General features: G+C 46.9%; 2 protein-coding genes across 5 annotated transcripts; both read left to right on the top strand.

Moving 5' to 3' along the window:
• The first annotated feature begins 18,454 nt into the window (after window positions 1–18,454).
• Window positions 18,455–40,798, top strand: LOC140398751 (brother of CDO-like). The gene is made up of 5 exons (XM_072487758.1): window positions 18,455–18,518; window positions 20,878–21,222; window positions 32,530–32,832; window positions 36,728–37,042; window positions 38,942–40,798. The coding sequence occupies exons 1-5, from the start codon at window positions 18,455–18,457 to the stop codon at window positions 39,025–39,027; spliced, it is 1,113 nt and encodes a 370-aa protein (XP_072343859.1). The 3' UTR covers window positions 39,028–40,798.
• Window positions 40,799–61,648: 20,850 nt separating this feature from the next.
• LOC140398253 (sialic acid-binding Ig-like lectin 13) lies at window positions 61,649–141,493 on the top strand. 4 transcript variants are annotated; one of them, XM_072486698.1, is made up of 10 exons: window positions 61,649–61,833; window positions 62,325–62,669; window positions 72,152–72,454; window positions 79,806–80,132; window positions 80,673–80,774; window positions 113,186–113,213; window positions 125,058–125,101; window positions 136,394–136,453; window positions 136,555–136,658; window positions 139,498–141,493. In XM_072486698.1, the coding sequence occupies exons 1-10, from the start codon at window positions 61,785–61,787 to the stop codon at window positions 139,633–139,635; spliced, it is 1,500 nt and encodes a 499-aa protein (XP_072342799.1). In that variant the 5' UTR covers window positions 61,649–61,784; the 3' UTR covers window positions 139,636–141,493. The 4 variants fall into 4 exon arrangements, with proteins under 4 accessions (XP_072342799.1, XP_072342798.1, XP_072342796.1 ...); XM_072486697.1 differs by having other exon boundaries at window positions 136,552–136,658; XM_072486695.1 differs by having other exon boundaries at window positions 136,549–136,658.
• Window positions 141,494–144,179: the final 2,686 nt, after the last annotated feature.

The following is a 144,179-nucleotide window of genomic DNA, read 5'->3' as shown; positions in this document are numbered from 1 at the left end:
TGCCTCGATGACCCCCTCTTCCAGTAAACGCTGGATCTCTGACTTGATAAAAGTCATATCTTGGGCAGTGTACCGCCGGCTCCTGGTGGCGACGGGCTTACAGTCGGGGGTGAGGTTCGCGAATAGTGAGGGGGTTGCAACTTTCAGTGTTGCAAGGCTGCATACCGTGAGGGAGGGGCAAGGGTCCGCCGAACTTCAGGGTCAGGCTTCGGTGGCTGCATTGGAAATCCAGACCGAGCAGCAGAGGTGAGGGAGGATATAGAGCCGAAAACGAGCGTATTGGGTGCCCTGGGTCGCGGGATTCGCAATACAGTACCCTTTGATTTGGACCGAGTGGGACCCGGAGGCGAGGGCTATGGTTTCGGAAGCAGGATAGGTGCGCAAGGAGCAGCGCCTTACCGTTTCTGGGTGGATAAAGCTCTCCGTGCTCCCACAGTCGAAGTGACAGGGAGGGTCGTGCCTGTTGACCTGGACCTGCATCATGGAATTCAGCAGGTGCTTTGGCTGCGATTGGTCGAGGGTGATCGCTGCCAGTTGTGGGTAGTCCGAGTCCTCAGCCGAGTGGGATTCACAAAATGGCTGCTGCCATCGGTCGCATGTGTCGGGTTTAGAAGATGGCCACCGGCAAGATGGCCGCCCCCATGACTCGCACGAGGCCGATGACGCGTCAGGAAGGGGCATGTCCGGTCAGTGCACAGTTGCGCTGCGGGGCCTGCGGGCCTGTGAGCTCGATTTCGGGCCTGGTGAGCTTTTTGTTTCTGGGCCTTGGGCCTGGCCAGGCAGACCCTCGCGAAATGCCCCTTCTTTCCGCAGTCGCTGCAGATGGCGGAGCGGGCTGGGCAGCATTGACGTGGATGCTGGCCCTGCCCACAGAAATAGCACGGTGTGCCCCCGATCTGCACGAGTCGCTGCGTGGCGCAGGCCCGTAGCGCAGCTGAGTCTGGGGAAGTCCGAGGGGGGCTCGCAGGGTCCGCGGGGTACGTGCCTAGGTTGCGGCGGGCCACTTCCAGTGAGGTGGCGAACGTTACCATGTACTGAAGGTCTTTAGCTCCATTTTCGAGGAGTCGCTGCCTGATATATGTGGAACGGATGCCGGACACGAATGCGTCCCAGATGTGCAGGTTCATTTGGACTTCCCCGTCACATCCTGATGGTTGCAGTTCATGGCGAGTGGGGTGAGCTTTTCCACGTACGCATCCAGCGTTTCTCCTGAGCGCTGCCGGCAGATAGTGACCAGGTGCCGAGCATGTACCTCGTTTATGGGTTTGATGAAACGCTTTCGCAGGATCTCGATCGCCTCGTCGTAAGTGGTCGCCTTCTCGATTATGGCGGAGATTCTATGGCTCACCCGGGCGTGAAGTAGGCGCAGCTTGAGAGGCCCTAGGACGGGGGTTTCCGAAGATTCCAGGTAGGCCTCGAAGCAGTGGAGCCAGTACTTAAAAATCTCTTTGCCCTCCGGTGTCCGTGCTTCCAGGTTGAGCTTTTCTGGCTTGAGACCGGGGTCCATCCTAACGTAGTCTGCTTATTAAATTGTAGTACCCTCAATAACAACACAAGAGTGTGGAATGGTAAATGAAGGCTTTAATAAGCAGAGAACTAGCCTGCTGCCGAAACGTGTGCTTACTGGGTGCTGCCTACAGGGCGTCACCTTATATACGGCTCCCTGGTGGGTGGAGATGGAGGCGGAGTCTCCCAGGATTCCAAACCCGATCTTGAAGGGGCATCACCTACATGACGTTAAGGGTACAGTAACCAATCATCACATCCACACAGACGGTCACCCGAGGCTGGAACTGAATCCGGGTCTCTGGTGCTGCGAGGTGGCAGAACCAAAAACCAAGTGCCACCGTGTATCCCTCAATCAACATCACCAAAAATAGCCTTGGGCGACTGTCTGTAAGGAGTTTGCACCTTCTCCCCATGTCTGCATGGGTTTCTTCCGAGTGCTCTGGCTTCCTCCCACAGTCACAAAAAATAGATTTTCTGGTCATTATTATCTTGTTCACCACACTCAAAAATGTTGGTGGAATACGATATTCGACTGTGATGGCAGCACAACCAAAGCAGAAACATAATATCCAATGCTTTTACTGTCAAGTTAATCAGTATGGACCCAGATTACTGTCTATTATTTGTGGACTGTCATCATGGACGCAGCTTCAGTTCTGTCCAAGCAGTTAATGGTTTGCTAAAATTTAGATTTCTCTTCCACGCCACCTGAGTAATTACCTGTTCTTTTACATTAATTCCTTTCTCAGAGTTACAAAGCCGATCATAGAATCATAGAACCCCTACAGTGCAGAAGGAGGCCATTCAGCCCATCGAGTCTGCACCGGCCCTCTGAAAGAGCACCCTAAGTAGGCCCAATCCCCTGCCCTCTGCCTGTAACCACTGTGCCATTGCGCCACCTAATGTGCAGAGCGGACAGGGAAAGTGCTTAGTCCGTATCTTTGCGGCTCCAAAGGCTAAGTCAAATTCAGATTCAAATTCCGTTACCTTCAAAAGCAAGCTGTGGTGAACCATTCACCATATATATAACTGTATCACGCTGTTGCCCATGTGGACTCCACCTATGGACCATTGTAAGGTACTACCTGTAATGTATCATGTTGGTGCCTTGTGGGCTCCGCCCCTGGCTCCACACCTTGAGGGGAGGTATAAAGAGCAATAGCCCTGTAGGCGGCTCTCACTAGCAGACCAGTTGCAGGCAGGCACTGTTCTAGTTGATTAAAGCCACAGTTTACTTCTACTCTTGGTTTCGCGTGAATTGATGGTCGCATGACAAGCAAAAGCTTACCTGATCAGCTCAAACCTCCGAACTGAGATCACGCAGCAAAATAGCCTTTTAGATAAATCTGAATTTCTATTTCAATTCCACTTGAGTGTTCTTTTCATTTTTGTGAACCTGCTATGACTCTGGTAGCACCAATACTGCTACCTGAATCAGTCTTTTTTTCAATCTTTTTTTCCCAATTAAGGGGCAATTTAGCGTGACCAGTCCACCTACCCTTCATATCTTTTGGGTTGTGGGGGTGAGACCCACAGAAACCCGGGCAGAATGTGCAAACATGTGCAAAAGATGGACATTAATCCGGGGTGGGGGATTGAACCAAGGTCCTCAGTGCCGTGAGGCAGCAGTGCTAACCACTACGCCATCGTGCCGCCCACCTTTGAATGAGTCTTGGTGCAAGTCCCACTTCAGGGCTTCAGCTCAAGAAACAAGGCTCAGTGCAGTACTGAGGGAGCCCTTGACATTTGACGGTGCTGTTTTTGCACTGGTATATTAAACTGAGGCCCTGTCTGCTATCCCATCCCATGCCACAATTTCAAAACTGGATAGCCTAGTTATCCCCCATTTCCTGGCCAATAGTTATCCCTTAGTCAACATCACAAAAACAGATTCTCCAGTCATTATGATGTTGCTGTAAGAAGAAACTTGCTGTATGCATATTGGCTGCTGCATTACCTGCATTGCAGCTATGAATACAATTCAAAATCTACTTCATTGGCTGCAAGAGCACTTTAAGACATCTGGTGATCATAAAACATTCTATATAAATGCAAACCTTTACTTTTGTTTGAGATGCCTCCTCAAACAAAGGGTAAAGTTATGTCCAAATTTGCATCTCTGTGGATGACATTGTGAAAATGCAGAGACAAGCTTATCCATCACATTAAATAAATCACTGAAGCTCCACCGTTTTTTTTTAACGAATTAAAGCAATGAGCCGTCACTGGCTAGGCCAACATTCATTGCCCTTCTCTAATTGCCTCATGGAAAGGTGGTGGTGGGCTGCCTTCTTGAACTGCTACAGTCCTGTTAGAGGGGGAGTTCCAAGATTTTGACCCAGCGTCAATGAAGGAATGGTGATATATTTCCAAGTCAGGATAGTGAGTGGCTTAGACGGGAATTTCCAGGTGGTGATGTGGTAAACAGCTTGCTCTCTTCTTCATTGATGGCTGCTCAGCATTGCCAGGGAAATATGGAGCCTGGGCTGAGTCCTGATCCCTTGTTATCCTGTGGATTAGTTCTCGTAGATCTAGCTCTTGCTCTTTTCTTTTTCCTTCTTGGGTGACCCTGAATATCAGATCATATTCCGAACATGCTGTAGCCGATTCTCTCCGCACAATTGTTTCGAATGATCTTGGTTCTACATCGGGCCTGACATTGGGGTTAAGTTGTGTTGTGCGGTATACATGTAACTCCCGTTAGAACTGGGCCTTTCCTGTATTTTCATTGTCTTTTTGTGAGGGTGGGTATGAAGAATCCACGCTTAGCCCCTGCATGGGTGCATATGGGTATTGTATCTGATGAAAGTAGGCTGTGGTGGGTTGTTGGTGCCTTTAGAACGGCTAGAGCTGAGGGAGGTGTACGTTGGTGCACACTCGAACATGGCACAAAAATGTATCCTGAAATTCTCGTGGTAAATTGCAAGTTGACACAGCGTGGAGGGGGTGCAGCATATTACATGTTTTCTCATGGTCTCATTTTGTTTCTTGCTTGCTTTTTAACAGGGCTGTACAGATATCTAGTTATGTCCAATGATTGTATCGGGTTAGTTGTGATGTTGTTCTCCTGCCCCTCTCTGTGCTTATGTATGTTAAGCTGTTTATTTTTTGTTTATGGTGATGTATTATTTTGTGATTTTGTTGCATCATTTTCTGAAATGTAAATCCTTAATAAATATCAAGAAAAATTGCTTAGATATGTGAGAGTGTTTATGTACATGTGACACTCATAGGGACCTGGCCTTGGTTGACTGTGTGGAATTTGTATGTTCTCCTCATGTCTGCATGGGTTTCCTCCGGGTGCGTTGGTTTCCTCCCACAGTCCAAAGATGTGCAGGTTAGGTGGATTGGCCATGGTAAATTACCCTTTAGTGTTCAAAGATGTGCAGGTTAGGTGTGATCACGGGCATAGGGTGGGGGAGTGCGCCGGTGTAGGGTGCTCCTTGTCAGCCCAATCCAGGTGCTGTTTAAGGGTGACAGGGACTACTTCATTATTGGAGGTGTTCTGTATACAGTTGAACACTGTGGAATGGAAAGTGAACAATCTATATCCTGACAGAATGATGCAAGCAATGTCAATGATGCAACAGCTAAAGATGTTGGCCTGAGGACATTTCCCAGAGGAATCGCTGCAGTGACATCCTGAAGCTGTACTGGTTGTCTGACGACGAATAACACCACATTCCTTATGGAGAAGATGGTTATCTTGTGGTTGGTATTTTAAAGAGGAAATGAGACCATCAGTGGCAGCTAGTTTGGAGCCTACGCTAAGTGAGCAGGCACTCAGTTGTTTTGTAAATAAATGAACCCGGCGTTGCTTCTGTCATTTGTGAGTGGGAAACTAATGTGTGGGGAGAGAAAATAAGGAAGGGCAAATGGGAGATGGTTGATGGTGTGTGGTAAACCACTGTATTGTATTATACCTGCTGTATGTAACATAGAACATAAAACATTACAGCGCAGTACAGGCCCTTCGGCCCTCAATGTTGCGCCGACCTTTGAAACCACTCTAAAGCCCATCTACACTATTCCCTTATCATCCATATGTTTATCCAATGGCCATTTAAATGCCCTTAATGTTGGCGAGTCCACTACTGTTACAGGCAGGGCATTCCACGCCCTTACTACTCTCTGAGTAAAGAACCTACCTCTGACATCTGTCCTATATCTATCACCCCTCAATTTAAAGCTATGTCCCCTCGTGCTAGACATCATCATCCGAGGAAAAAGGCTCTCACTGTCCTCCCTATCTAATCCTCTGATCATCTTGTATGCTTCAATTAAGTCACCTCTTGACCTTCTTCTTTCTAAAGAAAATAACCTCAAGTCCTTCAGCCTTCCCTCAGAAGATCTTCTCTCCAGACCAGGCAACATCCTGGTAAATCTCCTCTGCACCCTTTCCAATGCTTCCACATCCTTCCTATAATACGGCGACTAGAACTGCACGCAATACTCCAAATGCAGCCGCACCAGAGTTTTGTACAGCTGCAACATGACCTCATGGCTCTGAAACTCAATCCCATACCAATAAAAGCTAACACACCGTATGCCTTCTTAACAACCCTCTCAACCTGGGTGGCAACTTTCAGGGATCTATGTACATGGACACCAAGATCTCTCTGCTCATCCACACTACCAAAAATCTTACCATTTGCCCAGTACTCTGTCTTCCTGTTATTCCTTCCAAAATGAATTACCTCACATTTTTCTGCATTAAACACAATTTGCGACCTCTCAGCCCAGCTCTGCAGCTTATATATGTCCCTCTTTAACGTGTTACATCCTTCCGCACTGTCCACAACTCCACCAGCTTTAGTGTCATCGGCAAATTTACTCACCCATCCTTCTACGCCATCCTCCAGGTCATTTATGAAAATGACAAACAGCAGTGGCCCCAAAACAGATCCTTGTGGTACACCACTAGTAACTGGACTCCAGGCTGAACATTTCCCATCAACCACCACCCTTTGCCTTCTTCCAGCTAGCCAATTTCTGATCCAAACTGCTAAATCACCCTGAATCCCATGCCTCTGTATTTTCTGCAATAGCCTACCGTGGGGAACCTTATCAAACGCTTTACTGAAATCCATATACACCACATCAACTGCTTTACCCTCGTCCACCTGTTTGGTCACCTTCTCAAAGAACTCAATAAGGTTTGTGAGGCATGACCTACCCTTCACAAAACCGTGTTGACTATCTCTAATTAAATTATTCCTTTCCAGATGATTGTACATCCTATCTCTTATCAACCTTTCCAAGACTTTGCCCACAACAGAGGTAAGGCTCACTGGTGTATAGTTACCGAGGTTGTCTCTACTCCCCTTCTTGAACAAGGGGACAACATTTGCTATCCTCCAGTCTTCTGGCACTATTCCTGTAGACAATGATGACATAAAGATCAAAGCCAAAGGCTCAGCAATCTCCTCCCTAGCTTCCCATAGAATCCTAGGATAAATCCTATCCGGCCCAGGGGATTTATCTATTTTCACACTTTCCAGAATTGCTACCACCTCCTCCTTAAGAACCTCAAGCCCTTCTAGTCTAGTGGCCTGTATCTCAGTATTCTCCTCGACAACATTGTCTTTTTCCTGTGTGAATACTGACGAAAAATATTCATTTAGCACTTCTCCTATCTCCTCGGACTCCACGGACTTCACATGCCTGGGCTTGCCCCTGCTGGTTCCATCTGTGGCTCCTCCCCACGGGCTCAGGAATAAGGGTGGCCTTCAGTCTGGGGCCGGCTGCCAGCAGGTATCTTTAAGCTAATTAAAGCCACAGTTTCACTCTCAACTCATCTTCTGTCGTTATTGACGGTGCATCAATTTAATTAGCATAAAGTTTTAAGATGGACCAATCACTCAAACCTGATCGCCTGGAGCTGGACCCCCAAGCAGCCGATGTCACTACCACGTTCGAACACTGGCTACGCTGCTTCAATTCCTACATCGAATCCTCCCACCATCGCCGTCGCCGAGGCCCACAAGGTGCGAATTCTCAACTCCCGGGTGAGCCCACAAGTATACCTTATTATCAGGGACGCTGCCTCGTACGCGGTGGTGATAATGCTGTTGAAAGGACAGTATGTCAGGAAGGTCAACGAGGTGTACGCTAGGCATCTCCTTGCCTCGAGGCGACAGCGCCCCGGATAATAGCAAGCTGAATTTCTGCGTGCATTGCGGGTACTCGGCCGGAACTGCAATTGTAAGGCGGTATCGGTTGTCGAGCACACACAGTTGTTGATCCGGGACGCCTATGTCGCAGGCATAAAGTCAAATTACTCCAGCCAGCGCCTATTAGAAAGGGGTACACTCGACCTCCAAGAGTCAGTACAGCTTTCGGACTCGTTAGAAGTGGCCTTCCACAACATGGATGCCTACACCTCTGACCACACGGTACCCTCGTGGATGTCGTGGGCGCCGCCATCACCCGACCCGGGGGCGCCGCAAGCCTATGCCGCATGGCAACCCGCCAATTCTGAAGCCCCAAAGTACTACTGTGTCCAGGGTAAGCACCCCAGACAACGCTGCCCAGCGAGGAGCGCGACCTGCAACAGGAGTGGAAAGAAGGGCCATTTCGCTAAAGTCTGCCAGGCCAGTCCTGTTTTTAAACCCAGCAGCATTGCGTGTAGCCCGTGGAGGCCTCCATCTTCACTGCCACTCGCCACGTGCGACCCCTGGGGGCCGCTATCATTGAATCACGCTGCCGCCTCCCGGAACCCCTGGTCACCCGATTGTAAGCTGGCTTCCTCTACCCTCGATCAGCCCGCCCACCTTCCGCAGCGTGCCTCCATCACCCTCAACCGCATCGCCTCACCAACTCCATGATGGCCGTCCGGATCAACGGCCATGAGACGACCTGCCTTTTTGACTCCGGGAGCACAGAGAGTTTCATTCATCGAGATACGGTACGGCGCTGCTCCCTCTCAATCTTACCCGCAACCCAGAAAATCTCCTTGACTCCCGAGTCACGTTCCATGGAAGTCCGTGCGTACTGTATTGCAACCCTTACAGTACGTCATCCCACAACTCTGTGCTGCCGTGCTACTGGGCTCGATTTTCAGTGCCATCTCAAAAGTGTTACCTTGGAGTTCAATGGACCCCTGCCGCCCCCCCCTCACCATCTGTAGCCTCTCGACCCTTAAGGTCGCCCCACCCCCGCTCTTCGCTAACCTCCTCCTGGACGGTAAGCCTGTTGCCACTAGGAGCAGACGATACAGTGCTCAGGACAAGGCTTTTATCAGGTCGGAGGTCCAGCGACTCCTGCGGGAAGGGATCATAGAGGCCAGTACTAGCCCCTGGAGAGCCCAAGTGGTGGTCATCAAGACTGGGGAGGAGCACCAGTTGGTCATCGACGACAGTCAGACTATCAACCGATACACGCAGCTCGGTGCATACCCCCTCCCCCACATATCTGACATGGTCAATCAGATTGCGCAGTATCGAGTCTTCTCCACCATTGATCTGAAGTCCGCGTACCACCAGCTCCCTAACCGCCCAGAGGACCGCCAATACACTGCCTTCGAGGCAGATGGCCGCCTCTATCACTTCCTCAGGGTCCCCTTCGGCGTCACCAATGGGATCTCGGTCTTCCAACGAGAGATGGACCGAATGGTTGACCAATACGGGCTGCGGGCCACGTTCCCGTATCTGGATAATGTCACCATCTGCGGCCATGACCAGCAGGACCATGACGCTAACCTCCAAAAATTCCTCAACACAGCCAAGCTCCTTAACCTCACGTACAATAAGGAGAAATGCGTTTTCCGCACAACCCGCCTAGCCATCCTTGGCTACGTTGTGGAAAACTGTGTCCGAGGGCCCGACCCTGACCGCATGCGCCCCCTTCTGGAACTTCCCCTTCCCCACTGCCTCAAGGCCCTGAAGAGATGCCTGGGTTTCTTTTTCTACTATGCCCAATGGGTCCCCAATTATGCGTACAAGGCCTGCCCACTCATTAAATCCACTCTTTTTCCCCTGACGGCTGAGGCCCGCCTGGCCTTCAACCGCATCAAAGCAGATACTGCCAAGGCCGCAATGCATGCAGTAGACGAGTCCATCCCGTTCCAGGTGGAGAGCGATGCGTCCGACTTTGCCCTGGCCGCTACCCTCAACCAGGCCGGCAGGCCCATGGCTTTCTTCTCCCGTACCCTCCAGAGCTCTGAAATTCGACACTCCTCCGTCGAAAAGGAAACACAAGCCATTGTGGCAGCTGTGCGACATTGGAGGCATTACCTGGCCGGTAGGCGATTCACTCTCCTCACTGACCAACGGTCGGTTGCCTTCAAGATCAAGAATGGCAAGATCCTAAGGTGGAGGATCAAACTCTCCACCTATAATTATGATATCTTGTATCGACCTGGGAAGCTCAATGAGCCCCCAGATGCCTTATCCCGCGGCACATGTGCCCACGCACAAGTAGACCGACTTCGGGCCCTCCACAAATACCTCTGTCACCCGGGGGTCAGTCGATGTTTCCACTTTATCAAGGCCCGTAACCTGCCTTACTCCATTGAGGAGGTCAGGACCATGACCAAGGACTGCCAGGTCTGCGCGGAGTGCAAACCACACTTCGATCGGCTAGACAGAGCACACCTGGTGAAGACCTCCCGCCCCTTTGAGCGTCTCAGCGTCGATTTCAAAGGGCCTCTCCCCTCCACTGACCGTAACGTGTACGTCCTCGACATCATTGATGAGTACTCACATTTCCCTTTCGCCATCCCATGCCCTGACATGACCTCTGCCACAGTCATCAAGGCCCTGCACGGCCTCTTCATCTTGTTCGGTTTCCCCAACTCCATCCATAGTGATTGGGGTTCCTCCTTCATGAGTGATGACCTGCGTCATTACCTGCTTACCAAGGGCATCACCTCAAGCAGGACTACCAGCTACAACCGCCGGGAGAACGGACAAATGGAGAGGGAGAACGCGACGGTCTGGAAGGCCGTCCTTCTTGCCCTACAGTCTAGACGTCTCCCTGTCTCCCGCTGGCAGCAGGTCCTTCCCGATGCGCTCCACTCCATCCGGCTGCTCCTGTGTACTTCCACCAATGTGACCCCTCATTAGAGAATGTTTGTCTTCCCCAGGAAGTCCACCTCAGGGGTCTCGCTCCCGTCCTGGCTGACGGTCCCAGGGTCCGTCCTCCTCTGGAATCATGCGAGGAGTCATAAGTCGAATCCCCTGGTCGCAAGGGTCCGTCTCCTCCATGCTAACCCCCAATATGCCTACGTGGCACACCATGACGGCGGGAGGAGACAGTCTCCCTTCGGGATTTGGCACCCGCAGGTTCCCCAGCGACCATCACCACTACCCCCAACCCTACTCCTTCTCCGTCCTTTGCTACCCATGGTGCACCAGCGTCACGGCATACTCCGCGAGTCCCAGTGAATGGCACGCCAGAGCCTCAGGGTCCGTCGCCAGGCAGTCATCTAATTGGTGATGCAGAAGACAGCACGCTCCTGGACACGCAAGCCTCAACACTTCATCCGACACCAGTATCCACACCACAGCTGGGACTGTGGCGGTCACAGCGGAAAGACAAAGCCCCCAACAGACTCGATATATAATTCAACCCATCCATTTCACCCCCACCAGACTCCTTTTTAACAGGGGGTGAATGTGGTAAACCACTGTATTGTATTATACCTGCTGTATGTCGCAAGCCTGGGCTTGCCCCTGCTGGCTTTGCCTGTGGCTCTTCCCCTCGGGCTCAGGAATAAAGGTGGCCAACCTCCCGCCCTGCCTTCAGTCTGGGACCGGCTGCCAGCAGGTATCTTTAAGCTAATTAAAGCCACAGTTTCACTCTCAACTCATCTTCTGTCATTATTGATGGTACGTCATGGTGGTAATTATTATGGGCGAGGCGTTTTCAGAACCCCATAATGTATCATGGAATTCAACTGACCTCTCCCTTTAACGTATTTGTTGCTTTTCCTAGCACACGGCTTGTTCCCTAGGTGTGGGATTACAATTATGAGCACGTGGGTTTTTAAACACAAAATAATGTCTATTCCATGAACTCAACTTAACATCTTAAATAAACATTGGATCTCTTAACACCCCTTACTTCAAAGATAACTCAAAAAATATTGCAACAGTAAATAATTCCTCAAAATGTTCCTTCAAACTTCCAAGAGACTTAACACCTTTAAACAGAATCACATCAGGTTAAAGGCTTTACTATTATGAGTTTAAATCACCCAAATGATCCAGAGATAGTCTTTCATGGCAGAGATCCAGCTCACTGCAAACACAGACACTCCCCAAGCTCTTTTCCTCCAAACTGCAGCTCTCTGGAAACACACAGACACACACAAGCTTTTTTTCAAAACTGCAAAACTAAACTGCAAAATGGCTGACCTGAGCTCAGCCCCACCCACTCTCTGACATCACTGTTTTCTTAAAGGCACATTGCTTAAATATCAATGTACTCTCACATGACATAATCATGAATCTAAAGCCAACTGAAGCTGGCCCTTAGTTGTTGGCACTGATGGTTTTCAGTGGTCTGTGGTACATAGTTTCCACCAGAAATATCCAGCTGACCATTCAGAATGGCACAAACTCTTTAAAAATAATCATGCTCAACAACCAATTTTCTGTTTAGCGTCTATCACATCGACAAATTTACATGTCTTCATCTATTGATAATTAAAGTATGTGAGTGTGGGACCTGCACGCACATATTTAAAGAAACAAAAATCAATGTAAATGGGACAACAGGACATTGGCTCCCAGATAAATGAGCCTGTGTTTAGTAGGTGTTTTGTCGATCATGAAGGTTGTGTTCGATGGTGTCAGTCAAGTATTCTTGTCTGGTTCTGTTTTCCACCCCGGTTTTGCGATTGTGGTTTTTGGATTTACCAAGAGCCTGGTCTGAATAATTAAAACAGAACTCAGTACCTGTCTGAAACTTTTAAGAAATGTGATTTTTCTCATGTGAATCTGAGATAATTAAATACATTTATTCATCTTTCATGCAAAAATATGTGTTTGGGATTCTCCGTTGCCCGACGGTGAAATCGGGAACGGTGTTCCAGTGGAGAATAGCTCGTGATGTTGAAATCGCGGCAGGTGCTGATTTGATGCTGGGTGGTGATGCTCCGCCCCTTCCAAATCGGCATCATTGCGATGCGCAGCGCGCGCTGTTGCAACCGTGTGTGCATCTCATTATTGGGCACACCCCGATGCTCCGCCTCTAATGGGCCGTGTTCCTGACGGCACGGTCCACGTGTGGTCTCAACAGTCATGAGCCTGGCGTGGCGACTGCGGAGAGAGAGAGAGGGCGTACGGACAGTGCCCAGCACCACCATACTTCGCCGACAGTCATTCCGGTGGCTGGGGGGCTTCTGCCAGGGTTGGGGGGAGTGGTGGGGGGTAGAAAGGAGTGGGCTGTGGCTTCGGGGTGGACAGGTACGTGATCCAGCTGAACCAGTGGCATCTTTTTGGGTGCGATCAGTGCGTGTGTGGGGATGTGTTGCTGTGTGGGGGGGGGGGGGGTGTAACTGTACGCTCGTCAGCCCTGCATGTGTGCATCACGGACCCGGCGATTCCCCAAACGGTTTTCACGTGTTCTGCGGGCGTTTCACACGGCGCCGCTGCTCGCCCCTCACCGGTAATGGAATCGGGGCGGGTGTTGACCGGATTGTTCCGTCGTGGAACTCCACATGTCCTCCATTAGCGTCAGCACTGAGACGCAGGAACGGAGAATCCAGCCCACTTACTTTCAAAGCTTTTCATCTTGTACTGCTCAGGACAATGCGGAACCATATCAAATTTAAAGGGAACAAGAATTCATACCACATGAGGAGAGAGTGCTCTTAAACAAAGTTTGGCTTTTAACTGGTATATGCTCTATGGCAACGCCTCTACCAATCAAAGTCCATTTGCCAACCCATCAACATTCACTTCTCTCTAATGCAATACAAATTATTGTTCTCTATTATTTATCTATTACACAAACACACAATCATATGAAATCGGAGCAAACGTTGGTCATTTGGTCCCTCGAGCCTGCTCCGCCATTCGGCCTGATCATGGCTGATCTGTTTGTATTTCAAGTTTTACATTCCAATCTACCCCTGATAACTTTGATTCATTTCCATAATAAGAATCTACCTGCACCTTAAAAATATTCAGTGATCCCACCCCCCACCCTTACTCCCCACCACCTTCTGAGGCACAACTCACTGATAGAACAAAATTCTCCTAATCTCTGTCCTAACAGGGTGACCCTCAATTTTAAAACAGTGCCCCCTCATTCAGGATTCACCCACAAGAGGGAACATCCTTTCCACATCCACCCTATCCTGGATCTTATATACTCCAATCAAGTTACCTCTCACAATTCTAAACTCCAGTAAAAACAAGTCCAGTCTGTATAACCTTTCCTCATAAGACAACCTGCTCATACCAGGCATCAATCTAGTAAACCCCCCCTGAACTGCCTCCAATACATTAACATCCTTCCATAAATAAGGAGAGCAAGGGCGGGATTCTGTGATCCTGAGGCTAGGTGTTGACGCCGTCGGAAACGCCGTCGCGTTTCTCGACGGTATCAACATGGCCTCAGGATCAGCAATTCTGGTCCCTACAGGGGGCCAGCATGGCCCTGGAGCGGCTTACACTGCTCCAGCTGCTGATCCCGTCGTCAAATGGGCGCCACGGGATCCGCGCATGCGCAGTGGCTTCCTTCAACGCGCCAGCCCTGACGCAACATGGCGCAGGTCTACAGGGGCCGGCGCGGAAGAAAGGAGGCCCCCCAGCCAGAGAGGCCAGCCCGCCGATCGGTGGGTCTCGATCCCACATCGGTGGCCCCCCCCCGCCCCCCCCCCCCCGGGTCAGACCCCCCTCCCCCCTTCAGGCCGCCCCCGACCATTCCACGCCAAATTCCCGCCGGCTGAGAGCAGGTGTGGATGGCGCCGACGGGACTTGGCTTTTTTACGACGACCGCTCAGCCCATCCCGTGTCGCGAATCGGCGGGCTGGCCGTGCCAACCATGCCAGCGGCAATGGCGATGATTCTCCGCTCTGTGGAGAATCACGTGCCGGTGTCGTGGCGGCGTGGCGTGATTCGTGCCGGTCGCGGGGATTCTCCGGCCCGGCCCTCGGCTGAGAGAATCCCGCCCCAAAGCTTCACACAATATTTGAGTTGTGGTCTCAACAAAGCTATAACTGAAGCATAAAATCCTGACATTTATGTTCAATTCCCCGCATTGTGACAGATGGCATTCCATTAGCCTTCTTAGTTACCTGCTGTACCTGATTATGTTTTTGTGCTTCATGCACAAAAGCACCGAGATCCCTCTGCACTTCAGAATTCTGCAGCCATTCTCCGTTTAATACTCCACTTCTTTTATTCTTCCTGCCAAAATGAACAACTTAACATTTTTCTCACATTGTACTCTATCTGCCAGAATTTTGCCCACTCATTGAACTTATCTGTGTCAAATTTCAGCCTCCTTATGTCCTCTTCACAACATAACTACAGAACGTCCACAGTTACAACCCATAGAGGAATCCATGGAATCCCTTCAGTGCAAAGGAGGCCATTTGGCCCATTGAGTCTGCCCCGTCTCTCCAAAAGAGTATCCTACCGAGGCCCACTCCTCACATTATCTCAGTAACCCCACCTAACCTGGACATAATGGGCAATATAGCATGGCCGATCCACCAACCTGCACATCTTTGGACTCTCAGGCTTATTACCTGATTATTTCTTGAACCACATGCAAATTAACATAGGATACATGAAATTAGAGAGATGAATATGTGGCTCAAAGACTGGTGTGGGAGAAGTGGGTTTCAGTTTGTGGGGCACTGCCATCAGTACTGGGGAAAGTGGGGGCTGTATCTTTAGCACGGCCTACATCTGAACTGTGCTGGGTGCAGTGTTCTTGCAAACTGCATAACTAGGGAAGTAGAGAGGATTTTAAACTAAATCTTGGGGAGGTAGGTTCTCTACAGGGGATTCGCAGGCTTACAAAGAAAAGGATGATGTGGAGGTGCCGGCGTTGGACTGGGGTGAGCACAGTAAGAAGTTTTACAACACCAGGTTAAAGTCCAGCAGGTTTGTTTCGATGTCACTAGTTTTCGGAGGGCTGCTCCTTCCTCAGGTACAAGGCAATTCCTACAAGGCAATTATTTAGATCAGGCGTTGTCAAAGTTGGGGGCGCGACCCGCAGGCGAGTCGCGGGCGGGTGTCGGGAGGGTCGCGGAGCCGTCCGTCGCAACGCTCCCGATCGCACAAATCCGCGTGCAACAGCCGCAGCAGCCGGGTTTTAACTATTCTGCTGCGAGCGGCCTTCAAAATGGCCACGATCATATTTTTAAAATGTGGCCGCACTGCGCAGGCGCACCGATGATTGGGCATGCCTGCGCAGTGCGGCCGCATTTTCTTTATGTGGTAGAAGGCCACTCGTAGCCGGCATAGTTAAAAGCCGGCTGCTGCTCGCTCTGCCCAGTTCGGAAGCGAAGCTAAGGCCGTGTTTCCCCCCGGCGACTTGCACCATCGGACCCACCCGCAGAGATCCAGCGCCATGGCCTCCACCCTGGAACTCGCCAGTATCTACAGCGCGTTCACCCTGCACGACGATGAAGTCACTGTCACCGAAGACAAACTCAATGCCTTGATTATAACAGCTGGTGTGACCTGACCATTATTATGACATGACCATTGAGCCTTTCTGGCCTAGTCTGTTTGCCAAGGCATTGGCTAATATTGACGTCAATAGTCTGATCTGCAACGTTGGTGCTGGTAGCAGTGCCCCAGCTGTTGCAGCAGTTATAAACACCGCTGCCCCTGTTGCTGCTGAAGAGAAAAAGGAAGAGAAGACACAGGAAGAATCTGAAGAGTCTGACAATATCATGGGCTTTGGTCTCTTTGATTAAACGTGCCGTGCAACAACATTGTTACAATTTACAAAAAATAAATAGAAATTAAATATAAAAGCTGGCTGCTGCAGCTGAAGACTGCAAATTTGTGCAATCGGAGATGCAGATTTTTAAAAAATTCTATGTAATCTTCCTGCCTGAGGGAAACAGAGAGCAGGTCATGGCCCCCGAATGTCGCCATCACGTGCTTTGGGCGCGATTGCGATTCCTCTATTTTGTCAGCAACAAACAAGGTAAGGGTTGCGAAGGTCGGCCGGCATGGGTTGCGAAGGTCGGCCGGCATGGGTCGCGAAGGTCGGCCGACGTGGGTCGCAAAGGTCGGCCGACGTGGGTCGCGAAGGTCGGCCGGCATGGGTCGCGAAGGTCGGCCGGCATGGGTCGCGAAGGTCGGCCGACGTGGGTCGCGAAGGTCGGCCGACGTAGGTCGCGAAGGTCGGCCGGCGTGGGTCGCGAAGGTCGGCCGGCATGGGTCGTGAAGGTCGGCAGGCATGTGTCGCGAAGATCGGCCGGCGTGGGTCCCGAAGCTCGGCCGGCGTGGGTCCCGAAGGTTGGCCAGTTGGTAAAAATGGGTCTCCGGAAAAAAGGTTTGAGAAACACTGATTTAGATAATGATACCCAGAGTGTGACAGGAAGGGACAGAGTGTACGAACATCAAAAAAGCAACAAGTGGTGTCAAAAAGGGAAAGAAATGGTAACAAGGCAAAATTAATTGTTCCTACTTAAATGCACGTAGTATTTGGCACAAAATAAATGAATTAAATGCACAAATTAAGGTTAATGGGTATGGTCTTATAGTCATTACAGAGACGTGGCTACAGGGAGACCAAAACTGGGGACTATATATTCAGGAGTATGTGATTTTTCGTAAAGACCGGAAGGTAGGAAAATGTGATGGGATCGCTTTGTCAATCCGAGATAGAATAAGTACAATGCAAGAAATGATCCTGGTAAATGCGAACACCAGCATCAGCCCATTTCACCTCCCGCTTCTGCTTCGCCCAGTTCAAGACCTTCACCTTCGTGTGGTACCTGTGAAAACAGGTGATCACTGCCCTTGGCGGCCCATTCAACTTCAGTATAGGTCGCAGAGACCATGAGCCAGGTCCAGTTCATACTGGGGGGATTCCTCTCCCTCCCCCATCAGTTGCGCCAACATCTTGGCGAAGTACTCCATTGGCCTTGGGCCCTACATCCCTTCGGGCAGGCCCACAATCCTCAAATTGTACCGCCTTAAACGGTTTCCAAGTCCTCCAACTTTACTCGCAGCCTTTGTTGGCCTCAACCACCCTCCACAGCTCATCCCCCATCAAGGTGAGCTGATCACTGTGCTGCGACATGGCCTCCTCCACTCCCTTCATCTTCTCGCCCTGCTCCCTCACCTCAGCCGATGCCTTCACCATAGACACTCTCCCCGGGGCAATTGCCTCCTCCACCAATGCCTTCAATGCAACCGCCATCTCCTTTCTCAGCACCTCCATATGCTTTGCAAACTGCTTCTCCAACTCCAAGGACATCACCTCTGCTGTAAGCAGTGCGGCCCCACCCAGAAATCCAGCCTCCGCCACCTTGTCAGCTCCTGGGCTGGCCCTTTCACTCGACGGTGAACCCACACTCCCTCCCTTCTTCACGGCCATTTTCCTCTGACTCTTCGACATTCTTTGCTTTCTTTATACCTTCCTACATTCAATCATTAACAAATTGCACTTGGGACTTCTCATTAAAACTCTGAAAAACAAGCCTCAATTAAGAGCCAACCAGTGTGCAACTTCCCCTCTACATGCCGCCACCGGAAGTCAAAATATGTGGTTTCTGTGGGAAACGTCTTTAATGTTTCTATCACGCCATGGGTCAATTTGATGCCTTGATTGTTCAACAAAAAACACGTTTCCTGTTGAATCTCACCAAGTGTGGGTAATGAAAGCAATTGGGTCTGTTTAAATACCATGGCTTGTCCCTTTCGCAAGAGTTGAATAATAGAGAAGATGTCCTTATGTACAAACTAAGCATGAACGCAGATGCTAGCTCGATAAAGCACAATATCTGAAGGGAACGAACATGAAACCAGGAAGTATGTTGGTGCAACTGAATCTACTCCTACTTACAGGGTCAAGTGTAGCAGGTAAGTGAACTGATTTCAGTCATATAATGCAAGTATTGAATTTACTTGCTCCAGAATTATGTCTGTTATTGTGCCTGGCTGCTACCCAGTGCAAGAATATTCTCAAGTATTTGAAGGATTGATCAGCAACAGTGATCCGAACCAACATCATCCAAATAAAATTTGTGTGGTTAAAATAATTTGAATATACATTGATACAGAAATGCCCTTAATTGATTACTGTTTCAATAAATACAGCGATCGAACATTCTTTCAGTAAATACTGAACTGATTGGCCTAAACCTATGGAGGGAGTATTTCAGTATCTGTTAATTGAGAGGATTAAATACTGCTGTTTGGAGTGTTTATGTACAACAGTACATGTGTGCTGCAATAGCACGTTATTATTCACCAAACACAATTTGTTATCATAGAATTTACAGTGCAGAAGGAGGCCATTCGGCCCATCGGGTCTGCACCAGCTCTTGGAAAGAGCACCCTACTTAAGCCGACACATCCACCCTATCCCCATAACCCATTAACCCCAGCTAACCTTTTTTGAACACTAAGGGTAATTTATCATGGCCAATCCACCTAACCTGCACATCTTTGGATTGTGGGAGGAAACCGGAGCACCCGGAGGAAACCCACGCAGACACGGGGAGAACGTGCAGACTCCGCACAGACAGTGACCCAAGCCGGGAATCGAACCTGGGACCCTGGAGCTGTGAAGCAACTGTGCTAACCACTGTGCTACCGTGCTGTCCTACAACAATGTTATCATTTGTTTTATTATTGTGTAAATGCTGCGAGATTGAGATAACGTTCTGTGTTTAATATTTGGGTAACCCTCTGTAATGGGTCAATGCATCTGTTGGGCTGGTAATGGATTTTATTCCAACATGTGTTGCGCTCACTGGGTGGTGATACATTTACTCGCACATTGCCTCTCTCTTCCTCTACACACCATGAACTACTTCAGAGCAACCCAATATGTCAAGAAACTTACTTTTCAGGGCAGCACGGTGGTGCAGTGGTTAACAACGCTGCCTCACGGCGCCAAGGTCCCAAGTTCGATCCCGGCTCTGGGTCACTGTCCGTGTGAAGTTTGCACATTCTCCCTGTGTTCACGTGGGTTTCACCCCCACAACCCAAAGATGTGCAGCGTAGGTAGATTGGCCATGCTAAATTGCCCCTTAATTGGAAAAATGAATTGGGTACACAAAATTTATTTAAAAAAAGAAGCTTACTTTTCCTATCTTAATGATTCTACCTTTTACAACTAATACAACGCACTGCAAACAAGAATATCTTATTACAGTCGGAGAAGCTAAATGCAAGTTAATAAACCAGGGGATTCCCATCATTTTAGTATTGTGAAATCCATCAAATGTGTTTGACGCTTTTCGAAGCAACTTTCTTTGTCGCCTGATTGCTTTCTGGCTTTGGAGAAAAATTGGAACTGGGTGAATATTAAACAGTCATAATTTCACAATAAACAGGAAATATTCTTCATTATTTGTGGATCAATCCAACTAAATTTAGGATTACATTCAACAGGGTAGCATGGTGGCGCAGTGGGTTAGCCCTGCTGCCTCACGGCGCCGAGGTCCCAGGTTCGATCCCGGCTCTGGGTCACTGTCCGTGTGGAGTTTGCCCATTCTCCCCGTGTCTGCGTGGGTTTCATCCCCACAACCCAAAGATGTGCAGGGTAGGTGGATTGGCCATGCTAAATTGCCCCTTAATTGGAAAAATGAATTGGGTCTTCTAAATTTTGAAAAGAAAAAAAAGATTACATTCAACAATTGAAACATTTTATCCCATGAGGTAATCACGTAACTGGGAGGTGATTCGCAGGTCTAGTCAGCATCTGGTGAAGAACGTCACTTACATTATTGATCTATCCATTTAATTACAGTGCAAATCACAGTGATTGGATCCATACAGTGTGAGATATGAGCTCTGGAAGAATGATTGACCGTACCGATAAAGGGTGGGAGCTTACCTGCATCCCTAATATTGCTTTGGGTGATTTTAGCCACTCTGCTCTCTTATTGAATATGGAAGATTGAAAATGTTTCATTTGTTGAATATTATTCAAAGTAGTCACTGCTACTTTATTGATCGAGAAGCTAAGATCTCCCTTAGACTATTGTGGTGGTATTCTAATCACTCAACGGTAGTTTATATGGAACAAAATAAATTCAACACTGAGAAACTATTAATGCAGAATATCAGGTCTCAAACCCTCACATAGTTTAGTAATCAGGATTAAAAAAATTTTTCACATTCCAGGTTGCTTCAATTGAGTTTTTGTTGTTAATTATTTATGACCGACTGACCTCAAAATGAAAATGACAAGGCTTTTTTATTCCATCAGGTGTCCAAGTCATTGAGGAGGTGACGCAGCTGCACCTGGTCAGTGTGCTGAGAGGAGAGTCAGTCACAATAAACTGTACATTCATTTATATTGGGACTCATGTTAACTGGATCCATATAAACTGGTACAAGAACACAAAGGGATCCAACTATTCCTATGAAGTGAACAAACAGACCTGTATTCCTGACGTTACTCTGGGTGGTTTGAGCCACTGTGTTGCTTCACTGCAGATTGAAAATGTTTCTTTTGTTCAGTCTGATTCAAATTATATCTGTGTGGCGAAGATGCCACTTACCGATCCGCCAATAGAGAGAAGAGGACAAGGAACACGGATACAGATTTATGGTAAAGTATTTGCATGTATGGTTACAGTTAGACAAACAACAATATGTATAATTTACACACATACGCACATAATATAAATACATCCCAGGTTTAGTGTAATGTACACTCGCAGGAGCAAGTTGTAGGACATGTTGTGCTTTATCAAGCAGGGTGACCCTGACACTGTAAATCGCAGCTTGGACACTGAGTCACTGGATATTACTGTTATGAGGGGATGGGTGCCATCATCCACTTCCTCAATAAAACAGAATTGAAATGCTGCATTTGAGACTTTGAGTGCGTTTTAGTATCCGCACTGGGCCCAGCACGGATTGGGGCGAGCCGGTTAGATCGCAGGAGAGGCCAAAACCAGGAACCTCGGCTGACGCCAAACGGTTTGCAATCTAAGTTGGTCACTCCTGTTTGTGGATTCAGGATCTCACCTAGATATGGTGAGAAACCAATAAAGGGCAATCTCCATCTCATTAACAAGACGCTCGCCCTATCGAAAGGCCTCCTGGGATCTGACCGACTATCCTGCGGGACATCACGTCACCACCGATTAGTAGACCTATTTAAAAACAGAAACCTAGCGCAATGGCTGCTGAGGGAACGGAGGAGATGAGTAGCCAGCCTCAGAATTGGACCTGCAGCCCAGGGACATGGAGCTGCCGCCCCAGTGCTCGGGGAAAGGATTGTGGAGCCCCTAAAGGGGGAAGGGTCTGGTGGGGGAAGGGTGGAATCAGTCGGGCATTACTCTGTGGGCAGGGGCCCAGCGCTTGTGGGCCCAACTCCGAATATGTGTGTACCCGTAACAGGGGCAGCTGTCTCTCAGTCCCATCACACACATCCAGGAGAGAGCCTTATTCCTGGATGTAATCGGGCGGTCACTTGAACCCCCTCTGACTATGAGCGGCCTCTGGCCGCACAGCTCAAGGCTATTGCTAAGAAGGAGTTGGCATTGTTAGGTATGCGAGCACTTTGCAGCTCTTGAGCGCATTCTCAGGGGTACACCTGCCATTTCTCAGACAATGATTACTGCATCGCATTCCAAACAAACTGTGAGGTCTGAATACTTTGCCTAAACCCTGGAGGCGTCAACACCATACAGGCAGCAGCCAACAGTCACACACACAAAGGCTGGGGCACGGTACTGGGAATCACCTCATAAAAGGAGGGGGTGTGTTGTGCATGGGGGGCGGGGGCCAGAGGGCAACAGGGGATGGTGGTGCAACCCAGTCCGCTGTGTGGAATAATGTGACAGGCTTCTCATGCACAGCATGTATTTTAATGGTGTACAATCGAAAGCCCCATTGTCCCTAACTACCGATGGTGTCCCCTTCCGTCCCAGTGCCCACTCAGTGATCCCGAACTTCCTTAGCCCTCCGCGCTCTGCAGTTACACCTGGGTGTGAGCCCAGGATGCACACCTGAAGTGGAGGCAGCCAGTTTCTCTTCGAGCCATGTATGGCTTTGTTGACTTTGGCGGATGTTCTCTGGAGGGCCTAGAGCCGAAGGGCCCCGGCCGACTTACCAGTGGCTCTTGCCTCACCATGCCACCCTGATCTTCCCACTGCCCATGTGACATGCGTGGGAGAGGTGGAAATGCCTGTCATCTCCCTGGTGGGAGGCACCAGCTCGAATGGTGCCCGTGGGGCCCTGAGGATTTCCATGGGACAGAATGCAGCTGGAGTGGGCTCCATAGGCATCTCTGCCATCTGCTCTGCCTCCCCATTGTCTGCACCATGGTGTTTATGCCCTCAGTGATGCTGCTCAGCGATTGGGCCATGCTCTGCAGTGCCCTGCCAATATGCACCTGCACCTGGGACCTGTCCATCAGCGACTGGGACATGATGTCGAGGCCCTCAGCCATGGCCGTCACTGACTGAGGCTTGCCTTGGAAACCACCACTCATGGTTCAGGCGTGTTGCTGCAGGCTTTCCACTGTGGTCGTCACCCTAGCAGTGTTGGCCTCAGGGCCATGCATTGCGGTGCCATCTCCAGCACCCTTAGCCTTTCGGACACCCCAGTCATCTATGGACCCGCAGGATTTTCACTGACATCCCCCTCTGAGTCTCATGGCTGCACCCTAGCGACTGCATCAATTCCAGGATGGTCTGGTCCAAAGTCTCGACATCTGACTGGAACTCCGCTGAATCCTGTGATCCAGCACTCCTCCCACTGCTGCGTCCTTTGGATGTTCCTGCTTCCAGCTGATGTGCATCAACAACTTTGTGTGGTGCACACCAGATTGTGCCTCAGGAGCCTATCCACGACTGTGGTCCCACCGAGGTGTGTGTCTCTGCGCTGTTGGAAGGTGGGTGTGATAGCTATAGCTGTGATGCATCGATGGTGTTCTCTTCAGAACTCTCCTCCAAGGTGTTCTCGTGGGTGGCAGGGCCGGGTGGTCCCCGGGTGGCCCTGTCCCATCATGGAGTTCCTGCGGTAGGGAGAGTGATCATGTCACCCTTTGTGAGAGGGAAGGGTCATTGATCCTCGACATGTACCACTCATTTGAGACAGGGCGTCTGGAAAGGGGGCAGTGGATCCTCACCTCTGTGATGCAGGCCAATCTCACTATCGGTGATCGCTCTATTCTTGGGCAACTCCACAATCTCCCAGGCCTGTTCTTCATAGGGGGAGAGGACTCAGATGTCTGGCACACCACCATTTGTTTTGGACCTCTCCGGCCTGTCGTGTGCCAGCTTCTCCTGAGAGTACAATGAGAGGGCATTGTGAGCCAAACGCCTGATGCATCAGGGGTGTCTTTGGCAGGTGGCTTGTTCAGACACCATTCCTGGGCATAGAGGAAAGGTGCTGATGCTGATGGGGGGGAAGGGTCAAGGCGCTGGCAGGCAACACTGGTACCAGGGGGCCGGTGTCGGTTGGAGGTTGTTGATGTATTTGTTACGTTGAAATCCGGTCCCCTTGGTCAGGTTGCCTGCACTGGTGACTGCTGCCATTGCCACCCAGGTGGCATTGGCGGCTCTGTTGCTGGTTCTCTGACGTCCTTGGAGGGGGAGGGGGGGCGACATTCTGTCTCGTGATCACGGCGTCCAGCAGTCCAGCCAGGGTTGGCATTCCTGAAGTGTGGAACTGTTCCACACAGTGGCACTGCTGTGTGGTGACTGGTGTGTGTTCGGAGGCACGTCTATTATGTGCTGCTCCTCCATGTTAGTGAGGAGCTGCCGAGCGAGGGTCCAGACGAATCGACTGATGGAACAGCCAATTCCACCGAGAAACGCTGGGGGATCAGTTGCGGTCCTAATTAATGTTAGATACAGGTCAGGGTCTCGCCAAGGCAGATCCGCTCCCCCCCGCGCCCCCGACTGCGGCGGCGCTGGACTTAGTCCGCAGCCACCACACCCAGTTCCCGAAAATAAATACCATGAGTGACCGATTCCGTTGGAACCCGGGACCTCAGGTAACATCCTGAGGCCGTCCCAACGACATGCAGCGTACTCCTGGAATCCCAGCCCAGAAGTCTGGCGGAGCGGCCGGAGAAACCCGCCCTTTGTATTTCAAAATATGAAAAAAGAGAAAACTTTCCTCAGCTAAGCAGTGAAGCTCCAACCTCAGTCTGTGTTTAAATAGAGGAACTGGATTTTAATAGTTTAAATGGACGGATTGTTTAAAAGGGAACACAATTCCCTTTTAGCAACAGAATATATTTGTGTTTTACCAAGTAGAATGCCACTACTGTTAAAATGCAATGGACTGGATTCTCCGATTTTGTGACTAAGGGCCGGCGTGGGAACCGTGGTATTTTCCGACAGAAGAAACGGCGCAACAGCTGCATCGATTCAGCTACTTCAAATGGGCTAGCACCATCGGCACTTGGAACACAATCACTTTGATGCAAAGCGATGCCGGATTCGCCGGGTCCGTGATTGGTGCCCATGAGGCTCACACGCCGCAGCCGCACCAAAACGATCCATTCCCCCCACACACCACCCCAGCGAACAAGGTGGCTGGAAGGAGAGCAGCGCCATGGTTCAGGGACGCTGAGCTGGAGGCCCTCATGGATATCGTGGAGGAGAGGTGGATGACTCTGTACCCCGGCCTGGGAGGAAAGCCGACAGGCACCGCTGATCGCCGTGCCTGGGCGCAGGTGGCAAAGGCGGTCACCGCCATGGGCAATGTCGTCCGGACTGGCATGCAGTGCAGGAAGAAATTCCATGACCACCTCAGAGCGGCCAGGGTGAGGTGGCCACTCCGTGCCACTGGCACTAAGCTCCCCCCCACCCCCCAAACAAACAACCGCAGCCCGTCATTCTGTACAGGCGGGGGCCGAGGCCCAGGGCAGGGCTGCCATCTCTCAGGCAGCCATGTGCCTGTGCCACCAGGACATTGCAGCGGCACTCCTCAGCATGGCCCAGTCACAGCAGGCCATTGCTGGGAACGTCGGCCACATTCCCCAGGCGCTGGCCGGCATAGTGCAGATACTGGGCGGGGTGGCCAAGTTCCAGGGAGGCGGCCCAGACCCAAAATGAGGTGGCCCAGACCCAGAGGGAGGTGGCCCAGTCACTGGCTGATGTGGCACGGACCCACAGGGTGGTTTTACAGTCACGGCGTGATGTGGTGCAGTCCCAGGCGGAGATGGTCCACTCCCTGTGCTCCATGGCCACCACCATCCAGACCCTGGTCGAGACAAGAGTGGGCATTCAGGACTGGTAGCGCCAAGTGGGGTGGGGGGCCTCAGGGGATGGCTCCGCTCGCACCGCCACCCAGTGGACTAGCCCGGGGGCACCCCGAGGGAGGAGAAGGTGCTAGGGCCCCCGCCGGTGACTCCCGCAGGGGCAGTGCTGAAACACTGCAGCATTTCGGACACCCGCCTCCTGTCCCTGGTGCATCTAGTAGGCAGCGGGCAAAACAGGGCAGCATCGCACCACCCGACCAGCGACTGGGCCCATTCTAGTCAGGTCGCCCCAGGAGACGAGTGCCAACGGGGACCCTTGTTGCATGGCAGGAGTCACAGCAGGCAGCCTCCACTGTACAGCCTTGGGAACCACATCAGTGCAGTGTTAGGGCCCGTAGGGCCAGAAAGTTAGACACCAGTTAAGTTGGAATGGATGCAGGGCAGTTATAGGGGCTAGGGCACAGACCGTGTAGATATTTGCACACAATAAACATCTGTTAGCAGTGTTGAAACCTGCTTCAGTGCTCTGTCTGATGAGTGTGGGGTGGGCTGGCCTGGGCTGGCCACGGTTGGGGGTGTGGGGGGGGGTGGGGCGGGGGGGAATGACCAGTGTAAGCCCTGGGGTTAACCGAGCTCCCCTCCCTCCCCTCTCCCACCCCCACCCCTCACCTGCCCCGTGCCCCAACCATCCCCAGCACTCTCAGCCACCCCCAGCCCAGTGATTCGATGGGGCAGTGTGATGGCCTGGCCAGCTTGCATGCAGGATCACCCATGTGGAAGATGGTACTGTGTGCATGAGTCAGACATTGTCATACGACGTGGAGCACCAGAGCTCATCGCAGAGCGGGTTGTCATCATGTACCATCCCATGGACCAGACCCGCTGTCACTGCCAACCCAGGGCCCCCAACGCTTTAGCGCCACAGGGGTGTGCAAGCAGGCGGTTTGACGATGTGGGGGATGAGGGGGTGTGGGATGTGGTGCCCAAGTCTCTGGCCAGCTGCGCCCCCCCCCCCCCCCTCCACCCCATCCCTCCTAGTCGGTGAAGCTGGAGATGATCAAAGCGTCCCGTGCACGTTGGCCCTGGTGATAATGTCGTGCGGCCTCCCCTCCCTGGCTTCATGTTCTGCCCATCATCCCCCTCCCTGCATCCTCGTCGTCGGACAGGCCTGCACTTCCTCCTCATCCTCCTCCTCAAGCACATTGCCCCTGAGCTGTGCGATGCTGTGGAGGATGCAACAGGCCACTACAATGTGGGTGATCCTCTCAGCCTCATACTTGAGGGTCCCTCCAGAGCAGTCCCAGTACCTGAACTGCATCTTCAGGATGCCGAAGCACTGCTCGATCACACTCCTGGTCGCTGTTTGGCCGTCGTTGTAGCAGGTCTCCACGATAATCTGTGGCCTCTCGCTTTTTGTTCTGCTAGGGCAATTCATTCTTTTTCCTTTTATCTCTATCTCCTTTTCTTTTTGTTCTGCTGGTGCTATTCTACCTTTTTCCCTTTCTTCTCTCTCCTCTTCTTTTTCCCTGATCTGTACCTCCCTTTCTCTTTCTTTTTCCCTTTCTTCTCTATCCTTTTATTTTTCCCTGATCCGTACCCCCCTTTCTCTTTCTTCGTCCCACATTTCGTGTTCAAGCTGCCTTAATTCTTTTTCATGTTCAAGCCGCTTGATCTGTAATTGAATTCTTGTCATTTCCATTGATTCTGACTGTGTCTCAGGCAATTTTTAATGCTCAGCTACTGGCGCAATTACCTCTTCTTTTCGCATTTTGTGAGGCAATGTTAACTGCAATGTTTTTGCCAAATCTAAAAGCCTTTTTTTAGTCTCTGTTTGTAGGGCACTGTGTGTGACTTTCTCCACCCCCAAAAACTTCTGAGCCTCTGAAAGAGCCATTGTCCATAACACACTCCCTATTTAAACTTGAATACAACACCTGAAAAAAAACACAAATATGCTCACCCCTCACTGTCTTTAAGTTCACTGAGCCAAATCAATCATGAAAGATAGACTTTTATCCGAGACGAGCCCCCAATTTTGTGATGGGCCAGGACTTAGAAAACTCCAAAGTATATTGTGGAGTTCGCCTGACATATAACTAACTGTTTCTTTATTTTGGCTTGGATGAGCAGAAGAGCCTGCATTTCAGGTGTTATTCAACAGACTCTTAATCCAAACAAAAACAAGCTTTATTCTAACAATTTAGTTAACATTTGTATCAACACATCCAGCAAGAATCTTTTTCAACTACAATCATAAATACCCACACAGCTACAGTAATCTATGTATAACCCTTAATTAATTCCCCCCTAACTGTTCCAATTCAATAACAAGATCCCATAAACTAAAAACCCCTTTTAGCAAAATAGCAGGTAACTATACTCATTGGGTTTCTTCCTTGGAATACCTCTTTAAAATTGAGAATAGAAAGACAGTCCGAATTACTTATCTGTCTGAGTCTACAGCAGCCAAATATGAGAACAAAAGTAAAAACTCAGAGTCACCAACCAGCTGCAAAATTCAAAGCGAAAATAAAAACTCACAGAGCCACAGCCCAGCCCAACCCACACAATGACATCATTAAAGTCATATGATAAGACAAAAACCTTTCTTAAAGGGACGCTCCCATGACACATGGCGCATACTGCAGTGCCCAGCCAGGTTCCATGGGCTACACGGTGGCCCGTTTGGCACTGCAGACCCCGCCCACGCGTGTTCCCCCCCCACCCCCCTGACCCATCAGTATCCGGCACCATTGGCCCCCCCAATCCTGGCACCCACCCCTGCTGCCATGGGTACCATTGGCTGGCACTGCCCTCACTGGCAGCTGCCCGGGTTATCCCCCAGTTGGTGGCAGCCGGATGGGCGCGGTGCTGGGGTGCGGAACACTTTGGCGGGGTTGGTGTGTGGGGATGGGCACACCCATATGACCAGTAACACTGTGTAGAGCCAGGGGCTGAGGTGGGTGGTCAGTGGGTGTGTAGCAAGATGGCCACCTCAATGGTGGTCGGTGACTGGGCACCGCCCCAGTTCTGTTGGGGTGGTGGCACCCCGGCTGCCTGGCCTGTTCCCCAAATTCTCCCTCCTCTCCTCCGGCCCAGACAGGGGTCCCCTCCCACCCCCTCCTCCGCCGCAGCCAGCACGGCCGTTGTCCGGGCTGGCAGCTCGCAGTCACTCCACGGCATTTCCTACCTCCTCTCTCTCTCGCTCAACAGCCACTGATTTGCGATTTCGCCGTCGGAAAACAAGGAATCCAGCCCTAATTGCTGATGCTGGGACTGAATCACAAGTGTTCTATGTTCATGAAAGTGGTGCCAGTCTGGGAGCAATTGAGGTCTTGTTAATACGATAGCACCGGTGCCACTGGAACTTGTGCGATTCCAATGCATGCCGACCCTCATTCCAGCCAAGGTGACGGCACGGGTTGCACTGGAGCACGCCCATCCCATTGGAGGGTCAGCTGGGGCTAGAGGATACCCGACAAGGTGTGGTGTGGTGGGGGGGCACCAATACAACCCATAGTGCTAGGTTCACAGTGGCAGTCAGCAGTGTGTACAGCCAGATGACAATTGCAGTCTACGGGAATGGTAGTCCATGCCCAGCCACCCTGACCCCATGGCCCAATTGCTGGCTGTCCCCCACTATTCCCCCCACCCATGGCAGATGTCTCCCAGCCAGCAGCACAAGCATCAACACATAATAGTGATGTTGGTAACTCTTCCCCTCTCTTCCCATGGCGCCTGTTTCCCGATTGCAAATACCACAAGTGAACCTTGCCTTTGGTAATTCCTCCTGGCAGAGGTGGAGCATCGCAGGAGGCATGGAAAATGTCGGGTCGGGCCTGTTAATGATATGGCAATGGCGTTTACTGTACAATTTGCATTTCCACGCCGGTGTGCAGTGCAGAATGCATTCACGCTGCTGTCGAGGGACTGGAGCATGGCATTCCTTTCGGTCCCCAGTGATAACTTTGATATTCATTTGACGCCGAATTCTCCACCCGATCGTATTTCACAATTCCGACGTCACTGGGTGGAGAACCCAATGTTTCAGATGACTTATGAAGAGCATTTAGAAAAGACACCTTTGGTAATATTTAGAGACCTTGATGTCCAGGCATTTTGCATATCTAACTTTGGAGTTGATCCGCAGCTGATGCTTAATCTGGGGAAACTTTCTCTTCATGTGCACACCTCATCCCGCCTTTCCTATAGCCTTACATCATAAAGTAGATGTTCTTTGTCAACTAATCGTGGCCATAAGTACATGCCCCCTGACCCCCATCTATGCATTTTGAAAAATGCATTTTTTGATGGGATATGGGCATCACTGGCTCGGCCAGTATTTGTTCCTCATTATTGCCCTTGTCAAAATGGTGGTGAACTGTCTTCCTGGTCTGCTGCATTCCATGTGGTGTATCCACAGTGCTGTTAGGATGGGAGTTACACGACTTAAACCCAGCAACAGTAAAGGAATGGCAATAAATGTGTGTCTTGGAGGGGAACCTACAGGTATTCCTATGCATCTGATGCCCTTGTCCTTCTAGGTGGTAGAAGTTGTGTTTTTGGGATGTGCTGTAGAAGGTGCCCTGGTAAGTTGCTGCAGTGCAGATGGTACATTCTGCTGCTGTTGTGTTTCAGTGGGCAGGGGAGTAAATGTTTAAGGTGGTGGATGGGGTCCAAGTCAACTGGGCTGCTTTGTCCTGGATGGTGTTGGGCAATCTTGAGGGTTGTTGGAGCCGCACTTGTCCAGGCAAGCGGGAAGTATTCCATTGTACTGTTGACTTTTGCCTTGTAAATGGTGGAAATGTTTTGGGAACTCAGGATGTGAGTTACTTTTCACAGAATTCGTAGTCTCTGACCTGCTCTTGGAACAACTATTCATATGGCAGTTCCAGTTCAATTTCTCGCCAATGGTAACCCCTCGGATGTTCGAAGAGGGGGATTCAGCAAAAGCAATGCCATTGACTATGAAGGGAGGATGATTAGATTATCTCTCATTAGGGATGGTCATCGCCTGGCCTTTTATGCCATAAATGCCATGAATGTTACTTGTCACTTCCCAGTCAGAAGCCTGAATGTTGTCCACGTCTTGATATCTGAGGAGTTGCAAATGATGCAATTCAATCAGTAGCAAAAACATTCCTACTTATCATGGAATCATAGATTCATAGAAAAGGTACAGCACAGAAGGAGGCCATTCAGCCCATCATGTCCATGCCAGCCTGAGGACACCCAGCTGCCCTTTCTAGTCCCACCTTCCTGCACCCTGTCCATAGCCCTGTAGCTTACAGCACTTACGGTGCAGATACCGGTGTCTATGTATTTACATTGTGTACCTTGTGTCGCCCTATTATGTATTTTCTTTTTCTTTTCTTTTCATGTGCTTAATGATCTGTTTGAGCTGCTCGCAGAAAAATACTTTTCTCTGCACCTCGGTACACGTGACAATAAACAAATCCAATCCAATCCAAAAGAGTTTAGTGTCTCTGCCTCCACCATCAACTCAGGCAGTGAATTCCAGACTCCCACGATCTCTTTGACTTGGAGGGAAGGCAATTGATCAAACAGCTGAAGGTATTGTGCCTGGGACACGACTGTGAGAAACCCCTGGAAATGAGACGATTGGCCTCCAATAATGAGCTTTGTGCTCGGTGTGACTTCAACTAGTGGACTGCTTTCCCCCCTGATTCCCATTGACATCAATTTTGCTGTTTCTCCTTGATGCCATACTTGGTCAAATGATGTCAAGAGAAGTCATTCTTACCTCACCTCTTGAGTTCAGCTCTTTTGTTCACATTTGGACCAAGGCTGTAATGAGATCAGGAACCAAGGATCTCCAGCAGAAACACAACTGAGTGTCAGTGGGCAGGTTGTTTCCAAATGCAAAACATTATCAGATGGCTATGTTTTAAATTGTCTACTTTAATTTAAGGAAAATTAGAACATGCTGGAATGATCATACTTAACTCTGTCTGGAGACAAACCCATGGAATCTGGAAATAAAATCTATTAAAAATCAAAAGATAGGTTTCACATCTGGAGCAGCTGCTGACAAATAGAGTGACACAGAGGTTCAAAAGATAATTCACTACTTTGGGGAGACACAACCTCTGTTGCTGTGAAGATTTGGATGAACTGATTTTGTATTGATAGATAAGCAGAATGCTTGTATAAGTTGGTTTTCTGTTTCAAAGTATCACTGGAGTGGCTCTTGGTGCTAGATGATGGCTTGGGGTTACTGTGTAGATCGAGTGGGACATTGTTTAAAGCCTTACAATGTGGGTTATTGTACTGTATTCTTTCCATTGGTCAGTGGTCATTGGAAAGTCAACTCTTTTATTGTCACAACTTCATTGCTGTGTGAGTTCCACTTGGGTAGCACTGTCAATTCATCACTTATCTGATGATCAAGAGCAGCCTAATGGAGTAGTAAATGGCCTGTGTGGATTTGTCTTGCTAATTGTAAACAGGATAAAACCTGGGTAATTAGTATATAAAGTGCTTTAAAATTCAAGATGAACTATATCTTGAATTCTTTTACATTATGATAATGGGTATGTTTTCAGAATGCTGCCACTCAGAATTGCTACAAATGTTGTCAATATCTTCACTGTAATTGATGTTATTAAATGTTCACAAGGTACGATATTAACTTTAAAGTTTAATCCATGATGATTTCTAATCTCTCAGGACCCCCTGAAATCTCCACTGTGGCTGGTGCTTTGGTAGCTGGACGTCAGACCCACCTGACCTGCTCCGCCAAGGGGTTGCACTCTGAGAATATCTCCTTTACCTGGGCATGCCATGGAACAAACAGCTTCACAAACATCACAACGCCAACCACAAAGAGAACAGTGAATGGCACATCTGTCACCAGCAGCCAGCTTGAGATCATCCTCAAAACAGCTGACCATGGAACTGTCTGTACATGTCAGATAAACCATGTAACTTTCAGACAGCCAGTGGCAACTGAGATCAAACTACATGTTATGTGTGAGTAATTTTCAGTCATGGCTATGTGCGTGAGGTGAATCAGACCATAAGACATAGGAGCGGAAGTAAGGCCATTCGGCCCATCGAGTCCACTCCACCATTCAACCATAGCTGATTTCAACTCCATTTACCGGCTCTCCCTCCATAGCCCTTAATTCCTCGAGAAATCAAGAATTTATCAACTTCTGTCTTAAAGACACTCAACGTCCCGGCCTCCACTGCCCTCTGTGGCAATGAATTCCACAGACCCACCACTCTCTGGCTGAAGAAATTTCTCCTCATCTCTGTTCTAAAGTGACTCCCTTTTATTCTAAGGCTGTGCCCCTGGGTCCTATTCTCCCCTGCTAATGGAAACACCTTCCCTGCGTCCACCCTATCTAAGCCATTCATTATCTTATAAGTTTCGATTAGATCTCCCCTCAACCTCCTAAACTCCAATGAATATAATCCCAGGATCCTCAGATCGTTCATCGTATGTTAGGCCTACCATTCCTGGGATCATCCGTGTGAATCTCCGCTGGATCCGCTCCAGTGCCAGTATGACATTGGGGCTGATTTAGCACAGTGGGCTAAACAGCTGGCTTGTAATGCAGAAGAAGGCCAGCAGCGCAGGTTCAATTCCCGTACCGGCCTCCACGAACAGGCGCCGGAATGTGGCGACTAGGGGCTTTTCACAGTAACTTCATTGAAGCCTACTTGTGACAATAAGTGATTATTATGGGGTAGCACAGTAGCATTGTGGATAGCACAATTGCTTCACAGCTCCAGGGTCCCAGGTTCGATTCCGGCTTGGGTCACTGTCTGCGCGGAGTCTGCACATCCTCCCCGTGTGTGCGTGGGTTTCCTCCGGGTGCTCCGGTTTCCTCCCACAGTCCAAAGATGTGCAGGTTAGGTGGATTGGCCATGATAAATTGCCCTTAGTGTCCAAAATTGCCCTTAGTGTTGGGTGGGGTTACTGGGTTATGGGGATAGGGTGGAGGTGTTGACCTTGGGTAGGGTGCTCTTTCCAAGAGCCGGTGCAGACTCGATGGGCCGAATGGCCTCCTTCTGCACTGTAAATTCTATGATAATCTATGATGTCCTTCCTGAGGTGTGGTGCCCAAAGTTGCTCGCAGTATTCTAAATGGGGCCTAACTAGCGCTTTATAAAGCTTCAGAAGTACATCCCTGCTTTTATATTCCAGGCCTCTTGAGATAAATGACAACATTGCATTTGCTTTCTTAATTACGGACTCAACCTGTAAGTTTACCTTTAGAGAATCCTGCACGAGGACTCCCAAGTCCCTTTGCACTTCAGCATTATGAATTTTGTCACCGTTTAGAAAATAGTCCATCCCTCTATTCTTTTTTCCAAAGTGCAAGACCTTCCACTTGCCCACGTTGAATTTCATCAGCCATTTCTTGGACCACTCTCCTAAACTGTCTAAATCTTTCTGCAGCCTCCCCACCTCCTCCATACTACCTGCCCCTCCACCTATCTTTGTATCATCGGCAAACTTAGCCAGAATGCCCCCAGTCCCGTCATCTAGATCGTTAATATATAAAGAGAACAGCTGTGGCCCCAACACTGAACCCTGCGGGACAACACTCGTCACCGGTTGCCATTCCGAAAAATAATCTTTTATCCCAACTCTCTGCCTTCTGCCTGACAGCCAATCGTCAATCCATGTTAGTACCTTGCCTCGAATACCATGGGCCCTTATTTTACTCAGCAGTCTCCCGTGAGGCACCTTATCAAAGGCCTTTTGGAAGTCAAGATAGATAACATCCATTGGCTCTCCTTGGTCTAACCTATTTGTTATCTCTTCAAAGAACTCTAACAGGCTTGTCAGGCACGACGTCCCTTTACTAAATCCATGCTGACTTGTCCTAATCGGACCCTGTACTTCCAAGAATTTAGAAATCTCATCCTTAACAATGGATTCTAGAATCTTGCCAACAACCGAGGTTAGGCTATAATTGGCCTATAATTTTCCATCTTTTTCCTAATTCCCTTCTTGAACAGGGGGGGGGGGACAAATGCGTCTTGTCCAGTTATCAATTCCTCCTTAGTCTGTGGTGTACAACTTGTGTCAGCTTTGTTTAGCTTACATCACTCTCGTCTCTGCATTAGAAAGCATGCAATAGAAATTATGGGCGGCACGGAAGCACAGTGGTTAGCATTGCTGCTTCACAGCGCCAATTTCCGGCTTGCATCACTCTCTGTGCGGAGCCTGCACGTTCTCCCCATATCTGCGTGGGTTTCATCCGGGCGCTCCGGTTTCTTGAAGTCTTGAAAGTCTTGAAAGAAGTGCTTGTTAGGTGAATTGGACATCATAAATTCTCCCTCCGTGTATCCCTTCGTCGCCAGAGTGTGGCGACAAAGGGATTTTCACAGTAACTTCACTGCAGTGTTAATGTGAGACTACTTGTGACAATAATAAAGATTATTATAAATTGAGGTTTTGCATTTCTCAGCTGGACATGGACTCATAATCTGGACTGAATGTGCCCCCAATATGAGAATATGCTACATCACAGGGAATACCCTCCATCGGGAATGTTAAAACAAGATCCTGTCTGCTGGATAAAGTGAATTTTGTAGCTGCCTTAGTTCGATTTGAAGATTAGTTACGAGTTAGTATGCTGATCAATATTCACCCAAGCAGCAAATGATAAATAAATTAACCATTAGTTCACCTAATTGTTGTTTGGGGCCATTCTGGGGCAGGGAAGTTGCTGCATTCAACGACATGCAGCCATAATATTCTGAACACATAAATCATTGTTCATTTAAACTGAAAACAGAACATTCTGCATAAACCTCCATTTAGAATTCCTTTTAGACATTCTGTAGAAGGATCATTTAGGTCTCAAATGTTAATTCTGTTTCTCTGTCCACAGATGCTGCCTGACCTGCTGAGTTTATCCACTATGTTCTATTTTTATTTCTGATATCCAGCAGTATTTTGCATTTATTTTATAGACTTATGTTCTGTTTGGAATCAAAACTTGTCGTACTGTCCACTACACTTCTTTTTTTAATTAGAATACCCAATTATCTTTTTCTAATTAAGGAGCAATTTAGTGTGGCCAATCCACCCAACCTGCAAATCTTTGGGTTGTGGGGGTAAAACCCACGCAGACACAGGGAGAATGTACAAACTCTACACAGACAGTGACCCAGGGCTGGGATCGAACCTGAGTCCTCAGCGCTGCAGGCAGCAGTGCTAACCACTGCACCACCATGCCACTCAGCCTTTGCCAGGTTCTCCAAATTGTACAACGTCTCATCAACTTTCTTCCTCTCACAATCTTTTGAAACCAGAGCTGGACTTTACCTGACAACCTGTACCTGAGTAACCTCGTCGACACGTTTTAAATTTGCTCATGTTCCAACTAGAAGCTTTGACCTTTCAACCAGATGGGCAGCACGGTAGCATTGTGGATAGCACAATTGCTTCACAGCTCCAGGGTCCCAGGTTCGATTCCGGCTTGAGTCACTGTCTGTGTGGAGTCTGCACGTCCTCCCCGTGTGTGCGTGGGTTTCCTCCGGGTACTCCAGTTTCCTCCCACAGTCCAAAGATGTGCAGGTTAGGTGGATTGGCCATGATAAATTGCCCTTAGTGTCCAACATTGGCCTTAGTGTTGGGTGGGGTTGCTGGTTTGTGGGGATGGGGTGGAGGTGTTGACCTTGGGTAGGGTGCTCTTTCAGGAGCCGGTGCAGACTCGATGGGCCGGGTGGCCTCCTTCTGCACTGTAAATTCTATGACAAAAACCAGATTTCACATACAATATAGATGTGTTGATATATAACATGTATTTAAACATTAATTTGCAGTTTAAAATTTGGCCCATTTTGATTACTCTCTGTACAAATATCATTGGACAATTTTTTAATTTCATTTTACTGTTAGATGGACCACAAGATCCCATAATAATGTACAGGATTAGCAACAGTGGAAGTTACCATTCAGGGACCAGTAGCCACATCACTGTCCCAATGGACTCATTCCTGGAACTGAGATGCTCCGTGGATAGTAACCCAGTCTCTTCTGTGATCTGGATGAAGGAGAGTGAAAACTACACTGAAATGTCACAGATCACAGCTGGATTAAATAGTTCAAAAGTAAAGATGACAAATTTACAATCTGAAGATGAAGGAATCTACTGGTGCCTGGTGAACAATAGCTACGGCTGGACACAAGCAAGTGTAAAGGTTGAAAGTGAAGGTAAATATTTTTTTTAAAATTATGAATTTGATGTATGAGTGTGAAGGTAGCATTTCTCCCTAAGCTTGTCCACCATCTACAATTCACAAATCAGGAGTGTGATGGAATACTCTCGAGTTGCCTGGACGAGTGCAGCTCCACAACACTTAAGAAGCACAACATCATCCAAGGCAAAGCAGCCCACTCGATTGGCACCTCATCAACCAACTACCACACCATCCACCACTGATATACAGTGGCAGCAGTGTGTACCATCTACAAGATGCACTGCAACAACTGATCAAGTCACCACCAACACCACCTTCCGAACCCACAACATCCACCACCCAGAGGGACATGGGCAACAGATGCGTAGGAAACCATCACCTGCTCAAGCCACACATCATCCTGACTTGGAGCTATGTCACTCTTCCTCCACTGTTGCTGGATGAAAATCGTGGAACTTCCTTCCTAATAGCACTGTGGCTCTACCTACCACACATGGACTGCAGTGGTTCAAGAATGTGACTCACCATCACCTTTTCAAAGGCGATTAGGGATGGACAATAAATACTGGCCTAGATATGATAGGTGTGGGCTACATCCTACATCATGGATAACATATTTCTATTCCATATCAAATAAAATCTTAGCTCGGATATTGTTCTGAATTCATACAACTATCAGTTGCTTTAAAGGAATCTATTTTGCTCAGAAGACAAAATCATAATCAGATGGAAAATAATGCCAGATTAATAGATTAGCTGACATGGTTTACTCTCTCTATATTATTGCCTTTAAACAAAAAATAACCAGGCTAAGATTAGTGACTAATACTAATTTGTGAAACAGTCGACATGTTAGTTACCGTGGAAAGAATGGAGATGATTGGCCCAGAGTTTACTGCAGCAGTGCATCTCATGACGTATCCTGTTGGTTAGATTTGTTTGTGCATATTTAAGTTTCAAAACATATACCTGTAAAGTTGCTAGAAATGTGAGCTGATGTGGGCACAGTGTGGGTAACAGGGAATGTGGAATCTTGGTGGGCAATGGCACAAACAGTGCTTTTTCTTAACCAAGGACGGAAAAAAATGATTGAGAATTTAAGGAAAAATTTCCAGCAATAATTGACCACCTGAAGGAATAAAAGTCTACATTTGATTGTCCACCTTCTGGGCAAGACTTGTTGATCGGCAAGTATTATGATGTTAATTTAATTATAAGGGGCCTGGTTTAGCTAAGTGGTCGGGTCGTTGGTTCATTCTGCAGGGTCCAGTAGCGTGGGTTCAATCCCTGTACCATCTGAGGTTATTCGTCAAAGCCCCACCTTCTCAGCCATGCTCTTCCCCTGAGGTGTGGTGATCTTAAGGCTAAATCACCACCAGTCAGCTTTCCCCTCAAAGGGGAAAGCAGCCTATGTTCATCTGGGACGATGGCGACCTTACAATTATCAGAGTAAGCTTTTGTGATCAGTTTAATTGGCATTTAAAGTGTAAATGCAGCAATCTCATGAAAGTCATGGGGCAGATAGGGGAACATTGGAATTTTTGCAAAGGCAGAATATTTTACAAATGGGTCATCAACCTGTGGTAATCCACATTTCATATGTCTTCCTCACAATAAGCCGCTGTCCAATTTGCACACGTTATTCATTTCAGCACATTTTGGACCAATGGCCAGACAGAAATTACAGAAGACTTTGAGGAGAAAATGAAACCCTCTGGATTCTCCTCCTCCTCCTCCCCTTCCAAGAACAATGGGAGAGGGTCCAGAGAGATTGAGATGTTGTGTTTCTGTTTACCAGTTTTAACATTTTTGATTGATTAAGCAATAAAGTAGCTGGAATCTTTATGATCTAAACTATCAAAAGTTGCCTTGCTTAAAAATGATACGCTGATCTTTCACAAATTTCTTACAGGCGACACATGGCTTTGGATTTTTATTGTGCGATCCATTGTAGTTGCTGCATTCATTTTGATTCTAATCGCATTGAACTGCTTGTGAACTGCTGAATAACAGGTAATGATGTAAAGCTTAAAACACCAAGAAACGTTATAGAATCGATATTTTCCTTTAAATCAATAATAGTAAAATAATTCAGCTTTCACAACTAATGTAATGATTATGGTTATTTAGAGATTTAACCCACCATCTGAATTTCTCTTGACTAAATAAGTCATTACCTATTCTTATGTAACATTTCCGTTAAATTGCTTAGATTGTGTTGGGTGGTAGTGGATGTTTTTGGGTCCGTTCAGGTGTCCCTCCCTTGGGGCTATTCTCTTCTCTTCATTTCATTATGTTTTTAGGCAGGGTATTTTTTTCTGGTCAAACATTTTGGGGGACGTTCCCCTGGTCGTACCGGGGAGGAGGGAATCAGCCTCCCTCCCAGGGTACCTAATTGTTGGGTGCAATGACTGTTCTTCTTCCCCTCAGGATGCGGTCTCCTGATCCCTTGTTATCCTGTGGATTAGTTCTCATAATTCTACCACTTTCTCTTTTCTTTTTCTTTCTTGGGTGGTCCTGAATGTTAGATCATATTCCGAACATGCTGTAGATGATCATCTCCGCACAATTGTTTGGAATGATGTTGGTTCTACACGGGGCCTGAGATTGGGGTTAAGTTGTGTTGTGTGGTATAAATGTAACTTCGATTAGAACTCGGGCTTTCCTGTAATTTTGTTGTTTTTTTGTAAGTGTGGGTATGAATAATCTGCACTTGACTCCTTCTTGGGTGCATATGGGTATGGTATCTGATGAAAGTAGGCTGTGGTGGGTCGGTGGTGCCTTTGGTGCTGCTGGAGCTGAGGAAGATGTACGTTGGTGCGCACCCGAACATGACATAAAAACGTATCCTGAAATTTGCATGGTAAATTGCAAGTTGAGTATAAGAATTGGCAAGTCATGTTGCAGCTGTTTGAGTATAAGAATTGGCAAGTCATGTTGCAGCTGTATAGAACCTTAGTTAGGCCACACTTGGAGTATAGTGTTCAATTCTGGTCGCCACACTACCAGAAGGATGTGGAGGCTTTAGAGAGAGCGCAGAAGAGATTTACCAGAATGTTGCCTGGTATGGAGGGCATTAGCTATGAGGAGCGGTTGAATAAACTCGGTTTGTTCTCACTGGAACGACAGAGGTTGAGGGGCGACCTGATAGAGGTCTACAAAATTATGAGAGGCATAGACAGAGTGGATAGTCAGAGGCTTTTCCCCAGGGTAAAAGGGTCAATTACTAGGGGGCATAGGTTTAAGGTCCGAGGGGCAAGGTTTAGAGGAGATGTACGAGGCAAGTTTTTTACACAGAGGGTAGTGGGTACCTGGAACTCGCTACCGGAGGAGGTGATGGAAGCAGGGACGATAGTGACATTTAAGGGGCATCTTGACAAATACATGAATAGGATGGGAATAGAGGGATACGGACCCAGGAAGTGTAGAAGATTGTAGTTTAGTCGGGCAGCATGGTCGGCACGGGCTTGGAGGGTCGAAGGGCCTGTTACTGTGCTGTACTTTTCTTTGTTCTTTGTTCTTTGACACAGCATGGAGGGGGTGAATCATATTACATGTTTTCTCCTGGCCTCATCCTGTTTTCCCCTTGGCCTCTGGAGGGCTGTATAGGTATATAGTTATGTTTAATGATTGTATCAAGCCATTTGTGATGCTGTTCTCCTGCCCCTCTCTGTGCTTTTGAATGTTAAGCTGTTTTATTCCCTTGTTTATGGTGATGTATTATTTTGCAATTTTGTTGCATCATTTTCTAAAATGTAAAACCTTAATAAACATACCACCAAAAATTACTTAGACATGTGAGAGTGTTTATGTACGTGTATCAATAAGTTTAAGATTATCATTCAACTGACAGGAGAAAGATTAGGTCCAAAGAGATCAAATTATTTGGGGAAGTGGTGACTGTTTTGTTCTTCTTCGTGATGCTGCCTCACAATGAAAACTGAAACAGCAGGAAAAGGGGCACCAGGTACATCTGTGAATTTAGGCAGTACAATGTAGGGCGGCGAGGTGACACAATGGTTAGCACTGCTGCCTCTCAGTGCGAGGGACCTGGCCCTCAGGTGACTGTCTGTGTGGAATTTGCATGTTCTCCCCGTGTCTGCGTGGGTTTCCTCCAAGTGCCTTGATTTCCTCCCACAGTCCAAAGATGTGCAGGTTAGATGGATTGGCCATGATAAATTGCCCCTTAGGCTTCAAAGATGTGCAGGTTAGGTGTGATCACGGGCATAGAGTGGGGGTTGGGGGGGGGGGGGGGGGGGGCATGGGTAGGGTGCTCCTTGTCAGCCCAATCCAGGTGCTGTTTAAGGGTGACAGGGGCTGCTTCATTATTGGAGGTGTTCTGTATACAGTTGAACACTGGAATGGAAAGTGAACAATCTATATCCTAACATAATGATGCAAGAAATGTCAAAGATGCTGCAGCTGAAGATGTTGGCCTGAGGACGTTTCCATGAGGAATCGCTGCAGTGACATCCTGAAGCTGTACTGGTTGTCTGACGATGAATAACACCACATTCCTTATGGAGAGGATGGTTAACTCGAAGTTGGTATTTTAAAGAGGAAATTAGATGATCAATGCCAGCTGGTTTGGGGCCTACGATAAGTGAGCAGACACTCAGTTGTTTTGCAAATAAAGGAACCCAGTGTTGTTTCTGCCATTTTGTGAGTGGGAAGCTCATGTGTGGGGAGAGAAAGTAAGTAAGGACACGTGGGAGATGGCTGATGATAGTAATCATGGGCGCAAACTGAGTCGGAGAATCGCCGGGGGCCGGCGTGAATCCCGCCCCCGCCGCCCGCCGAATTCTCCGAAGGGCCAAAAGTCGGCGGAGCGTTAATCGCGCCGCCCGCCTCGGAGAATGGCAGGGGCGGGAGTGAGGCAATGGACTCCGGGGCTGCCGATATTCTCCCGTCCGGATGGGCCGAAGTCAATCCTCCCGTCCCCCTCCCCGGCACGCACCTCCCTGTCGTAAATCAAACCACCTTTTAATCGGCGTCAACCAGTGCTGATGGTTGATGCCGTCCAGCGTGGAGGTGGGTGACGGCCTGGGGGGTTGGCCGCAGGAGAGGTGAGGCGTGGCCGCAGTCTGTGTGTGTGGGGGAGAGGTGTGTGTGGGTGGGTGTGCGGTGGGGGGGGGGGGTAGAGTGAGGTGGGCTTCGGGTGAGTGCCGGGAGGGAGGGTGAGTGCCGGGAGGGGGGGTGAGTGCCGGGGACGGGAGGATGACTGCCGGGGAGGGGGACGGGGAGGTGCGTGCCGGGGAGGGGGACGGGAGAATGACTGCCGGGGAGGGGGATGGGAAGGTGCGTGCCGGGGAGGGGGACGGGAGATGCGTGCCGGGGAGGGGGACGTGGGGGTGCGTGCCGGGGAGGGGGACGGGAGGATGACTGCCGGGACGGGGACGGGGAGATGCGTGCCGGGGAGGGGGACGGGAGGATGACTGCCGGGGAGGGGGACGGGGGGGTGCGTGCCGGGGAGGGGGATGGGAGATGCGTGCCGGGGAGGGGGACGTGGGGGTACATGCTGGGGAGGGGGACGGGAGGATGACTGCCGGGGAGGGGGACAGGGAGATGCGTGCCGGGGAGGGGGACGGGAGGATGACTGCCGGGGAGGGGGACAGGCAGGTGCGTGCCATGAAGGGGGACGGGGGGGACGGGGGGACGGGGGGGACGGGGGGGGGGGGTGCGTGCCGGGGAGGGGGACGGGAGTGTGACCGACGGGGAGGGGGACGGGGAGGTGCATGCCGGGGAGGGGAACGGGTTGGTGCGTGCCGGGGAGGGGGACAGGGAGGTGCATGCCGGGGAGGGGGACGTGAGGATGACCGACGGGGAGGGGGACCGGGAGATGCGTGCCGGGGAGGGGGACGGGAGGATGACTGCCGGGGAGGGGGACGGGGAGATGCGTGCCGGGGAGGGGGACGGGAGGATGACTGCCGGGGAGGGGGACAGGGAGGTGCGTACCGGGGAGGGGGACGGGGGATGGGGGGGGGGGGTGCGTGCCGGGGAGGTGGGCGGGAGAATGACCGACAGGGAGGGGGACGGGGAAGTGCGTGCCGGGGAGGAGGACGGGAGGATGACTGCCGGGGAGGGGGACGGGTGGGTGCGTGCCGGGGAGGGGGGGGGGGGGGGGGGGGGGTGCGTGCCGGGGAGGGGGACGGGGGGGGGTGCATGCCGGGGAGGGGGACGGGAGGATGACTGCCGGGACGGGGACGGGGAGATGCGTGCCGGGGAGGGGGACGGGAGGATGACTGCCGGGACGGGGACGGGGAGATGCGTGCCGGGGAGGGGGACGGGAGGATGACTGCCGGGGAGGGGGACGTGGGGGTGCGTGCCGGGGAGGGGGACGGGAGGATGACTGCCGGGACGGGGACGGGGAGATGCGTGCCGGGGAGGGGGACGGGAGGATGACTGCCGGGGAGGGGGACGGGGGGGTGCGTGCCGGGGAGGGGGATGGGAGATGCGTGCCGGGGAGGGGGACGTGGGGGTACATGCTGGGGAGGGGGACGGGAGGATGACTGCCGGGGAGGGGGACGGGGAGATGCGTGCCGGGGAGGGGGACGGGAGGATGACTGCCGGGGAGGGGGACAGGGAGGTGCGTACCGGGGAGGGGGACGGGGGATGGGGGGGGGGGTGCGTGCCGGGGAGGTGGGCGGGAGAATGACCGACAGGGAGGGGGACGGGGAAGTGCGTGCCGGGGAGGAGGACGGGAGGATGACTGCCGGGGAGGGGGACGGGTGGGTGCGTGCCGGGGAGGGGGGGGGGGGGGGGTGCGTGCCGGGGAGGGGGACGGGGGGGGGGTGCATGCCGGGGAGGGGGACGGGAGGATGACCGACGGGGAGGGGGACGGGGATGTGCGTGCCGGGAAGGGGGAATGGGCAGATGCGTGCCGGGAAGGGGGACAGGGAGGGGTGCGTGCCGGGGAGGGGGACGGGAGGATGACCGACGGGGAGGGGGACGGGAAGGTGCGTGCCGGGGAGGGGGATGGGGAGGAGTGCGTGCCGGGGAGGGGGACGGGAGGATGACCGACGGGGAGGGGGACGGGAAGGTGCGTGCCGGGGAGGGGGATGGGGAGGAGTGCGTGCCGGGGAGGGGGACGGGAGGATGACTGCCGGGGAGGGGGTCGGGGAGGATGACTGCTGGGGAGGGGGTCGGGGAGATGCGTGCCGGGGAGGGGGAACGGGAGGATGACTGCCGGGGAGGGGGACGGGGACGGGGTGCGTGCCGGGGAGGGGGACGGGGGGTTGCGTGCCGGGGAGGGGGGCGGGAGGATGACCGACGGGGAGGGGGAACGCAGAGATGCGTGGCGGGGAGGGGGAACGGGGAGATGCAAGCCGGGGAGGGGGACGGGAGGATGACTGCCGGGGAGGGGGACAGGGGTGTGTGTGCCATGGAGGGGGACGGGGGGTGCGTGCCGGGGAGAGGGACGGGAGGATGACTGACGGGGAGGGGGACGGGGAGATGCGTGCCGGGTAGGGGGACGGGGGAGGCGGGGGTGCGTGCCGGGGAGGGGGACGGGTGGATGACTGCCGCGGAGGCAGCCGCTATTGTCCATGTTGCCCTGGATGAGGAGGAGGAGGAGGAGCGTGCTAGAGAGGCGGCGCAGGTTACCGCAGAGGGGCAGGCGGTAGCCGCGCAGGCTGGAGGGACACCCGCCCGTCACGGCGAGGAGGGTGAGGAGGACGTCGCGGCGCCACGGCAACGGAGGCACCCGAGGAGGCCCCTTGTGTACCGGCCCCAGCTGTCGTACCAGGACCTCACAGACTGGGAATGCAGGAGGAGACTCCGGATGAGCCAGGTAACCGTGGCACACATCTGCCACCTGCTGGCACACCTGGCACCGCATGGCACTGGCGGGGGACACCCTTTCTCCCTGTCCGTCAAGGTTACGGTGGCCCTGAACTTTTATGCCATGGGGTCATTCCAGACGCCAGGTGGGGACCTGTCCGGCATCTCACAGCCATCGGTGCACCGGTGCATCCGGGCAGTGACTGACGCCCTATATGCCATTGCGGGCCACTACATCCGCTTCCCTGTGGACCGGGCCAGCGAAGATGCCTGGGCCGTGGGCTTCTCTGCCGTGGCCGGGTTCCCCATGGTCCAGGGCGCAATCGATGGGATGCACATCGCCGTGCGGCCACCTGCAGATAACAGGGCCATGTTCACCAAGAGGAAGGGGATCTATTTCATGAACATAGAGGTGGTCTGCGATCACCGCATGATGATCTTGCACGTCTGCGCCCGGTACCCGGGCAGTGTACACGACTCATACGTGCTGTCACGGCCATACATCCCCGGCATGTACGAGGGAAGCCATCCCCGGCTGAGGGGCTGGTTGCTGGGCGACAGGGGCTACCCATTGAGGTCGTGGCTGATGACGCCTTTACAGAGGCCACGGAATGACGCGGAGAACCGCTACAATGATGCCCATGTAGCGACAAGGGGAGTGATAGAGAGGTGCTTTGGCGTGCTCAAGATGCGTTTCAGGTGCCTGGACCTCTCAGGGGTCACCCTCCAGTATCGGTCAGATAGGGTCGGCCGCATCATTGTAGTGTACTGTGTCCTGCACAACATAGCCCAGCAGAGGGGCGATGTGCCGCAGGCAGAGGATGGCGGAGTGGAGGAGCAGCAGGAAGAGGCGCAGTCCTCCCCAGATGAGGGGGATGGGGACAATGGTCAGGTCAGACGGGCGGGTGGCTGTCCACCGTTACCGGCGGGTCCAGCGGGCACGGGACAGGCTGATAGACGCCCACTTCACTGACTAGTGGGGCGTGGGAATGGGCTAGTATGGCCACAGACCGCACACCATGGCAACAGCCGACCACCCTCACCCCCCTCCCCAACCCCACCCACCCCACCCGCATGCACACCACCCCCCCATTGCAGATCAACCTGCGGCACAACGGCCGGGCTCTCACGCCGGTGGAAGCGTGTCTATCGCAGGCCATGGAGGATGATGACAACCCGCCTCCGATGAGCTCCTGCCTCTACATCGTTGGACGATGTCTGACCCATGGCCACAGTACCACCATCCACCCGGACCATCCGTGCATGCGGCTGTGACACTGCAACGCACAGTCCCATCCTCTGCCTGGAGGGATGGTGAGGGCGGCCCAGGGGGAAGGGGGCAGACTCACCTGGGGCCGAGGTAAGACCACCCCTCACACACACACTTGCGTTCAACGTACATGACACCCCCGCACGCTTTGGACAGAGCACAAAGGCAGCTTGTGGAGGTGTAACATTGACTTTGTTAACAAAAGCAGTGCATGCACGTGCCCTAGCCCCTAAAACGCATCTGTGCCCTGCACCCCTGCCAACTTACTCAGTGTCTAACTGTTTGGCCTTACGGGCGCTTTGACTACGCCTAGGTGGTTCCCCAGACGGTACAGCAGAACTGGAGGTGGACTCCTGTGATTCCTGCCCTCTGACTCGGGATCCCTTTGGCGGCCGTTTCCTGGGGCGCCCTGGCCTAGATGGGCCAGGCTGCGGTCCGGGCGACTGCGATGGCGAGCTGCCAGCCTGTCCTGCCCGTTGCCCACCCGTTGCACCTGGAACGGAAGGGGGGGAGCCCGAGGTGTTGAGGTGTTCCGGGACCTCCCCTACAGGGGGACCCGGGACGGGCCGCAGCACCTCCTCCTCCCTCGGGATGCCCGATGGCCCCCGGGCCTCTACATGGGTGGGGGATGCGAACGGACTGGCCATTCGACGCCCCTCCAACACCTGGCGCTGCCAGTCCTGGAGGCCTGTGTGGCATCGACAAGGGTCTGCAGGTTTGCAGCCATGGAGCTCAGGGAGTTGGCCATCCCTGTCTGTGACTGTGCAACGTCGGCTAGCGCATGGGCAATGGCGCCGATGCCCTCAGCGATGGCCTGCAGGGATTGGGCCATTGCCTGCTGAGACTGGGCCATGGCATTGAGCGCCTCTGCCATCTGCCGCTGGCACAGGCTCATGGCCTCCTGTGAGAGGGCAGCCATGTCCTGGCCCACAGACGCCGCCTGCACGGAAAGCCCCAGGCCTCGCAAACCGCTCCCCATGTCTGACACCGTCGCACCCATTGCCTCCACCGCGGACGCCACCCGTGCGGTGTCGGCCTGGGTGGCACGCATGACCGGCACCACTCCCAGCTCCTGGACGCGGGTGGACTCCTCCACCTGCGACTGCAGCTGCCGCAAGCCGGCCGTCACCCTCTTCGCTCGTCCCAGGTTCGGTGGTTGCATCGGAGCTATGGGTGGGTGCGGTAACTCCAGGAACCCGGGATCCATCTGGGCGGCAGATGTTCGCTTGCGCCGGGCTGCCCTCTGACTGCCCGGCCCCTCTGCTGCTCCTCCCTCCACCTCCTGTACCGGGACAGCTGTGTTGTGCGCACCAGTGAGTGTACCAGACGCCTCATCACTAAAGTGCCCAACCGAGGTGAGAGTCTCTGCAATGGTGGAGGGTGTTGGAGACAGCAGTGGCATTGTGTCGTGCGCATCGTCCGAGTCTGAGTCCATGGTACTTTGGGGTGGCGGTTCTTCTCCACCCATCCACTCTGTGTCACTGTCCTGTATTTCAGTTTCCTGGGTAGGGGTGTCCTGGGTCGGGGTGTCCTGGGTAGGGGTGTCCTGGATTGTGGTTTTGTGGCTCGGCTGCAATGGGGGTCTGTGGCTGCCCCCCTCGTCGCTGGGTGGCGCACGCCTGCGTCGCCGCACCCGCATGAGACGGGGGCGTCGTCTCCCTGTTGCTCCAGGTCTCTCCGTCTCCCATGGTGTCCGTGGGGCATCCTGCGGGCGTCGCGTGCCAGAGGGTCCGGGTCTCTCCATCTCCCGTGGTCTCCGAGGGGCATCCTGCGGGCGTCACATGCCAGAGGGTCCGGGTCTCTCCGTCTCCCGTGGTCTCCGAGGGGCATCCTCCAGGCGGTCTGCATCTGCGGGGATGGGTGCCTCGACATTTGCTCCTGCGATACACAATGAAGCATGCATGGTTAGACACGCAGGCGGTGATCAGGTGATATGGTGGAGGGGGATATGGGGGAGGGGGGATATGGGGGATATGGGGAGGGGGGATATGGGGGAGGGAGGATATGGGGACAGGCTGTCGGTGACTCACTTGCTGGTGGGCCCCCGACATCTGCATCGGCAACCTGCATCAGGTCCGCCAGCCAGTTCCAGGGCCCTTTCCTCATGTTCGGTGAGTGGCCTCTCATCAGCTGGGCCTCCTCCAGTCCTCACATGCTCCCTATTGTTGTGTGTGTGCTTCTCCTGTGGGGGAGGAGGGGGTGGCAGGGGTAAAAGGCAACAGTGTTAGACAGGTATATGAATGCACACCATCGGTTGCGCGTGTATTGCAGAGGTTAGGGTTTGGGCTGGATTCACTTGGGGGATATGGTGGATATGGGGGAGGGGGGGATATGGGTGATATGGGATATGGGGGGATATGGGATATGGGGGATATGGGGGATATGGGGGAAGGGGGATATGGGGGACGGGGGAATATGGGGGACATGGGGGAGAGGGGATATGGGGAGGGGGGATATGGGGAGGGGGGATTTGAGGAGGGGGATATGGGGGAGGGGGGATATGGGGGAGGGGGGATATTGGGGACAGGGGGATATGGGGAGGGGGATTTGGGGAGGGAGGATATGGGGATATGGGGAGGGGGATTTGGGGAGAGGGGATATGGGGGATTTGGGGGAGGGGGGATATAGGGGAATGGGGGAGAGGGGATATGGGGGAGGGGGGATATGGGGGAGGGGGATATGGGGGAGTGGGGATATGGGTGTGAGGGGGACATGGGGATATGGGGTAAGGGGGATATGGGGAGGGGGGATATGGGGGAGGGGGGATATGGGGAGGGGGACATGGGGGATGTGGGGGAGGGGGATATGGGGGATATGGGGGAGAGGGGATATGGGGAGGGGGGTGTGGGGGACATGGAGGAGAGGGATATGGGGATTTTGGGGAAGGGGATATGGGGAGGGGGTATGGGGGATATGGGGGAGGGGGATATGGGGGAGAGGGGAGGGGGGATATGGGGGAGGGGGTATATGGAGGAGAGGGGGGAGGGGGGATATGGGGATATGGGGAGGGGGGATATGGGGAGGGGGGATATGGGTAGGGGGATATGGGGGATATGGGGAGGGGGGGATGTGGGGAGGGGAATATGGAGGAGGGGGATGTGGGGGATATGGGCGAGGGGGGATATGGGGAGGGGGATATGGGAGATATGGGGGACAGGGGATATGGGGGAGGGGGGATATGGATATCGGGCAGGGAGTGGGGGGGGGGCTCACCCTGGCTGCCCTGGCGAGGTCGTCACCTTCTTCTGGAACTGGGTGCCTGCCCGTGGTGTCAGTGCCACAGCGCTGACGGCCTCTGCCACCTCCCTCCACAGACGCTGGCTGTAGCGTGGGGCGACCCTGCTCCACTGCGTCCAGGAGTACCTCGATGTCGCGGTACTGTAACCTCGGGGCTGCACGGCGGGCGGCCATCCGGTCGGGTCTTCTGGTCGGGTGTGGGGATCAGCGCGTCGAGCCGTCACGCCATGCGGCGTGAATGACGCCGCATGGCGTCAACCACGTGATCCAGCGCGAATAGCGTCACGCCGCTGCTAGCCCATTCCGGGCCAGAGAAATAGCGATGTTTGGGGCGACGCGATGCCGGACTGATTCGCGCCGTTTTTGGCACCGGTCGCCAGCATCACGCCGTGTTCAGAGAATCCCGCCCCATGAATCTAAAGCCAACTTAGTTGTTGGTGCTGATGGTTTTCAGTGGTCTGTGGTAAATGGTTTCCACCAGAAATATCCAGCTGACCATTCAGAATGGCGCAAACTCTTTAAAAATAATCATGCTCAACAACCAATTTTCTGTTTAGCGTCTATCACATCGACAAATTTACATATCTTCATCTATTGAGAATTAAAGTATATGAGTGTGGGACCTGCACGCACATATTTAAAGAAACAAAAATCAATGTAAATGTGACAACAGGACATTGGCTCCCAGATAAATGAGCCTGTGTTTAGTAGGTGTTTTGTCGATCATGAAGATTGTGTTCGATGGTGTCAGTCAAGTATTCTTGTCTGGTTCTGTTTTCCATCCCGGTTTTGCGATTGTGGTTTTTGGATTTACCAAGAGCCTGGTCTGAATAATTAAAACAGAACTCAGTACCTGTCTGAAACTTTTATGAAATGTATTTTCTCTTGTGTGAATCTCTACATTTATTCATCTTTAATTCAAAAATATGAGTTTGGGATTCTCCGTTGCTCGATGGCGAAATAGGGAACGGTGATCAGGCGGCGAATAGCTCGTGACGCCGAAATTGCATCAGGTGCCGGTTTGATGCCGGGTTGTGATGCTCCGCCCCCTCCAAATCGGCATCAATGCGATGTGCAGCGTGCGCAGTTGCAACCATGTTCGCATCTCATTATTGGGCACACTCTGATGCTCCGCCTCCGATGGGTCGTGTTCCTGACGGCACGGTCAACGTGTGGTCTCAACAGTCTAGAGCCTGGCGTGGCGGCAGCGTAGAGAGAGAGAGAGGGAGCATGTGGACATTGTCCAGCATCGCCATACTTCGCCGACAGTCATGCCGCTGGCCAAGCGGCTTCTGCCAGCACCATCATTTCGGGCGCGATCAGAGCATGTGTGGGGGGGCTGTAACTGTGCGCTCGTCAGCCCTACGTGTGTGCATCACGGACCCGGCGATTCCCCAAACGGTTTTCACGTGTTCTGCGGGTGTTTCACACGGCGCCGCTGCTCGCCCCTCACCGGTAGTGGAATCGGGGCGGGTGTTGTGCCGATAGTTCCGTCGTGGAACTCCACATGTCCTCCATTAGCGTCAGCACTTAGACGCAGGAACGGAGAATCCAGCCCACTTACTATCAAAGCTTTTCATCTTGTACTTTTCGGGACAATTTGCAAGAATATCAAATTTAAAGGGAACAACAATTTATACCACATGAGGAGAGAGTGCTCTTAAACAAAGTTTGGCTTTTAACTGGTATATGCTCTATGGCAACGCCTCTACCAATCAGAATCCACTTGCCAACCCATCAACGTTCACTTCTCTCTAATGCAATATAAGTTATTGTTCCCTATACATTTTTCTATTATACGAGCATCCAATGATATGAAATCGGAGCAAACGTTGGTCATTTGGTCCCTCGAGCCTGCTCCGCCATTCGGACAGATCATGGCTGATCTGTTTGTATTTCAAGTTTTACATTCCAATCTACCGCTAATTACTTTTGATTCCTTTCTATAACAAGAATATACCTACACATTAAAAATATTCAGTGACCCCATCCACCCCCACCCTTACTCCCCACCACCTGGGGCAGAGTTTCAAAGTTGCACAACCCCCTGATAGAACAAAATCCTCCTAATCTCTGTCCTGACAGGGTGACCCTCAATTTTAAAACAGTGCTCCCTCATTCTGGACTCACCCACAAGAGGGAACATTCCATCCACCCTGTCAAGACCATCCTGGATCTTATATACTTAAATCAAGTTACCTCTCATTTTTCTAAACTCCAGTGAAATCAAATCCTTTCCTCATAAGACAACCTGCTCATTCCAGGTATCAATCCAGTAAACCTCCCCGAATAGCCTCCAATGCATTTACATCCTTCCTTTAATAAGGAGAGCAAAGCTTCACACAATATTTGAGATGTGGTCTCAACAAAGCTGCGTATCATTGAAGCATAAAATCCTGACATTTCTGTTCAATTCCCGTCATAATGACAGATGGCATTCCATTAGCCTTCTTAGTTACCTGCTGTACCTGATTATGTTTTTGTGCTTCATGCACAAAAGCACCGAGATCCCTCTGTACTTCAGAATTCTGCAGCCATTCTCTGTTTAATACTCTGCTTCCCTTATTTTTCCTGCCAAAATGAACAACTTCACATTTTTCCCTCACTGTACTCCATCTACCAGATTTTTGCCCACTCACTGAACCTATCTATATCTATCTGCAGCCTCCTTATGTCCTCTTCATAACATAACTACAGAACGTCCACGGTTACAACCCGTAGAGGAATCGATAGAATCCCTACAGTGCACAGGAGGCCATTTGGCCCATCGAGTCTGCACCGACTCTCCAAAAGAGTATCCTACCGAGGCCCACTCCTCACACTATCTCTGTAACCCCACCTAACCTGGACATCTTTTGGACACTAAGGGGCAATTTAGCATGGGCAATCCACCAACCTGCACATCTTTGGACTCTCTGGCCTATTACCTGATTATTTCCTGCGTGCAAATTGGCATAGGTACATGAAATTAGAGAGATGAATATGTGGCTCAAACACTGGTGTGGGAGAAGTGGGTTTCGGTTCGTGGGGCACTGGCATCATACTGGGGAAAGTGGGGGCTGTATCTTTAGGATGGCTTACATCGGAACTGTGCTAGGAGCAGTGTTCTTGCAAACTGCATAACTAGGGAAGTAGAGAGGATTTTAAACAAAATCAAGGGGAGGCCGATTCTGAAGAGGGATATGTAGGCTTAGAAAGAAAAGGATAACACAGCATTACAAGGCAATTATTTAGATAATGATGTCCAGAGTGTGACAGGTAGGGACAGAGTGTACAAACATAAAAAAAGCAACAAGTGGTCTCAAAAAGAGAAAGAAATGGTATCAAGGCAAAATTTAAGGTTCCTACTTAAATGCACGTAGTATTTCGCACAAAATAAATGAATTAACGGCACAAATTAAGGTTAATGGGTGTGATATTATTGTCATTACAGAGATGTGGTTACAGGGAGATCAAAACTGGTGACTACACATTCAGGGGTATGTGATTTTTCGTAAAGACTGGTAGGCAAGAATATGTGGTGGGCTAGCTTTGTCAATACGAGATGGAATACGTACAATGCAAGAAATGATCTTGGATCAGAAGATGTCGAATCCATATGGGTGGAGGCAAGAATTATCAATGGGAAGAAGACAGTGGTGGGGGTAGTCGAAAGGCCCCCAAATAGTAGCTATACTGTTGAATGGTGATTAAATCATAAGATAATAATGGCATATAAATAATGGCAGTACTTATCAAAGGTGACTTTAATCTTCATGTAGATTGGGAAAATCAAACTGGCAGAGGTAGCCATCAGGAAGAATTTATAGAGTGTTTTCGAGATAGTTTCCTGGAACAATGTGTTGTGGATCAAACCAGCGATCTGGCTATTTTGGATTTGGTAATGTGTAATGAGGCAGGTTTAATGAACAATCTCAGAGTAAAAGATCCCCTAGGAAGCAGTGACCATAACATGGTAGAATTTAGCATTCAATTTGAGAGTGAGAAACTTGGACGAGAAACAAGCTTTCCATACTTAAATAAGGGTAATTATAAAGGAATGAAGGCAGAGTTGGCTGGAATGGACTGGGAAAGGCGTTTAACAGGAAAGACGGTTGATCAGCAATGGCTGATATTTCTAAAAATATTTCATGACTTGCAACAAAAATATATTCCAGTGAGGAAGAAGGATTCTAGGAAGGAGATAAATTAACCATGGTTAACCAAGGAAGTGAAGGATAACATTAAACTGAAAGGAAAAGCATATAATCTGGCAAAGATTAGTGGTAAACCAGAGGATTGGTAAAGTTTTAAAACCAACAAAAGATGACCAAAAAAAACCAGAGAGGGAGAAGATGTAAGTAATATAAAATGGATAGCAAGAGTTTATTTAAATATATAACAAAGAAAAGAGAAGCTAAAGTGAACATAGGTCCCTTAAAGACTGTGGAAATAATAATGGGAAACCAGGAAATGGCAGAGGAGTTAAACAAATTCTCTACATCATTTTTCACAGTGGAAGACACTAATAACATTCCAAAAATAAATAATCAAGGAAAGAGGAAATAAATACAATAATAATCACTCGAGAAAAAGTACTCAGGAAACTAATGGGCTCCAGGCCGATAAATCCTTTGGACCTGATGGGTTGCATCACAGGATGTTAAAGGAAATAGCTACAGAGATAGTGGATGAGCTGGTAGTAATCTTCCAAGAATCATTTAAAAAAGTCCCAGAGGTTTGTAAAACTGCCAATGTAATACTTGTATTCAAAAAAGGAGGGAGACAAAGAAGAAGTAACTTTATGCCAATTAGCTTAACTTCTGTCACTGCGCAAATGTTAGAGTCTATCATAAAGGGTGTAATAGCAAAGCATTTAGATATGCATTATATAATCAAGCAGGGCCAGCGTCGCTTGATGAAGGGGAACTCATGCTTGACCAATTTATTAGAATTCGTTGAGGTGGTAACGAGCAGGGTAGATGAAGGGAAACCAGTAAATGTAATACACTTGGATTTCCAAAAAGCTTTTGATCAGGTACCGCTCAAAAGGCTACTTATTAAGATAAGAATCCATGGTGATGGGGCAGTATATTAGCATGGATAGAGGATTGAAATACCAGTTTCTTTGTGAATTGCATGCTGCACTGGCCTGTTGACTTTCTGCATTTCATGTGCAAAACCCCCAAGTCCCTGAATACCAATATTTACCCATCTCATACTTTAAAAAATAATTAAAAAACGCCTGCCAAGTGCACGGTCGAAGATGCGGCTCTAGGGGCGGGCTCATCAGCCCTGCAAAAAACCCACAGAAACCATGACCAGTAACATGGAGTCTCTTAGGTGGGCAATCATACTCATCAGCGAGTGACCGTCAAAGAAGAAGATTGAAAAAATAATATCCTGGCCCAGAGCTTCGAGTTGCCGGATAGTCGGAAACCAGTCGCAACCCAGACGTTGCGCTATGGGACCCCTTGGAAGTTCTAACGCCGCGACTCTGTGAGAATTGCCCAGAACGTTTGAACTTCCAATCAACTATTCACCTGCTCACCGGTGCCTCTTCTGACTCATGTTTCCCCACATTAAATGCTCAAATACTTCACTGATATTTTTACACTGAATTTAGAAAGTGATCTTATTGAAACATATGAAATTATTTTCAAGTATTTATAGCGAGAGGCTGGTTCACTTGGGTGAAAGATCTGGAACGAAAGGTCATATCCCTTAGCTGGTTTGATGGGCAACATAGGCTCATAACCCAGAAGAAAAAAGCAGTTCAGTCCTGTATTCTTGGGCTAAATTCCTCACCTTATGATGCCGCAAACGTGAACTGTGAGGGTCCAGTGTCAGGTCCAACAGGCTGGGAAGGAGGTGCAAAAGAGGTGCCGCATCAGGCCACGTGTATACCATCAGCACCTGTCCTTCGAGGAGATGCAGAATCGCCTGTGACACCAAAGGCTACGGCTAACCAGGAAGACCATGCGCCACCTGTGCCAGATGATGGTGGATACGGCACCACGGGGTTAGGGAGGCAGATACCCGGTCCTGGTTGCCGTCAAGGTGATGGTCATCCTAAACCTTCATGTCTCTGGGTCTTTTTGGGGGCCGAGTAGGGACCTGTCTGGGATATCGCAGACATCTATGCAGAGGTGCATCCGTGCTGTGATGGATGTCTAATGTGCCTGCGCAGCTGATTTTATCAACTTCAATCTTGCCGCACCTTCGAGGCGCTCCCTTGGATGAGCAGTTGGCTCTTGTGTGATGAGGGTTACCCGCTGAGGTCTTGGCTAATGACGCCTGTCTGGAGGCCCCAGATGGACGCGGTGAACCGCTATAACGATGCCTCTGTCCCACCTCTCCATACTCTCCTCCACTCCCTCCAACCCCCTTCCAAGTGGTGCCCCATCCACATAGCCGCTCATATCCTTCCCTGTCCCTCCTACCTTCACCGTACCCCCCCCCACCCCAGCTCCACTCCTCCCCTCCGAGGGTCCTACCAGCAACATTTCAGTGTGTTGGCGTGGACAGGATCAGCAGATCTTGTCCATGAGACAGAGGCTGATGATTGTTCACTGTGAGATGAGCTCTGGTGTTCCTCAACATTTGACAAAGTCGGATTCCTGCCTTCAGTATCATCTGCCGCTATCCTCCAAGGTGATCACTGCATGTGTAATAGCCATTCCGTCTCATGGGATCATATATTCTCTGGGGTGGTTGGGGAAGGGGTCATTACGGAGATGGCGAGCGGTGATGTGATACTCACAGGGCAAGCTGCCCTACAAGGTAGCCTCACACTTCTGGCCCCATTCCCTCCGCCTTGGAGTGTGACCCCAGATGGAACGTTCAGTTGTCCTGGGGACCCATCCTGTTCCATTCTCCAACACTCACACCCAACAACACCAAACTCCCACACCTCCCCAACTTCTACTCCAATCCTCACACTCTTCAGACAGAGGATTAAGGTAGGTTGGAATGTTGGTGAAAAGGTGTTTAATCGTGTCTATATATAATTGTTGTACTCTGGCGCCCACCTCAATCCTATGTGCTGCACCCATGCCAATGTAACTGGTGTCTAACTTCCTTATTTTACATAGTTTACTGCTCTTCTAGATGTGACCCCAGACAGCACAGCGGAGACGGCCTGCTGCGTATCTCACCCTCTGATTAGAGATGCCTTTGGCGGTTGTCCTCTGGATGGACCCAGCTGACTTTTGGGTGCCAAAGGTGATGAGGTGCCACCCTATTCTGCCCGCTGCCCATCAGATGCACCAGTCAGGTGGGGTGCGTCGCAAATGCTGAGGTTTTCCAGCACCTCCTCTATGGTCCCCATCACTTGCTCCTCCCTCGGGGTGCTCAATGGCCGTCGGGTTACTGCCTGGGATGGAAGTGAGGCAGGAGTGCTCTGGAGGCCGGTGCTGCTAGTCCTGGCGGCCATCTCTCGTCTCAACTGGGGTCTCGATGCCCTCAACCATCAAGCACAGAGACTGGGCCATGTCCATCAGCGAGTGAGTCATGTCCCTCTGCACCTCAGTCATATCCCTCTACACCTCGGTCATGTCCCTCTATGACTGGCCCTGGTCAGTCAGCACCTGGCCAGAGCTCTCTACTCCCTCAACCATGAAACTTGTGACTGGGCCAAGCTCTGGAGCATTGTAGCAATATCCATTTGGTCCCAGTTATTATCTGCCTGTGGCTGTGCTCCCCTGTCCTAAGCCTCAGTAATCAACTGCACAGTGTGCCCAAGCCTTGGACGCCTTGTCCCATGGCTGTGACTTTTTGAGCCAAGGTTTCCACCGCGGATGCCACCCGTTTAGTGTTGGACATTGTCGGCAATATCTCCTGCACCCAACGGTGGTTGGACTCCTCCAACTCTGCCTGCAGGTGCTGGAAAATTGCGGACACCCACTCCTGTAGATCCTGGCTCTGCGTCTGCATCTCCACCAGCGAGGGGATCCTACCTTCCAGAGGCGCGACACCTGTCTGGGCTACAGTTGGTTCCTGGGATCGGGCAGCCCTCTGACTGCTCGGTGCCTCTGGAGTCCTTGCCTCCACCTGATGTGCTGCAGCATGTATGATGTGCGCACCAGATGGTGGCCCAGGAGCATCTTCACTAAAATGCCCCACCGAGGTGATATTCACTGTGATGGTGGCGGGTGCAGGTAAATGCAATGTCAAGAAGTTGGCGTCACCCCTGGACTGGTCCCCCATGGTGTGCTGGTGTTGTGGCTGGAGGCAAGGTACCCCAGACGGGCCGTCTGGTCTGTTGGTGATCCTGCAAGGCAAGGGACAAGACACACGGTGAGAACTTGTGAAGGAATGGTCTAGCGGAGAGGGATGACTCACTTGTTATAGGGACATCATTTTGCATTAGGGGCTCATTGGTGGTCGCATGCTGACCTCCGCCTCAGAAATAGCCCTCTCCTGCACCTCCCTGATAATGCACCTGGCCAGAGAGGATAATGCAGATGTTGGCGCAAGGTGGGGTGTGAGGGAGATGCAGGCAGGTGGGTTTTTATTGACCTCTTTGGAGTGGGGGTTTGATGTGAGGGGTGAGGAACAGGAGTGATGCCAGGGTAACAGAGATGGGAACTAACCTGAGCTGTCCTAAGGAGGTCATTCATCTTCTTCCGGCACTGCATGCAGCCTGCCTGGTGAGGCTCTCTGTACTGGCACCTCGGCCACTCCACCCAGGCCTCTTTAATGACTGTGGCCAACAGCCTCCTGCCCACCCTGGGGAAGAAGGTATCCCGCCTCTCCTCCATGACATTCACCTTTCTCTCCAGCTCCACGTCTGTGAAGTGTGGTGCTGCTCTTTGTGGAGCCATCTTCTTGGCTGGAATGAGAGTGTGTGGGGAGTGGAGTGTTCCAGCTTGTCAAGCTTGCCACCATCCATTCTGGCCCCAGCGAATCCGACACCAGCGAAAATGAGGATTTCTCTAGATTCACGCGGACAGAGTACTGGCCCATTAGCATGTCTGAATTGCTCTGGAAATAGCGCTCACCAACGGGAATGCAAACCACACACAATTCAGTCCCAGCATCAACACCCACCCAAATGGAGAATTTTGCCCCTTATTTCCACGTTTTACTGATGCTCCATTTTAAAGTATACAAGGTAGGCTCAGAGCAGTATTCACATTTTTTATTCCTTCTGGTGCGGAAGGAGTGTCCCTCCTTCATCTCAGTGGGCTGCAAGATTGAAGTCAGGCATGTTCACCATGATCCCACAAATAAGATTGAAAACATTTAATATGCACAGAAAATTTCATAACGAGGTTTGGAAAATGCTGAATCATTCATATCTTAATAGATTGTCATCAACTTCAAATGGTAAAAACAAAATAAATATTTATCCTTTGATTGGGCACAGAGGGAGGGCACGGCTGACAGTCAATATTGTGAGCAATCAGCACGCGCCTCAATTCATGTGTCCTTGTTCTATGTTTGAACCACTCTTGCCTTTCCCGTAAAAAAAAACCGAAATGGGTGGAAACAAGCAGAATCTGGCAACCTGGCAGTGGTCAACCGAATATCTCATGGGCTGCACACAGAACCCAGGTGGGCTGCATGTGTCCCCAGGCTGCAGGTTTCCCACCGGTGTCTTGAAGCCTTCTTGCCACCTTACTTTCCCACCTAGCTTTGTATTACAAATAAACATTTATGTGTTACGTTCAGTCCTCCCATCTGAATCATTGTTAAATATTGTAAATAGCTGAGTCCAATGCACTGAACCTTGGGAACGACTTGTTGCCATCCCAAAAATGGTCCACTTATTCTTACTCTCTGCTTTCTATCTATTAACCAATCCACAAATCTTGACAATATATTACCTCATGAACCCTGTGCTGTCTTAACTACCAGTGCTCCATTTCCGCAAAACATTGTTAGGTTTCTGATACATTGATGGGACTCACTTTGCAATGTTCCTGCTGTTAAATTAGCCCATCGGTACTCATTGTGCTCAATCTTGATGAAGGGTCTTGTAGACATGTACTCTGGCAAAGAGACACAGAAGGAAAAGGTGGCACAATGGTTAGCCTACTACCACAAAGCGACCCGAGTTCGATTCCGTCCTTGGGTGACTGTGTCTGCCTGGGTTTCCTACGGGTGCTTCGGTTTCCTCCCACAATCCAAGCATGTGCAGGTTAGGTGGATTGGCCATGATCAATGCATGGGGTTACGGGGAGAGCGTAGTGGGCCCAGAGTGTTTATCGGAGGGTCAGTGCAGACTCAATCGGCTGACTGGCCTCTTTATGCACTGTAGGGATTTTTTAGATCTATGGAGAGAGAAAAGTGGGAGAAACAATGCAAGAATGATTCAAATTTAGCAAGAGAAGAGTATTTCAAATAGGAATGTGTTTCTCTCCTGTAACAATTAATGTGAACAGTTGTCTACAATGCCAGTCTCTTTGCCAGAGCACATGTCTACAAGGCCTTTATGCAAGGTTGAACACAGATGAGCACAGATGGGCTAATTTAGCACCAGGAATATTGCAATGTGAGTCCCATCAATTCATCAGAAACCTACCAATGCTATGTTACAGTCATACACAAGGTGGAGCACTGGTAGTTGAAACAGGAACAGTGGCTACAGTGACACTAGACTGCAGCTATATTGTGATGTGCCATTACAAATCAGTTTCAGACGTGCATTGATGTCAATGTGACAATGCAAGGGGTGCAACTCACAAACTGACCCCAGCGTGCATGAACGAATGGGAGTGTGAAAATCCAACCAGAAAGACATCTCATTTTGATTTCACACAAACTGTGCGGTGAAGAGCTAACATAAACCACCATACAAATCCACCATACAGTGCAAAAACTTTGAATGGGGTCTTCTTAATGTGATGAGGAAATCAATGATTCCAGCCTCATCTTACAAGATTCAAAATGAACCACCACAGAGTGGGGTTCTAAGCATAAATATGCCTTATAAGAACTCAAGGGATACTCAAAGGTGATGAAAATCCCAACTGTAGGCTGTCCATCACACCAGGTACCGGCCTGAGATAGATACCTGCAGGGTTAATGCAGTGCTTGGGTATATAATCATAGAATTTACATGATGTGGAGATGCCGGCGTTGGACTGGGGTGAGCACAGTACGAAGTCTTACAACACCAGGTTAAAGTCCAACAGGTTTGTTTCGATGTCACTAGCTTTCGGAGCGCTGCTCCTTCCTCAGGTGAATGATTCACCTGAGGAAGGAGCAGCGCTCCGAAAGCTAGTGACATCGAAACAAACCTGTTGGACTTTAACCTGGTGTTGTAAGACTTCGTACATAGAATTTACAGTGCAGAAGGAGGCCATTCGCCCATCAAGTCTGCACCAGCCCTTGGAAAGAGCACCCCACTTAAGCCCATGCCTCCACCATACAGCCGTAACCCAGTAACCCCACCTAACCTCTTTTTTTTTGGATACTAAGGGCAATTTATCATGGTCAACCCACTTAACCCGCACATCTTTGGACCGGGGAAGGAAACTGGAGCACCTGGAGGAAACCCAAGCAAACACAGGGAAAACGTGCAAACTCCACACAGACAGTGACCCAAGCCGGGAATTGATCCTGGGACCCTGGAGCTGTGAAGCAACTGTGTTAACCACTGTGCTACCGTGCTGCCCATAGGATGAGATGGGAGGTATTGTCAGCTATTTGTAATTTTAGGGGAAAACATTCTTCTGATCAGCTTAACAGATACAGTTCGAATAAGTGAAGGATTGTTTTGCAAAAGCATTTGCAGGTAGAAAATAACAATTGAATTCATGCGGTGAATAGTAATCTAAATCAATGTAAACTTGTAAGAGGCCCACTGTATTCCAATGGGCAGCACGGTAGCACAAGTGGCTAGCAATGTGGCTTCACAGCGCCAGGGTCCCAGGTTCGATTCCCCGCTGGGTTACTGTCTGTGCGGAGTCTGCATGTTCTCCCCATGTCTGCGTGGGTTTCCTCCGGGTGCTCCGGTTTCCTCCCGCAGTCCAAAGACATGCAGGTTAGGTGGATTGGCCATGCTAAATTACCCTTACTGTCCAAAGAAAAAAGGTTGAGGGGTTATTGGGATAAGGTGGAAGTGAGGGCTTAAGTGGGTCGGTGCAGACTCGATGGGCCGAATGGCCTCCTTCTGCACTGTCTGTTCTATGTTCTGTGAGTGTTAACGCGGCATTGAAGTAGCAAACAGCGTTCAGTGCCCTGGATCTGCTGCTGTGGAACAAAAAGGTGATGGCGGGATTCGTTAATTTTCCTTCACAAAGGTCGCTGCCGACGTAAGGCTCTGACAGAACCGTTGCCAAACCCTTCTTTCTTCGCTTCCCACGTAACTTCCTTCCTTACGGTAGCAGAAACCCATGGCATTTCAGTTTCTGCCGGTTACGGGGTGAAATGCAGGTTAATTGCCGGGCGGAGCGTCCGCATTGATGTCTGAAACACACACAACCGCTCCCGAGTCTAAAGAGTTTAAACAGCTTTGGGAACGTTTCAGAAACACTGAAAGATGCAACTCTTACTGAAGCTGCTTTTGATTTTACAAACAGGGGCTCAAGGTAAGACACTGTGTGCAGGAGAGTTGCCCGGGTGCTGGGTTGAGAGTCTTTGAGACATTTGATGCCCTTTTTAGACGATTTCAGCATTTTTCACAGTGTCGAGTTGCAGAGAGAGTGTGGCTTGTATCTTTTCTATTTCGGTTGAGTTGACGTATTGATCGCCAATCCTCGCTGTGATTCGGGTGGGATTATTTAAAATTGGGTCGATCTTCAGTAAAAAGGGGCTCATTCATTGCACCGCGCTCATTCACACTGAGATCTCTAGGTTATTATGGTGACATCCGTTTGATTTTACAAAATAAATGCCTAAATTGCTGCAGAATACCAGGTCACAAACTGTTGCATAGTTTAGAATTAAGTTTGAGAAGTTTTTTTTTACATTAGATCCAATTAGAAAGTTGTTTAAATTGAGTTTTTAATATTTCCAATTTCTGTTGAAAAAAATGACCAACTGATCTCAAAATGATGACAGAGCTTTTTTATTCCATCAGGTGTCCAAAACATCGGGGAAGTGAGTCAGCTGCACCTGGTCAGTGTGCTGAGAGGAGAGTCAGTCACAATAAACTGTACATTCATTTATAATGGGACTCATGTTAACTGGATCCATACAAACTGGTACAGGAACACTTGGGGATCCAACTATTCCTATGAAGTGAACAAACAGACCTGTATTCCTGACGTTACTCTGGGTGGTTTGAGCCACTGTGTTGCTTCACTGAAAATTGAAAATGTTTCTTTTGATCAGTCTGATTCAAATTATATCTGTGTGGCGAAGATGCCACTTACCAACCCGCCAATAGAAAGAAGAGGACAAGGAACACGGATACAGATTTATGGTAAAGTATTTGCCTATCATGTAATAAGCAGAAAGACATTGATATTTTAAAGATTTACTGTAGAGTCTGTATTAATAATTGATACAACATCGGCACCAAACCATAGATATAATCAATAATTATTCATAAACACACTCCATGTCAGACCAGGTTGTTCAAGCAAATTGTGTTGTTACCTCGAAGAATACAAATGAATCAGTGTTGGTGTTTTGAATGATGTTCTCTGAACTGGGTTTGTGATCACCTGCCACTATAGAGTCTGATGAAGTAGGAAGGCCATCACTAAAACAAATCACTGGATAAAAGCAAATTACTGCGGATGCTGGAATCTGAAACGAAAGAGACAATGCTGGAAAATCTCAGCAAGTCTGGCAGCATCTGTAGGGCGAGAAAAGAGATAATGTTTCGAGTCCGATGACTCTTTGTCAAAGCTTTGACAAAGAGTCATCGGACTCGAAACGTTAGCTCTTTTCTCTCCCTATAGATGCTGCCGGACTTGCTGAGATTTTCCAGCATTTTCTCTTTCGACTAAAACAAATCTCTTCCATTTTCATTGTGTATTACATTCATACCACAAGATATTAGCTAGTTTTACAATTGTCCAAACATAACTCTTTTTATACCTTTTTAAACCTGTTAACTGCATGCTCATGAGTTCATGAGTTCCAATTAATATTCTGAATACCTAAAGCAGGCAGCGTGGTGGTACACTGACTAATACTGTCTCTTCAGTGGCAGGTACCCGGGTTAGATTCTGACCTTGGGTGACTGTGTGGAATTTGCTTGTTCTCTGCATGGGTTTCCTTCGAGTGCTCCGGATTCCAACCACAGTCCAATGATGTACAGGTTAGGTGGATTGGCCATGCTAAATTGCCCCTTAGTGTCCAAAGGTTAGGTGGGGTTATGAGGATTGGCAGGGGATTGGGCCTAGATTGCGTTCTGTTTCAGAGGGTTAGTGCAGACTTGATGATCTCCTTCTGCTCTGATTCTATGATTGTTTTCATTATTACATATAGGTTGTGTTAAAAGACTGAAACCACTCCAGTCTGTAAGTTGCAGTAACTGAGACTTGATTCAGAAGCATACTTGAGAGACACAGCCCTGCTCGTCCAGAATGTCTGCCTGATATAAAGGCAGTATAACATAGTTATATCTTTTGCTTATGGAAAAACGGGAGGTCTCACACACACATCAATAAAGAAGTTACACATTGCTGCCTCATGGCGCTGAGGTCCCAGGTTCGATCACTGCTCTGGGTCACTGTCCGTGTGGAGTTTGCACATTCTCCCCGTGTTTGCGTGGGTTTCGCAACCCAAAGATGTGCAGGGTGGGTGAATTGGCCACGCTAAATTGCCCCTTAATTGGAAAAAATGAATTGGGTAATTGGGTACTCTAAATTTGAATAAATAAATAAATAATGGGCGGGATTCTCCTGTCCGGGGACTAAGTCCCCACGCCGGCGGGAAAACCGGCGGGAAACACTCCGGCATCAACAGCCCCCGAAAGTGCGATTCTCTGTACTTCCGGGGGCTAGGTGGACGCCGGAGGGGTTGGCGCGTGCCAGCCGGCGCTGAAGAGACTGCGCGAGTTAGCGCATGCGCCGAAGGGCTGGCATGATCTCGCGCATGCGCGGAACCGCCGCCGTGGTTCCGTGCATGTGCAGACCGGCCGATGTATTCTGGCGCATGCGCAGAATTGTCTTCTCCGCGCCGGCCATGGCGGAGCCCTACAAGGGCCGGTGCGGAAGGAAGGGGTGGGCCCCGATCGCAGGCCAGGACACGGATCCCCCCGCGCCCCCCCCCGAGGACCGCACCAGCCGACTTACCTGCCAGGTCCCGCCGTGTGGGACCATGTCTAATCCACTCTGGCGGGACTGGCCAAAAACGGACGGCTGGCTGACTCATCGGAGCCTAGAGAACTGCCGGGGGGCCGCTGCCAACGGCCCCAACCGGTGTGGCGTGGACCCCACCCCCGCCCGAAAACCGGCACCGGAGAATACGGCAGCCGATGTCGGGGTGGCGGGGCGGGATTCGCACCGCCCCCCGGGGATTCTCCGTACCGACGGGGGGAGCCGGAGAATCCCGCTGTGAAGTTACAGAGCTTACACAGATGTCCTCTTATCTCTTTAGTGTGGCCTTACTGATTCACAGCAGGGATAACTTCCTGTCTGCTTTACAATTGCCTTAATGCATTATTTTGGCTAGCTAGCTCGTTTACAATTGTTCAAACATAACTGTTAAGATTACTGGATTATTATACTTTTAAACGTGTTAATGCCATGCTTAATTTGTTTTGCAAGTCTTTGTTCATTAGTTCCAATTAATAATCTAAATACGCAAAGTGGGTGGCACAGTGGTTAGCACTGCTGCCTCATAGCACCTTTCATGTCTGAAAGGCTCTCATACCTGACTTTAAAACTATTATTATTCAAACTACATTCCCCTATTTTTAAAGGTGTAAATGTAAATGTATGTCTTAATATGAGATTCAATATTGAATGATTTCAATTGCCCCACTTCAATATATGACCGTAATATAAAATCAATAATCCAAATATAAGCTGAAAACACTGGAAATACACAGCAGGTCAGACAGCATCACGAAAGGGAAAGTCAGGTTAATGTTTTAGTTCAAAAATATTACATACAATCAAAAAACTACAATGAAATTCGACAAATGCGTGATAATTTTTTTAATGCATTTCTTAAAGCATGTCTCTTTGTGAAGCTTGTGATCACCCGTCCTAGTCGCTCCTTATGAGTGTGTTGAGTGTCAAATATTGTCCAATGATGCTCTATGACCTGCATGGGAGAGTAAACTGTCTTAGTTGTGTTTTATAATGCATTGTAAAAGTCCCTGTTGAATTCAGTGAATGAAAAATTATTGGCACTGGTTCCACAATATTTTGAGGCTGTCATTGTGGAGAGGAAGCCTCATCACAGATTGGCCAGTGGCCACAGCTTTGGTCATCTTTCACTTGTGTACCCAGAGGGAAGGTGCGTGATAAGATAAAAGATTGGGGGTTCAACCTCTATTATGCCTTCAGAAGCCTGTGTACATTCATCAGTTGGTATTTGGCCTAAATAGACTGTCAACTGGGACATTCCTGACAGCACACTGGCCTGAATAAGCTAATTAAGGGACTTAATTGGCTATTTGCCACATTCAGGTGATTTGCAGTGACTGATCCTAAACGAGCATTTTTAAAAATGGCCCTGAGGCAGAATTGACATACCTGTTAGTGGAAGGAAATTGTGGGCCTGGCTGCCTCTGGTACCACCTATATGGCCATTAAAAAATATGGCCCATCCCTTTATGAAACTGATCATTATTTGTGTGTTATAGAGTTGATGTTAAAAGAAGCTATTTAACAGATAGTTAGTAAATCCATAAGTATCTTGTATCAAAAAATACTCGCTCCAGCTTTAAATAATATCTACATATACACACTGGATTTATTTTATGGTAAACTGAGTGCTGAATTTGGTGCTTTTTGAGTGCGATAGTGAGAGTTTGGTGACCGAGGGAGTATAAGGCTTCATTTTTATCTAAAGTTTAGTCTTTCTTTTATTTAGTTAATTAACTTAAAAGTTGCTGTTTGGTTTCGAAGAAGGTGAATTTTCAATCAGCTTTAAACAGGCTTCTACTTCTAGGCACTTGCAGCTGGAGCTTGTTAATTAGTTAATTGGATTAGGCCAGTTTTTCAGAGGCTAGATTCACAGTATAAGAGTGATCCCCCACAGTGCAGACTTTGTTTGCACTGAGTGCTGAATTTGGTGCTTTTTGAGTGCGATAGTGAGAGTTTGGTGACCGAGGGAGTGCTGAATTTGGTGCTTTTTGAGTGCGATAGTGAGAGTTTGGTGACCGAGGGAGTGCTGAATTTGGTGCTTTTTGAGTGCGATAGTGAGAGTTTGGTGACCGAGGGAGTGCTGAATTTGGTGCTTTTTGAGTGCGATAGTGAGAGTTTGGTGACCGAGGGAGTGCTGAATTTGGTGCTTTTTGAGTGCGATAGTGAGAATTTGGTGACCGAGGGAGTGCTGAATTTGGTGCTTTTTGAGTGCGATAGTGAGAGTTTGGTGACCGAGGGAGTGCTGAATTTGGTGCTTTTTGAGTGCGATAGTGAGAGTTTGGTGACCGAGGGAGTGCTGAATTTGGTGCTTTTTGAGTGCGATAGTGAGAGTTTGGTGACCGAGGGAGTGCTGAATTTGGTGCTTTTTGAGTGCGATAGTGAGAGTTTGGTGACCGAGGGAGTGCTGAATTTGGTGCTTTTTGAGTGCGATAGTGAGAGTTTGGTGACCGAGGGAGTTAGGTGAGGAGGGAGTAAGGTGCTCCTTTCATTTTGTTTCCGACATTTCCGCAAAGAGTGCGAAGAGAGCCAGGAGTTTACAGGAAATGTAGCTGACTGGGAGCAGAGTCGGAGGGCGGAGCTCTAGTTAGTCCACACACCAGCTATATTCTGTCAGGTAAGAGGGGATGGAGGCTAGGCCAGTTACATGCTCCTCCTGTAGGATATGGGTGGTGAGGGATACCACCGGTGTCCCCACTGACTATACCTGCGGGAAGTGCACCCAACTTCAGCTCCTCAAAGACCGTGTTAGGGAACTGGAGCTGAAGCTGGATGAACTTCGGATCATCCGGGAGGCAGAGGGGGTGATTGAGAAGAGTTACAGGGAGGTAACCACACCCAAGCTGCAGGACAAGAATAGCTGGGTTACAGTCAGGGGGAAAAAAACAAACAGGCAGACAGTGCAGGGATCCCTCGTGGCCGTTCCCCTTCAAAACAAGTATACCGTTTTGGATGCTGTTGGGGGGGATGACCTACCGGGGGAAGGCCCTAGCGGTCAGGTCTCTGGCACGGAGTCTGGCTCTGGGGCTCAGAAGGGTAGGGGGGAGAATAGAAAAGCAATAGTTGTAGGAGATTCAATGGTTAGGGGAATAGATAGGAGATTCTGTGGTCGCGAGCGAGACTCCCGGAAGGTATGTTGCCTCCCGGGTGCCAGGGCCAGGGATGTCTCGGATCGTGTCTTCAGGATCCTTAAGGGGGAGGGTGAGCAGCCAGAAGTCGTGGTGCACATTGGTACCAACGACATAGGTAGGAAAAGGGGTGTGGAGGTAATAAACAAGTTTAGGGAGTTAGGCTGGAAGTTGAAAGCCAGGACAGACAGAGTTGTCATCTCTGGTTTGTTGCCGGTGCCACGTGATAGCGAGGCTAGGAATAGGGAGAGAGTGCAGTTGAACACGTGGCTGCAGGAATGGTGTAGGAGGGAGGGCTTCAGGTATTTGGATAATTGGAGCGCATTCTGGGGAAGGTGGGACCTGTACAAGCAGGACGGGTTGCATCTGAACCAGAGGGGCACCAATATCCTGGGAGGGAGGTTTGCTAGTACTCTTCGGGAGGGTTTAAACTAATTTGGCAGGGGAATGGGAACCGGATTTGTAGTCCAGCAACTAAGGTAGCCGATATTCAGGACATGTAAAGAGGCAGTGGGGAAGGGAACACTGACAAAGGAGAGTATTTGCAGGCACGGAGATGGGTTGAAGTGTGTATACTTCAACGCAAGAAGCATCAGGAATAAGGTGGGTGAACTTAAGGCATGGATCGGTACTTGGGACTACGATGTGGTGGCCATCACGGAAACTTGGATAGAAGAGGGGCAGAAATGGTTGTTGGAGGTCCCTGGTTATAGATGTTTCAATACGATTAGGGAGGGTGGTAAAAGAGGTGGGGGGGTGGCATTATTAATTAGAGATAGTATAACAGCTGCAGAAAGGCAGTTCGAGGAGTATCACCCTATTGAGGTAGTATGGGTTGAAGTCAGAAATAGGAAAGGAGCAGTCACCTTGTTAGGAGTTTTCTATAGGCCCCCCAATAGTAACAGAGATGAGGAGGAACAGATTGGGAAACAGATTTTGGAAAGGTGCAGAAGTCATAGGGTAGTAGTCATGGGCGACTTTAACTTCCCAAATATTGAGTGGAAACTCTTTAGATCAAATAGTTTGGATGGGGTGGTGTTTGTGCAGTGTGTCCAGGAAGCTTTTCTAACACAGTATGTAGATTGTCCGACCAGAGGAGGGGCAATATTGGATTTAGTACTGGGTAATGAACCAGGGCAAGTGATAGATTTGTTAGTGGGGGAGCATTTTGGAGATAGTGACCACAATTCTGTGACTTTCACTTTAGTAATGGAGAGGGATAGGTACGTGCAACAGGGCAACGTTTACAATTGGGGGAAGGGTAAATACGATGTTGTCAGACAAGAATTGAAGTGCATAAGTTGGGAACATAGGCTGGCAGGGAAGGACACAAGTGAAATGTGGAACTTGTTCAAGGAACAGGTGCTACGTGTCCTTGATATGTATGTCCCTGTCAGGCAGGGAAGAGATGGTCGAGTGAGGGAACCATGGTTGACAAGAGAGGTTGAATGTCTTGTTAAGAGGAAAAAGGTGACTTATGTAAGGCTGAGGAAACAAGGTTCAGACAGGGCATTGGAGGGATACAAGATAGCCAGGAGGGAACTGAAGAAAGGGATTAGGAGAGCTAAGAGAGGGCATGAACAATCTTTGGCGGGTAGGATCAAGGAAAACCCCAAGGCCTTTTACACATATGTGAGAAATATGAGAATGACTAGAGCGAGGGTAGGTCCGATCAAGGACAGTAGCGGGAGATTGTGTCTTGAGTCTGAAGAGATAGGAGAGGTCTTGAACGAGTACTTTTCTTCTGTATTTACAAATGAGAGGGGCGATATTGTTGGAGAGGACAGTGTGAAACAGATTGGTAAGCTCGAGGAAATACTTGTCAGGAAGGAAGATGTGTTGGGCATTTTGAAAAACTTGAGGATAGACAAGTCCCCCGGGCCTGACGGGATATATCCAAGGATTCTATGGGAAGCAAGAGATGAAATTGCAGAGCCGTTGGCAATGATCTTTTCGTCCTCGCTGTCAACAGGGGTGGTACCAGGGGATTGGAGAGTGGCGAATGTCGTGCCCCTGTTCAAAAAAGGAACTAGGGATAACCCTGGGAATTACAGGCCAGTTAGTCTTACTTCGGTGGTAGGCAAAGTAATGGAAAGGGTACTGAAGGATAGGATTTCTGAGCATCTGGAAAGACACTGCTTGATTAGGGATAGTCAGCACGGATTTGTGAGGGGTAGGTCTTGCCTTACAAATCTTATTGAATTCTTTGAGGAGGTGACCAAGCATGTGGATGAAGGTAAAGCAGTGGATGTAGTGTACATGGATTTTAGTAAGGCATTTGATAAAGTTCCCCATGGTAGGCTTCTGCAGAAAGTAAGGAGGCATGGGATAGTGGGAGATTTGGCCAGTTGGATAACGAACTGGCTAACCGATAGAAGTCAGAGAGTGGTGGTGGATGGCAAATATTCAGCCTGGATCCCAGTTACCAGTGGCGTACCGCAGGGATCAGTTCTGGGTCCTCTGCTGTTTGTGATTTTCATTAATGACTTGGATGAGGGAGTTGAAGGGTGGGTCAGTAAATTTGCAGACGATACGAAGATTGGTGGAGTTGTGGATAGTAAGGAGGGCTGTTGTCGGCTGCAAAGAGACATAGATAGGATGCAGAGCTGGGCTGAGAAGTGGCAGATGGAGTTTAACCCTGAAAAGTGTGAAGTTGTCCATTTTGGAAGGACAAATATGAATGTGGAATATAGGGTTAACGGTAGAGTTCTTGGCAATGTGGAGGAGCAGAGAGATCTTGGGGTCTATGTTCATACATCTTTGAAAGTTGCCACTCAAGTGGATAGAGCTGTGAAGAAGGCCTATGGTGTGCTCGCGTTCATTAACAGAGGGATTGAATTTAAGAGCCGTGAGGTGATGATGCAGCTGTACAAAACTTTGGTAAGGCCACATTTGGAGTACTGTGTACAGTTCTGGTCGCCTCATTTTAGGAAGGATGTGGAAGCTCTGGAAAAGGTGCAAAGAAGATTTACCAGGATGTTGCCTGGAATCGAGAGTAGGTCTTACGAGGAAAGGTTGAGGGTGCTAGACCTTTTCTCATTAGAGCGGAGAAGGATGAGGGGCGACTTGATAGAGGTTTATAAGATGATCAGGGGAATAGATAGAGTAGACAGTCAGAGACTTTTTCCCCGGGTGGAACACACCATTACAAGGGGACATAAATTTAAGGTGAAAGGTGGAAGGTATAGGAGGGATATCAGAGGTAGGTTCTTTACCCAGAGAGTAGTGGGGGCATGGAATGCACTGCCTGTGGAAGTAGTTGAGTCGGAAACATTAGGGACCTTCAAGCAGCTATTGGTAGGTACATGGATTACGGTAAAATGATATAGTGTAGATTTATTTGTTCTTAAGGGCAGCACGGTAGCATTGTGGATAGCGCAATTGCTTCACAGCTCCATGGTCCCAGGTTCGATTCCGGCTTGGGTCATTGTCTGTGCGGAGTCTGCACGTCCTCCCCGTGTCTGCGTGGGTTTCCTCCGGGTGCACCGGTTTCCTCCCACAGTCCAAAGATGTGCGGGTTAGGTGAATTGGCCAATGATAAATTGCCCTTAATGTCCAAATTGCCCTTGGTGTTGGGTGGAGGTGTTGAGTTTGGGTATGGTGCTCTTTCCAAGAGCCGGTGCAGACTCAAAGGGCCGAATGGCCTCCTTCTGCACTGTAAATTCAATGATAATCTATGATTAATCTAGGACAAAGGTTCGGCACAACATCGTGGGCCGAAGGGCCTGTTCTGTGCTGTATTTTCTATGTTCTATGTTAAACAATAACTAATAGGAGGTGAATGCTACTGGATTTCCAGTCCTGTCATTAAAGTTGAAGGCTGCTGAAAACTGAAGAGCCATAATTTTCCAAAATCAAGTCACATCAAAAGGGCACGGCAGGCAACATGTGTTTCACTAGAAAATTGCAAATTACATGTAGTTTCTGCCCTGTGATATTAAAGAGTGGGAGCCTGTGGCAGAATCCGGAAGTTTTCCAATTAGCTTCCTGTTGTATTGGGCTCTAAAATTTGCCAAAGGCTTTTGGGAATTACTGTGCATGTGCCCATTGTTGATGTAATTGGAGCGGAACTACAGAATGTTACATTTGCGGAATTGCGCACAAAATAACTGTTCTCCAAGTAAGCATGAAGTAATGTAACGAAAGGTGACAGGCATATTGCAAGTAACTTATATTAACATGGTGTTAGTCAGAGAGGAATCCCACTATACGCTGATCAACACATACACATAGAAGACAAGCTTCTGCTGCCATTAATCCATCATTAAATTACCTACTAGTGTCATTTATGTTCCCCAGTAGGCAAAGTAACGCATAGAACTATGGTATGTGAGGTACTTTGATCAGATATTTGTTATTTAAAAATTACAATATAAAATCCTGATTGAACAGCGATTTAGAGGGACGCGAGTGTAATTCTCATGTATTTTGTTCCTTAATTCCTTTAACGAGTGATGTGTCTCAATTTTTCCAAAGTGACAAATTATGTTTTCTCCTTTCTCTCTCAGGACCCCCTGAAATCTCCACTGTGGATAGTCCTTTGATAGCTGGACATAAGTCCCACCTGGCCTGCTCTGTCAAGGGATTGTACTCTGAGAATATCTCCTTTATCTGGACATGCCATGGAGCAAACAGCTTCACAAACATCACAACACCATCTTCAAAAAGAACAGTGAATGGCACATCTGTCACCAGCAGCCAGCTTGAGATCATCCCTAAAACAGCTGACCATGGAACTGTCTGTACATGTCAGATAAACCATGTGACTTTCAGACAGCCAGTGGCAACTGAGATCAAACTACATGTTATGTGTGAGTGTGGATCTTTAACATTTTAACTACTTTGTAGCATTCTCTGTAATACTATTTCTTACGTTAACTTTGGACCCCCTCTTATTCTTTTCTCCCCATTTGCTGTTTACAATCAGGGTATATGTATCTGTTGAATGCCTATCTAACCCGAATTTCATATGAACATAGGGGCCTTAATTCTCTACTTCCCACTGCTGGCAGCGAGAATTGCGATCGGGTGGAAAATTTGCGATTTGCGTCCGGCACTAATTCCGACGCTATGCTCCAATCTCCCACTGGCAGTGTTATTGAAGGTAGCCATGATGTGGAGATGCCGGCGTTGGACTGGAGTGAGCACAGTACGAAGTCTTACAACACCAGGTTAAAGTCCAACAGGTTTGTTTTGATGTCACTAGCTTTCGGAGCGCTGCTCCTTCCTCAGGTGAATGAAGAGGTATATCCTTCCTCAGGTTCACCTGAGGAAGGAGCAGTGCTCCGAAAGCTAGTGACATCAAAACAAACCTGTTGGACTTCAACCTGGTGTTGTAAGACTTCGTACAGTGTTATTGAAGTTTGTGCCTTGCACCGGCGGGTCCATGCAAAGCCGTCATTTACATGATTTAAATCTCATTAGCGGGTGACACCCTCTATGCAACAACCCTCCAGGTGAAGGTTACATGGAAGCGCAAATTAGTTGAAGTATTTACAAGCAGGGCCTGGGCACCATGGCTGTTGAGGGGGAGCATGTGGCTAAAAGAATTCTCAGAAATTGTTGGGCTTGCTGGAGAGGGTGGAGGGTGTGGTGTAGCGGGGAATATCTCGGTGTCAAGTCCGTGGATCTGGATGTCCCCTTCAGGATCAGGCTGGCCTGGCTCAGGCCGCCATTGCTGCAGCATGTGATGTTTAAATGCACCCCTTTGATGCTCCTTATAGACTCCTGGCTGTTCACACTGCTGACTATCTACTACTCACTGTGTCCTATAAATGCTCAGAGTGCCTCTGGTGATATGGGAGCTCATCCAGGGCGTTTCCTGTCAACCGGCAGCCCTCATACTCCAGTGGCATTATCAGGAGGATGAGCTTGGTCATGCTTAATCACTGGTCCACTAGGTGTTGGCAGTCCTTGGTGCACTCCTCTGCTATGCGAGTCCTGGTCCCATTATTTCTATCTCCCTTTTCTGTTTCTCTTTCCTTTACCGCTTTTGGGTCCTTTTCACCTGTCTCCCACCCTTCCTGATATTCGGTCATAGCTCCTTTCATTTCTCTCCTCTTGGATACTTTATTCATCCAAATCCCATTCACCATTCCTCAATCCTCATGCTCTCCCAGGCTTCACTCCTTCTGAGACAAACCCATAGCTGCCCTCCTTGCCTTTCAATAATCTCTGTGGGGCTTATCAAGACTCATGATTGCCTCTGAATGAACAACAAACCCAATTCTGTTCTCTTTGTCTGTCTTCTCACCCATGCACCTTTTTGAGGGCTAATGCTCACACCCTTTTTCCTGTCCTGCTCACTCTTCCTCTATTGACTTTTCAACTCTTCCAACAGATCAATTATCATTGTCCCTCTCCACAGGCCCTCTCCACAACTTCCTCCAAAATTATTTGTGAACAAGACCCTTTCTCTCCATGGCCATGTTGTCCACATTGCATTGACCTCATGACCCTGATGGAAATTTGGATAATACCTTGCCCCTTGCAGAACATGACAGTGTGGTCCTTATCACCAATCCCACTCTGGCCGGTTCACTCACGTCTCCAGTACCTTTTGCTCTATCATTTTATTCTACTCTCATACATCTTCTTTAAAACCTTCCCAATCTACCACCCTCTAAAGCTCCACTCCTTTCCTTCTTCAACATTTGCAATGAATCTCTCCTCATCATCATTCAATCCTCGTCATGTTAATCCACCTTGCCCTTACTCCTTTGACAAAGAGTCATCCAGACTCAAAACGTTTGCTCCCTTTTCTCTCCACAGATGCTGTCAGACCTGCTGAGATTGTCCAGTATTTTCTGTTTTGGTGCCCTTACTCCTCTGAGTTTTCTGCTCCTGTCCTCACTTGATTTCTTCCATATATTCACTCCATTCCATAATCACAGACACCAGCTTAATCTTGTCATCTCAGGCAGCCTTCCTGTTCCCTCAATCCACACGTCACTCTAATCACTTCCATGTATCCCACACAACTTGCATCTTCTTCCCCCTTCTAACCGCACTTGCTTCTGTGTCCCCTTGTGGAACAAAAATCATCTAAGTCACTACAATGGCATTTTCAAACCATCCAGCCTTTGTCCCTGTATTAGCCACACTACTTCTGCGACAGTAGATCTGATCGATCACATCCTCAACTATATCTTTGATGCCCTTGTTCACAGTTGCCACTTCCATTTTTGTTGACCCCCCTAGTACAGTGACTCAGTGCTTCAAGCCCAACAGGCACAGGCACAAATGTATATGTTGCACAAGTGGTTCCTCCATTCATTGATAATTCTGATAACATTTCCTGTCTTTGCCTCATCTCATCTGCTACCGAAACCCTCATTCTTTTGTTTCCTTCAGACTCCATTAGTCTAATGCTGTCCTGGCCTGCCAGCTTCTCACTTTTCACCTAGATTCACAGAATAAAAGTGATCCCCTACAGTGCAGACTTTGTTTGCACTGAGTGCTGAATTTGGTGCATTTTGAGTGCTATAGTAAGAGTTTGGTGACCGAGGGAGTATAAGGCTTCATTTTTATCTAAAGTTTAGTCTTTCTTTTATTTAGTTAATTAACTTAAAAGTTGCTGTTTGGTTTCGAAGAAGGTGAATTTTCAATCAGCTTTAAACAAGCTTCTACTTGTAGGCACTTGCAGCTGGAGCTTGTTAATTAGTTAATTGGATTAGGCCAGTTTTCAGAGGCTAGATTCACAGTATAAAAGTGATCCCCTACAGTGCAGACTTTGTTTGCACTGAGTGCTGAATTTGGTGCATTTTGAGTGCTATAGTAAGAGTTTGGTGACCGAGGGAGTGCTGAAATTGGTGCATTTTGAGTGCTATAGTAAGAGTTTGGTGACCGAGGGAGTGCTGAAATTGGTGCATTTTGAGTGCTATAGTAAGAGTTTGGTGACCGAGGGAGTTAGGTGAGGAGGGAGTGAGGTTCTCCTTTCATTTTGTTTCCGACATTTCCGTAAAGAGTGAAAAGAGAGCCAGGAGTTTACAGAAAGTGTAGCTGACTGGGAGCAGAGTCAGAGGGCGGAGATCTAGTTAGTCCACAGGGCAGCTATATTCTGTCAGGTAAGAGGGGATGGAGGCTAGGCCAGTTGCATGCTCCTCCTGTAGGATGTGGGTGGTGAGGGATACCACCAGTATCCCCGCTGACTATACCTGCGGGAAGTGCACCCAACTTCAGCTCCTCAAAGACCGTGTTAGGGAACTGGAGCTGAAGCTGGATGAACTTCTGATCATCCGGGAGGCAGAGGGGGCGATTGAGAAGAGTTACAAGGAGGTAACCACACCCAAGGTACAGGACGAGAATAGCTGGGTTACAGTCAGGGGGAAAAAAACAAACAGGCAGACAGTGCAGGGATCCCTCGTGGCCGTTCCCCTTCAAAACAAGTATACCGTTTTGGATGCTGTTGGGGGGGATGACCTACCGGGGGAAGGCCCTAGCGACCAGGTCTCTGGCACTGAGTCTGGCTCTGGGGCTCATAAGGGAAGGGGGGAGAATAGAAAAGCAATAGTAGTAGGAGATTCAATGGTTAGGGGAATTGATAGGAGATTCTGTGGTCGCGAGCGAGACTCCCGGAAGGTATGTTGCCTCCTGGGTGCCAGGGCCAGGGATGTCTCGGATCGTGTCTTCAGGATCCTTAAGGGGGAGGGGGAGCAGCCAGAAGTCGTGGTGCACATTGGTTCCAACGACATAGGTAGGAAAAGGGGTGTGGAGGTAATAATCAAGTTCAGGGAGTTAGGCTGGAAGTTAAAAGCCAGGACAGACAGAGTTGTCATCTCTGGTTTGTTGCCGGTGCCACGTGATAGCGAGGCTAGGAATAGGGAGAGAGTGCAGCTGAACACGTGGCTGCAGGAATGGTGTAGGAGGGAGGGCTTCAGGTATTTGGATAATTGGAGCGCATTCTGGGGAAGGTGGGACCTGTACAAGCAGGACGGGTTGCATCTGAACCAGAGGGGCACCAATATCCTGGGAGGGAAGTTTTCTAGTACTCTTCGGGAGGGTTTAAACTAATTTGGCAGGGGAATGGCAACCGGATTTGTAGTCCAGCAACTAAGGAAGACGATATTTAGGACGCCAAAGCGTGTAATGAGGCAGTGGGTAAGGGAACACTGACAAAGGAGAGTACCTGCAGGCACGGAGATGGGTTGAAATGTGTATACTTCAACGCAAGAAGCATCAGGAATAAGGTGGGTGAACTTAAGGCATGGATTGGTACTTGGGACTACGATGTGGTGGCCATCACGGAAACTTGGATAGAAGAGGGGCAGAAATGGTTGTTGGAGGTCCCTGGTCATAGATGTTTCAATAAGATTAGGGAGGGTGGTAAAAGAGGTGGGGGGTGGCATTGTTAGTTAGAGATAGTATAACAGCTGGAGAAAGGCAGTTCGAGGAGTATCACCCTACTGAGGTAGTATGGGTTGAAGTCAGAAATAGGAAAGGAGCAGTCACCTTGTTAGGAGTTTTCTATAGGCCCCCCAATAGTAGCAGAGATGTGGAGGAACAGATTGGGAAACAGATTTTGGAAAGGTGCAGAAGTCACAGGGTAGTAGTCATGGGTGACTTTAATTTCCCAAATATTGAGTGGAAACTCTTTAGATCAAATAGTTTGGATGGGGTGGTGTTTGTGCAGTCTGTCCAGGAAGCTTTTCTAACACAGTATGTAGATTGTCTAACCAGAGGAAGGGCAATATTGGATTTAGTACTTGGTAATGAACCAGGGCAAGTGATAGATTTGTTAGTGGGGGAGCATTTTGGAGATAGTGACCACAATTCTGTGACTTTCACTTTAGTAATGGAGAGGGATAGGTGCGTGCAACTGGGCAAGGTTTACAATTGGGGGAAGGGTAAATACGATGTTGTCAGACAAGAATTGAAGTGCAGAAGTTGAGAACATAGGCTGTCAAGGAAGCACACAAGTGAAATGTGGAACTTGTTAAAGGAACAGTTACTGCGTGTCCTTGTCATGTATGTCCTTGTCAGGCAGGGAAGAGATGGTCGAGTGAGGGAACCATGGTTGACAAGAGAGGTTGAAAGTCTTGTTAAGAGGAAAAAGGAGACTTATGTAAGGCTGAGGAAACAAGGTTCAGACAGGGCATTATTGAATTCTTTGAGGAGGTGACCAAGCATGTGGATGAAGGTAAAGCAGTGGATGTAGTGTACATGGATTTTAGTAAGGCAGTTGATAAGTTTCCCCATGGTAGGCTTCTGCAGAAAGTAAGGAGGCATGGGATAGTGGGAAATTTGGCCAGTTGGATAATGAACTGGCTAACCGATAGAAGTCAGAGAGTGGTGGTGGATGGCAAATATACAGCATGGATCCCAGTTACCAGTGGCGTACCGCAGGGATCAGTTCTGGGTCCTCTGCTGTTTGTGATTTTCATTAATGACTTGGATGAGGGAGTTGAAGGGTGGGTCAGTAAATTTGCAGACGATACGAAGATTGGTGGAGTTGTGGATAGTAAGGAGGGCCGTTGTCGGCTGCAAAGAGACATAGATAGGATGCAGAGCTGGGCTGAGAAGTGGCAGATGGAGTTTAACCCTGAAAAGTGTGAGGTTGTCCATTTTGGAAGGACAAATATGAATGCGGAATACACGGTTAACGGTAGAGTTCTTGGCAATGTGGAGGAGCAGAGAGATCTTGGGGTCTATGTTCATTCATCTTTGAAAGTTGCCACTCAAGTGGATAGAGCTGTGAAGAAGGCCGATGGTGTGCTCGCGTTCATTAACAGAGGGATTGAATTTAAGAGCCGTGAGGTGATGATGCAGATGTACAAAACTTTGGTAAGGCCACATTTGGAGTACTGTGTACAGTTCTGGTTGCCTCATTTTCGGAAGGATGTGGAAGCTTTGGAAAAGGTGCAAAGGAGATTTACTAGGATGTTGCCTGGAATGGAGAGTAGGTCTTACGATGAAAGGTTGAGGGTGCTAGGCCTTTTCTCATTAGAACGGAGAAGGATGAGGGGCGACTTGATAGAGGTTTATAAGATGATCAGGGGAATAGATAGAGTAGACAGTCAGAGACTTTTTCCCTGGGTGGAACAAACCATTACGAGGGGACATAAATTTAAGGTGAAAGGTGGAAGATATAGGAGGGATATCAGAGGTAGGTTCTTTACCCAGAGAGTAGTGGGGGCATGGAATGCACTGCCTGTGGAAGTAGTTGAGTAAGAAACATTAGGGACCTTCAAGCAGCTATTGGATAGGTACATGGATTACAGTAAAATTATATAGTGTAGATCTATTTGTTCTTAAGGGCAGCACGGTAGCATTGTGGATAGCACAATTGCTTCACAGCTCCCGGGTCCCAGGTTCGATTCCGTCTTGGATCACTGTCTGTGCGGAGTCTGCACATCCTCCCCGTGTCTGCGTGGGTTTCCTCCGGGTGCTCCGGTTTCCTCCCACAGTCCAAAGATGTGCAGGTTAGATGGATTGGCCATGATAAATTGCCCTTAGTGTCCAAAATTGCCCTTGGTGTTGGGTGGAGGTGTTGAGTTTGTGTAGGGGGCTCTTTCCAAGAGCCGGTGCAGACTCAAAGGGCCGAATGGCCTCCTTCTGCACTGTAAATTCAATGATAATCTATGATTAATCTAGGACAAAGGTTCGGCACAACATCGTGGGCCGAAGGGCCTGTGCTGTGCTGTATTTTCTATGTTCTATGTTCTATGGTCTCACCGTCCTGAAATGATTCCCGGTCCATCAGTACGTCAATTTAAAATAAATTCTCATCCTCATGATCAATTGACTCCATATCCTTGCTCCACCCTTTCTTTGGCACCTCTTTTGACCATATAATTCTCTAAGAACTCTACATTTCTCCAACTCTGACCTTGTACGTCCTCCCATTCTCTTTGTCCCATCATTGCTGGCTATGCTTTCAGCTTGAGAAGCCCGAAGCTCTGGAATTCTCTACCTAAACCTCTCCACATTTCTCTCACCCTTGATTAAAGACAATCCCCAAAATCTTCCTTTTTGACACTGCTTTTTGTTGCACTTCCAAATACTTTCGCCTTTGACTCTGCCTGATTCACGGTATGAATCAGGGACATTTTCCTGTCAGAAATTGGCTATGCAAGCGCAGGTACTTATTAACTCGTATCTCTGTGTTAATTATATTGATATAGTTTCTGTATAAAATTAAGTGTAAATTATCTCTACATTTAGATGGACCACAAAATCTCACCATAATGTACAGGTTGAGCAATGGTGGCAATTACCAACCTTTGAACAGTAGCTTCATCACTGTCGCAGTCAACTCATCCCTGGAACTGAAATGTGGTGTGGATAGTAACCCAGTTTCCACTGTGATCTGGGTGAAGGACAATAAAAACGACACTGAGATGATACAAATTGAATCTGGATTGTATAATTCAAATTCAAATTTAAAGATAACGTATTTCCAGCTGAGAGATGGAGGAATGTACTGGTGTATGGCAAACAACAGCTATGGTTCGGGAAACTCTAGTGTTTGGATAAACGCTGTTGAGAAAGGTAAATATGCTTGTAATAATACATGTGTGAAAATTGCAACACCTGTTACAGGAAAAATTCCTTTAGAAAATGGGAACATAGGTGAACTATCAAGTATATTATTTCTTTGTCTCATAATTTGTGGACTTGCAATATTTATTCTACTTTAAACTGGACTTATATAGAAAATAATACATCCCATTCCCAAAATATGATCATTTTTAGCCACTTATGGATTAATGCATGTTTTGTTCATGATTTGACATTATTTGTGTTTAGCCTTAACATCAGCACCTTGCTTTTCCACAGTGCTTTTTAATGTTCGGCACAGTAAAGAGAAGATTGACATGCTGCATGCTGCAATGTTATATATTAATTGAAATGTATAATAGGCATAAAACTGAACACAATGGTTCGGGTGTTGTCAAATCTAAAAAATGGCATTCCTTCAACATTCATTCATGCCTCAATGATTTCCCTACGCTTAAATACATTCTGTTTAGGTGTTGTGACTCTTGCCGTTAATTGTGAATTCATTATGATTGATTATCTCTTTCACAGATTATCTATTACTCTTCGTTCTAGTTCCAATCATTGCTGTCATTGGATTCATCAGTGTGGTAACAATATGCTTCTGTCTGATCTGGAAGAGACAATTGAAAGGTAAAACTTAAAATAAGGCTTTGGTCATAGGTGTTAACCTTACCATTGACATCAATAGCGAGCTGTAAAATGATGTGGTTTTTCACTAGCCTGTGTGATTCTAGTCTTTTGCAATAATGTGCTTGTAAATGTTCTTAGTCAGGTTAGTTTTCACGTCCCAGTCTCTCACTGGTTTGGAGCTTGCTCACACCAAGCTAGGGCTTTCCAGAAGATCGTTTTAAGCATTCTGAATATCATCACTTGTGTTCTTGATCTTATGCCAGCGTGCTGATTTGCAGGAAATTAGGTGACAAATTGTATTGTGGATAAAGACAAAACTATCATATTATCTTGCAGCAATTATGAAACCAATATTTCCTATTTACTCCTGGCTGGGAAATACATGGTTGGACTATGAAACAGGAGGGAAAAGGTTATTTCTATCTCAGTAATACTCTCCCAAGATCTCTCCCAAGATTCAACTATAAACAGTATCGCATTGAAACTAAAGCCAAACAAATCAAAGGCTCAAATATCATGAGAGTTTGTCATATGAGGAGCAGTTGAGGACTCTGGGTCTGTACTGATTAGAATTTAGAAGGATGAGGGGGGATCTTATTGAAACTTACAGGATACTGAGAGGCCTGGATAGAGTGAATGTGGAGAGGATGTTTCCATGAGCAGGAAAACCTAGAACCTGAGGGCACAGCCTCAGACTGCAGGGACGATCCGTTAAAACTGGGATGAGTAGGAATCTCTTTAGCCAGAGGATGGTGAATCTGTGGAATACTTTGCCGCAGAAGGTTGTGGAGGCCAAATCAGTGAGTGTCTTTAAGACAGAGATAGATAGGTTCTTGATTAATGAGGGGCTCTGGGGTTATGGGGAGAAGGCAGGAGAATGGGGATGAGAAACATTGATCGTAATTGAGTGGTGGAGCAGACTCAATTGGGCCGAATGGCCTAATTCTGCTCCTATGTCTTATGGTTTTGATGGAAGCTGCAAAAGTGGCTTTGAACTTTGACAATTTTCCAAACTCCTTGGGCAAGAAAATTGTGCCAGGTAACTTTGGGGGGAGGGGCTGGGGGGTGTAGTGACAAAATCAATACCCTTCATCCAAATGAAGATAAAGCTGAAATTTAATGTTGCATATATTAGCAAATTAGAATCTATAATGGGATAAAATTACTAAGAGGAGGGCCAGGATCAGTTGGCACAGATTTCTAAAGGGCAGGTTCTGCTTGAACCAACTTATTCCTGAAGAACAGAAATAAATTGCAAAGGATGCAGGTTATATGAGTTTTCGAAACACATTGGCTAAGCTGTCAACTTCACAATAAAGGGCAGTGGCTTGTGTAATCAGCTCCAAAAATCATTGAAGAACAAAGTCATGATAAAAGGATGTTTCTTGGACATCCTTTGATAACTGGTATTTGATAGAGATTTGCATTAGTTCATTAATAATAGTACTTTGTTTCCAGAATTTGGGGAAAGAATGTCAAAAGTAGTTGGTCATGCGAAATTGAATGGCATAGAAAATTGTGATCATAATTATGAAATATTGCAGAAGATAGGGTCAACAGGATTGGAACATAACTAGGTTGCAATTCAATGTGGAAACATTGAGTTAATGCATTTTTTAACTAAAAACTGGAGATGGTTATGGGAATATTTTTGATTTTCGGAGCTGAGCAAACAGGTTGTGCAGATAAACCCCAATGAAATAAACAGGTAAGGCCTAAGAACTGTAAACATCTTCCTTGCTCTCCTGCGGCATCTTGGCCGGTCATGGAGGTGGCTCGCCATTGGTCGCTAGCAGGATCTTCCTGTCCTGACAATGTCAGTGGAATTTCTAGCTCTTGCACTTTGCTGCCAGGCAACTCACCACTGGGATCACCATCAGCGGGCCTGGAAGATCCCACTTGTGAGAAGGGCCGGAATATTCAGCTCAGAGAATAAAAAACGAATAATGTTGAACTTGTCAGTTTTATTGAAGTTAGAGTGTTGTGTGTAGATTTGCGCTGCCATTAGAGACGGGTGTGTGTGGAAGCAAATGTTGGAAAAGATGCAGCCTGGATTCACTGGAATATTATATGGAATGAGGTGTTGCTGTTATGAGGTGACTGAAGAAAATGTTTTTTTTTGACAAAACCTGAGGTGATTAAGGTTGTTCTGAAAGAGGATTATTAATGAGGGATTGGGTGACAACTCCTTGGAGTGGCAATCAGTGTCAGATTGCTGCTGCTTGCCCAACTGCTCATGGGATTATTCCTCCAACCAGTCTATACTGACCTTTCAACTCAGGCCGGATGAGATCCAGGCAGTTCCATGTCCTAACATCAAAGTACAGGAGAGTCAGAGTGAATAGGGGTGGGGAGATTCCCCTTGGAGGTCAGAGGTGTGGGTGGTAGGGGGGAAGTCCCCTGGTGTGTGGGGAGGGTCCCTGTGTGCAGTCAGTCTTGGTGTTTACAATGGTTAAAAAAGGTTTTAATTCTTCTAACCTTTTTGGAGAAATTATTGGTAAGTTAAGTAGTCGGCATAGTCCCAGATGACTATGGGCTGCTTTCTCCTTTGAGGGGGAGAGCTGACTGGTGGGGATTTAACCTGAGGATCACCACACCTCAGGCGAGGGTTGAGAAAGTGGAGCCTTCATGAATAACCTCAACCTGTACGGGAACTGAACCTACGCTGTTGGCCTCTATCTGCTTCACAAATGGTAGCACAGTGGTTAGCACTGTTGCTTCACAGCACAAGGGACCCGGGTTCAATTCCCGGCTTGGGTCACTGTCTGTGGAGAGTCTGCACGTTCTCCCCGTGTCTGCGTTTGCTATCCTCCGGGCACTCAGGTTTCCTCCCACAAGTCCTGAAAGACGTACTTGTTAGGTGAATTTGAAATTCTGAATTCTCCCTCTGTGTACCCGAACAGGTGCTGGAGTGAAGCGACTCGGGGCTATTTACAGTAACGTCATTGCAGTGTTAATGTAAGCCGACTTGTGACACTAATAAAGATTATTATTATTATTCCAGCCAAGTGAGCTAAACCAACCCCCAACTATTAGTATAACCCTCTCAAATCATCCAATGTTTGCAATTTAAATCTAATTTTAGCTTGGTTCCCAGTGCTGAGCATTTGCCCAGCGGATGTTTACACTTCTGGGCATTTGCCACACAAACCCTCAGCTGTGAATATCCGAGAGGGGTTCACCAGCATACCTTTGGGATACCCCCGCAATCCAACTCTGGGGAATTTGGACGTCATGGCCCATTGTCTCACCTGCTCATCGAGGCAGCACTGAGACGACGGAGTTTAAGTTAAACACAAAAGGAATGAGGGGGAAGTTTTCAGGAAACCCCCCCCCGGCGCACAGTGCAGTTTTTTGGTGGAGGAGGCAGCTCACCATTGGCTGCCAATGGGTCCTTCCAGTCCCATCGATGTTTACAACGTTTTCCGTGGCTCACAAATCCCACCCCTGGGGCATCAGCTACAGGTCAGGTCGCCTTTTGCGACACCAGAGGTTCCCGGCAATGTGAAGAGTTGGAAAATCCCACCCTTGCTTCAGCAATGCTGCTGGAACTTTTGCTCCACATCAGAAATGATTTAACGTTCCATTTTGTTGTGATTGTTCATTTTGTTGTGTTATTGGTGCCAAATTCAAGTTTCCTGATCCTCTTGAGATCCAAATGAACTGTCCCACACACGCTCTCTGTTCTCAGCCAGCACTGACAGTGCATCGGAATCAAAACCTAGCACCTTAAAACCTCAGAAATGTGGAATGCCTTACCCTCTGCGTTTCCTTTCTCCTGCAATTTCAAGACTTTTGTAACCAAAGTGTGATGTCACCTGACCACTAATTCTTGCTATTTCTCATCCTGTCTTCAGGCCTTTTCTACATGTAATACCCACGACTTTCTCAAAAATGCACAGCAGCCCAAAATGACACCAAAGTACTTAAATATCTCAACACAAAGTCGATTGGCAATTAGTAGTTGAGCACTTCAACACATTTGTACGGCATTCTTTTGTCCATTGCCTTAACAAAAGTATTACACTTTTGTACTTTAATTGGTATATTGGCAGTGAAAACAGTGACAAAATAAAAGACACTCAAATGCATTTATCCACTCATTTCAATGTCTTGGCTTATATCTGTTAAGTGGTGGAGAACACCAACACTAACTGGAGATTGCATTAATGAGAATGAATACCTCAACTCGACAAGAGATCATGTGTTCAATTCTATCCTTCTTTAGCTTGTGCTGTATAATATGCTATCAGTATAATGTGTAGTCAACTGGTTATTAAAAATATTGCTAACGGTGAAGGATTTGTGACTCACATTTACCGAAAATGAGTTGGGTGTTGGTCAGGGTGAACAGAAAATGTTGAGTTACCTATACAGATTGAGTCATCAGCTCCAAGTGAAACAGCGATGGAAATCTTGTGGTATTAACTGTTCACCGGTAGAGTATTTGCACTTTTTTGCTCCGGCTGCACCTTTGACTACGTGTGTTCAATGGTTTTCATACTCGAGAGCCGATGTCGTGAAATAGAAAGTATTATTGGAAAAAATGTGATTTGTGGTGGAAGGACATTGTGAATATTTGAGGGCATAAAACTGAGAATATTTGACGACAGTGCAATGAATAGTTGTGGATATCACCGAGCTGAAAATGTCTGAGAGCAGAGAGTTGGCCATTTCTGATGGCGGAGGGCATGGATTGTGTAATGGCACAGACTTTGGGAATATTTGATGGCACGGACCAGTGAGCTGTTATGGATGTCACTGAGCTGGGAGGATCTGCAAGCAGAGTTTAGTGTCTGATGGCACAGATAAGCGAATATTACAGCAACTGAATCTGAATTCCCATCTTATAAGATCTCTGTTTGCCATTATGTGATGTTACCTGTACACTGAAGCTTTAATATCTCTGCACTCGAGAGGGCGCGATCTAACTTTAAAAAAAAGAGTCAGCTTTGGCAGGATTAATGGGGTAGTTCCCAGCACTTGTAGCACTGGTAACTACCCCATGATAAAACGGCACTCTTTTTTTGCGTGCCCCGATGGGGAATGTCCTCCGAGGCCACACTCAGCATAATTTCCTGCACTGTGGAGCTCTGGTGAGCGGAGCTCCTCAATGCAGGAAGAGATCAGGGTGCCATTTTTAAATGGCGCACAATCTCTTGGACCCCCCCCCTTTCCTGACGCAATCCCTAGATCCCCCCGCAGTGCCCCAATTCACCTATAAGGGTGTCCATTGGGGGGTGGGGGCGTACCTCATACTCCACCTCATGGGTAGGGCACCCCTGGGCCAGATCCCGATGTAAGCAGAATGCCAGCCTAGCACCTTGGCACTGCTGACCTGGCAGTGTCACCTGGGCACTATGGCAGTGCCAGTCTGGCACCCAGTTGACACTGCCAGGGTGCCATTCTGGCAGTGCTCAGGGGACACCAATAGGTTGCCACCCTGCCTGGGGGCTGACCACCCAGGGGCCTCTGATCATCTGGGAGAACCCCCCCCCCCCCGGGTGCCATCCCACCTGGTCCCCGTTTGTGGGAGCAGTACTGAACGGGGCCCAGCTGGGGTCGTCTCAGCGAGGCTGGTAGATGTCGAGTGGCCCGTAGATCTGTCGGGAGTACGATTAAGGGGTTCTTAAACTCACTTAGCTGTGCGAGACTTAGATCACAACTTCTGACAAAATCTGGTTATATCCTGCAAGGCGTAACAGCCATTGGGAATCCCCTCCCAGAATCTACTGGCCGCGTCATGCCCCGGTTCCGCCAGGATGCGACCGGTAGATCACGTCCAATTTGACTTCATTTCTTATTACTGCCTGGGTCCAAACATGGGCTTGTGATCTAAATTCTAGGGTTGTAGTTCGAGTGATTGTCCTTGAAATCAGGGGGTGGGATTCTCCGGTCGCTGACGTCGGAATCAGCTGCGTCAATCGAACGGGGAATCCATGTTCCGGCGAAATCGGGGGCGGCGCTGCTTTCGCGATGCACCGCCCCCTCCAAAGCGGAATACTCTAAGAGTACGCCGCACGCCATATCGTGCCTGAGGCCCAGCCCCCGATGGTCTGCCCCCTACCGGCTGAGTTCCCGACGGCGTCGGTCTCTCATGGTATTACCTGTCAGGAACACAGTCGGGGGCGAGCCAATCTGCGGGCAGGGGGGGCACTATTTGGCAGCCAGCCAAAGGGGGAGCCACTATTTTGCAGGCCGGGTCCACAGCGGCTGGCGCCATACGGCACGGCTTGTCCACTGCAGTCCGCCCCGTGTACATGCACCGCCATTAACATAGCAATTCTCCAGGCTGCATCGGCAGCTAGAGCCGAGTGCTCAACACTGCTTTCCTGCTAGCCTCCCACCAGACGGCGGATCGGTTGCCGTTTTGTGCTGAATTTTTGGTCGTAAAAGGCCACCGTTCCCATGCCGGTGTCAGGACAAAGCCTGAGAATCGGAGAATCCAGCCCAAGATATTTGCCGGAGTGTGTCATGTAAAAGTGAACACAATCTGAATCAGGGAAAACTCTTGGATGACTGGAATCCTATCTGTCACAAGGAAATGTGGTGTGGTTATTGCAGGCCAAGCAGCTCCATCCAAGGACATCGCAGCAGGAGTTGCTCAGGACAGAGTCCTATGATCATAAAGTTCTATTTGGAATTGGTCAGATACTGATGTGGTTTATTCACTTGCAGAGCAAGTCCTGGACAACATTCAGACTTACTTAATAAAAGCAAATTACTGCGGATGCTGGAATCTGAAACGAAAGAGAAAATGCTGGAAAATCTCAGCAAGTCTGGCAGCATCTCGAGGGAGAGAAAAGAGCTAACTTTTTGAATCCGATGACTCTTTGACAAAGAGTCATCGGACTCGAAACGTTAGCTCTTTTCTCTCCCTACAGATGCTGCCAGACTTGCTGAGATTTTCCAGCATTTTCTCTTTCGTTCAGACTTACTTGTGCTACATGACAGTCAGGCCACAAAAGCACCAGGCAATGACTGTCATCGGTCTCTCAACATTCCCATGACAATCAAAGCCTTTACCATCATCACACTTCCCACCATCAGTAACCTAGGATTTCACCATACTGACCAGGAGCACAGTTAGACCAAGTAATTGCCATGGCTTCCAGAACAGATAAGGGGTTGGGTATAATGTGCCTACTGACCAAAGTAGCCTGCTTGATTGGCAGCCCATCCACCATCAAACATGCGTCCCCTACACTATCGACATAACCGTGATTGCAGTGTATATACCATCGACAGGCTGCACTGCAACAACTCCCAAAATTTCCCACACCAGTAGCTTTATGTCTTTACTAATTCAGGAATTTAGCTTTTCCCCAGTAAAACTAATAAATTAGGTTAAAACTTATAATTAATTGTTCCTCATTGACATGAATCAATTTTACCTCAATTAATGTAAAGGAGAGGCATTAGGATATTCTTGATATGAATTAATTTTAAATGGTGATTTCTTTCCCTTTGTAACGGACTCGCCCTGCAAACAAAACCAAAACATTTTTCAAAGAAAATGGAAACTTTCAGTAAAGGGGTTTTGTGTGATTCCATTGGTGAGCGACAGTGTTATACTGATGCCTATTTTGCAGAGTTCCTGAACAGCCATCAGTGTTATTTATCGTAGCTTGACTCAAACTGCGAGCTGTTCGTGTTAATACTGCACTATAAACATTTCAAGTTGGAGGAAGTTGTTTTAACAGTAATTTCTGGGTATCCTCGTACTTTCCGTGTACAAAAACAAGGCCAAGGTCAGGGGAAATTGTGCCTGAGTCACATCAACGAACAATAAATGGATGTGAATGAACTGTGTTCAGGCTAACCTGTCATCAGCCTGGATGTGCAACACACAAAAGGTTGTTTGGAATAATCTTGGGGAATATTTTTTTTGTGCTTTCATTCACTGCTTGCTCACTGCACTCTTGCCACAAAAAGGAATAGAAACTTATTTCATAAAACCTTGTACCTCCTTCAAGAGAAGTCAGAGGAATTATTGTATTAGTTCTGGATCTCAATGGAACTTTCCAATTTAGTGGACCAGATTCCTTCCTGACCTACTGACTCAACTTGCAAATAATTTTCTGCAATTTTGAAATGTGAAATCTTTGGCTCTCTGGACCTCTGCCCCAAAATTCGAATGAATTTTGAATATGATCTCTCTGGTGTCATTACGTTCTGCTGAGATACTCGACCCTACCAAAATCCTGCTGTACTTGAGGAATTACAGGCTGTCCTTAGTCTCTCTCCTTCAGCCTCCTGGCTTGCTCTGTTGTGTGTTTAAATCTTTCATTAAGTGAAGTCCAGTGGATGACATATTTGACCTATTTCTCAATGAGACATTTTTAAAGAGATAAATTGGGTAAGAAATCAAGCTGCCTCGAGGAGGAGTGGCAAACAGAAGTTATTGCACAGCCCACTCATGTATTGAATATTGAATAGGCTGGATAATTAGTAGCCAACGCAACACCATTCATTTTGCACTCAAATCACAATGAATTCCTGCCACAATGACTCCTCAACTGGGAATTAAACTCAGTACATAACAATGCACAGTGTCCAGGTCCAAGATCTGCTATCTAAGGCATTTACATAATATTTTGAAAAGAAGTGAATCACATGATTTAATACTCGTTAGAATTTGGAAGAGTCACTTCATAATAAACAAGTAATACACTGTAACTTACTGATTTTAGGATTTTAAAACATCCCACAACAGCAGATCCAGTGTTGCAAACTTTATGTTATCCGATGAGACAGCAATGTGAACTTGAGATTAAAATTGGGTCAGCCAAGATCTTATTGAATGGCGGGGCTGGCTCGAAGGGCTGAGTGGCCTACTCCTGTTCCTAATCTGTATGTTTGCAAACGTTGAGACTCAAAGCCCATTCATAATAAGTGAGGCAAATAGAAAGCATTATTAGTAGCACGTTAAATTGAAAATAGTTCCCAAAATATTTTCTTTTATCCCAAAGTTTTTTTTTTAACAGCGTTGCTTTTGAAAACTTGTGGCATTGCACACAGTGAAGCACACCAATGTCAAACAGTACTCACTAAACTAGCGCCTATCATACATTTGGTTACCTTTGTGCTTCTTTGCAATGAACAGTTACATGAAACCACTGAAAAAAAATTCTGCAAAGACTAGAAAGGTCAGTAGCTTTGCTCTTGCATCTCTAAAGCTTTTTACGCTTCGAGCAACAGGTCTATAATTTTCGGAAACGTGGTTTACAACAGCCTTTGTAAGCGAAGCAGAGCACAGTACAAGGTTAGAATTACCTTCACCACAGTAGAAATCCGCAGACATCTCACCCTCCGTGATCTATCAAGCTTAATATTTTAAACTACACATAAACCGCCTTTTTTATTTTAATGTTTCGAAGCACATGAAGATATTTTCATCAGGGAAATGATTGGAGTGGGACCTATGATCAGACAAAAGGGACGCAGACTGTAAATCCATTGACATGGGGTGTGCTGATCATTTCCCAGCATCAGATAAATTGATATGTATGACACACAAATTGAAACAGGCAAAGCTTCATAACTAATGATTAATGTCGCCGTTCGCTGGCAGCGGGATTCTCTGGTCTCGCTGACAGTGCAACCCGGCCTGTAGGTTTGCTAGCGGCGTGGGGTGGCTTCAATGGAAATTCCAATTGAAAGCCATGGGAACAGTGAATTCCATCGCCAGCGAACTCGGGAGGCAGAGAATCCTACCTGCTGTGTATGTCAATATTTTTCCATGACCATTGGTATCTCTCACCACAACAATTTTCTGGCATGTTCCCTGACTAAAATTGGTTTCAAAGTAGCCAACCAAGAACTGTGAAAGCCTCACAGCCAGAGAGAAAAATAAAAAGAAAGATTTGCATTTAGATAGCGCTTTTCTAAACCACCGGATGTCACAAGCTGATTAATAACTAATAAAGTGTATTTTGAAGTGCAGTCGCTGTTGTAGGAGGCCTATTTACCCGCAGGAAAGTCAAACCGACCAGAAAATTTGTTTTTGTGATGTTGACTGAGGGAGAAATATTGACTAGGATGCTGGAGTGACTCCATTCTCTTCTCTGAAATTTGTGGCGTGGAATCCTTTCGATCCACCTGAGAGCTGGAGCCTCTGCTTAACAGCACATTTTAAAAAATGGCACCCCCAACAAAGCAGCATACCCTTGGCGTGCACGCCCTAGGCACTGCACTGCATGTCAGCTTAAGCTGTTGCATTCAACTTCCAAAGTGTAACCTTCTGACGTAGACGTGAAAGTGTTATCAATTGAAATACAGCTGATGGAGGGAAGAAAATCTAATGGAAATTGTTTTTCTTTAACAAATATTACGATTTGTGCAGAGATGTAAAATTCCACAAAAATGCACGTTAAAAGGGGCTCATATTAACCAAAGTTATTGATCAAATAATGTTCCATTTGAACTATTAATATAGTTGATTAATTCTTGACCTCAAAATAGCTGCAAAATATTACTGCAACTGTATTACAGAGCGTGCTGTTCTCTTATGGTGAAATAACTAGTTTCACAGAATTAAACATTCAGATACCAACACATGTCCATACAGTTAAAAAGGAATTTCATGCAATACTAGTTCACCAGTTAGTGAAGTGACTGGATATAATAGATCTGAAATAATATTCCTTTCACGTTTCTCAAGCAACTAAATGCTAAAAGGGTTCAACTGATGCAAAGTTTGTGAAACGTGAAATAGATTTTCTGTTCCTGTTTCGATGCATATTTAGTTTAGTTCATCCTCACTAATTAAGCAGTGCTTAAACTGGAACTGTCTCAATTATGGATGAATAGGTTTCTGTAGATCAACTCTTGGATAATATTGTTGGGAGTCTGATGAATAAATAATTGATGTCAAAATTTTGTATGTGAATGAAAAACAATGCTATACTCGGTTAACCCATAATATTTTCATTCACATATATGGTAAATCCTGTTGTAGATCTCAAAATCAGATTGTAGGAAAGACTGTGGTGACATTTCGAGCTGTTCCTGCTCAAGCCAGTTCAGCTGATTTAAATCTAATTCTGTTTCTATTTCCCTCTGTGCAATTCTGGACTTCTTTCTCGTGGATGAATTTCTTTCTCGTGGATGAATTTAGCAAGTCCTTTGTAAATAGATAATTTATTTTTGGGTTTTATATCTGTGTTTTCTAAGACTGATCTGCAACAACTAGTAGATATTGATAGAATCAGGATTCTGAGCTACTTTGTTGACCTGTGTTTTTTAATAGTGGAGATCTTAATATTTACATTATTTTCTTCTTTCACACACATTTTGTTTCTGCTATGTTGCTGCCACCATTTAAGATAGGAGTGAGATTCTGAGTTCTGGTAGAGCTATGTTAGCACTTTTAAACACATCTACATACACATACCATTTTTCCATTCTACTTAACACTGAAAGGAACACATCGCTCTCTGTCTGAACAACACAAATCAATATATGGCTCCTCTCTTACCCTTCCTGTATTGTTGCTGTCTCTAATGTTTTCAGAACAGTTGTGTCCGCCTTCCTGTTAACGGTTAATTTACGTCACTTCAGTAATCTGAAACTCTGACGCTACACAAATAGGACCCAATTCATAACACCGCTAAAAAACACTAAAATTCACAACAATAACATTGACTAATGGAAGTTATTAATCTAAAAAGATCTATTACTTTTTCACTTCGTCACTAGCCCAGACCTATATTTAGTTTGAACAGCAGCAGCATGTACAATATTTCCGCTTTTGTTGTTGCATTCAGCCTTGTTTCTTTTTATTATACTTTGATGGGATGTGAGTGTTACTGACAAGGTCAGCAGTTGCTACCCACCCTTAATTGCTCGGCCACTTCAGAGGGCAGGTAATAGTCGATCACATGTGATGTGCACCTGGTGTTTTGTGTAGACCAGACCAGCTGCAAATGGCAGGTTTCCTTCCCCGAAGGACATTAATGAACAATATGGGTTTTCACGGCAATTGATGATAGTTTCATGGTCACCATTATTGATACAAGCTCTCCATTCTAGATTTTATTAATTTGAGTTTAAATTTGAGCTGCTGCCATGGTGTCCCCAGAGCATTTTAGCCTGGGCTTCTGGATTACTAGCCCAGTGACATTACCACTGTCACTGTTAACTTTTTACGATCTGTTGACTGGTCAGTTAATGAGGCATATGCAATGCAAGTTCTAGCGACATGGAAAGTGATCATCATTATCATTAACTGATGGATAGAGTGTGTTAAGAAGAAGAACCGGATGTGGAGGAGTGGTACCTGGCCAGGAAGGGGTAGAGTTGTTGCGGTTATATCTAGCTTTGCTTGCTTCTTTAAAAGAAATAGGAGAACCAACGTAATTCGAAGTTAGGTCTTTCAATGTTGATGATCCAACTATTCAACATAGTTTATGTTCTGACAGAAGGGGGTTAGTTGGCACATCAAATCTGTACTAACTCTCCAACGCGCAGCACAGCTTTCTGCTATTATCCTGTCTTTTCCCCATACCCCTTACACATTGTTTCTATTCAATAATCACAAAATGCCCTCTTGAATGCCTCTATTGAACCTCCCTCCACCACACTTCCAGGCAATGCATTCCACACCTGATCCAATGCTTTTTTTCTCTCGTCTCATTTGCAAAGCATCACCCAAACAGGTGAATTAACAGTCAGGATAATGCCACTATTAAAGCAGAGGGACATTTTCTGAAATTTCTACTTAACACATTAAGCACATTCTTTGTTTATTCTTGGAATGTGTCCAATGTATACAAGACCACATGCATTTCAAATATTTATTAGCTGGGCTACTTTAGAACTGATGCACAATCAATTACTCTCGAGACAAGGTGAGTCATAACTAATCGGCATTAATCAGCTAGAACTGTTCCCAGCAGCTTCAATACAGAAAGTGAAGGCTGCTGGGACGGCATTGGTTCTTATACCCCACCTCTCAGGGCGGAGCTATGTACGTTAGCCAATGGTAGACTCCTGGGTCTAGCCAATATTCATCCACCTCTCAGGTACCGCAATACCTGGTATTACCACAAGAACCAAGCAAATAATGTGGACGAGAGTGTTGTGTAGACAAGACCAGATCGAGGTAGTAGGTTCTGCGCCCTGAAGGACATTAGTAAACCAGTTGGGTGAATAATAGATAAAAGAGTGCAAGGTTATTCTTCTTGCTGCAAATCAACTAATAACCAGATTTATTACATTAAATGCCAGTGAATTATGAAAATTAATTTCTTCACTTCTGGGTTGTTAGTCCAGTGTCATATCACTATACGACCATTCATCTCGTAGGATTATCAGCACTGCCTATTTTTCCATCTTTTATTGGGGTCCTGGAGGTTATGGTAGCCCTGTGAATCCAATCCACATCCTTCAGATGTGAGCCTGGATCGTGAGTGTTTACATATGATGACACTATAGTATTGCTACATTAGTTAAGTCACCATAGTCCCAGATGACCATAGGCTGCCCTCCCCTTTTGAGAGAGTGCAGACTGGAAGTCACCATTCCTCCAGTGAGGGGCAAGGTCCAGAAGGCCTTGATGACCAGTATCAGCGATGTGGGACTAGGACCTGTGCTGTTGGCCTTGTTCTGCATCGCGAGCCAGCTGTCCACCCAACTGTGTCCCCATCGGGTGATCGGTGAGCTCTATTGGCTGGACGGCTGGTTTCTGAAATGGAGCGATGCCAACAACTGGTGTGGGGTTCAATTCCAGTACCGGCTGAGATTATTCATATATGCCCCGCCTTCTCACCATTTCCCCTCGTCTGAGGTGTGGTGACCCTCTCCTCTCCCTCTCTCTCTCTCCCCCTCAAAGCAGCCTATGGTCCTCGGGGACTATGGTGACTTTTTTTTTTTTCTTTTTCTTTTTTTCCATTTAAGGGGCAATTTAGAATGGCCAATCCAGCTGCCCTGCACATCTTTGGGGTTGTGGGGGTGAAACCCACACAGACACGGGAAGAATGTGCAGAGAATGGTCAATCCGCATATCCTGCAGATCTTTGGGTTGTGGAGGTGAAACCCACGCAGACACGGGGAAAATATGCAAACTCCACACGGACAGTGACCCAGGGCCGGGACTCGAATCCGGGTCCTCAGTGGTGTATCCCCAGTGCTAACCACTGTGCCACCATACTGCCCCTATGGTGACTTTCTATTGCTACATTGTAACTGTGATGTCATTTTCAAAGTAAAATGTTTCATTGATCACTAATCCTGTGTGAATGATATCCTTACCCAATGTGCACATGAGAACACGTTCCCCCTCCCCCAGGGGTTACTGCACAGCAAGAAAGAAAAAAATTTGGTTGATCTTACCCCAACCCAACATTTACCCCCCACCCCCCCAACTTAAAGGGTCGAAGCATTTGTAAAACCTCAATTGCTATGTCGGGTAAGATCAGCTGCAATAGGTAAAACAAAAACTAACCTGGCTTAGCACCACACAGCCTGTGTTTCTGTAAGTCTGACAATTCATATGTTCCTTATTTTCCTTTCTATACGCTCCTGATAAATATCTATGACATGATTTCTTCTGCCTTGATTCTGCACGTCTCTACATATCTGCAAGTAAAATCAGCATTTGATTTGTGAGCTAAAGGTTTGTTTTTCCTCTTTATTTCAACTTCCATTCATCTCACTCCCTTCTTCCTGCTCTGTCCCCACATTGCCTGGCCAACTGCTAAAAGAAGTGTGGTTGAAACCTGCTTTTATCAGCACATAATGTGTGAAAAGTACAAAGAAAATGGAAGTATGCATTTTAAATTAATAATGCTTCTTTATTATCAATTTATGCTGGTACCATTAAAGTAAATTTTACTACCAACATTTAAAAACTTAGCCCTGGACAAATTTTGGGGGTCCAACCCGAATGGTTTCTGAGCTCGGTCCATTTGTGCAATTTTCTTGGAGGTAGCCAATTAACAAGCTGCCTCTGGAAGCCCTGTCTAATTAGGGATGATGAGCAAGCCACATAGATGGGAGGACAAAACAGTGCGCCCGAGGCTGTGGCAGCCTGTAGCCCACAGGGTGAGGTGGGTGCTGCCGATGTAGAAGGGAAAGCACGAGAGCATCTTGAGCAGGAGGTGTCTTCTGAAGAATTCAAAATTTAGGATCAATATGTGTGGCCACAGCTTCTGGGCTATCATGGCGGGGGGAAGGGGGTGAGGGGCATTGGTGGATTTTGGGGGGGGATTTTAAGGAGTATTTATTGGACCCCAACTTGTCACAAAGGAGGCCTCCTCCGATCATCTGCCTGCTTTTGGCCTTGGGCTAGGAGCCCGTTAACCATGTGAAGCTGCTGTCAGCGTCACCAACCTGTCCCTGCAAAAATGTCAAAATTTCTCCACCCTCTTGCCTTCAAAGCTCCCGTCACAAAGCTGATGAGGTTCTGCCCATTCAGCTTGCACGAAGGTGTATAGCACAATTAATTTTAAGCACTATTAATTTTAAAGGGAGCAAACATATCTATGTGTACTTTCAAATTACATTTGGTAAAATCATGAATGTTGTAATATGCCTTTAAGGGTTAGCAGCATGCCATTGTAGTATGAGGGTGTTTGGCAGAGCAAGGGGTAATGTGGGACTGGAGAGCAGTACTGCCCACAGTATGATGTGGAGGGTTACATGATGGAGAAACGTCTGGAAGGAGCCAGCACCGAGACAGCACCCGTACATGGCAGTAACTCGGGTATGTATATAGTTATGGGTTACCAAGAAATGCTTTATGTTTAATCATAGGAGCCTCCACACCTCTCAGTCACCAAAGACACCAAAGATCCCTTACAACAAAGAACACTCTCTTTTGCTATTTACTGCTTGTTTTAAATTGCCATATGACTTTCAGTAGTATGAGTGGATTCATTGTTTGTGCTCACCATGTGAAACATGGCACGGGCATCTCTAGATTATTTTGGGTCGGTAGTGTTGGGCCTTTGTGACTTTTATTCTCATTTTTGTTTTGACGCTCCTCCACAAAATATAAGATTTGAACTCAAAATCTCCTTGAGGTGCCACAGTACAGTGACACTCCTGATCTTTAATTATTCATTGCCTAAAGTAACATTTCAGGTTGTGGCATCTTTGGATAAGTAGAAGAAATGGAATATTTCAGCGTCAGAATATCTTCGTAATAGTGACCACAATATAATTAGGTTATGGAAAGGGACTTGTAATTAGGTTATGGAAAGGGACTAAGAAACTTCCAAATGGAAAAATATGCAACTGGAACAGAACTGAGCCAATGTCCGTTATCTGAGTAGGGAACTAGTACAGGTAGACTGGATTGGAAAAGAAAATGGCCAGAGAATGAGTAAGGCTAGCCTTCAAGGCAAAGATAATTTTGGTACAAATCTAGCATATTCGATAAGGAGGAAAGCTGTGGCATGCAAAGCTTGAGCTCCATGGGTGAAGGAAATAGAGGTTAGAATAAAACAGGAATGGGGAGATTAATAACAAATATCAGATACAGAATAATTAGGTAGCTAATTAAAAATCAGGCAGAACACCGAGTGCAGGAGTAATTGAACCAAAAAGGGTGAAGAGAGATTTTTTAAAAATAGCATATCACGTGGAAAGAAACCCTAAAATCTTTAATGAAATACATGACAAAAAGCATAGTTAAAGGATTGGTGAGGCCAATTAAGTGCAAGGAAGAAATCTTCTTTTGGAGACAGAAGGCATGACTTGAGGTTTTGAATGAATACAAGAGAAGAGGTTAAAATCAGAGTAGATGCTGGGAATAAATGTAAAATCTTTGAAACAATGTATGATTCAATTGAACAGTTGTGTGTCAGTCCATCCACAGTGAAAACTTACAGTGCAGGTTCAACTGGTGTATCTTTTAAAAACTTTCTAATTAACATTTTTTTGTTAACGAGTGACTATCTTATATTAGTAGCTCTGGGCGCATTCACAAGTGGAAACGTCTTCTCTATATCCACCTTGTTAAACCCATTCATAATCCTAAATACATCTTTCAGGTCACCACTCAGTTCTCTTGTTTCTCGAGCAAAGAGCTTTCGCCTGTTCAATTTTTGACCTCATGGTTCCAGTCTCATACAAGGAAGTATATTTTGCAACTTCTTCAGTGCCTCTATATCCATTTTTTATAATATAGATGTCTGAACTATTCAGTGTAAACAGGAAGAAACTTTTCCCTTGGTGGAGGGATCGATAACCAGGGGACTTGGATTTAAGATAAAGGGCAGGAGGTTTAGAAGGGATATGAGGAAAAACATTTTCATCCGCAGGGTGGTGGGAGAAAGGAATTCACTGCCTGAAAAAGTGGTGGAGGTAGAGGCTCTCGTAACATTTAAGAAATATTTAGATGTGCACTTGCGATGCTAAGGCATACAAGACTATGGGCCAAGTGCTGGAAAATGGGATTCGGCCAATGGGCCTTTTCTGTGCTGAAGCCCTCCATGACTCTACTCGAAGTGTGGTTCAACCAAGCTTTTACATGAGTTTAACAGAAGTTCGTACTTTTCAAATCTATCTTTCTGATAACTGTCACCAAACCCAGTACGATGTCTGAGCTGAATTATTGCATAGTGGCTGAAGCACTATTACTAATGGCTGTCTATTTTTTAAATATAAATTAATCTCCGTCACACTACCAATCACAACACCCCCACCAGGCAAACGCTCCCAGCTAATTTGATGGCTCTATATTTTAAAAATCCAAGAATGTACACAAATAGTCAAAGACTGAAATGATATTTCAGAATTGTTTGTAACTGTTTACTTTTGTAATATCTGAGAGTGACGGCTGTCAGAAATGGTTATATTAGCAGCACCCTTTACGTGGTCAAGTTGTAATGTTGTAAAATTAAGCAGGTCCGATTTCTTTAAAAGCTGCAGGACCACAGAAATAAACTATTTTCCCTGATATATCATGATGTGATTTCCAGCAACCACCAATATAGAGGAAAAGGGTTGAGATCACTAAAGTCATGCGAAAACTACTTATCTTTTTTTTAAATCACCAAAGCAAATTAAATGAATGGGTACCTTCAAGTTGATAACATTCACCTAACTATATTTTGCCCAAAGAATTAAATCCAATGATCACCTTTGTTTGAATAATGATTGCTGCGGTTTTGTGAAGGTGCATTCACAGGTTTTATAGTTAAAATTCCACAGCAATATCAATCCTCAGCCCTTTCAGAGAAAAAAAGAACAATGAAAAATATTCCTGTCTTCAGCAAACATCCTTTTATATTTCCAAATGAGCAAAACACAACAGTGAGAAGTTGAATTATCTTCTTTGCACAAATTGGTATACTTGTATCATAAGCTTCCAATGTTTCGAGTTCTAAATATGCTCACTAAAGTAACATTGCTGAACAATTTAAAGCATGACTTCTGGTTTCAATCAAACAATCAAAATTAAATTAGCAGAGCTAATAAAGCTACAACACAGCAGTTAACTGTAGATAGAAAAATAGTTCATCAGTGCCTTAAGATGTTGCTCAGAAATGTTTCATTACTTTTAAATGTGTTAACTGTTATCAAGTAAGTGATTACAAGCGAGAAACAAACTGAGCTTTGCACAGAGAAACAAAACTAATATAATCCAATATAAATTTTGATAAGGTGGCAACAATCCATCCGAAAGGGAATATTGCTCAGTACTTTATAAAGCATAATTTTTTTGTTTCTCTTAACTCATGATTAAAGGATTTTGAATGATACTTCAAGTGTTACAATGCTCCTTATTCTTGCTGTGTTTTAAGATGACCACATCATTTGTGTTCTCTGCAGTTTGCAGAGGACTTGCCTGTGATGGTCCTGCGGTTCTAGGTGTTTTACGCTCCATTGCAACACCACAGCTTTCACAGGCAAGATATTCGCACGTCCATGAGCTGGTGGTAGCAGTAAACTGTGATGTTGCTGTCAGTTCTATGGAGTTCCTGGTTAACAAGCTGGGCAATGATTATAGAATGTGGTGAAATGAGATGCAATAGAATTAAAAGCAATATTAATTGAAGGAAAGTATGCAAAACAACGAACAAATTGCAAATGTAGCTTTCGTAGCTAAATATAAATATACATATATGCAGGTGAAATAAAAAATTTTAGGATGCCGGACCAGACCCCAAACAATTAGCAATTTGTAAAACTGTGAGGAAAAGATATTTCATCCCAGGAGTGATGACTCTGACCAATAGATATTGGGTGGAATTCTCCGGCCTCACAATTACTACATCTTTAGTTTCTCCAATTATCCCATTTTCTTGACTTTCATGGTATCATTTTCCTACCTTATTTTTGGTCGGACTTTCTTTGCCTCTTTTCATGCCACTTTTTTTTCGCAACAATGGACATTTTGTATTAAAGCAGTTTGCATTCAACACTGAAGTTTATGACTTTGGGGTTATTGGTTGTTCCTTTGCTTGTCTGTCAGAATACAGTTCAGACTTGGGTTACAAAAGGTTATCTTGTCTTTTCTCTTCCTTGATGCTGATTGGCACACTGTGTGCATTTCCCCCAAAAAATTAGTGTTGTTTTGCACATGACACGGGCATTATGATCCTATTACCATAAAATGGACATCAAAACTGCCATAAATCAGTGCAAAACAATTGTTTCAGTAAAAGGTGATATAAAATTAGCCTTGTTAACCGATAACTCATATTGAAAATAAGGGAAGAAAGGCAGCACATTAATGTATACTTTCCTCATTGGGAAAATTTGAATAAAATATCTTGTAAATTGCAGTTAGAGCATTGCATTAATATTTATAGGTCCAACTCATTAAGAATATTAGTGAATAATATGCACCATTTGCCAACTTGCACGTAAACTTTCTGTTGCCTATTTTAATTTTTTTTGCCTGTTATATGCATGAGATATTCTCACTGTATCTCTTCTATATTGTACTTCCAACATGTTAATGTATAAATTTGGGCTTTTGTGAAGATATTTGAACAAATACGGGTGACAGCCGCAGCTTCTTCCAAGAATTGTTTAGAATGATGTGAAATCATTTATATTAATCCCATAAACCCATTTAAAAGATAGGCTTCAGGACACTTCAAGATGCTTTGTAGCCAATTAGGTTCCTCCCGTGCGTGCGTGGGTTTCCCCTAGGTGCTCTGGTTTCCTCCCACAGATGTGCAAGTTAGGTGGATTGGCAATGCTAAATTACCCTTAGTGTCCAGGGATGTGCAGGCTAGTTTATGGTGACAGAGTGGGTTGGGTGGGGGAGTGGACCTCTGGGGAGTGCTCTTTCGGAGGGTCGTGCACACTCTATGGGCTGAATGGCTTTCATAGAATTTAGAATTTACACTGCAGAAGGAGGCCATTCGGCCCATCAAGTCTGCACCGACTCTTGGAAAGAGCACCCTACCCCCACCCTATCCCCATAACCCAGTAACCCCACCCAACACTAAGGGCAATTTTGGATACTAAGGGCAATTTATCATGGCCAATGCACCTAACCTGCACATATGGATTCCGTGATTCAAAATATAGTCACTGTTGTAGAAAACATGGCAGCTAATTGGTACATAGCAAAATTTCTCAAACAGTAATGTGATAATTACCAAGTTAGATGTCGAGAACAGCATGGCAGCACAGTGGTTAGCACTGCTGACTCACAGCGCTGACGCCCCAGGTTCAATCCTGGTCCTGGGTCACTGTCCGTGTGGAGTTTGCATATTCTCCCTGTGTTTGTCGTGGGTTTCGCCTTAATTGGAAAAAATGAATTGGGTACTCTAAGGTTATTTTTAAAAAATGCCAAGTTAGATGCAAATATTGGCCAAGACTTCCCCTTCGAAATAGTCACATTTAATTTTTTACACCCATCAGACCGGGCAGATGGAGCTTTAATTTAATGCCTCATCTAAAAGATGATTCATTCATCAGTGTGGCATTTTTTAGTGTAGCACTAGAATAACAGTTTAGGAGTTCAGTCATGTCCCTACTGCGTGACTGAGGCCCATGACTTTCTGACTTAGAGGTGAGAGTGCTAAAAACTCAACCAGAGCTGACACAAAAAGAGTCAGCGCGATAGGTTCAGTTGTCTCTTTTCTCCAATTCCCAATTACATTGAACAGATGGTGGAGACCACATTTTAAAAATTCATCGACAGCATGTGGGCATCACTGGCTAGGCCAGCTTTTATTGTCCATCTCTAATTGCCCTTGAGAAGATGGTAGTGAGCTGTCTCTGAGGTGTAAGTATACCGATAGTGCTGAGGGACCTCCAGGATTTTAACCCAGGGATGTTGATATATTTGCAAGGCAGAATGGTGTAAGGCCTGGAAGCGAACTTCCAGGTGGTGGTGTTCTCAAGCACCTGCTTGCCCTTGCTCTTATATTAGGCAGCGGTTATGGGTGTGGAAGCTGCCTCTTGAAGAGCCTTGGTGAGTTTGTGCAGTGCATCTTGTAGATGGTACACACTGCTGCTACTGTGCATAGGTGATAGAGGGAGTGAATGTTTGTGGAATTGTTGCCAATCAAGTAGGTTGTTTTGTCCTGGATGTTGACCAGAGTTGTTGGAGCTGCACTCATCCCGGCAAGGGGAGAGTATTCCATAACACTCCTGACTTGTGCATAGTAGATGGTGGATAGGCTTTAGGGAGTCAGGAGGTGAGTTATTGCTGCAGGATTCCTAACCTCTGACCTGCTTTTATAGCCACAGTATTTATACGGCAAATCCAGTTCAGTTTGTGCTTAATGGTGATCCCCACGATTTTGATCGTGGGGGTTCAGTAATGGCAATGCCATTGAATGTCAAGGGGCAATGTCTAGATTCTCTCTTGTTGGAAATGGTCATTGCCTGGCGTTGTGTGGTGCAAATGTTACTTGTCAGCCCAAGCCTGGACATTGTCCAGGTCATGCTGCATTTATGGTCTGAATGATCAGTTCCATGCTGGTTAAATTGATTACTTACTGATATAGTGATGCGTTCTTCAGCTTTTTTTGACACATTGAGTAAACACATGCATCCTCTTAGTGTATTGAGAAAGTCATAACTCTCATCAAACTATCTTTTTATGCACTCTTAGTTAAAATTGCATTGGATTATTACCAATGTCCTATATGAGGATCCCCAGAATTAATCTCTGTCAGACAATAGTGTAGAATTGTTTCTGTCATTTGCTTTAAAATACATACAAGGATTATTTAATTTACAGTATCCCAAGGAAATCTGACTTGAAAATTCACCTAACCTAAATTATAATTCATTATTTGTTTGTCAGTTAACAAACAAAGTTTCTGAATTTCCTCAGACACAACTTCTGCACTGCTGTAACATTGCCACAATTCCAGCAATGATACAGTTTGCAGCAGGAGAAATCCCTAGGAAGCAAATTCAACACAAGCTTGGAAATAGCAATCGCTTCTACCTCAGGTCCTTCATTGTTTCTTTCTTGGCTTTGTTGCCTGTCTCAGTTCTTCCTTATCCCACTGAGATTGGAAGGATCAATAGCAATGCACGTGCTTTGTGCTCGTAAAACCCAATCATTTACATTCAGACTAGCGTGAGGGACAATTCAGTGTGTGAGTCAGAGTGAGGGCTGGAGCACCTACAATGAGTCAAGTAGCCTGCCATTGAATGTCTGCCCATAGGCATGCAGATTTGCCAGTCAGATGCAGCACCCAAAGCCACCCAAGAACCTGACATTGTGCATCAGCCAGGGTGGAAGAATTGGAAATGAGGGTGGATGAATTGGAAACGCTAGGAAGAAGAAAGGTTTTAAAAAAGGAATAGCAGCATGGTCATTTAAACAGAAAATGATCACTAGTAGGAGGTGCCACAAAGCTAGCAGGTGTTCTTTAGTGCAGTTCTGAAATAAATAAATCCCATAGATTGGATTGAGACAGATTCTTGTGAGAGACCATAGATTGAATAAACAGATAAGGAGTTGCCATTATTAATGAACGTTGCTGTAGAAAATAGAAAGCAACATTTGTAATACCAGTACTTAATGTAGAAATTTATAGATGGAAAACTGGTACCTTCTGAATGGTATCCCATTTCTGGTTTAATGCCAGATTTCTGGTTTAAATGACTCGGTGCTTCCAATGCCATGCTGTACTGGTGCTAAGAGTTTAAAATGGGGGCAGCGCTGTGGCACAGTGGTTAGCATTGCTGCCTACGGCGCTGAGGACCTGGATTCGAATCCCGGCCCTGGGTCACTGTCCGTGTGGAGTTTGCACATTCTCCCCGCGTCTGCGTGGGTTTCACATCCACAACCCCCCCAAAAAAAATGTGCAAGTTAGGTGAATTGGCCACGCTAAAATTGTCCCTTAATTGGAAAAAATAATTGTCTACTCTAAATTTTTTTTAAAAAGAGTTTAAATTGACTGCCATAATTCTCCCATCTTTAATAAGGTTGATCAATGCAAACAAAAATTGTTGTCCTTTTTATTCAAAACCATATATTACTATAATGCTGTGTTGTTCACTTATCATTAAAGTCCTAAATGTGCATGAATTCCAGAAAGTTAATGTGCGGCTTCAGCACCCAATTAAGATAAGGAAATTAAGAAGGAACATGGCATGTGCTTCTTTCCTCACTGAGACATCGGGCTGTATTCTTCCAACCCGTCCACCGCAAGAACGCCAGGGGCGAGCTGCGGACAATGGAGAAGTCCATTGACCTCGGGCGAGATTCTCCGGTCATCGCGCGGATGCAGCCGGAGAATACCACCCATAAAATATAAGACCAAAGAGGTGATGCTGAAGCTGTATATAACACGAGTTAGACTATTGCTTGAGGGCAGCACACATATATGGTCACCTAATTGATACAAGGGTGTGATTGCACTGGAGGTGGTGCAGTCTGGATCTGCTGAAGTGTTAGAATGTAGCCTGAGCCCACAAACACCTCACTGGCAGAGGTTCTACCAACAGAAGTAAAGCTGTGAACTAAGCTGACATGAAAACTACGCAGTACAGTGGCTCAGTGTAATCAACAAAAATACTTGTCGCTGAAATGTTAACATTGGTTCCTTGAAGTGTTCGCCGATGATTTATACCCGAAATGGAAGATGGTACTTTCAGAATTCTGGTTCAAACAGGTCTGTTAGGAATTTGGGAAATTAATTATGTTAACAGTGAACTTGAGTTAAAACAAAATAACAAACAAGTAACAAAACTAGCCGGCATCAAGAGGAATAATGTAGTTTGCCCAGTAACCAGATTTGTCTCTTGTGCCTTCGCTGTACCAGGAAGCGATGTTTGCCCAGATTTGGTTCCTAAGCAGTATTGTGTGGTAACGATTAACTGGATTTGACCTACAAAGTTACTAAATTGGACATTGCTTGGGAAAAGGGATGTCTCAATGAGTTCAGGGACATAGATATATTTTGGGAACAAGAGGTAACTTCAGATTAAATGGTGTGTTTAGTTATTCATAGACTTAAATGCCATAGTGTTTGTTAGTCTTTCGTTGTGTTTTTTTAAAAAGTCATTTTAAGTATTCTGTATTAGTTGTTGACACGATGTCTGGTCTGGTTCCTCACTGGGCTGGACATGGTTCCTCACATTATTCCAAACAAATATACACCACTAAGAACCAGTGTTTCATGTTATCTTTCGAGGATTAGAGACACTCTCGCAGGTAACATCAGTGGGGTTTTTAACAGGATGCGCTAGATACCTAAAACATGCAGTTACATTGTTGGCTTTTGCTGATGGTAACTTATCTGCAGAAAGATGCTTGGGTGAAATGTACAGCACCCATTGTTTCCTGACCGACTGTGAACAATTGTAACAAAACGTTCGTCAGACACACCATTTTTATCCATTGATTCATTGTAATTTTTAAGCTTGTTTTTGAAGATGGCTGTGCTTAAACCATCATATGTATGCTTGATCTGAGCTAGGAAGAGCTAAAGGTTGCACTTCATAGCTTGAGCACAAACCTCAAGGCTGACACTCGACTGCAGTACTGAGGGAGTGCAGCACTGTTGTAGGTGCTTTGTCATGTGAGAGTACCTTTAAGACATGGATGTTTAAGCAATGTACCTTTAAGAAAACAGGGGTGCCAGAGTGTGGGTGGAGCTGGGCTTTAGATCAGCCATTTTGCAGTTTAGTTTTGCAGTTTGAAAAGAGCTTGGGTGTGTGTCTGTATTTGCAGTGAGCTGGGTCTCTGCCATGAAAGACTATCTCTGGATCATTTGGGTGATTTAAACTCATAATAGTAAAGCCCTTAACCTGATGTGATTCTGTGTAAAGGTGTTAAGTCTCTTGGAAGTTTGAAGGAACATTTTGAGGAATTATTTACTGTTGTAATATTTTCAGAGTTATCTTTGAAGTAAGGGGTGTTAAGAGAGCCAATGTTTATTTAAGATGTTAAGTTGGGTTCATGGAATAAAAATTGTTTTGTGTTTAAAAACCCACGTGTCCATAATTGTAATCCTACAGGGAACAAGCCGTGTGCTAGGGAAAGCAACAAATACATTAAAGGGTGAGGTTGGTTTAACTCCATGATACATTTTGGTGTTCTGAAAACGCCTCGCCCATAACAATTGGGGGCTCGTCCAGGATAAAAGTCTATCTATTGGATTGGCTTTTGTGTACTTAAATACAGTGAAGGATTGTTGCTTTTCCGGTGTTGTATTTTAGTTTAAGTGGGGAGTGTGTTGTGAACAATGGCTCTTTCAGAGGCCCAGAAGTTTTTAGGGGTGGAGACTGTCACACGCAGTGCTTTACAGACAGACGAAAAGCAGACTGTTGGGTCTGGCAAAAACATTGTAGTTAACATTACCTGACAAAATGCGAAAAGATGAGGTAATTATGGTGGTGGTTAAGCATTTTAAGTTGTCTGAGATAGAGTTTGACTCATGGGAAATGGCAAAAATTCAGTTGCAAATTAAACAAATGGAACATGAGAAAGAATTAAAGCGGCTTGAATACGAAAGAGAGAGAGCAGAACAAGAAAGATAAAGAGATAGAGAAGAAAAAGAAAAGGAGAGAGAAGAAAGAAACTAAGAAAGAGATAGAGAGGAAAGGGAAAAAGAGAGAGAGTTTGAACTTCGGAGAATGGCTCTGAAACATGAAAATCAGTTAAAATTGGCAGACGCAAAGGGACACGTACAGTTAGAGGAGATGGATGAGGATAATGAGACAGAGCGTCATAGTCGAAAACGTGGTGGGGATCTATTTAAATATGTCCACACATTGCCAAGATTTGACAAGAAGGAGGTAGAAGCCATTTTCATTTCATTTGAGAAGGTAGCTAAACAAATGCAATGACCACAGGACATGTGGGTATTACTGATTCAAACAAAGCTAGTAGGTAGGGCTAGTGAAGTGTTTGCATCACTCCCGGAGGAGGTATCTGGAACATAAGAGGAGGTGAAGAAATCCATCTTAAGTGCATATGAGCTAGTGCCTGAATCTTACAGACAAAGGTTTAGAAATTTAAGGAAAGAATTTGGTCAAACATACATGGAGATTGAAAGACGCAAACAGAGTAATTTTGATAGGTGGATGAGGGCTTTGAAAATAGACCAAACGTATGAAGCTCTCAGAGAAATTATACTTTTGGAGAAGTTTAAAAATTCAATTCCTGTGTAGTGAGAACTCATGTGGAAGAACAGAGGGTTAAAACTGTGAGATTAGCAGCGGAAATGGCAGATGATTATGAATTAGTTCATAAATCAAAGATTGGTTTCCGACACGAGTTTCAGCCTGTGAGGGATAGAAACTGGGGACATGAGAAATACTCAAGTGGTAAAGATAAAGGTGATCTGATGGGAGACAATAAAGAGAGTGTACCTCAGATTTAAAAAGAAATCCAGGAGGGTGGAAAAGAAATGAAATGTTTCAGATGTTTTCACTGTAATAAACTAGGTCACAGGGTTGGTGGTTGAAGAAAAGCACTGGGAAGGCTGATGTGGTAAAACAGGATAAGACAGTGGGGTTTGTTAGAGTGGTAAAGGAAAGCCCAAAGGAAGCAAAGGAGGTGCAAACGATGGTACAGCCTGTTCAAGAAGTAATTGTTAAGAAGGTGCCAGATGTATTTAAAGAATGTACTTGCGTGTATCAGGAGGAGCAGGTAAAGAAGTCACAATTTTAAGAGATACAGGGGCTAGTCAATCTTTAATGGTAAGAGATGAGGAATTATGTAGTTTGGGAAGAATGTTGCCAGAAAAGGTGGTGATATGTGGAATTCAGGGTGAGAGGAGTAGCGTTCCATTATATAAGGTAAGGTTGGAAAGTCCAGTGAAGAGTGGTGAAGTGGTAGTAGGAGTAATAGATAAACTATCTTGTCCAGGAATACAGTTTATCTTACGTAATGATATAGCTGGATCGCAGGTAGGAGTGATGCTACTGTGTTTGATAAGCCAGTGGAAAATCGGACAATTGAAGGACGAATATCCTGGGATTTTTCCAGATTGTGTCGGTCGCAAAGTCACAGGTTAAGACAAGAGGAGAAATCAAAGAGTGAAAATGAAGTTGATGTGCAATTATCAGAAACGATTTTTGATCAGATGGTTGAAAAAGAACAAGAACAGGTGGAGGATGAGGTGGATATTTTTAGTTCAAGAAAATTGGCGGAGTTACAACAGAAAGCTGTAGAAATAAAACGGATATATCAGAAAGCATATACGGAAGAGGAATCTGAGAGTGAGAGTGTTATTACCGTAAAAATGAGATCTTGATGAGAAAATGGAGACCTGTACATATGCAGGCGGATGAAAAGTGGGCAGAAATTCATCAAGTCGTATTGCCGGTAGGGTATAGAAAGGAGGTGTTGCAAGTTGCACATAAGGTACCAATGGGAGGTCATTGGGGAATAAGGAAAGCTCAAGCTAAAACCCAGAAACATTTTTATTGGCCTGGACTACATAAAGATGTAGTTAAATTTTGTCAATCATGTCACACATGTCAAGTCATAGGGAAACCTCAAACAGTGATAAAACCAGCGCTCTTGATACTTATTTGAGGAACCTTTTACGAGAGCCATAATTGATTATGTAGGACTGCTTCCTAAATCAAAAAGTGGGAATCAATATCTTTTGACTGTAATGGATGTGTCTACTAGGTTTCCAGAGGCCATTCCAGTACGTAATATTACAGCTAAAAGGATTGTGGAGGAGTTACATGAATTCTTTACTAGATATGGACTACCCATGGAAATTGAATCGGATCAAGGATCAAATTTTACTTCAAAGTTATTCAAAGAAGTTATGGATAGCTTAGGGATAAAACAATTTAAATCAACTGCGTACCATCCAGAATCGCAGGGAACGTTAGAAAGGTGGCATCAGACATTAAAGACAATGTTGAGGGCGTATTGTCAAGATGATCCAGAGGATTGGGATAAAAGAATTCCATTCATATTGTTTGCAATTAGGGATGCACCTAATGAGTCAACCAAATTTAGTCCTTTTGAACTAAGTTTTGGTCATGAGGTAAGAGGACCACTTAAATTGATTAAGGAAAAATTGGTGGGTGAGAAATCGGATATTACACTATTGGATTACGTGTCAAATTTTAGGGAACGATTAAATAGAGCAGGTGAATTGGCTAGCCAACATTTGAAAGTTGCACAAAATGTGATGAAACAGGTAGTGGACCAGAAATCCAAAGATCGTAGTTTTGCTAAGTTTTAGTGTTGTTACCAGTGGTAGGTGAGCCTTTAAATGCTAGGTTTTGTGGACTGTATCAGATTGAAAGGAAATTAAGTGAGGTGAATTATGTGGTAAAAACACCAGATAGAAGGAAGACTCACCGAGTGTGTCATGTGAATATGCTTAAAAGGTACTTTGAAAGGGAAGGAGAGAAAAAGGACGTTTTAATGATTCTAACTCAAAGTAACAAACCAAATCCAGATGACTGTGAATTTGATATACCTCAAATTAAATTGAAAAATGAGAATGTTCTTAAAATTGGGATGAATTGTTAAGTTACCTTCCAGAGGAAAAACGAACTGACCTGAAAAAGTTATTGATATCACATGGGCAAGTTTGTAGAGATAAATTGGGAAGTACTAAAATGGCTACACATGATGTAGATGTGGGAAATGCTGTTACTATCAAACAACATCCATATAGACTTAATCCTTTAAAATTGGCACACGTTAACAGAGAGACTGAGAGTATGCTGAAGAATGGCATAATTGAAGTGGGTTGCAGCCAATGGAGCTCACCCATAGTGATGGTACCTAAACCAGACGGTACCCAACGGTTGTGTGTGGACTATTGAAAGGTGAATGCAGTTACAAGAACGGACTTATCCTATCCCACGTTTGGAGGATTGCATTGAGAAAGTGGGGACAATCCGCTTTTATTTCCAAATTGGATTTACTGAAAGGTTACTGGCAAGTACCTTTATCTGAAAGGGCAAAGGAGATTTCAGCTTTTGTGACTCCAGATGGTATATACCAGTTCAAAGTTATGCCATTTGGCATGAACTTCTGTTGGAGGGCAGCACGGTAGCATTGTGGATAGCACAATTGCTTCACAGCTCCATGGTCCCAGGTTCGATTCCCGGCTTGGGTCACTGTCTGTGCGCTCTCTCCTTGTGTCTGCGTGGGTTTCCTCCTAGTGCTCCGGTTTCCTCCCACAGTCCAAAGATATGCAGCTTAGGTGGATTGGCCATGATAAATTGCCCTTAGTGTCCAAAATTGTCAGTGTTGGGTGGGGTTACTGGGTTATGGGGATAGGGTGCAGGTGTGGACCTTGGGTTGGGTGCTCTTTCCAAGAGCCGGTGCAGACTTGATGGGCCGAATGGCCTCCTTCTGCACTGTAAATTCTATGATCTATGTAAAACGCCCCAGCAACATCTCAACGGTTAACTAATACAGTTGTTTCAGGATTACCCAATTGTGCGGTATACATCGACGAATTGGTAGTTTTCAGCCAGACATGGAAAGAACATTTAAAACATCTGAGGGAGTTATTCGATCGACTTCAGGAGGTGGGTTTGGTGATAAACCCAGCCAAAAGTGAATTTGGAAAAGCCCAAGTCACTTTCCTTGGCCATTCAATCGGACAGGGTCAACTGGTCCCACGGGGATGTGAAAACAAAAGTTATTGGGGAGTTTCCAATACCCTCGACACAAAGGGAAATAATGCGATTTCTTGGTATGAGTGGATTTTACTGGAAATTTGTACCAAATATTAGCAGTGTGGTCGCTCCACTGACGGACTTGCTCAAGAAGCGTAACAAATTCCAGTGGACAGCAGAGTGTCAACAGGCATTTGACGGCCTGAAGGCTGTGTTAACCACTGCTCCTGTGTTAGTCATCCCAAATTATACCAAACCCTTCAAAGTGGCTGTTGATGCAAGTGATATGGCCGTAGGTGTGGTGCTTCTACAAGACGACGACGAAGAGCTAGAGCTGGTTATTTTTCAAAGAAATTGAATTCTCAACAGAAAAAGTATTCGACAATTGAGAAGGAGACTTTGAGTTTGGTGCTGGCTCTGCAACATTTTCACAGTTATGTGACCAGCAACCCACCTGACACCATTATATATACTGATCATAATCCATTGACGTTTTTGGAGCGATTCCGGAATAACAATGCAAGGCTGTTTCGCTGGAGTTTATTGTTGCAGTCATTTCATTTTAAAATAGTCCATGTGGCAGGACGGGAAAATGTGATAGCCGATGCTTTGTCACAAATGTGATCAATTGAGAAGGTTTTCGGTTGGAAGAAGAAGAACGAAGAAAAATGGACTACATTATTATACTTGTTTGAGTGTGTTGTTTTCTTTAAATGAAAATGTATATTTACTGTGTGCATTTCTTAGTGGATGGTGCAAAGGTGAAAAATGAAACCATCTTGAAGTTGATGGGTTATTTTTTTTCTTGGGGGGAGGTGTCATGTGAGAGTACCTTTAAGACATGGATGTTTAAGCAATGTACCTTTAAGAAAACAGTGATGTCAGAGTGTGGGTGGAGCTTGGTTTTAGGTCAGCCATTTTGCAGTTTAGTTTTGCAGTTTGAAAGGAGCTTGGGTGTGTGTCTGTGTTTGCAGTGAGCTGGATCTATGCTATGAAAGACTATCTCTGGATCATTTGGGTGATTTAAACTCATAATAGTAAAGCCTTTAACCTGATGTGATTCTGTTTAAAGGTGTTAAGTCTCTTGGACGTTTGAAGGACCATTTTGAGGAATTATTTACTGTTGCAATATTTTCGGTGTTATCTTTGAAGTAAGGGGTGTTAAGAGATCCAATGTTTATTTAAGATGTTAAATTGAGCTCATGGAATAAACTTTGTTTTGTGTTTAAAAACCCACGTGTCCATAATTGTAATCCCACACCTCGGGAACAAGCTATGAAAAGCAACAAATACATTAAAGGGTGAGGTTGGTTGAACTCCATGATACATTTTGGGGTTCTGAAAATGCCTCGTCCATAACAACTTTCAGATGAAACGTTAAACTGAGGCCCCATCTGCCTCTTGCGGTAAATGGTCCCATAGCATTATTTAGAAGAGGAGCAGGGGAGTTGTCCCAGTGGCCTCGCCAATATTTATTTCTTAATCAACATCAGCAAAACAGTCTTTCAGTCATCATCGCTTTGCTGCTTGAGGGAGCTTGCTCTGTGCAAATTGGCTGCCATGTTTTCTTCATTAAACAGTGACTGAGCACTTAATTGGCTGCATGTTGAGGAATTTGATAATTATGAAAAGTGCTATTTATACCAAGTCTTTCTGCTTCCACAGCAATTGATGACTGTTGGAAATGCAGTCCTTTTAAAGGCACGAATTCTCCGGTGATTTGCTGGCAGGCGGAATCTCTGGTCTCGCCGGCAGTGCATCCCTGCCCACTCACTGGTTTCCGGGCTGTGTGGGGTGACTTCAGTGGGAATTCCCATTGACAGTGGTATGAACTGGGAATCCCACCACCAGCTGATGGCATCGCGCCACCGAGAAACACGCGGTTGGCGGACCAGAAAATCCCACCCAAATACTTGATATATCTCTCTGATGATCATCGTAGAAATTTCCTTGAGGCTATTTTTATACAACTAAGGATCTTAAATACACTTAGCTTCAGCATTAACTTTATTGTTGGGGGGCAATGTTTTCCAAACAGGTGGACAGGTTTTTTTAAAAGAGTTTAACTGCTGAAGATTGATTGCACTTGCTCTTGAACCTCCAGGTCATTATTGTTCAAGCAATTTGGCATCAGCAATTCATTCCTGCATGCACAGTGTGGAGGGAATATTAATTCATGCATTGGGTTTCTTTGGTCCGCGGAGTCTTTTTGGGAACAGTTGAATGCTATGATGGAAGACTGTGGATTGGGCTGTGTGCATCCAAATAGATGAACAAATGAAGCATATTTTCTAAAGGATCCCCACTGTTAATAACCTGGGGAGAGAACTGTCCTAGCATCTTAACTGCAAAATCTCATCCAGAAATTAGGGGTTACCAACAAACATTAGATTTGAAAGTATTTTTAATTTTTTTTCCAGATCCCGTTCATGGAGTGGTCAAAATAAGGTAAGAACCATTATAAAATTTGGTCATTAACCTTTTTTTTTTGCAGCCACTTTGATGCAAAACAACTTTTTGTCATGTTAATGTCGGGAAGGTATGTAAGTATGTTTTCGATAATGGGTGGATTAATGGTGCGATTCTCAGAGATGGGAGACAGACAGCAGGACCGTCTGCCCCCCCCCCCCCCCCCCAGCCTCCAAAATATGTATACGTTTTTAACTAGATCCAATTATTTCCTATCTGGTCATGTAAAGAGCAGACCCATTGATTTTATGCAACTTTAAGAGTCTGACATTCTGCTGGCATATCTCCTGACTCTAACATTCAGCTCACACTACCAAATGTATTGATCACAGTAGCATGGAACTTCCAAAACTGACATGAGTGACAGGTTTGTCTTTGGGTAAATTTCTTGGGAAGCTCATTAGCTTTCCCCAGAATATATAAACTAGTGTAAAAAAATTGGAAATCGGAGACCTGAATAAGCACCAAATTTAGAACTATATTCCTTCTTCTGGCCTCACTGCATTGATTAAAAATTGATCTCTGAAGCCAATAAACAAACCATCCCGTATGTAAATTTGACACTCCGCACACAAGAAAATGCGATTGTAGAAGGTTTTATAAGGACCCACCTAGTGCTCAGTGCTTAAATAGATAAGTATCACCAGTTTTCCATAAATGTTACAGTGATATGAATGTTCTCAGTTACCTCTCGGATGGAGTTCTCTTCACGCCGCAGGCCAGGGGCCTGGAAAATCGGAAATCGTGATCTTGCCGGAGAGAATTTTGTTTTGCGATTCTTGCCAAATTTTCCGCCCACGTTGCCATTCTCCCCGCTGGCTAATATAAGCTCAAAATCACCTCCGACGTGTTTGGTGAAAGCCTTGGTGACTTATGAAAAGTTTATATATAAAACAAATGGTTCAGGAATGCACTGTCTGAGAGTGTGGTGGATCTCCATTCAGTTGTGGCTTTCAAAAGGGCATTGGAAAATTATTGGAATAGAAAAGAATTGCAGGAGTATTGGGAAAAGGGAGGGGGATAAGTTGAGAAAGAGTCGGCATGGAAATATTGGAGCAAATGTCCTGATTCTATGCTGTAACCATTCTATAATTCACAGAGCATACTCTTCGAGTCGCTGAGCGCATTTCCTGTGATGGAAAGTAAAATGCAGAATGAAAGAATTGTACAGAAACCTGTAGCTTTTAATTAACAGAATTCAAGGATGAGTTTAATTCTTTATTTGACTGAGATGCAGATGCTGCACTGATCTCAAATGGTTAAGGATTATATGTTAATCCCGTGACATTTAGTGGCCTAATTTGAAACAAAACTGTGACAAAACCACAATATATGAATGTCTGAACATATTTGCGAAATGAAGTAAATTTCTACCATGATCCCACAGATGGCAATCGCTGTTATGAGAGCAAATATACTTACATGCACCAGTGGGTTGTATAAAAATGCAAATCTTTGCTTACTGATAATGAAATGGTTATTCACCAACACTGTAAAATCTTGGGCTTATGTAATTTGTGGTTTGACTGTTGCTGGCTTACGTTTTCCCCCTCACTGTACGCTGACCTTGATGCATGTCACAGAGAATTGCTCTCTGGATATTATTTGATTCACCAGAGTACCACAACAATCCAGGATTCCAATATTCTGCATCTCCCAGGTCCCAGTCTTTTATTTTTAGCCATGTCTTTATTTTCAGGATGATGTTGTTGTTTGCGATAAGCGAAGCATCTTAACTGTGATAAACTGGGCGCGGCGCAAGAGTGAGTTGGCTCCTTTTTAATCAGCCCTCTCCCCCCGCCCCCCCCCCCCCCCCGCCCCCCAATTGATACCTTTCTCCAGTCCAACTGTATATAATTTTTAACAAGGCTTTCTTTAGTCAAAGAAAGAGTAAATGTATTAGTTACTGAAATCCGTGAAAAATAGTAAAAGACGCACACGGGTCAGAAAAGAGTCCAAATAATGACATTTAAAAGAATATACGAGTAAGTCCTTTGCTTAATTATCGGTGAGGTGTGGATTGTGCTGCATGGCTGCCATGGGAGTTGGGTGGCACGAATAGAATTCTGAGGAACGGATGGAGGTCAGTAGGTTGGGAGGTTCCTGTTTTTTTCCAGTAGTCTTTTCAGATGACCATATCGTTTTTATTCCTCCTGTTTGTTCACTTTCCTCTGTTTGCCAGAGAAAGCTTTGAACTCATTTCTATTTATTCCCAAAAGGGAATTTGATTAACATGTCTTGCACCCCTTGTTGTCGTACTTCCAACCCGTTCATCTCTGAAACCTTTTGACATCTTTAAGATCTAAGTCAACAGGAGGTGAGGTTATTTTGTCTTCCACAGGGGATTTTGAGTGTCTGGTGGGGTTGAATAGCGGTGAGGAGCGGTTGAATAAACTCGGTTTGTTCTCACTGGAACGAAGGAGGTTGAGGGGAGACCTGATAGAGGTCTACAAAATTATGAGGGGCATAGACAGAGTGGATAGTCAGAAGCTTTTCCCCAGGGTAGAGGGGTCAATTACTAGGGGGCATAGGTTTAAGGTGAGAGGGGCAAGGTTTAGAGTAGATGTATGAGGCAAGTTTTTTACGCAGAGGGTAGTGGGTGCCTGGAACTCGCTACCGGAGGAGGTGGTGGAAGCAGGGACGATAGTGACATTTAAGGGGCATCTTGACAAATACATGAATAGGATGGGAATAGAGGGATACGGACCCAGGAAGTGTAGAAGATTGTAGTTCAGTCGGGCAGCATGGTCGGCACGGGCTTGGAGCGCCGAAGGGCCTGTTCCTGTGCTGTACATTTCTTTGTTCTTTGTTCTTTGGGTGTAACTGGCTGGGGAGCAAATCTCATCATCTTCACAGAATTGCACTGGATTCAGAAGTCAGTACTTTGCTTTTTTAGTGCCTTCCTTTCAGGAGTCGCTGTTTCGAAGTGAACCTTGACCCTTCTCCAGGTGTGAAATTCCATGTGACAGGCCAGCAATGCAATCCATATAGACAGAAGTGGTGAACTTTATGATATCAGCCATCAGGTGACTGCTGGTATCCATCTTTGGGCGATATCTTTGCTTGTATTTTTTTATAAGCAGATCTTCTTTAAACAATCCAATATGCCTGTAGGTAGGTGGTGATGTTGTACACACGTGGTTAGTTTTCTGTTATCACGACAGCTCCTATTAAGAATCACAAAAATGGTATTGCGCTGGTCACCTGGATGACCAGCAAAGAGGCAAGATCACATCATGTCACACCATGCCATATTTTGGGATAAAATTCCTTCGAATTTAAACATTAAAAATGGTTGAGCACATTAAAAAGGTTGGATACAGATTTTGGCCATTTTGCTACGTCAACCTTCATGATGTGAGGTAAGCATGATGTTAGCGGGTAGCACAGAGCTTAGCACTGCTGCGTTCCAGCGCAGTTCAATTCCGACCTCGGCCGACTGTCTCTGTGGAGTTTGCACATTCTTCCTGTGGTCTGCATGGGTTTCCTCCGGTTGCTACGGTTTCCTCCCACAGTCCAAAGATGTGCAGGTTAGATGATTTGGTCATGTTAAATTGCCCCTTCGTGTCCAGAAGTTTAGGCGGGGTTAATGGGATGGGGAGGAGGGGGGGGGGGGGGGCTAGGTAGTGTGCTCTTTTGGAGGGTCAGTGCAGACTCGCTAGGCCATATGGCCTCCTTCTGCGCTGACGTATTCTACAATTCTATATGCCGAATAGAATGTTAGAATGCAGCCAGCTGATTGGAGAGGCGGGTAGAGGACCTTTTTTTCACAAAATTGGTACGTTATCCAAGAGTTCGAGCACCGTAGATGAAATTAAGATGGCTATCGGGGCTCCATGGATGAACTAACTGCCAATGTTTATATTAAATGGAAATCACTGAAAATGCTACAAATGTTTGAGAGGTTTAATGGCGTCTTGGGACACCAGAGCTACACTGATGGATACCCACCAGGAACACCTAGCTTACCAACCAGCAAGGTAACCCACACCACTACTTAGAACTTTTATTAGTCCTCAAGAATACTTCTGTTGTTTGAATAGTACAGGAGGGTTGCTGCTGTGCACTTCGCACATGTACAAGATCATTAGCATGTGTTACAGTTCAGCTCTCAGATACGGAATAGTTCCAAAAAGTACTTTGTCACCCACACGAAGAGAAGAAGGCACCCACAGAGGGAACACTTGTGCGGGCAGGTGTGGTAGTCACCACTGTTGTATTGTATATACCGCATCTGAGGGGTATTACGGTAAGGCCCCTGTACGCCAGGTACAGGGGTAGATCCCTGCCTGCTGGCTCCGCCCAGTAGGCGGAGTATAAATGTGTGGGCTCTCCGAGCTGCAGCCATTTCTACAGCAGCTGCGGGAGGCTACACATCTCTGCGTAATAAAGCCTCGATTACTTTCTACTCTCGTCTCATCGTAATTGATAGTGCATCAATTTATTACGCAGCGATTTACAACAATGGATCTCCGCAACAAGCCTGATCGCCTGCAGCTGCACCCTCAAAGAGACGATGCCAAGTCGGCCTTCGCACATTGGCTAGCTTGCTTTGAAGCATACATCGGATCTGCGACAGAACCACCCTCAGAGGCACAGAAGCTCCAGCTTTACATACGGCTGAGCTCCGATATCTTTCCCCTCATCCGGGATGCGCCTACCTACGCTGAGGCCATGGCGCTACTGAAGGAAACTACACCTCCTGTCCACACGGCATCAACTCCCCGGTGAGTCTGTGGAAGATTTCTGCCGTGCCCTGCACGCCCTGCTGAGAGACTGCGATTGCCAGGCCATTTCGGCCGTTGAACATTCTGACCTGCTAGTTAGTGACGCGCATAGGGTTGGCCTACATCCAACAGCGCCTCTTAGAAGGGGCTACCCTCGACCTCGCGGCGACCAAGAAACTAGCGATCTCGCTCACAGTCGCCTCACGCAATGTACAGGCGTATGCCCCCTACCGCACGGCCCACCCCTCCTAAGCATCGTGGACCCCGTCAGCGAACACCCCATCGTGGACCCCATCAGCAACTTCCCCCAGCCAAACCCAGGCCTGCGCCGTGCAGCAGCCAACCAACCCCGGGGGACCCAAGTGCTACTTCTGCACACAGACAAAACACCTCTGCTGCCCGGCGCGGGGCGCGCTCTGCAAGGCCTGCAGGAAGAAAGGACATTTTGCTGCTGTGTGCCAGGCCCGCTCAATCGCCGCTATTGTCCCTGCATCACCCACGTGCGACCCTTGGGCGCCGCCATCTTTCTCGCGTGAGACCACGTGTGGCTCATGGGCGCCGCCATCTTGCTCGCCTCACAACACATGCGGCTCATGGGCACCGCCATCTTGCTCGCCATGTTGCTCGCCTCACAACACGTGCGGCCCCTGGGTGCCGCCATCTTGCCTGCCTCAGGACATGTGCGGTCCATGGGCACTGCCATCTTCCCTGCCTCAGGACCCCTGCTTGTCGGCCACCTCATCTGGCCGCTCATCGCCTGCAACTGCCGCCGACCAGCCGGGTCTCGCCTCCATCACGATCAACCAGTCCCGACCGCACAACCTCGCGACCACGTCGACGACAGTGAAGGTCGATGGGCACAAGATCTCCTGCATTCTTGATTCCGGGAGCACTGAGAGCTTCATCCGCCCCAATACGGTAAGGCCCTGCTCCCTCACGGTACACCCCATTAACCAGAAAATCTCCCTGGCTGCCGGATCCCACTCCGTGATGATCCGGGGGTACTGCACGCCGCCCTCACCATCCAGGGCATACAGTTCAGCAGCTTCTGGCTCTACATCATCCCTGACCTCTGCGCTGCCTTTTTACTCGGCCTTGACTTCCAGTGCAACCTCCAGAGCCTAACACTGAAATTTGGCGGGCCCCTACCACCCCTTGCTGTCTGCGGTCTCACGACCCGCCTTGTCTGTTTGCAAACCTCACCTGAGATTGCAAACCCGTCGCCACCAGGAGCAGACGGTACAGTGCCCAGGACAGGACCTTCATCAGGTCTGAGGTCCAGCCACTGCTACGGGAAGGTTTTATCGAAGCCAGCAACAGTCCCTGGAGAGCCCGAGTGTTAGTTGTGAAAACTGGGGAGAAAAACAGGGTGGTCGTTGACTACAGTCAGACCATCAATCGGTACACGCAGCTCCCAAGTATATCTGATATGGTCAATCAGATTGCACAGTACCAGGTCTTCCCGACAGTGGACCTGAAATCTGCCTTGCACCAGCTCCCCATTCGCAAGGCAGAACGCCCGTACACCGCGTTTGAAGCGGACGGCCGCCTTTACCACTTCCTTAGGGTTCCCTTTGGTGTCACTAACGGGGCCTCGGTCTTCCAACGGGAGATGGACCGAATGGTTGACCGGTACGGACTGCGGGCCACCTTCCCGTACCTGGATAACGTCACCATCTGCGGCCACGACCAGCAGAACCGCGACGATAACCTTTCCAAATTCCTCCACACCGCCAAACTCCTCAACCTAACCTACAACAAGGAGAAATGTGTGTTCAGCACGAACTGATTAGCAATCCTCGGCTACAAGGTCCAGAACGGTGTGCTAGGGACCCACCCCGATCGCATGTGCCCCCTCATGGAACTCCCCCTTCCCCACTGCCCCAAGACCCTCAAACGATGCCTGGGCTTCTTCTCGTACTACGCCCAGTGGGTCCCTAACTATGCGGACAAGGCCCGCCCACTCATTCACTCCACCGTTTTCCCCCTGACGGCCGAGGCTCACCAGGCCTTCAACAGTACCAAGGCTGACATCGCCAAGGCCGCGATGCACGCGGTCGACAAGACACTCCCCTTCTGATGCACGATCAGTGACCACTAAAGCGAGGTTGTAGTCCAACTGAAGGCTTTAATAAGCTAGATGTTTCCTCCAGCAGTTCAGGTACAGAATGAAGGCTGCTGGGGCGGCATGGGCTCTTATACCCCGCCTTGCAGGGTGGAGCTACCATACATCTTGACCAATAGGAAACATACAATATCCACCAATGGTGTTCCAGCATTACCAGGTACCGTAATACCTCTACACAGACTACCACACCTTCCAAGTTGAGAGCGATGCATAGACGTCGCTCCAGCCACCACCCTCAACCAGGCAGGCAGGCCCGTGGCATTCTTGTCCCGCACCCTCCATGCCTCTGAAATTCGGCACTCCTCCGTCGAAAAGGAGGCCTAAGCTATCAGCTGTGCGGCATTGGAGGCATTACCTGGCCGGCAGGAGATTCACTCTCCTCACTGACCAACGGTCGGTAGCCTTCATGTTCAACAACATACAGCGGGGTAAGATCAAAAATGATAAGATCTTGAGGTGGAGGATCGAGCTCTCCACCTGCAATTATGAGATTTTGTATCGCCCGGTAAGCTCAACGAGCCCCCCCGATGCCCTATCCCTAGGCACTTGTGCCAGCGCGCAAGTGGACCGACTCCAGACCCTGCACGATGATCTCTGTTACCCAAGAGTCACCCACTTTTATCACTTCATGAAGGCCCCTCCTCCATCGAGGAAGTCAGGGCTATCACCAGAGACTGCCAGGTCTGCGCAGAGTGTAAACCACACTTCCACCGGCCTGACCGGGCGCACCTGGTGAAGGCCTCCCGCCACTTTGAACTCCTCAGCATGGACGTCAAAGGGCCCCGCCCTCCACCGACCGAAACACATACTTTCTTAATGTGGTCGACGAATACTCCAGATTCCCCTTTGCCATCCCATGCCCCGAGATGACGTCTGCCACCATCATCAAAGCCCTCAACACCATCTTCGCTCTGTTCGGTTTCCTCGCCTACGTCCACAGCGACCTGGGATCCTCATTTATGAGCGATGAGCTGCGCCAGTACCTGCTCAACAGGGGCATTGCCTCGAGCAGGACGACCAGTTACAACCCCCGAGGAAATGGGCAGGTGGAGCGGGAGAATGGGACGGTCTGGAAGGCCGTCCAGCTGGCCCTATGGTCCAGAAATCTCCCGCCTCCCGCTGGCAGGAGGTCCTCCCCAGCGCCCTTCACTCCATTCGGTCGCTCCTCTGCACTGCGACAAAACAAAACTCCCCATGAACGTCTCTTTGCCTTCCCCAGGTAGTCCACCTCCGGGGTTTCGCTCCCAACATGGCTGGCAGCTCCAGGACCTGTTCTCCTCCGCAAGCACGTCCGGCTACACAAGGTGGACCCGTTGGTTGAGAGGGTACAGTTACTTCACGCGAACCCGCAGTACGGCTACATAGCGTACCCCGACGGCCGCCAAGACACAGTCTCCCTCAGGGACCTGGCACCAGCTGGGTCCCCACACCACCACCACCCCCCTCTGCCCCACCGCCACCTTCCCTCCCCCTAGCACACCCCACCACAGCCCCCGCTCCAGGACGATCCGTCCTCCCCTTGGTCCCACCCGGGGATGAAGATGAGGTCGACACGCTCCCGGAGTCACCGACGACCGAACTGACGCCAAAATCGCCACCAGAACCGTGGCGCTCGCGCCGACGGATCAAGGCGCCCGATCGTCTGAATTTGTAAACTTTTCCTTAAAATGTTAAACGCCTGAATGTAAATAGTTTTCCACCACCCCCGCTGGACTCTCTTTTAACAGGGGGTGAATGTGGTAGTCACCACTGTTGTATTGTATATACTGCATACAAGGGTATTACAGTAAGGCCCCTATTCTACAGGTACGGGGGTAGATCCCGGCATGCTGGCTCCGCCCAGTAGGCGGAGTATAAATGTATGGGCTCTTCGAGCTGCAGCCATTTCGGCAGCAGCTGCGGGTGGCTACACATCTCTGCGTAATAAAGCCTCGATTACTCTCTACTCTCGTCTTGTCGTAATTGATAGTGCATCAGCAGGCACAGAGTAAAACTAGTCGACAACAGCTTTCAGTAATGGACACCCAACATGATTTGCTAGTGGATTTGAGTTGCTTTGCAAGCTTTGTGGTGGCTGGGGTTGTCAGAAAAAAAATACACTTTCCCTAGGTATGTGAGTTTCACCGGTAGTTATTCAGCTATGAAATTCTCCTGTAGGGAACTTCTGGAGGGTGGAGAATGGTGGCACGATGGTTGAGGGTGTAGCCTTGTGTAGGAATGGGGAGGGTAGGGGGTCTGGTAGTTTTTCATTGTAGGATGAAGCCAGATATCACTTGCTTTGACTGATGGATCCTTCTCTTGCATGTTTGTGGTCTTTCACCACTGTGCTGGGTTACATCTTCTTGCAGCTTGCAGTGAAAATGATGTTATAATGTTGGACAACATCCTCATTGCCTGCCTACAACGCATGACCAGCAGGCAGAGAAACTGAGCCTGAGAGATTCGAATGGGTGGTATTAACTTTTGCGGTGCTCAGTTGTACAGGAAATGTGTAGAACTGGTGCAGTCTCTCCACTTAGAATGGGGTGCAGCTAATGGAGATTGTACATGAAGGAAGGCTGTTATCCACATATTATCACGTTTCGTAAACTGGAGGGTTCGTGTCAGAACCTTTCTGTGTTTGCTGTTAGCTGGGAGTCCATCCGTCTCTGCTTCCTTCATGCCTTCTGTGAAGTCTACTGAGATGGTGTGGAATCTTGCACTGTGTGCACAGCACTGGCTGAGGCGAGAATACTGGCGTACAGCTCCCCAGCTACACACCAAGGTTTCTCTCCAAACTCTGCTCTGCACAGAAAATCTGACGGTGTGGTTTTCACCGTCATACCGATAGGACAGAGCCTCATAGAGCCAGGTGCCCCATTCGGCATTAAAACAACCCCCCTGTTACCAGCACGGGGCAATTCCCCCCGTACCCCCCCCTCTCGCTGCCCACAAATACACACATGGTGGCACTGCCAGGCGATGGTTCCAGGTAGCAATGTCAGGGCACTAAGCAGGCATGTACCTCCCCCCCCCCCCCCCCCCCCCCCCCCCCCCCCCCAAACCAGGGGCTATACTTAGAAATGTGCCCTAGCGGATTCCCTTCAGCTTCTTCACATTCTACAGAAGCAGTGGTAAACCTCATCATTCTGACTCCATGGGAGCGAGTTTGTTATATAGTGGGAAGCTTATGTCAGGGAAGGTCTTTAATTGCATTTGAATTTGTTAAAATATTTAATGGGCGGGAATCTCATTGGATCATTGGCTAGGGGTGTGGAAAATCTTATTTTCTGATCTCACGAGATTGTGCGCCGGGGTCTCCGTTTCCGCTCACGGCGGATGCGGGTGCAAAATTATCCCCATGGTGTGAGCGCGGTGTGTGCAGCTGATGTGTGGCTGTGGCTTCCTTTGGGCTGCGGTGCAAGGATGGCCTTGCAAGCTTCCACTGCTACTATTCGCTGGTGCTCTTCTGCAGGAACTATGGCCCAAAGGATCATTGAGTATCAAACATGTGCCTCATGCAACAAACTGTTTTTGCTCTCTTTCTATTGTCGAAAATATTGTGCATTATGTGTCTACGTGGCAATCCATTTCTTTGGTTCTTTTGCCAATCAAAAAAAACACACAAATACTTTTTGAAACAAAATTACTTCATGAGTTGTGAACATCGTTGAACAAGGCCATGATTTCCCTTGAGAAGAGGGTGCAATGGGCCTTTTACCACAAACTGATGCATTTGGAACTTTGATGTTTTCTTCTTCAGTTCTCTGCCCGAAGGCAGGTCTGACCCACAATGCCTCAACTTCCACCACAAGTAGGGCAAGGAGGCAGGTCCCGAATCCATCCAGCCAGAACAGGGATCAAACCCTATGCTGTTGGCACTCAATCGGACATCCACTGACTATCCAGCTGATTGAACTCCGAAGGAGTCGGAACTGCTCAAGTGACATCAACTTTTATAATGCATGTTATAGCCTGGAGCTATGGACAGTGGTGGCAGAGGCTCCAATTTCTTCCCATAGGAACAGGAATAGGCCATTCAGCCCCTCAAGCCTGTCCCTCAATTCACTGAGATCATGGCTGATCTTCTGCCTAACTCCATACACCTGCCTTTGGCCCATATCCTATAATATTTTTGCTTAAAAAATGTGCCTGACCACGGCCAACTCCACATGCCTGCCATTGGCATGAGCTGGGAGTCTTCGCAAGTTGCTACTCAACTAGGTTGGCTGTGTTATGAAACTTCCTTGACCATCAAGTCCTGGAGTGGGGCTGAGCCCAGAGCTTCTGGATCAGAGGCAGGGGCGCAAAACATTGTGCCACAAGACCTTCACTTTGATGTTTTGTACACACACTAACTGCTAAAATTATAATTTCAAACTGTGTATTGTGAAAGCAGTGATCTTTCCTTGGACTCACTTTGTTATCAGCGAGTGGGTTGACTTATAGGATTGGCTTTTTGAAAAGGTTAACCTAGAGATTTCTATTTTAGTGATGCTGATATGTTCAAAATATTACACGTACCACTTCAACAAATGGAATGTACTTATGCTCCAAGGCCCCGAGATGAGATTTTATTTTCAAATGCTTTTGCTATGGTAGCTCTCATTAAACCAGAAATGGAGTAACACAGCCATGACGAAATGCTACTCATTTAAATACACATTTCAAAAAAAGGATGATTGTAAGTGGAAAAGAATTATGGCCAAAGGTGAAAACTTTGTTTCTTTTATTTGCAACACCGTTCACTTAAGCCACATCATTACACCGGTAGGTTAGATAATTTAAACTACCCAGCATTTCTCAACAGCTCTTAAAAGCTGTGATACACTATAATGTAGACTATATTAAAATGTTGAAAGTTGCTGAGTGTCATGACATGATCTTCTACCCAATGTTACTGAACCGCAGATGAATAAAATTAAGCTCTAGCATCTTACTTTGGTATCTTACATAACATTAATTGTGTTTTATTTCCATTTATTACAGCCCTGAAACCATGGACAGGTGTGGAAATTTCAACAGCGAGACTGGTAGGTGACTGTTTTACATCTATGTATTAAATATTGTCAGGGTGTATGTCTGTGCAACCAAATGGATATTTATCCTCATAACTATGCAAATATCATGGCATACCTCTGCAATGTCTACCTGTTTAATTAAGTGGATTATCTTTAAAAGAAAATGTTGGAACAAGTAAACTAGTCCCATTTTTTAAATGTTGATGTAATCCAGATGTCAGGTGGATATTGTGATAGATCTTGTGCGTCGGTCAAAATAGCTTTAAAATGTAAGAGTTCATAGAGCATGCTCGGATTGCACTAAAGAACAAGCTATTAAACTGGACAATAGAACCAGAGAAATGGCCTTCATTTGAATGGGGGAAGAGGGTAAATTTAAATCGAATCTGGGGGAACAGGTTTGAGAATTTTCTGGGCCTTTTGGGCGATGGGGCAGTTGGCAAAACAGCAGGGAGGTGCATGGCATCTTCCTGCCACTGTCCATACTGCCAGCAGTGGGGCAGTTGGCTGTTTGATCCTTTTGAGGGGAACTTTGTGCCTCTGTAGGCATTTTGTTCGCTCTGGGAGGCCTGCTGCTGCATAGGGAGACCATGCCATAGAAGCTGGTGGCCTTACAAAAGGCTTCTTAGGAGGGGCTCTCCATTATGGACACTTCATGCCCCAGGGAGGGACAATGGCGTAACTGGCGCTCCATGACTAACCCATCAGTAACTGGGGCCTGACGGCCTGGCCCCTGGATATTCATGAACTATCATGGCTGCCTTTAAGGTGCCCACTGCCTGCAGCTGTTGCCTCAGCAATAGCCCCCACTAATGGTAGCACTGTTGCAGCTGTTGAACTGCCAGCTCTCTAATTGGCCTGCTGGAGATTTGCCATCCATGTCTTGTCACCTTCTGAACAAGGGTCACTTCCCACTTTCAATTTCAAGATTCCTGCTTTTTCAAGATAACTCAGCCCAAGACTTCAATCAGCCGGTGCTAATTACAGAATATGAATAATTTTACAGGTGGCCTGTAGTAATATTTGGGACGGAAGAGGTGGACCTGTGATTTGTAATTTTTGTTTTGTAAAAATATACTTCATTTGTAAAATATCTGATATCTGAAAGAACATTACAAACGGGCTCGACCTAACCAAATGGGCACGGAGTCCCATGGTAAGCATGTTTAGCCGCATGTTTCCCGGTGCTCGCAATGCCGAGAAACACTCTGTTATCTAACGTCCTTCCGGTTAGATACGGGGCTTCAGTAGGGGATGCGTGGCCGAGGGCGCACACCGTCCCGTTTTCTACACTGAGGGGCTCTGCTCGCCTGGACTGCTCAGTGCAGCGAGAGATCGGGATGCCACCTCTCAAGCTCCCAACGAGACCCCCGAACTCCCTCCCCCTCCCCTCACCCCGCAAGCCCCAACTCACTATAAGGGGGTTCACGGACCCTCTCGTACTCCCCTCCCACACCTTGGCAGTCAATACCGGTCACGTTGCACCGCGGTGCTTTTCGGGCACAGTGTGGACGGTAGATTACGGGCAACATTTCAAAATGGCTATCACAGGTGCAATAATATTCAGGTTCTCTACATACATCATGTTGCACTCTTGAGGCCCTTCAATACAATAAAAGAAACATTACAGACATTTCAGAATTGCCATTACAAATGGTGCAAAGGTATATAAGTTTACCACATCAACAAAGTTGCACTTTGAGGTGTTTCAATACAATTGTGATGCATGTAATATTCACTATATATCCTCTATGTTAGTCAGACAGCCCCGAGGGTGTTCTACACAGTTCCCCTTAGTTCACAATGGCACTATGGCTGAAAGGTCTTAGACAGCTATCTTCTCCCTTGTACTTCTGCGGCAGCTTTAGTACATACATCAGTACGTAGTCCTGGTCTTTGGAATGTACCAGTTCGCAACACTTGGTTGGGGACAACTCTTTGCACTGGAAGATGAATAGGTTTCGGGCAGACCAAAGAGTGTCCTTCACTCCAAGGTCCTATTTATTTTACAATTGTATTGTGATTTTTTTTTTTGCATTTTAAAATTGATGATCGTCCAGGTGTGCATCCCTGGGAACAGCCCATAGATTAGAGCCCTGAATCACGGAGCTGCTCGGGATGAACCTCGACACAAACACCTCCTCTTTCTCCAGACCTTCTTTGCAAAGGCATATTCCTCGAGGAGGTCGACAACGGTCTCTTCCCCACCTCAGTCACCTCGAAGGCAACATGCTGATGGGGTGAGACTCAGGGCATGTAGAAAGGAACTGATGGAGAGGGCCTTTCTCATGACCAGCCAAGCTTGGTCATGGTGCTTGTTTGAAAGTTCTGATGATGCAGCATTCTGCCAAATGACCTTGATAGTCTACTTGGGGAACAATCTGACAGGCTCCACCATGTCCTTTTCCTGAAGGGAGTCTAGGATGTTACGTGCAGACCACAACTTGATGGACTTGTGGTCTGTAGCGCACAAAGACTCACGAGAGACGAATAGAGATGAAGTCGATGAGGCTTTATTAAGCGTGACTTGTTCCCTGCAGTTCAGTAACAGACTGGCCTGCGGGGGAGAACTCCTGGTTCTTATACTCCGCCTTCAGGGCGGAGCTAGAGGTCAACAGCCAACCAGGACCCGGGATCTGTCAGCCAATGACATCACGGCTTCACAGTCCCACATGACCCCTAATGCATACTACCACATGGTCAAAGGTGTTTCTCTGCAAAATTCTTTCCCCGAGGATCATGTGGTACGGCACAGTCCAACTACTTGGAATGGCAGTTTGGCCAGACCAATCCTTCGCAACACTGGGAACAGATAAGAGCGTCAGCATGTAGTGACACTTGGTGCTTTTGCATACCAAGTATCTATGCACAGGTTGATGCAGACACACACAAAGGTGGCCATCAAGATGAGGGCGATGTTGGGCACATTTTATCCCCCTTTATCTGGAGGTTTGTACATCGCATGCCTTTTGAACGTGGTCCATTTTTGACCCCCAGATGAAGCAGAAAAAGACTTGGGTAATCACCACAAGGCAGGAGTGAGGAATGGGCCTGCATCACACACAGCAACACCGAGAGTGCCTCACACCTGATGACCAGGTTCTTACAATGGAGGGGGAGCATTGCTCCTACATGCCCAGGTTTTGCTTCATTAATATCTACATGCTTCTTCCAGTTTCTAACGGATGCCCTGGTCCCTCTGAACCACATTCCCAGCACCGTCTGAAAGTGAAGGAGACAAGGGATCGGTCAGCCCAATTCCCAAAGACCACGGTCTCGCTCTTGCCATGATTTACTCTGGCTCGCGAGGCAGTTCAAACTGGTCCTGGATGTTTATCAGTCTGCACGCCGACAGGGGATTCATGCAGAAAACTATGACGTCAGGATCCATGTTGAAGATTATGATGTCAACCATGTACAAGGGAGGCTTTGACTTGAGTGCCTCCACTACCTGGAATCATCACTTCTCCTATGCCTGAATGCTTCCTGATAGACTCAGCAAAGAGTTTGATACAACATACGAATGGGAGGGCCGCCCAACCTGATTCCAGATACAATTGGAAAGCCTTCTGATTCCCACATGTTGATTGAAACTGCAGTACTGATGTTTGTGTCGAGAAGTTGGATCTCATTGCAGATTCCCTTCCCAAACCCCATTTTGGAGAGCATGTCCATCATGTGGTTGTGTGGTTTTCTGCCATAGGCCTTCTCCTGTTCCAGGCTGATGATGTATCACGTACATAGGCAGTCATATCCCTGAGCAGCATGAGACTATCAGCGATCCTCCTGCTAGGAACAGAGCAGGTCTGGTCAGGGTGGATCACTGACTCCCGAGCAGATGAGAGTATTGGTGCCCTTCCTCATGGATTCTGACATACTCCAGGCCACAAGCAAATTCTCATATACCTCCAGCAGTTTGGAGCCGATCCAGTCCCATTGAGCGTCCCATCGACCCAAATACAACTCAGCCGGTAAGCTATCGGCTTAGAGATAGACAACAGTACAGAAGATACACAGAGAGATCAGTTCAGTCCATAAGAGGTTTATTCAGGAGTCTGGTAACAGTGAGGAAGAAGCAGTTTTTGAATCTGTTGGTGTGTGTTCTCAGACTTCTGTATCTTCTGCCTGATAGAAGAGGTTGGAAGAAAGAATAACCCAGGTAGGAGGAGTCTTTGATTATGCTGCCCACTTTCCCAAGGCAGCGGGAGCTGTAGACAGAGTCAGTGGATGGGAGGCTAGTCCGAGTGATGGACTGGGCTGTGTTCACGACTCTCTGTAGTTTCTTACGGTCTTGGTCCGAGCAGTTGCCATACCAGACTGTGCTGCAACCAGATAGGATGTTTTCTATGGTGTATCTGTAAAAATTGTCAATAAGAGTCAATGGGCGGGATTCTTCGGTCTCCAACGGCAAAATCGTATTCGGCGACTGGCTGGAGAATCAACAGTGGTACTTAAATCGGGGGCGGTGCCGCTTTTGCGATGCTTGGCTCCCTTCAAAACGGCATTCTCTAGGAGTACGCTGCACGCCATAGGGACGGCTTTAGGACGTTACCTGAGGCCCTCCCCCTGATGCTCCACCCCCGATGGGTCGAGTTCCCGACGGAGTCGGTCGCGTGTGGTATTTATTTTCGGTAACTCGGTGTGGCAGCAGCGCACTAAATCCAACGCCAGCACAGTCGTGGGCGAGCCAATTCGCGGGCAAGGGGGGATTTGGCAGGGGGTAGTTTGGTAGTGGTGAGCCTGGCCAAAGGGGGTCACTATTTGGCAGGCTGGGTCCGTGCGTGGCCGGCGCCATGTTGCACATGCGTGGCCACGGATCCGACAATTCTCCAGTCTTATCCACTGCAAGAGCCGGGTGCTCTATGCTGCGTGCTTGCTAGCCCCCCACCAGGCGGAAGATCGGTAGCCATTTTGTGCCATGTTTTGGCCGCAAAACACCACCGTTCCCATGCTGGCATCAGCACTTAGTCTCAGAATCTGAAAATCCAGCCCCATGTCTCTTAGTTTCCTGAGGAAATCTAGGCGCTGTTGTGCTTTCTTGGTCGCAGCATCAGCGTGGGCGGACCAGGACAGATTGTTGGTGATGTGCACGCCTTGGAATTTGAAGCTTTCAACCATCTCCACCTCGGCACCATTGATGCAGACTGGGGTGTGTACAGTACTTTACTTCTTGAAGAAGGAGGTCATTCGGCCCATCGAGTCTGCACCGGCTCTTGGAAAGAGCACCCTACCCAAGCCCACACCTCCACCCTATCCCCATAACCCAGTAACCCCACCCAATACTCAGGGCAATTTTGGACACTAACGGCAATTTAACATGGCCAATCTACCTAACCTGCACATCTTTGGACTGTGGGAGGAAACTGGAGCACCCGGAGGAAACCCACGCACACACGGGAGAATGTGCAGACTCCCCACAGACAGTGACCCAAGCCAGGAATCTAACCTGGGACCCTAGAGCTGTGAAGCAATTGTGCTAACCACTATGCTGCCCAGCTCCTTAATTTTGCTGACATTGAGGGAGCGATTGTTGTCGTTGCACCAGGCCGCTAAGTTCTCTTCTTCGTGTACTCTGACTCATCTTTGTTTGACATCCGACCCACTACGATCCTGTCATCAGCAAACTTGTAGATGGGGTTGAAGCCAAATTTTACCGAACAATAGTGTGTGTCTAAGGAATGTAGCAGGAGGCTAAGTGCTCAGCCTTGTGGGGCCCGGTATTGAGGACTATCGTGGAGGATGTATCGTTGTTTATCCTTACTGAACCAGCAACCTTAACCTCCAGCAACTTCCACATTTTGTTTATTTCCTCAGTCCACATCCAAGCCTAATTAATTAAGGACATTGAGCATCAAGAGTAAATAGACTCACAAAATTAAACACAAAACAGTTGAACATGACAGAAAGAATGGTACTACCAGCTGCTCTAATGTATCTAAGTAACTGTTTGAATGTCCCCATTGACTGAGACTAGCAAGCTAGCTTGCCTGTCTATTCCCTTTCCTATCAGAGCATCTACATCAAGCATGAGGAGTAAAAAAGTGAGGATCATTTGATTGAAATAGCGTTGGAAGCTTAATCTTCTGCAATGATATTTCCTAATTCTGCTTCTTAGATTCTGTTGTATGGAGCTTTGACCTTTCAGGATAATAGGAATTCAAATCAGCTGATTTGAGCCATATGAATTCATTAAAAAAAAATTTCAATTCATTTACGGGATGTGGGCGTCGCTGGTTAGGCCAGCATTTATTGCCCTTCAGAAGGTGGTGGTGAGCTGTCTTCTTCAACTGCTGCAGTCGTTGATGTGTAGGTATACGTACTGTGCTGTTAGGGAGGGAGCTCTAGGATGTTTCCCCAGCGACAGTGAAGGAATGGTAATATATTTCCAAGTCCGGCTAGTGAGTAACTTGCAGGGGAATCTCCAAGTGATGGGGTTCCCAGGTATCTGCTGCTCTTGTCCTTCCAGATGGTAATGGTCGTGGGTTTGGAAGATTTTGTCTAAGAAACCTTTGTGAGTTACTGCAGTGCATCTTGTAGATGGTGCACATAGCTGCCACTGTTTGTCAGTGGTGGAGGTTTTGAATGTTTGTGGACGGAGGAGCAATCAATTGGGCTACTTTACCCTGGATGGTGTCAAGCTTCTTGAGTGTTGCTGGAGCTGCACTCATCCAGTCAATGGAGAGTAATCCATTACACTCCTGACTTGTGCCTTTGAGGGGTTCGGGGGGGGAGGCGTCGGTCAGGAGGTGAGTTACTCACCGTACGATTACTAGCCTTTGACCTGCCCAGGTAGCTACAGTATTCATGTGGCTAGTCCAGTTCAGTTTCTGATCAATGGTAACCATCAGTGTTGATTGTGGGGGATTCAGTGATGGTAATGCCATTGAATGTCAAGGGACGATGGTTCGATCCTCTCGTGTAGGAGATGGTCATTGCCTGGCACTTGTGTGGCGCGAATGTAATTTGCCACTTGTCAGCCCAAGCCTGGATATTGTCCAGGGCTTGCTGCATTTGGACATAGAACAATACAGCGCAGTACAGGCCCTTCGGCCCACGATGTTGCACCGAAACAAAAGCCATCTAACCTACACTATGCCATTATCATCCATATGTTTATCCAATAAACTTTTAAATGCCCTCAATGTTGGCGAGTTCACTACTGTAGCAGGTAGGGCATTCCACGGCCTCACTACTCTTTGCGTAAAGAACCTACCTCTGACCTCTGTCCTATATCTATTACCCCTCAGTTTAAAGTTATGTCCCCTCATGCCAGCCATATCCATCCGCGGGAGAAGGCTCTCACTGTCCACCCTATCCAACCCCCTGATCATTTTGTATGCCTCTATTAAGTCTCCTCTTAACCTTCTTCTCTCCAACGAAAACAACCTCCAGTCCATCAGCCTTTCCTCATAAGATTTTCCCTCCATACCAGGCAACATCCTGGTAAATCTCCTCTGCATCCGCTCCAAAGCCTCCACGTCCTTCCTATAATGCGGTGACCAGAACTGTACGCAATACTCCAAATGCGGCCGTACCAGAGTTCTGTACAGCTGCAACATGACCTCCCGACTCCGGAACTCAATCCCTCTACCAATAAAGGCCAACACTCCATAGACCTTCTTCACAACCCTATCAACCTGGGTGGCAACTTTCAGGGATCTATGTACATGGACACCTAGATCCCTCTGCTCATCCACACTTTCAAGAACTTTACCATTAGCCAAATATTCCGCATTCCTGTTATTCCTTCCAAAGTGAATCACCTCACACTTCTCTACATTAAACTCCATTTGCCACCTCTCAGCCCAGCTCTGCAGCTTATCTATATCCCTCTGAAACCTGCTACATCCTTCCACACTATCGACAACACCACCGACTTTAGTATCGTCTGCAAATTTACTCACCCACCCTTCTGCGCCTTCCTCTAGGTCATTGATAAAAATGACAAACAGCAACGGCCCCAGAACAGATCCTTGTGGTACTCCACTTGTGACTGTACTCCATTCTGAACATTTCAAACATGGAATGCTTTATTATCTGAGGTGTCCTGAATGGTACTGAACATTGTGCAGTCATCCGCAAACATCCCCACGTCTGACCTTATGATGGAAGGCAGGTCATTGATGAAGCAGCTGAAGATGGTTGGGCTTAGGACACTAGCCTGAGGAACTCCTGCAGTGATGTCCTGGAGCTGAGATGATTGACCTCCAACCATCACAACCATCTTCCTTTGTGCCTGGCATGACTCCAACCAGTGGAAAGTTTTCCCCTTGATTCCCATTGACTCCATTGACTTTAGCTATGATGCCAGACTCAGTCAAATGCTGCGTTGATGTTAAGGGCAGTCACTCTCACCTCTCCTCTGGCATTCAACTCTTTTGCCCATTTTGAACCAAGGCTGTAATGAGGTCAGGAGCTGAGTCACCCTGGGCGTAACCCAAACTGAGCGTCCATGAGCAGGTTATTGCTGAGTAAGTGCCACTTGATAGCACTGTTGATGACTACTTCCATCACTTTCCTGTTGATGGAGAGTGGACTGATAGGACGGCAATTGTCTGGGTTGGATTTGTCCTGTTTCTTGTGTACCAGACATATCTGGGCAATTTTCCACATTGCCGGGTGCTGTAGCTGCACTGGAACAGCTTGGCTAGGGGTGCGGCAAGTTCTGGATGCTGGGGACCTGCAAGACTGAGATGGAACATCCACTTTTGTTACTGATCTGTAACCGACAGCCATCCTCTTTACGCCTGGTGAATGTTGGTGGATTGCCCGTCTTCCAGTCCACCAGAGGGCTAGCAGGACTGGAAATTCCCACCCAAAGTCAATGGACAGTTGCCCACTCTCAAAACTTTCCAGTCCTGCCTGCGACAATTCCCGATGTTGGTGGGACTGGCAAATCCCAACCTAAAAGTTTCAGATATGTCCCGAGTTATAAATTTCATGCCCTAATCAATAAATAGTTCCCATTTTTTTGCTGCATCATTGTGGAATTGTACTTTCTACTCTTGACAGAATAAAATATTTGACACTTATACTAGTTAAATGTCAATATCCCACGACAAGCATGAAAAGAACATTTAAATTGTGCATCATAATGGCTGGTTTTCTTTCAGTCTCACATCCTTGATTTGTACTCCAAGAAGTCATTGCCAGAAACATTGCAGCCGCCTGCCTTTTTGATTTCTTGTCATTAAACCAATGAAAGTTGGCAATTGATGCTTTGTATGGAAAATCAGGAAGTTAAACCCACAAGTCTTTTGGCAAACCGCACTGACACTTAGACACAGCAGTTTTAAATGCGTCACTGATACTGGAGCCAGAACTATATTCATTTACCTCTATCGTTTGTGGTTAAAGTGTGATTGTACACTGACAGCAAAGCAATTGTACTAAGTCATGCAAGCTGACACAATAAAGGGTTCTGCCCCTTGGTTACTGTTCATCTGATTTCGATTTGTTGACTGTGGTCACTGCTTTAAAGCTTGCTTGCTCGAGCTTTTGTTGAAGACGTGAAAGGAAAGTCCCAAGTTTGATGATTTTGTGGTTCTCAGTTGGCCCTCACTGGAGAAATCACAACCTGCATCAGCTTTTCTGTAGTAGAGGAAATGAATCACGCAGGCTGTATATTATCCAGTGACCATTGCTAGAAATATGTGCTTTGCTTTTATGGTCCGAGACAATTACTCTCCACTCCATGTCCGGAATCAGCATGAAACATTGCCAACATAATAGAATCATAATAGAATCTAAGAATCAGGGAGAAGGTTAAGAATGGTCACTTCAGTGAATTTCTATACCTAGACCCACACCTCCCAATAAAATATTTTTCCTTCCTGTTGGAGAGAATGTCAATGAGATACTCTCCCGCTGCATCCATCCCAGCCATAGCTCATTGAAACCAAAAATAGAATGCTGGAAAATCTCAGCCGGTCTGGCAGCATCTGCAGGGAGAGAAATGAGCTAACATTTTGAGTCCAGATGACCCTTTGACAAAGCTCATCGGGTCATCTGGACACGATACGTTAGTTCTTTTCTCTCCCTAGGTGCTGCCAGATCTGCTGAGATTTTCCAGCATTTTCTCTTTGGTTTTAGATTCCAGCATCCGCAGTAATTTGCTTTTATCCATATCTCATTTAAATATGTATAGCAGGTTTCCAGCAGATTTGCGGCAGCAGTAGAGAAGCCATTGTGATTACAAAGGAAAAAATTCCAACTGCAACATCCAAATGACCAATCAAGGATTTCAGATGGGCAGGAGATCTGAAACAAAGACCCACTCGACCAAATCCTTCAACAGATCAGCCACTGAGGACAGTATGGAATAAGAGGACATCATTTCAAGCCCCTTCCCCTTCATGGGAGTACGCAGATGTAATTATCATCACATTCCAGGGCTCACTGCTACCTTCTCCTATGTTGGCCCTGAGAGGCAGCAATTGTACTGGAGGAAAGACTGAAGCTATCAAAACCCTCTCCCCTGTTGGTGGAGGAGAGGGCAGGAGTAGGCAGTTGTAGTGCTGGTTGGGGCAGTGAGATGACAGTGGGCCTCAGCATCCTATCTCCCCATCATTTCCATTGTAATCGCACCTATTTTGTGCAGGACCACAGAGCAAACTTCCCTCATATCTCTTTGTCTTCTTTCAAATTGTTTTATCATTGAAGACAATCAGAGATACAGCACAGCATACATGTGGATGACAGCTCATATGAAAACATTGCAAGTTTTTTGTTTTGCTTCAATCAAATTTGGGTAGCTTCCATTTGGTGAGATTGTGGCAATTGCTGCCTATTCTGAGTCTTTGGAATATTGACTATTCCAACACAATGTTCATTTCCAATAGGCTAGCCTTCCACATTTTACCTTCTGTAAATCTGAGGTCAACTGAAACTCTGCTGACCGTGTTGCTAAGCACGCCAAATCCAATTTACCTGTGCTCATTGTCATACATTGGTTCCCAGTAAAGCAGCACTTCCATTTTAAAATTCTCATCTTTGTTTTCTGGTTCCTCCAAGACCTTGCTCTTTCCCATCTCCTGCAGCTCACAGCCGCCTGAGATATCAGAGATCATCTAATTCTAGCCATTTGAACAGTCCGATTTTAAACATTCCACCATTGGCTCGACCATTTGTAGCCTTTAGTAGCCTAGGCACTTAGCTCTGGAAATTCCTTCCTAAGTCTCCGCACCTCTCTTTCCTTCTTGAAGGTGCCTTTACCTCTTTGACCAAACATTTGGCTATTTCCCCCAATAACAGTTTTGGGATTTATTCACTTTTAATGTTCCCATATTCTTTTTCAATTGGCAGATATAATATATGCATCAGTCAGGAGAGATAATCTACCAAGCAGTCCAAAACATTCGACAGGTTGGTTAAACTACATTGACTTCAAATTCTTTCCTATCTCAATGCTACGAAGAATGTTTCATGCAGTTTGTTTTATGCAGTTTCTTTATCCCCAGAAGCAGATACTATTGAATACAACAATATAGAAGAGGAAAATGAAGAAGTGTCGTATGCAGATATTGTCATTCATAATCCAAAGCGACAAGGCTACAATCAATGGCCCAAGGTATTCATATTATTTCAGTACAATCTTCCTTGTCATTTATATTTCATATGCCTGTCATCCATAGTTCAGCATGGGGCCAGTTATGAGTCAATGCCCTCTGAGGAGATTCGTACCCAGCAAAGCATTGTGGATTTATTTGGTGAATATAAGTCCTTTCTCTTTGAAGACTGGTTTTTGAGGGGGAAATGGATTCATTAACCAGCAGTACCTCTTTATAAATGGATCTGAAGTGAGGCAAAGTAATGTAATCAGAGAGAGATTCTGATAATACAGGAAATTGTCTTCATGTAGAATTAGGGAGAATCATAGAATCCCTATGCGCAGAAGGAGGCCATTTGGCCCATCGAGTCTGCTCTGACCCTCTGAAAGAGCAGCCAACCTTGGCCCACTCCTCCACCCTATCCCCGCAACCCCACCCAACTGACACATCTTTGGACACTGAAGTGGCAATTTAGCAGGACACTCCGGGGCAATTTAGCCGGACCAATCCACCTAACCTGCACATCTTTGGACTGTTGGAGGAAAACCGAGCACCCAGAGGAAACCCATGCAGACACTGGGAAAATGTGTGGACTCCACATAGTCACCCGAGGCCGGAATTTAACCCGGGTCCCGGTGCTGCCAGAGAGAGCCATCTGTGACCTATCAGTAGACAGTGAATGTCTCTAATACTATCTGCTACCTCAATTTCATGTAGGGGGTGGGTGCTGCTATCATCTTCAATTTCTTCCAGCATGAATAGGGTGCTGATCTTCAGGACCTTTTTATCCATACATGAGCTTTGTGTCCATTTGGTGCCTCTTCACAGCTGCTGATCTGAAACTGGAATCAAAGTACCGGGCCAGGGAGGAATTGAACCCAAGACAAACCTACCAGTTTTTAAATCTGGTGCTCAGTGCAGGAATATGGTATAAAGGATAACCCTTTTGTCTGACATTCTGTTATTGTGAGATCTTATAGTCTTTTGGTTCTCGTTCTAGGTATAGATTTCCCTTCTCTAATACCTCATTGGTGCATGTGGTCATATGGTACTGACATATCTATCTAATCCAATTTAAGTTAATATAGTCAATCATATAAGTACGGATCACAAATATGTCATTCTTAATCAGGCTCTTTGGTATAGAGGAAATCATTCTGCAATCTTTTCAAAACAGTTTTTCCGACACATTGGAAATTTGGTGACATCTATCATTATTTTTACCTTGAACACTTTCAAATTTGGTCCTTGCTTTCAATGGAATTGAATGTTTGTGTCTCCAGAACCAAGTGTCAATCTTTCAAAAACCTTTTGTTCTGACATTGATAGAACTCGCCATAGTTTATCACATCTCATCTAACTCAACATTTAAAATCTAGTTATAGTTCTATAGCCAGTGGCTATTCCAAAACGTATCCCCAATCTCTGCTATCTCTTTTTGGTTGGGTTGATTTATTAGAGGAACAAAACTCATTTAGCTTCAGACAAGATAGAAAATAGAATATTTTTCAATGTGCTACATATTCTAACATGTCACTTTCTACTGCTGACCCTTTCTGAGACCCAAGGCAAAAGTTTTCAATTCTTAGTACCATTGACAAGGCTATGCACACAACAAGTGACTTATCAGAAAAGTCAGAGGAAAGAGTGGATGAAGTTTCTGTTGCAATCTGTTTCACACGACTTTATAAATTTGTTATCTTGCAATCTTGGTTCAAGCCTATTTAATTCTAAATATTGCTGAAAAACGGATCGATGCGGAGGTTTCTGGTCTCTCACTCATCCGGACAAACACAAGAATGCCAAATTTCAATGTGAGTGACAATTTATATTGCATGAGAAAAGAGAAGCTGATACACTGACAAGTTGGCTCTGATTGGAAATATCTTGAGAAATTAGAGCTGGATTGCCAACTAATCAACAGCCCTTTACTCGAGCAGCATAAATTGTTTTTCCTTCAGAAACTTGGTATTCTTGCATCTGAGTGGGAGACAAAAAGCTTCAACAGCATTTCTCTTCTTTCAGCAGTACTCAAAATAATGAATGACTGCATCTTCATTTATTATCTTTTGTTGACAATAAACTTGCACAAAATCTTTAACCTTTTTTTAAATATGCAAAGGACAACAAGTTGTGTAAGTTTCCAGGGCTGATTAGGTACCTAGAGACTAGGAGCAGGCGCTAGATTTTTTATACCCTTTCTGTCTTTGAGAACTCTGTGGACATTTGATTGTTGTTGTAAGTAAACCCACCACACACACTTGGGAATAGGAATGCAAAAAGGTCCCTACCTTTATGAAGCAAAAGGCAAAATATCCAGCAGATGCTGGAAGTATTCAGTTTATTGGGCACCCTCTGTGGAGAGGAAATCATGATTTGGGCAGCATGGTAGCACATGGGCAGCACTGTAGCACAAGTGGCTAGCACTGTGGCTTCACAGCGCCAGGGTCCCAGGTTCGATTCCCTGCACGTTCTCCCGTGTGTGCGTGGGTTTCCTCCGGTTTACTCCCACAGTCCAAAGACATGCAGGTTAGGTGGATTGGCCATGCTAAATTGCCCTTAGTGTCCAAAAAGGTGAGGAGGGGTTATTGGGTTATGGGGATAGGGTGGAAGTGATGGCTTAAGTGGGTCGGTGCAGACTCGATGGGCCAAATGGCCTCCTTCTACACTGTATGTTCTATGTTCATTAATATTTCAGATCTTTGTTCTGAAAAAGGCTCACCCAAACCTGAAGAACTAATACCTTGCCTTCCTCTCCCTACAGATCCCACTTGATATGCAGAGTTTCCAACACTTTTTATTCCACATTTATCAGATGTTTTGCACAAAGTAAGTTTTTTTTCTCTTTTTTTTTCACAGCACACCCCTGATATAAAAGAGAAAAATACTGGGAAAGACTTCAAACACACACATGGTTTATCTCCTCACAAACATGTTGATGATACCTCTGAATATTCTGCAATCCGGATTTCACATCAGGATTTAAGAACTGCTTGACTATACAACAGTGATTAGCTTCTGCTATATGTACAGCATTACTAATAAACTGCTCCAGCAGTCTTCAGAAAATACGACCTGCCGAGCATCTGAAAACTGAAGAACCGTGATTGAATGAACTAGGATTGCACTGCAGGAGGTGTGTCTCACTTCATAATGTTTCCTGTGATTCTGATAGGATTTTATCATTCATTTTTTGAAGCTAAATGGAAATCCATAAAGGGCCAAACAGTTTGAAACATTGTATTTCCCTGTACCCCAACCCTCGCAATCCAATTTGCCTATCCTTCTGCTAAGTGTACAGACATGGCAGCAGTTGTACCATTAGTACCTGCAGCTCTAGGGATACCTCCACAAATGGACCCTTTTTATTATGTGCTGCATAAGCTTTGAGTTTATATTTTACATTAAAGGTCCCATACTCAGCCTCTCAGAAGCCCGGCTGTCCAATCGTGGGAGGCATTTTGTTCTTACTCATCGCCCCTGGAGCTTACAGTTGGAGACATTGGATAACAGCAAGAATCCAGAACCCTTGAGATGGCTTTTCTGTCCTGTTCATGGCTGGCTAGGGATAAGAGAACAAATGCAGTGATCACGGAACTGCCACCAGAACGGAGCTTAGCTAACTCAGCACAGACCAAGGGTTAAACCCTGAATACTTCTTCTGCGTGGTTCAGAATTGCACTGCATGGGATGTACTTACCACTGAGCTATCAATAGACTAAAGAGGGGCAGCAAGGTGGTGCAGTGGGTTAGCCCTGCTGCTTCATGGCGCTGAGGTCTCAGGTTCGATCCGGCTCTGGGTCACTGTCCATGTGGAGTTTGCACATTCTCCCCGTGTTTGCGTGGGTTTTGCCCCCACAACCCAAAGGTGTGCAGAAGAGGTGGATTGGCCATGCTAAATTGCCCCTTAATTGGAAAAAAATGAATTGGGTACTCTAAATTTATTTTTAAAAATAAATTAAAGAGAAATGTTAGCATAAATAAAAATCTATTTGAGCATTAAAATTCTCAGTAACTAATGTAACTAAAAAAACAAACAATTTCAACCCATTGCTTGAATGTACAAAATTGTAGGTTTGCAAAAAATGTTGATGAATGCTAATAATAACTGAAACAAAGAATATTTAATGGAAAAGTTCAAACAATGTATTATGTATAGGAACTTCAACACCCAGGAACTGCACAATATGAAATTGGCAGTCATTTATATTTCAAAAACAGAGTAGATTCTGTAATACCACAAATCGATTCTATGGTCATTCGACACTTTAAAACCACAATCTTGTAAGTAGAAGAATTTTGTCTGTCAAAGTGTCTCTTACATATTTGCAAAATCCTGGTGCAGGCAATGAACATACAAATATGTCAGATTTTATATGCAGAATAATTACTGAAAATGGTAAGAACAAAACTGCTCAACTAGTTAGGATGAATTTAGCTGGTACCCTGCAGCGTTGACTTTTTATTTGCCACACTATGTTCACGTAACATGCAAATTTATTGAGTTTGTGTATGTGTGGACATATTTATGAGCAACAACTTATAAAATCCAATCTTCAAAGCATACGACAACCATGCATTTGATTGCAAAATTATAGGATAGGGAGAAACCCTCTTTTCTGTAACTTGCTAAAAACCTGTGGAAAAAATTAGTAAACTGTCCCCTGTTCAGAATGTGCATGTGGACTTCCTTCAATTGTTCTGGGAGAAATCATCCAATCATCTTGCAAGCCTTTACCGAAAAACTTTGAAAATGCAAAAGGGGTGTGAATCGATATATGTAGTCATGCTATTTTGAAATATTAAATAACACTTCTTTTTAAATTAAGCCTTAATTTGGTTACTCCAAAAAATATTTCACGTTATTTGATTGTGTTTACTTTCTTTGCTATTTTAGTTATAAAGGATGACTTGCATTCCAGATTATTCTGAGTGGTTACTCAGGATTGGTTATTAATTTGCTGTTATTTTAATTTGCATTAATTAAGTGTGATGGTAAAAAAAAACATTGTCACAGAAGGATAGGTTGTACAGCAGACACTGCAAGACTTTTCTGGACAAATCATTATAGACATGGAATGATACAGCACAGAAGAAGTCGTTTAGCCCAATTCATCCCATTCCCCTTCAAATTTTGTCTCCCATATTCAGCGTCTGCTTACTATGTTTGCTGCAAGAAGATAAGGCTCGCTGAACTACTTTAAAATCTTTATTTTCACTAAACAATTGTCAATTAATCAATATAATTTGTACAAAAGATCATGAAAAATATATAGAAGATCATGAAAAACTTTACATCAGGAAATCATTGCAGAGATCCAACAAGTGATCTGAACTTGCTGCAAACATTTGACAAAGTTGAACAGGAAGTGTTTGCGTAGTAACTAGCACAGGGGTACATGTTGACATGAAAGAATAACCTAAAATCATTACAGCAGGAAGGAAGGTTTGATGACAGGAAGTATGTTCCCAGCTCAAGTTTTTTAATAATATGCTCGCTTATCTCCCTTATAGTTACATAAACTGAATTGAATGTGGTAGATCTCTTATCTGCCACTGATCTCTATGTATTGCTCTTATCGATGCCCAATATTGATGTCCGTTTCACTTCCTGGGAATAAGCTACAGTCATCTGCAGATTACTGGGCAAATTTAAATCCTGTCTGTTTCAGTGTCAGGATCATTCCCTCTCTGATCCACTTTTTGAAGTTCATACAACACAAAAAAATGCAATAAATATAACTTGACGCAATGTTTTGCAAATTACAAATTTTACTTTTAAATTTTTGAAATTAATCCTCCGCCTTTTTGAAATATTTTTCTTTTAAATAAATTTAGAGTACCCAGTTACTTTTTCCAATTAAGGGGCAATTTAATGTGGTCAATCCACCTAATCTTCTCATCTTTGGGTGTGGGGGTGAAATCCATGCAGGCACGGGGAGGATGTGCAAACTACACACAGTGAGTGACCCAGGGCCAGGATCGAACCTGGGCCCTCCGTGCTGTAGGCAGTAGTGCTAACCACTGCCACCATGCTGCCATTTTGAAAATAATTTTAAAGAAAAGCTACTGAGCAGAAACTTGAAGAAATTGTGGAACAATTTTCACTTGTACAGTTGAACGACTGGAGTTGAAGTGTCCTAGGACATTAGATGCACTGCACATGAGCAGAAAATATAAACTTCTGCGGAGTCACAGGTCCCAACAAAAATATCAACTAAAAGCGCAGCCTTCTGAAAACTTTAATGTAAGCATTAAAAGACCCAACATAATGCAATTGATAAAACTGATCGTTTGGTGACCTTTTTGGATTTTTATATTTTGGTTAAACCCTTTGGACATTGAAGTTGCGGTCACTATGGGGAAAATGTCAGGTGAAGAGAATGTTCTTTGAAATTGGTCAGATTGTACATACAGAATGACAAATTGCCATTGGAAAAGCAACACTATATGCAGATTATGCATTTTAAATGGAGAAGCAGCAGAGACATGACAACAGGAAGACCAGCTGCACATACAGGAAGTGCATACAGATGCATATCTTTTTATTTATTTAATATAATTTCAAGGAGGTATTACTATCCTGGCTCAAGCTGGTTAGGTTCATTTCCTTTTAATTTTTATTTGTTCCTCTGTGGTAAATGTGTGCGTAGCATGCACGGAAACCACAGGAACAATCTGTATGTGTTGAATTGCCTGATCATGGTTGGAATTGCAGAAGTATTATCAGTGCCCAAGACCAGCAAATGATAAACTGTTCTGTCATGATATTCAAACACACATCACAACGCACACATCATGATAGAGAGACCAACAGACCAATTAGCGCACATAACACGACAGCCAATCACAGACAAGAGCAGACACAGTACAAGACAAGAAACACGACACCTCCTGGCCAGTCCATCTGGAGACAGGTCAAGGTCAGGACCTCATTAACAAGACACTCACACAGTCACCACGTGCGGAGTACCAAGTCAGATGTGTAAATAACTAGTTGGAATAAAACTGCGTTATACCAATCGCAACCGTGTTGGTTCGTCTGTACCTCAGAGCACCCAACACCACATGGTACCAGTGAGTGAATTGATACCGGCAAATCTGCCATCCTGAGCCATGGACACCCACAACAAACTGCAGCCGTTGCAAGTCGCTGGGAACCTGGGCACCAATTGGAAGCTCTTCAAGCAGCGATTCGAACTGTTCATGCGAGCCAACGAAAAACAGGGCACCTCGGACGAAATAAAGATTGCCATGCTCCTCACTACCGCAGGTCAGCACGCCATCGATATATACAACTCCTTGGTGTTCGCGGAAGGCGAGAACAAATCTAAATATGACACGGTCCTCCTCAAGCTCGACCAGCACTTCAACGTTGAGGTCAATGAAAGCTTTGAGAGGTATATCTTTCAGCAGCGCCTACAAGGTAAGGATGAGCTCTTTCAGTCCTTCCTGACGCACCTCCGCATACTCGCGCAGTCCTGCGGTTACGGCACCACCTCAGAGTCAATGATCCGGGACCAGATCGTTTTTGGCGTTGC

This window comes from Scyliorhinus torazame, chromosome 21, assembly GCF_047496885.1.
Source record: "Scyliorhinus torazame isolate Kashiwa2021f chromosome 21, sScyTor2.1, whole genome shotgun sequence".
Lineage (NCBI taxonomy): Eukaryota > Metazoa > Chordata > Chondrichthyes > Carcharhiniformes > Scyliorhinidae > Scyliorhinus > Scyliorhinus torazame.
This window is presented reverse-complemented; position numbering and strand designations above follow the sequence as displayed.

Bases quoted from the DNA above. Each gene is read 5' to 3' on its own strand.
- LOC140398751 (XM_072487758.1), top strand. From the start codon at position 18,455: ATGAAACCAGGAAGTATGTTGGTGCAACTGAATCTACTCCTACTTACA. The intron at 32,833-36,727 runs GTGAGTAATTTT...TTTTACTGTTAG, and splicing joins GATCAAACTACATGTTATGT to ATGGACCACAAGATCCCATA. The intron at 37,043-38,941 runs GTAAATATTTTT...AATTTCTTACAG, and splicing joins TGTAAAGGTTGAAAGTGAAG to GCGACACATGGCTTTGGATT.
- LOC140398253 (XM_072486694.1), top strand. From the start codon at position 61,785: ATGCAACTCTTACTGAAGCTGCTTTTGATTTTACAAACAGGGGCTCAA. The intron at 72,455-79,805 runs GTGAGTGTGGAT...CTCTACATTTAG, and splicing joins GATCAAACTACATGTTATGT to ATGGACCACAAAATCTCACC. The intron at 125,102-136,393 runs GTAGGTGACTGT...TTCAATTGGCAG, and splicing joins AAATTTCAACAGCGAGACTG to ATATAATATATGCATCAGTC.